This window comes from Nycticebus coucang, chromosome 6, assembly GCF_027406575.1.
Source record: "Nycticebus coucang isolate mNycCou1 chromosome 6, mNycCou1.pri, whole genome shotgun sequence".
NCBI classification, from domain to species: Eukaryota; Metazoa; Chordata; class Mammalia; order Primates; family Lorisidae; genus Nycticebus; species Nycticebus coucang.
The window spans coordinates 118590381-118734559 of NC_069785.1; the positions used below are offsets into that span (position 1 = coordinate 118590381).

At 45.4% G+C, this 144179-nt stretch overlaps 2 protein-coding genes and 1 non-coding gene across 3 annotated transcripts; 2 read left to right on the top strand and 1 right to left on the bottom strand.

Moving 5' to 3' along the window:
• Positions 1-11755: 11755 nt before the first annotated feature.
• Positions 11756-66443, top strand: HTR3B (5-hydroxytryptamine receptor 3B). Its single transcript, XM_053595615.1, has 10 exons — positions 11756-12060; positions 24318-24406; positions 29215-29375; positions 54063-54107; positions 54428-54537; positions 54961-55130; positions 55938-56095; positions 64953-65163; positions 65296-65478; positions 66151-66443. The coding sequence occupies exons 1-10, from the start codon at positions 11756-11758 to the stop codon at positions 66384-66386; spliced, it is 1668 nt and encodes a 555-aa protein (XP_053451590.1). The 3' UTR covers positions 66387-66443.
• On the bottom strand, positions 21323-21428 carry LOC128589418 (U6 spliceosomal RNA). Its single transcript, XR_008381001.1, has one exon. It is a non-coding gene; the product is annotated as a U6 spliceosomal RNA (small nuclear RNA).
• A 25694-nt stretch (positions 66444-92137) lies between the features above and the next one.
• Positions 92138-104563, top strand: HTR3A (5-hydroxytryptamine receptor 3A). The gene is made up of 9 exons (XM_053594377.1): positions 92138-92226; positions 94385-94551; positions 95682-95726; positions 97600-97709; positions 99035-99204; positions 101438-101598; positions 101953-102163; positions 102258-102479; positions 104265-104563. Exons 1-9 carry the CDS (start codon positions 92160-92162, stop codon positions 104561-104563), a joined length of 1452 nt encoding a protein of 483 aa, XP_053450352.1. The 5' UTR covers positions 92138-92159.
• Positions 104564-144179: the final 39616 nt, after the last annotated feature.

Consider the following 144179-nt stretch of genomic DNA (forward strand, 5'->3'; position numbering starts at 1 on the left):
AGAAGAGATCAAACTTTCACTCTTTGCAGATACTAGGAATTCTACTACAAAACTTTTAGAAGTGATCAAGGAATACAGCAATGTCTCAGGCTACAAAATCAACACCTATAAATCTGTAGCCTTTATATATACCAACAATAGCCAAGCCGAAAAAAGTCAAGGACTTTATTCCTTTCACAGTAGTGCCAAAGAAGATGAAATATTTTTTTTTTTTGTAGAGACAGAGTCTCACTGTACCGCCCTCGGGTAGAGTGCCGTGGGGTCACACGGCTCACAGCAACCTCTAACTCTTGGGCTTACGCGATTCTCTTGCCTCAGCCTCCCAAGTAGCTGGGACTACAGGTGCCCACCACAATGCCCTGCTATTTTTTTGTTGCAGTTTGGCCAGGGCTGGGTTTGAACCCGCCACCCTTGGCATATGGGGCCAGCGCCCTACTCAGTGAGCCACAGGCGCCGCCCAGAAGATGAAATATTTGGAAGTTTATCTAACAAAGGATGTGAAAGATTTCTATAAAGAGAACTACGAAACTTTAAGAAAAGAAATAGATGAAGATGTTAACAAATGGAAAAACATACCATGCTCATGGCTGGGAAGAATCAACATCGTTAAAATGTCTATACTACCCAAAGCAATAAATAATTTTAAGGCAATTCCTATCAAAGCTCCATTGTCATATTTTAAAGATCTTGAAAAAATAAAACTTCGTTTTTTGTTGTTTTTTTTTTAGAGACAGAGTCTCACTTTATGGCCCTCAGTAGAGTGCTGTGGCCTCACACAGCTCACAGCAACCTCCAACTCCTGGGCTTAAGCGATTCTCCTGCCTCAGCCTCCCGTAAAACTTCGTTTTATATGGAATCAGAAAAAACCTCAAATAGCCAAAACATTATTCAGAAATAAAAATAAAGCAGGAGGAATCATGATACCAGACCTGTGACTGTACTATAAATCAATAGTGATCAAAACAGCATGGTACTGGCACAAAAACAGAGAAGTAGATGTCTCGAACAGAATAGAGAACCAAGAGATGAATCCAGCTGTTTACCATTATTTGATCTTTGACAAGCCAATTAAAAACATTCAGTGGGAAGAAGATTCCCTACTTAACAAATGGTGCTGGGTGAACTGGCTGGCAACCTGTAGAAGATTGAAACTGGACCCACACCTTTCACCATTAACTAAGATAGACTCTCACTGGATAAAAGATTTAAACTGAGGACATGAAACTATAAAAATACTTGAAGTAAGTGCAGGGGAAACTCTTGAAGGAATCGGCCTGGGTGAATACTTTATGAGGAGGACTCCCCAGGCAATTGAAGCAATATCAAAAATACACTACTGGGACCTGATCAAACTAAAAGCTTCTGCACAGCCAAGAACATAGTAAGTAAAGCAAGCAGACAGTCCTCAGAATGGGAGAAAATATTTGCAGGTTATACCTCCGATGAAGGTTTAATAACCAGAATCCACAGTGAACTCAAATGTATTAGCAAGAAAAGAATAAGTGATCCCATCTCAGGGTGAGCAAAGGACTTGAAGAGAAACTTCTCTAAAGAAGACAGATACACGATCTACAGACACACGAAAAAAAGCTCATCATCCTTAATCATCACAGAAATGCAAATCAAAACTACTTTGAGATATCACCTAACCCCAGTAAGAGTAGCCCACATAACAAAATTCCAAAACCAGAGATGTTGGCATGGATGCAGAGAAAAGGGCACACTTCTACACTGCTGGTGGTAATGCACATTAATATGTTCCTTTTGGAAGGATGTTTGGAGAATACTTAGAGATCTAAAAATAGACCTGCCATTCAATCCTATAATTCCTTTACCAGGTATATACCCAGAAGACCAAAAATCACAATATACCAAAGACATCTGTACCAGAATGTTTATTGCAGCTCAATTCATAATTGCTAAGTCATGGAAGAAGCCCAAGTGCCCATCGACCCACGAATGGACTAGCAAATTGTGGTACATGTATACCATGGAATATTATGCAGCCTTAAAGAAAGATGGAGACTTTACCTCTTTCATGCTTACATGAATAGAGCTGGAACATATTCTTCTTAGCAAACTATCTCAAGAATGGAAGAAAAATTATCCAATGTACTCAGCCCTACTATGAAGCTAATTTATAGCTTTCATATGAAGGCTATAACCCAACTATAGCACAAGAATATGGGGAAAGGGCTAAGGAAGGGGAAGGGAGGGGGGAGGTTAGGGTGAAGGAAGGGTAATGGGTGGGGCCACACCTACGGTGCATCTTAGAATGGGTACAGACAAAACCTACTAAATGCAGAATACAAATGTATATATACAATAAGTAAGAAAATGCCATGAAGGCTATGTTGAATAGTTTGATGAGAATATTTCAGATTGTATATGAAACCAGCACATTGTACCCGTTGATCGCACAAATGTACACAGCTATGATTTAACAATAAACAAATAAAAATAAATAAATAAATAAAAAGAACAATCCCAGAAATAAACAATTCACAGGTTAAAAAAAAAAAGAAAGAGAAAAATTGACTCGGAGTGTATGATATTCAAAGAACAGTGGACTTATGATTACTTTTTCGTGTAGTACAAGGAAAAAGCTGTGTGTTTGATATGCCAGAATATAGTGTCTGTGTTCAACTAATTCAATTTGCATTGATACTATCAAACTGAACATAAAGATAAATATGATTGGTTGGAGAAGTGAGAAAAGATAAAATATTAAAACTGAAATATACATTGACAACTCAGCAAAATACTTTTGTGAAGCAGAAACAGCTAAATACTTCATCACTGAGAGCAAGTTTTCAAGTTGCCAAGCTAATAGCGTGCACTGGCAGACCATTCGTGGAGGGAGAATTTGTTTAAAAATACCTTCTTTCTGTTGCCAAAGAGATGTGTCCGGAAAAGGCCGATTTATTTAGTACAGTGAGTCTTTCAGGACCCTCAATTACATGAAGGATTAAAAAAAATGGGAGACAATTTGCCTCAGCATTTGCAAAACTCCGCAAAAAAACTTTCCTATTTTTCCTTGGCACTCAACAAAAGTAATGATGTTCATGATTCTGCACAACTTCTAATTTTTATTTGTGGGACGAATGACTATTTCGAAGTCGCAGAAGAGCTTGCTGCACTGCAAAGCATCAAAGGAACAACTACAGGAGAGGATATCTATGAAAAGGTTTGCCAAATTGTGAATGGTTTGGAGCTGGACTGGGCAAAACTAGCCAGTGTGACAACTGATGGTGCTCCTAGCATGGTGGCTTTTCAGAAAGGAGTAATTTCGCATTAACCAAGAGATGGACAAACATAACCATTCTCATCCAATAGCCATACACTGCCTCATCCACCAACAAGCACTGTGTAGTAAATCACTGAAGTGGGACTCTGTTATGAAAACTGTGGTATCTTGTGTTAACTTCATTAAGAGGTAATGCACTAGGGTGGCGCCTGTGGCTCAGTGAGTAGGGCGCCGGCCCCATATGCCGAGGGTGGCAGGTTCAAACCCAGCCCCGGCCAAACTGCAACCAAAAAACAGCCGGGTGCTGTGGCGGGCGCCTGTAGTCCCAGCTACTAGGGAGGCTGAGGCAAGAGAATCGCTTAAGCCCAGGAGCTGGAGGTTGCTGTGAGCTGTGTGATGCCACGGCACTCTACCAAGGGCCATAAAGTGAGACTCTGTCTCTACAAAAAAAGAAAAAAAGGAAAAAAAAAAAAGGTAATGCACTAAACCACAGACAATTTCAGGAATGTCTATCTGAGCTAAATGTTGACTGTGAAGATGTTCCGTACCACACAGAAGTCTGTTGGCTGAGTCAAGGGAGAGTTTTGAAACATTTCTATGACTTACTTCCACAGATTACAGCTTTTCTGCTTTCAAAAAACAAAGAAGTACCAGAGCTCAATGATGCAGAATGGAAATGGCACCTTGCCTTTCTGACAGATGTAACAGAGCTACTCAACAGTTTCAATGTGCAACTTCAAGGAAAGGGGAAGCTCAACTGTGATATGCAATCACATGTGAAAGCATTTGAAGTAAAATTAGGCCTCCTCATCAAACAAGTAAAGGAGGAAAATTTCTACCATCTCCCCACAACTCGAAATATATTAGCGGAAAATCCATTGGTTGCATTCCCAAATAAAACATGTGTGGATTCACTGGAAAAGTTGCAAAAGGAGTTCCAATTTAGATTTAAAGAGCTTCATCTCCATGAACAGGACATACAGCTTTTCTGTAACCCATTTTCTATTGACATTGAAAATGTGGATACTATATTTACCAAATGGAACTAGCTGAATTGCAGAATTGTGACTCTCTGAAAGATGCATTCAAGTCAAGCAGCCTTCCTAATTTCTATGCATCTCTCCCCTCCGAGTCATATCCTAATCTCAGGAACCATGCACTCAAAATGGCAACCATCTTTGGCAGAACTTATGTCTGTGAACAGACTTTTTCCAGAATGAAATATCTAAAATCTCCAACCAGATCTAGACTAACTGATGCACACTTGCATCACTTGTTATGACTAGCAGTAACAAATATGAAACCAGACATTGACCATCTCATTAACCAAAAGCAGGCCCATAGTTCCCATTGAAATACTGGTAAGTTTGTTGATTTACCTTTACTTGTTCTTCATTTTAAATATTGTAATTGTTCCCATTTTGTTTTTTTACTTCAAAATAAGATATGTGCAGTGTGCATAGGAATTTGTTCAAATTAAAAAATTTAATTATAGTCCAGTCCTCCAACGGTCTGAGGGACAGTGAACTGGCCCCCTGTTTAAAAAGTTTGAGGACCCTTGACATACACCAAGGCTGGTGGGTCTGAACCCAGCCTGGGCCTGCTAAAACAACAGTCAGAACTGCAACAACAACAACAAAAAATAGCCAGTGTTGTAGTGGGCTCCTATAGTCCTAGCTACTTGGGAGCCTGAGGCAAGAGAATCACTTAAGCCCAAGAGTTTGAGGTAGCTGTGAGCTGTGACACCATGGTAATCTACCCAGGGTGACAGCTTGAGACTCTGAGAAGGAAGGGAAGGGAAGGGAAGGGAACGGAACGGAACGGAACCAAGGGCAAAGACCAGACCTCATTCTGACCAAACAACCATATTAACCAAAGAAAGAAGAAAAATATGATTTTTCCATGGATGCAGAAAAAGCATTAACAAACTTCAAAACACAATTGTTGTGTAACTCACAGCAAGCTAAGAACAGAAGAGAATTTCTCCAAAGCAAAAAAAAGACATCTATGAAAAACTGATAGTTAGGGTCAGGTCCAGCGGCTCACGCCTCTAATCCCAGCTCTTGGGAGGGCAAGGCAGGTGGATCGCCTGAGCTCACAGGTTCGAGACCAACCTGAGCCAGAGCGAGACCCTGTCTCTAAAAATAGCCAGGCCTTGTGGCGGGTGCCTGTGGTCCCAGCTACTTGGGAGGCCAAGGCAAGAGAATTGCTTAAGCCCAGAAGTTGGAGGTTTCTGTGAGCTATGATGCCCCGGCACTCTACCGATGGTGACAAAGTGAGACTGTCTCAAAAAATAATAATAATAAATAAATAGATAAATAAAAATTAAAAATAAGTAAATAAATAAAACCCAATAGTTAACATCATACTTCTGGAATACCAAAATAATTTCCCTCAAAGATTGAAAACAAAGCAAGGATGTCTTCTCTAACCACTTTTAATATACATATGTGAAGGAAAGAGGTAAATTTGTCTTTTTTTGCAGATGGCATGACTGTGAATGTAGAAAATCCTATTGAATCTATAAAATAACTACTGAAGCCAATACATAAATTTAGCAGGGCTATATTATATACAAAGTTGCAAAGTCAATACACAAATATCAACTTAATTTTTATGGACTAGATACAGTTTGAAGAGTATATAATTAACATTTATAATAACATCACAAAACGTTGAATACTTAGAAATACATTAATTAAAGGCATACAAAACCTCTTTATTTAAAATTATAAAATGGCTCAATAAAATAAAAAGAAATACAAAGAGAAGCATTGTGTTCATGGGTGGAAAGATTTAAAAACTGTTATGTTGTCAATCTTCCTAAACTGATCTTCAGAATCAACATAACTCCATCAAAATGGCTTTTTTGTAGAAATTGATAGGCTGATTCTAAAATTTATGAAGAACTGTGGAGCTAGAATAGCTAGTACAATCTTGAGTAGAAGAACAAATTTGGACATCTTATATGATTTCAAATCAGGTGGTACTGGCAAAAGGATATTCCCATGGTTCTCCCCTGGGAGACACTTGGCAATGGCCAGAGTCATTTTTGTTTTGTTTTGTTTCATTTTTTTGAGCCAGAGTCTCAGTATGTCACCCTCGGTAGAGTGCTGTGGTGTCACAGCTCACAGCAACCTCAAACTCTTGGGCTTAAGTGATTCTCTTGCCTCAGCCTCCCAAGTAGCTAGGACTACAGGTGCCCACCACAATGCCTGGCTATGTTTTTGTTGCAGTTGTCATTGCTGTTTAGCAGGCCCTGGATGGGCTCGAACCACCAGCCTCGGTATATATGGCTGGCACCCTACTCACTACAGGTACCTGCCACAATGCCTGTCTAATTTTTTTTTTTCAGTAGACCCTCTTGCTCAGGTTGGTCTTGAACTCCTGAGTTCAAGGGATCATCCTGCCTTGGCCTCCTGGAGTTCTAGGATTACAAGCATGAGCCACCTCACCCAGCCCCAAGAGTCTTTAGTTTGGGAGATTACACTAGGCCTGTTTTATTTATTTGTTCATTCATTCCTACATTATTCTATACTTTCCCCGTCCTTAGTCCTTGCTGTGGACTGAGTTTAATCCCTTGAAAGCTGGCCTCTTTGGTTTCAGTGCTCTATTTCATACCTCTGGTAGAGTGCCAGAGCAGACATTAAACAGCAGCACTCATGGCCTATTTTAGTCACAAAGACTTGGAATGAAATCCTATCAGTAAAGTACCTAACAGAGAAGGGGGCTTCATAGATTGTGCTGTAGGGGCAAGCTTCCCCTTTGTCCTCTGAAGGTTCACCAAAAAAACAAATGAAAAAGGCAGATTAATAGAACAAAAAAAGCACACAGATTTATTTATTTATTTATTTATTTATTTATTATTGTTGGGGATTCATTGAGGGTACAATAAGCCAGTTACACTGATTGCAATTGTTAGGTAAAGTCCCTCTTGCAATCATATCTTGCCCCCATAAAGTGTGACACACACTAAGGCCCCACCCACCTCCGCACACAGATTTATTTTAATGTGCATGGGGGGAAACTCAGAGGAGAATGATTACCCTGTAACCCAATGAAGGGCAGATGCTTATATACCATTCTTCATAAGGGAGGAGAAACCATGGCATGCAAACAATTCGATTGTTGGGGATTGGGAGTGGACTCTGGTGACAGAAATTAACTTGTAAGTAATTCTTTTTGAATTTGAGCCCGAGAGGCAGACATTATACTGAAAAAAATTCATCCAGGTGGGTTGCATTCCTCAATCTTCTTTCTTTGATAGATGATGAGATTTCAGGAAGGAAATGGTGAAGGGTCTCTTTGGAGGGTCCAATCCTAAGACAGCAAAGAGAGTGTCAGCCTCTTCCACCATCTATTGACCTCCAAGGGCCCATGATTAAAAATAACCAGCATACCAGGGTGAAATTCCCTGGATTCCTTCAGTCCTTTTTCCCAGAGCACTATGGGGTCTCCCTGCACAGCCTCTCTCTCTTAGGTCCTTAGATTTTTTTTTTTTTTTGAGACAGAGTCTCACTATGTTGCCCTCAGTAGAGTACCATGGTGTCACAGCTCACAGCAACCTCCAACTCCTAGGCTTAAGTGATCCTCTTGCCTCAGCCTCCCAAGTAGCTGGGACTACAGGCACCCGCCACAATGCCTGGCTATTTTTTGGTTGTAGTTGTCATTGCTGTTTGGTAGGCCCGGGCTGGATTCGAACCCACCACCTCTGGTATATGTGGTTGGCACCCTAGCTGCTGAGCTACAGGCACTGAGCCTAGGTCCTTAGATCTTACTTTGAAAACCACTGACTTAGAGGCAGTTAAAGATTTTTTACAAAACATGGTTTATAAAAATATCTGTTAAGTCTTCTTAAGGAATGACGTTTTAAGTGGTGTGTGTACGCAGGCGCATTTTCAGAATCAGTGAGTGGAAATTTAGCTCGTGTTTACCATAGGTTATGTACAATACTTTAAGGAGCAGAAAGGGTACATTGTGTTTCCAAAAGCAATCTACCTTATACCTACCAGACAGCTTGGAGTAGCAAGCTCCCCTAGTCACTCCCTTCAGCACTCACAGAATGGATTGCAGTGAGCGGGTGACATACACAGTGCTTAGCTACAGGCCAGCTGTGACCCGACCCCTCTCTCACTCAAGTTAGCTGGTCCAAATGCAGGAAACTGTAGATCACATTCTATTGGGTGAGCCGGTTTGTGATGCTGTAGCAGATAAACCCCACATCTCTGCGGTTTAACACACCAGATGTTTCCAGCCCATGTCACATGTGCAACCTAACATCAGCCAATGTTTATGGGAGGGCTCTGCTCAGTGCTGTTATACAAGGACCTAGGTTGGTGGGATCCCTGTCTCAAAGGATGCTTTCTCAGTCAGGCAGGCAGGAAAAGGGGCTGTGGCTCTTTAATCTTTTGCCCAGAGAGATATGTCACTTTGTCTTTTTATTCACCAAAGCAAGTCCCATTAGGCTGTTTTTATCATGATCATTAAAGTGTGTGGAATACATAAATGAATGAGCATACATCATTGTGAGATGAATCGTGCCTCCCCCTCCAAATTCACATATTAAAGCCTTAAGTCCCATCGCTCAGAGTGTGAATATATTTGGAGAGAGGTCCTTTATAGAAGTAATTAAGTTAAAATGACATTGTGAGGCTGGGTCCTTTCTCATATGACTTATGCCCTTTAAGAAGAGGAAATCAGGCTTGGCGCCCGTAGCTCAGTGGGTAGGGCGCAGGCCACATGCACCAGGGCTGGCGGGTTCCAACCCAGCCTAATCTGGGACTGCTAATCAACAACAACAACAACAAAAAATAGCATGGCATTGTGGCAGGTGCATGTAGTCCCAGTTACTTGGGAGGCTGAGGCAAGAGAATCTCTTAAGCCCAAGAGTTGGAAGTTGCCATGAGCTGTGATGCCACAGCACTCTACCGAGGGTGACATAATGAGACTCTGTCTCAAAAAAGAAAAAAAAGAAGAAGAGGCAATCAGGATACAGACAACACACAGAGGGATAACTGTGAACACTGCAGGCCACAGAGGGAGGGCTCAGAAGAAACCAACTCTGCCAGCCCCTTGACCTTAGACGTCTACCTTCCCGAACTGTAAGAAAATACATTTCTGTTGTTTAAGCCCCTAGGTCGGTGGTATTTTGTTGTGGCAACTCTCTATTCAATGAGCTAAATAGTTGAATTTAACAATTTTTCATTGAACAGACACTTCCTTTACAGTGCTAGGTACAGGCTGGATGATGAAGGCATGGCCTCTTGCCCTTAAATGGCCTCTGGTTTAGGGAGGCAGGTAAACACGGTGGTGAGGAATGATTCAACACAACTCAGCAATGCATATGCACTATCAGTTTACATCCCTCTACGACATACACTCACGTGTCTCTTAACAGGGACACAGTCTAAGAAATGCACCATTAGGCCATTTCGTCATTGTTTAAACATCATATACTGTACCTACACAAACCTAGATGGTACAGCCTGCCACACACTTAGCCGACATGGTGTGGCCTGTTGCTCTGAGGCTACAGACCCTTACAGCATGCTACCGTCCTGAATGCTATAGGCAACTATAACACAGTGGCAGGTATTTGTGTATCTAAACATATAAAAGAGACAGTAAAATATGGTATAAAACATCAAAAATAGTGCATCTGCATAATTTCCTACATGGGATTATAATCTCTTACTAGGACTACTATTGTATATGTGGTTTGTTGTCATTTGAAATGTCCTTTTGTGGTACACGACTATACCTAACGGATATGTTTTGGCCCACACTTTTCACCTGGCCATATTACCATTGTTTTAACAAAGGCTTTTTACTTGTGGGTTTTATTGTTTGTTTGTTTGTTTTTTGAGACAGAGTCTCACTCTGTTTCCCTGGGTAGAGTGCCGTGGCATCACAGCTCACAGCAATCTCAAACTTTTGGGCTCAAACGAACCTCTTGCTTCAGCCTCCCAAGTAGCTGGGACTACAGGCACCCTCCACAACACCTGGCTAGTTTTTCCATTTTTAGTAGAGATGGGGGTCTCATTGTTCAGGCTGGTCTCAAACTCCTGAGCTTAAGCAATCCACTCGCCTCAGCCTCCCAAGGTGGTAGGACTACAGGCGTGAGCCATCAAGCTCAGCAACTGTAAGTGTTAAAGTTTGCATCTGGCACAGACAATATAGACTCCCCATGGCTCTAAGTTAAAACAGAGGCAGGTGGCCAAGGCTAGGGGAAGGAGCATCATCTACTCCCTGTTTCGTTACTAGAAGTTTGGTACTTGTCCCCGAGGCCACATCAGAAGAATGAAGACAAGTGGTTTGAGGAGAAGGAAAGAGTAGTTTATTAATTTGTCAGTAAATGAGGAGGTTGTCAGACTCTGTCTTAAAGTACCAACATCCTGCCTCTGAGTAGAAATACAGAGCTACAAAGGGAAGGTTTTCAGCTTCAGGCTGTTTATTGATACTTATAGTTGAAGGTTCTGACTCATCCCATCCCATCTTTGGCTAAGACAGTCTCCTGACCTCTGCCTGGACAATTCCCTTCAGTCATCTCCTGTGGTACAAAGAACAAAAGATTCTGTCCTTCCTCTCCCAGCCTGAGGCAGGGATGCAGGTTTTAATTCCCAAGGAGAATGGGGGAGGTTTTAGAGAGACAGAAAACATTTTTACTATTTTTTAGGCCATTGCCCCTGTTACATTCTCAGAAAGATGTAAAAGTATCATAGGACTTCCCTTTCTTTCTTTCTTTTTTTTTTTTTTTTGAGGCATAGTCTTCACTCTGTTGCCCTCAGTAGAGTGCTGTGGCATCACAGCTCACAGCAACCTCTAACTCTTGGGCTTAAGCAATTCTCTTGCCTCAGCTTCCCAAATAGCTGGGACTACAGGCGCCTGTCACAATGCCCAGGCTATTTTTTTGTTTTTGTTGCAGTTGTCATTGTTGTTTTTTGGCTGGCCTAGGCTGGGTTCAAACCTGCCAGTCTCAGTGTCTGTGGCTGGTGCCCTACCCACTGGACTAGGGCACTACCCAGGACCTCCCTTTCTACAATCAAGCCAAACCAGTACTTGTTGTCAGTGCCAAGATTAACTGTGACCAGACCCACTCCCCATCCCCACCCACACCCCACAAAACAGGCGATTTGAAAGAAACATCTGTCAGAGACTTCTGGTTTGAGGCTTGGGAACAAACTAATCAGCGTTCACCTGCTTAGGCCAATCAGGGCTCAGCTATGTTAACCAACCAGAACTAAGTGAGTTTTGATCCTTCATTTGTATAAACACACCTGACTGGGGACCCGGCTGGGACCTTTTGCTGTACACACCACGACTCACACACACCTTTCCTGATTTGCAAACTGTTCATTAGGAATAAAGGCTCTTTCCTCCAAATCCCACTTCACAGAACTTTTGTTCACACAAATAACAGAAATCAGCACAAGTAGCTCTAAGTAAAATTGGAAGGTAAGGAGTTTTTATTTGTGTTTGTTTTGGGAGGCCACAGAGCAATCCCTGAGAATGCAGCTGGACCTGCCAGCACAGAAACCAGTTCCTAGAGAGTCATCAGGAATCACCTGCTCATCCTCCATCTCTCTCCACAGGTCTGTTTCTTGTCATTTTCTGCAGCCGGTGTTCTTTGTTTGTCTGTGGAAATGGTGCAGATTGACAGCATCCCAGCCCACAGTCTACAACACTTCTTATTTCCCAGCTGCAGCACCACAAGCTAGTGACTCAGGGTCCTGGTTCCAAGTCGTGGGAAGGAACCTCGTGGTCCACCTGGACCAGGTGTCCACCCCTTGTCCTGATGGCTTTTGCCAGAAAAGGTGGGACAATGGCGCACACAAGACCATGGGCTGGAGAAAAAGGCAATCCTCTAAGAAGGGAAGTATAGACAGGGTAGACATCCCCAAATTCTCCTCACGCAAGCATCAGAATTGAATTTAAGGCTGGGCATGTTGGCTCACACCTGTAATCCCAGCATGCTTTGGGAGGTCATCATGGGAGGATAGGTTTGAGAGGAGAACAGCTTGAGGCAGGGAGTTCAAGACCAGCCCGGGCAACATAGCAAGACCCCCATCTCTAAAAATAATAAAATAAAATTAGCCAGCAGTGGAAGCACAAACTTGTAGTCCTAGCTACTTAGTGGGAAGATTGCCTGAGCCCAGGAATTCAAGGTTACAATAAGCATTGATCATGCCACTGCACTCCAGTCTGGGTGATAGAGTAAGACCCTAAAAAGAATCCAGAAAAAACTTGAATTTAATAACAATTGAGTGAAGGAAAATTCATTCCATCCCTCTACACATGAGTGTGTTTGTGTAGATTTAGCCTTGTGGTCTTGAGGCCTGGCTGTGTACCAGGTTCTCACCTGAGGGGTTTCAGACACACGCCAGTTCCTGGGCCCCACCTTATACCAAGCATAAGAATTTATAGAAGTGGGGCCCAGCCCACTTTTTTTTTTTTTGAGACGATCTCATTCAGTTGCCCTGGGTAGAATGCCATGACATCATAGCAACCTCAAACTCTTGAAGCTAGTTTTTCTATTTTTAGTAGAGCCCCTTGCTCAGGCTGGTCTCTAACTCCTGAGCTCAGGCAATCTACCTGCCTTGGCCTCCCAAAGTGCTGAGATTACAGATGTGAGCTGCTGCCCCTGGCCTTTAAAAGTTTTTATTTATTCATTTGTATTTATTTATTTATTTTATTTTATTTTTTTGCAGTTTTTTGGCCAGGGCCAGGTTTGAACCTGCCACCTCTGGCAGCGCCCTACTCCTTTGAGCCGCAGGGGCCACTTGCCTTAAAAACACCCCAGATGACATGAATGTGCTGCCCGAGCTGCACACTTGTTTAGATGTGACAGTATAACACAGACTTAAGACTTTACAATTTCTTATTTTACTGTAGTGGTCAAGTTAGGAATCTTCTGCATCTGCTATTTATCACAAAATCATCACCACGTATCTTGGGGGAAAAAAGAATTTTTTTTTTGAGACAGTTTTACTATGTCACCCTCGGTAGAGTGCCATGGCGTCACAGCTCACAACCTCTAGCTTTTGGGCTCAAGCAATTCTCTTGCCTCAGCCTCCCAAGTAGCTGGGCCTACTGGTGACTACCACAACGCCCAGCTATATTTTTTTTTTGCAGTCGTCATTGTTGTTTCGCAGGCCCAGGCTGGGTTCGAACTCGCCACCCTTGATGCATGTGGCTGGCAACGTAACCACTGTGCTATGAGCTCTGAGCCTTTTTTTTTTTTTTTGAAAGAGTCTCACTTTGTCACCCTTGGAATGCCAGAATGCTGTGGCGTCACAGCTCACAGCAACCTGAAACTCTTAGGCTGCCACAACGCCCAACTATTTTTTTTAAACACACCCATTTTATTTTATTTTATTATTATTTTTGGCAGTTTGGCCGGGGCCTGGTTTGAAGCTGCCACTCTCGGTATATGGGGCCGGCGCCCTACCCACTGAGCCATAGGTGCCGCCCCCAGCTATTTTTTGTTGTACTTGTCATTGTTGTTTAGCAGGCCCAGGCTGGGTTTGAACCCGCTTCCCCCAGTGCATGTGGCCGGTGCTCAAACCACTAGGTTACTGGTGCAAAGCTGAAAGAAGAGCTTTTTAAAAGAGGGGTAGTATTAATTTGAATATAGTTATATATCTGGGTGATTTGGTTCTGAAAAGCAGATCATCAGGTTTCTTAGAACTTCATGGTCTTCTGGAGGAATAAGAACCCTAACGCCTCACATATACCTTTACCATCTCTGGAATGCAAAGCCTTAGTGGTCTTTCCAGATCACTATTACTGTTCCTAGGCTCCCTTCTTGGCGTGTGTGTGCTGTTGCTTCCAAGGTCCACACCTAGAACTTCTCTTGGACTACTGAAGCTTTGATCACCCAGGAAAAGAGCAGGAAATACCCAGGAGTTCATCCTATGGCTCCCCTCTCCAGCCCCAGCATCTGAGCTAAGGACCAGTGGGTATGAGAGTGTGACAGCCAGGCTCCCTTGTGTAATTTTTCTCTAAGTTTCCCTGAGGGTTCAGGCTACAGCCACTCTTTCTCCTTCTCTATTCTCCTGTGAGTGCTTCTAAAATAAATCACTTATACACAAATCCTTATTGCAGGTTTAATTCAGGAAACCCAATCTAAGACAGTCAACTTTATGAAATTTTATCCCTTCTGACAATAGTAAAATTTGATATGGCTTTTAATACTCCTGTTTATAAATGGCTGGGTGCAGGGGCTCACGCCTATAATCCCAGCATCTGGGAGGCTGAGGTGGGTGGATTGCCTGAGCTCACGATTTTGAGACCAGCCTGAGCAAGAGCAAGACCCCACCTCTACTAAAAATGGAAAAACTGAGGCAAGAGGATCACTTGAGCCCAAGAGTTGGAGGTTGCTATGAGCTATGACACCACAGCACTCTACCCAGAGTGACAGCTTGAGACTCTATCTCAAAAAAGAGAAAAAAAAATCCTGTTTATACCTTTTCAGAGGTATAGGACCAAGCTTTATTTATTCCCACTCTTAGGAAGACAGTAGGGAAACCAGCCCTTTAGAAGTAAATTAGTCAGTTTCCCAGGAAACTTGGGAGCTCCCGGGACTAAAAGTTTGGAGGAAGGACAGTAAGGAGAGGGGACCTGGAGTGGAAACAGATGAGATGGGTTGGTGTTGGGGAACCCAAAGAGGGAAATTAGGAGCAAAGAAAAAGAGTGGTGATGTGAATGGAGGCATGACATAACTTTCAAATCAAGTCAAAGCATACTGTACAATGAAATTTTTTTTTCTTTTTCTTTTTTTTTTTTCAGTCCTTCAGTTACAATGAAATTTAAAATGGGTTATGTGTCGCTTTCTGGGGCTGCAAAGAAATCATTAACGGCAGATGCAATAGCTGCCACAAGGTGGCGCTCTGGCTATATTCACAGCCACGAACTTGAGGTTTCTGGGAGCTTTACAGTTCCCCACTCCTCTGCTCTGAGTCTTTAAGGTCTCTAACTAGAGGTCTGTCACACTCCAGCCATACTCAGCCAGCCTATTATTAGTGCCAAGCCTTCCTCCTGGCGCAATGACAGTGTAAATTTCAGCAACAGCAGAAAGGGGACAAATACAGCTGTTGTGCATTTTAGAATAATTGCTATAGGCCATTTGGAGACAGCTTTATGCAGACTTATACAATATCTCACTTTCCTATTTTATCTCCCACTCTGTATAATGAAGTTGTGAATTCACCAACTCATGTGAGTCTGGACTTATTTGCCCCTGACTTTACTAAGTGAGCCCCCCCTTCCCCCCCCCAGAAGACACCACGCTGGCTCATCTCAACATCCAGCCTTTTCCCCAGCTGTCCCTTTTCCTGGGAGCACCTTATCCCTCTCCTGACTATTTGCACTCAGCACAAATGCCCTTTGTGAAAAGCCTCTCTCTGCTTCCCCCTCAAGTCTGGGCTCTGTATGTACTTCTTTTCCACTTCTCTCATTAATTCTAAGCGTTCGTTAGAATACCATGAGGGTAGCACAGTGGTTACGGTGCCAGTTACATACACCGAGGTGGTGGATTCGAACCTGGCCCCAGCCAGCTAAACAACTGCGACAAAAAGATAGCCGGGCATTGTGGTGGGTGCCTGTAGTCTCAGCTACTTGGGAGGCTGAGGCAAGAGAATCACTTAAGCCCAAGAGTTTGAGGTTGCTGTGAGCTATGATGCAACAGCACTCTACTGAGGGTGACATAGTGAGACTCTGTCTCAAAAAAAAAAAAAAAATACCATGAGGGAAAGTGTCTTGAGCTTTTCTATCTTTATATCCTCAATGTTTATACAATTTCCCACATAGTGAGTGAATAACTGAATGAATAAATTTAAAAAGCTCTAAAGGATTAAAGACCTTTCCTCACCTTGAATCTAAAAATGGAAATAGCCAGAAATTTGGACCCAAAGTATAGGATTTTATTGGCTGCTGTGATTACATCCAGACATCTCCCCAGAAAACTCTTAAATGGGTTTAAATAGAAAAGTTGGAGACCCTGCAGTGAGCTGTGGGTCAGAGGAGTCCCCCAGGGCTGGAGTCCCCCCCAGGGACTTCACGGCCCACCAGGGTCTGTGCAGAAGGCCTGAGCAGCTTGCTGACTGAGTAAGGCTATCTGCCACACATTGCAGCCTCGGCAGGTCCTTGGAACTGAAATAATTGAGAACAGCAGCAGAAACAACAAGTTTCTGTGTCCCTCCGCCTTCCTTCTAAGCTATGTTTCCCTCTGCTTCGGGGGCAGACGTCGTACTCCTAGGGACTGTAAGACCTGTGAAACTGGATATCCTCTGACCGAATCATAGGAAGGCTCGGCTCACCTGCCTCTGTTTCATGTCTGTCTTTTGCAGTGATTGCTTGCTGGTCCTGGAAAAAAGCAAATGAAAGCTGTGAACCCAAGTAGTCATTGTCACTCATCTGTTGTGAGATGAGTGGAGAAAAGGTTGCATCTTAGATGTGGATGTACTGGAGATACAAAGATGAATAAGATAACCTTGAAAATATTCGCAGAATTCTAGAAGGGAGAAACATGAATAAACACTGACAATATACATCAGTAAGTGCTGGGATGGAGGTTTGTATGAGGCGCTGTAAGATCAAGGGAACAGCCGTGGTATGCTAGGAGATGTTTTGTAACCAGCTGCTGGGAGACGCCCTGATTTTGTAGTGTTGGCTCATTTCCATGTGGCAGATTCTCCCATAGGGACAGATTTCAAGTTACTAACCTAATAGAACTGGACACAGAGTTGGGATGTACACAGTTGACTCTTACAGCCAGTGAAAGCTGGTTCTAGCACACGGCCATGACTGTGGCCTTGCGAGACTCTGAGCAAGGAATCCATTCACGTTGTGCCTGAACTTTTGACCTGCAGGACTGTCCGCTAATATGCATGTCACTGTGAAAGTTTTGAGACAGACTGTGTTATGGTCCATTATCATTTCAGCGTGCTTTCTGATTCGCTCATGCAGGTTTCAGCTTGCCTGGCTTCTTGGTGTTGCTGCTGGGAGGGCTTCATTTCTTTCCATCTGTGTGGATTTTATTATTCTTGATTTTTGTGTATCACAAAACTTTTGCAATGACCCACTTGGATGAGGTCTGCTTTAAGCTGCTAAATTTGTACTAATTTGTTACACAGCCCAAGAAAACTAACCCAAATATGATTAAACCCTTTTATGGATGTGAAAACTGAGGCTTAGAAACAGTAAGCAATTGGGTTGATGAGGCTGGAAGGCAAGATGAGGCACATCTCACTCTAAGGACTGAGGCACATCTCACTCCTTATGTCTGTTGTTCTTTCTTTTTTTTGAGACAGAGTCTCACTATGTCACCCTCAGTAGAGTGCCATGGTGTCACAGCTTACAGCAACCTCAAACTCTTGGGCTCAAGCGATTCTCTTGCCTCAGCCTCCCAAGTAGCTGAGACTACAGGTGCCCACCACAATGCCTGGCTGTTTTCTTCTTTTTTTTGTAGAGACAGAGTCTCACTTTATGGCCCTCGGTAGAGTGCCGTGGCCTCACACAGCTCACAGCAACCTCCAACTCCTGGGCTTAAGCGATTCTCTTGCCTCAGCCTCCCAAGTAGCTGAGACTACAGATGCCCGCCAACGCCCAGCTACTGGGCCCTTATGTCTCAATGCTCTGTGACTGCCTATTGAAAACTGTGACACATCAACCACAAAAGACCAGAATCACGAAAGCTTCTATTCCTTTGCTTGTTGTTATTTTTTTTTTTTTGACCAGAAAATGTGCATTGTTATCAACAACAAAATTCTAAGCTAGAGGAAAATCAAATGCTGAGTGTGTCTTGAACTTGAAGTTCTGCCTCAGTGGTTAGCTCGTTATTTATTTCAGAGGACAACCTTATAGAAGAACAGAAATTTCACAAGGGATGCTACTCATTACTTGTTTGAGTTTGGCTGGAGTGTCCATTTCTGCTGTTTTCCTCCAGCCTGACCAGATGTGCTCAGAAAATTCGGTTCCCCTTGAATATGTACATCTGTCAAAATTCCTGTCAATTTTAGCACCACTGCCAAGGGAGTGAACAAAGAGAGTTAGCGATTAACTTCAAAGAACTTTGTTGGAGAGGAATAAAGATATTTAAGGCCTATTTTGTGAACTAATTGCATTTGCATATTTATAGGATTTACTGATATAGCAGTAATTAAAAACTATTTAGTAGTCTTAAAGGACACGTAACTCAGTTGCTGTTTGCATAATAAACACTTCCTTATTATGTTTGCATAATAAACTCTCTCCCCTTGCTTCTTCTGAAAGGCAGTGGTCCATCTAAGAGGTACCATATCTTACTTGAAAATAGGGAGAAACAGTGCAAGGGTTCATAGGGGTGTGAAATGGGTGCTTCTGAAAGAAATCTATTTCTAGATACTCCCTTTCTTTCTTTCTTTCTTTCTTTCTTTCTTTCTTTCTTTCTTTCTTTCTTTCTTTCTTTCTTTCTTTCTTTCTTTTTTGAGACAGACTCTACTCTGTCACCCTGGGTAGAGTGCTGTGGCGTCCTCAAAGCTCACTACAACCTCAAACTCTTAGGCTCAATCGATCCTCTTGCTTCAGTCTCCTGAGTAGCTGGGACTACAGGCACCTGCCACCACGCCCAGCTAGTTTTTGTAGTTTTAGTAGAAATGAGATCTTGCTCTTGCTTAGGCTATTCTGGAACTCCTGAGTTCAAGCAATCCACCCACCTTGGCCTCCCTGAGTGCTGGGGTTACAGGCGTGAGCCACTAGGCCCAGCTTCTAGGTACTCTCTAAATGAAGGGCCTGGCTGGTACTGCTGTCAGAGAATGAAAGATTTCAGATTTCAGACTGTCTGTTTTTTTATGCTCAAGTGGTGTTACTTAAGTCCAAATGCCTAGCCATTTGTGATTCCAAGTTTTTGATCTGCCTGAAGGGCCTGAGTGAGTTTCATCCCTGCGCTCATTCTTCCTAAAATGTCTGGGGAATTATCAGAAACAATGTGAATTAAAAGCTTTCTCCGGATGAAAAGTGCTGTATTTAAGGAGTGTGAAAAGGGAGTAGTTTCATGAAAAATTAAACACTGGGGCCAAATACAGTTGACTCATGCCTGTGATCCTTGCATTCTTTTTTTTCTTTTTTTGAGACAAAGTCTCACTAGGTCGCCCTCGGTAGAGTGCTGTGGTGTCACAGCTCACAGCAACCTTCAACTCTTGGGGTTAAGTGATTCTCTTGCCTCAGCCTCCCAAGTAGCTGGGACTACAGGCGACCCTAGCATTCTTGGAGGCTGAGTTGGGAGGATTGCTTGAGCTCAGGAGTTCAAGACCCCAGAGCAAGACCCCATCACTGCTAAAAACAGAAAAATTAGCTGGGCATTGTGACAGGTGCCTGGAGTCCTAGCTACTTGGGAGGCTGAGGTAGAAGGGTTGCTTGAACCCAGGGGTTTGAGGTTGTTGTGAGCTAGGCTGATGCCATGGCACTTGAGCCTGAGCAACAAAGCATGACACTGAGAAAGAAAGAAAGAGAGAGAGAGAGAAAGAAAGAAAGGAGAGAGGGAAGGAAGAGAGGGAAGGAACAAAGAAAAGAAAAAGAAAAAGTAAATATTGGGGTGAGGGGGCAATACCAAACCTCAAAATACTAAATAAACAAACAAACCCAGACAGAAAGGTTAGAAAAAGAAAGTTCTGAGCCAGCTGATGGTACAGAGCAGGGCCATCAAGAAGAGAGCAGGAAGCCTCTGTATATAAACTACTTTGAAGACAAAGTATATACTCACTCAAACCCATTTCCATCTTGGCAGAATTCATCAGCCAATAAAGAGCTGTAACGGGCAGACTTACCAGACTGTTGTTAAGTTAGCTAATGAAGGCCGTAATGTACCTGTATTACACATCATTAGCAATGGCCTTCCAGTAACAGATGGGCATATGAGGGAGTGTGAGGAAAGGGGCAGGTTTGACTTAGAGTCAGGGCTTACGAAAGTGCTCAGCAAGAATGCAATGTCCATCATTACCTCCATCACACCTTTACATGAAGGGAAGCGTCTGCGTCCCTTGCACATCCAAAGCACCAGTGCCTGTAATTTCCCTTTCTCTTGTCTTAACCCATAAACAGAAGCTGTCTGAAGAACTGATACTGAGACTCGGAGCCCCGGATTCATCCTCTCTGAGCTTGTTTCTCCACGGAGCCCCATTTATCTGCTCACTGTCTCTAAACTAAGGGTTTTTTCTCAAATAAACTTTCCGTACCTATGTACCACAGTTCCTCTACAAGTTACATTTAAATTTCTTTTTTTTTTTTGTAGAGACAGAGTCTCACTATATGGCCCTCGGGTAGAGTGCCGTGGCCTCACACAGCTCACAGCAACCTCCAACTCCTGGGCTTAAGCGATTCTCTTGCCTCAGCCTCCCGAGTAGCTGGGACTACAGGTGCCCGCCACAACGCCCGGCTATTTTTTTGGTTGCAGTTTGGCCGGGGCTGGGTTTGAACCCGCCATCCTCGGCATATGGGGCCGGCGCCCTACTCACTGAGCCACAGGCACCGCCCATTTAAATTTCTTTTTCTTCAAGAATACTTTTCAGGGCGGTGCCTGTGGCTCAAGGAGTAGGGCGCCGGTCCCATATGCAGGAGGTGGCGGGTTCAAACCCAGCCCCGGCAAAAAAACAAAAAAAAAAAAAAAAAAAGAATACTTTTCAATGTGAAGCATAAATGAAAAACAGTAGAAAGAACTTCCTGCATCGTTCCACCAACCGTTCGAGCGTCAATCGCCTACGTGGTGCATGGTGCCCCTTCATGCTTGGATACAAATAAGAACTTTCTTTTGCATCATCTCAATGCGAGTAAGATCAGGAAATCAACATTGCAACATTACTACCATCTAATCCACATACCTCATTCAAGTTTCACCATTTCTCTCTTCTTTTTCTTATTTCAGAAAATAGGAGGGTACATGTAATTAGGTTACATTATTTGCTTTTACAAGGTGAAGTCCGGATTGCAGTCATGACCTTCCCCCTAGGAGTGTGCCCCTTACCAGTACATTGTACTGGTTGTGGGAACTTAACAAACCCTTCCCCCCTCCCTCTTGCCTGAATTAAATTGAGTTTTTCTCTCAAAAATATGGAATGTTTCACAAATTTGCTCTTTGTCTTTGCACAGAGGTCATGCTAATCTTCTTTGCATCATTCCAATTTTAGTATACATATGTGCCAAAGCGAACACCCAGAATGTTCTTTATGACAAAATTATAGAACTTTTTGGATCACACATCGCTCTTAGTTGTGGTGTCTCTTCAGTTTCCTTTTGTTTGATACAGTTCCCCAACCCTAACTTTTGTAACCTTGGAACTTTTGAATATTACATGCCTGCTATTTGCGTGTTCAGTAATACGGGATTGTCTGATATTTCTTCCTGAAGTTACACAGTTTTGGCAAAACCTTACTAGAAGAGTTCCTTTGTCTTCTCAATCCATCTGATCTCACGGCACACAATTCCCATTACTGGTGATATTAACTTTCATTATTTGATTAAGGTGTTGACTGCCAGCTTTCTCCATTGAAAAGTTTGGGGTTCCCCCCCACCCTTTTTGTTGTTGTTGTTGTTGTTGAGACCAAGTCTCACGTCTCACTTTATTGCCCTGGTAGAGTGCTGTGGCATCGTAGCTCACAGCAACTTCAAACTCTTGGGCTCAAGTGATCCTCCTGCCTCAGCCTCCCAAGTAGCTAGGACTCTAGGCACCCACCACAACACTTGGCTGGATTTTTTGAGATGGGAGTCTTGCTCTTGCTCAGGCTGGTCTCGAACTTATGAGCTCAAGCAATCCACCCAGCTGGGCCTCCCAGACTGCTAGAATTACAGGCAGGAATCACCTTGTCTGGCCTGAAAAGTTTGTTGGCTTGTTGGTTTCTTTTTTAACTTTTGTTTTTGTTTTTGAAAACAAGTCTTACTCCTTTCCCCTGGGTAGAGTGCCTTGGTGTCATCATAGCTCACAGTAACCTCAAACTCTTGGGCTCAAGAGATCCTCCTGCCTCAACCTCCTGAGTAGATGGGACTACTGATGCTCATAATGCCCGCTAGTTTTTGTATTTTTACTAGAGATGAGGTCTTGCTCTTGCTCAGGCTGGTCTCCAACTCCTGAGCTCAAGCAATCCACCTGCTTTAGCCTCTGAGAGTGCTAGGATTATAGGAATGAGCCACTGCACCTAGCCTAAAAAAAAAAAAATCTTTGTAATTAATAAGTACTTTGTATAAATGTCCTGTTACTGGGCGGCACCTGTGGCTCACAGGAGTTGGAGGTTGCTGTGAGCTGTGTGAGGCCACGGCACTCTACTGAGGGCTGTACAGTGAGACTCTGTCTCTACAAAAATAAATAAATAAATAAATAAATAAATAAATAAAAAATAAAATAAATGTCCCGTTCCTCATCAAACTTTCACCTACTAGTTTTAGCACCCCTGGAGTTTTTCTGGATGAATTAATTACAAGGCTGATTTCAATATCCCTTCTATATCTATTAGCTGACCTTCTAATTTAAGGAAAAGCTTCTTTTTTTCCTAATCATTTGTTTAAATCAATATGGATTTTCAGATTATCTTGTTTAGTGGGTTATAATTTTTCATGATCACTATTGATTTTGATGCTGGAATTGTCGCAGATGTGGCCCGTGGAAGCCCCTCCCACCCCATGCCTGTGTCTTTGTGTCACGCCTCCACCATTATTTTAGTACTTCTTTACTTTCTGGAAAACCACGATGTTTCAGGCTCTTCTCATACTTTCCCTCAGCTCTGGAGTCACTCACTTCTCCAGTTCTTCCTTTTAGGGGAGTGTGGCTTTTAGAAACTAAGATCTGAGTGCCAAGTGCATTTAATGTAATTGGGTGTCACTCTCCCAGACCCTCCAGTGGAAAGAGCGAGGGAATACACGTCTGTGTGAACATGTGTGCACACACATTCCTGTTTGTATTTATTTCTTTATTGAGGTTTATATACTGAAAACCATGGGCTCACACAGACACTTCCAAACCAACTCAACACCACAGGGTTCATCTAGCTTTCTCCCTTTCCCCAGAGGGAGTTATTTATAACAGAGAAAAAGCAATGACGCTACATTTTATTGGTAGATTAAAATTAGATGGAGAATTTCATGGATCTAAACAAAGTGAGTGAGTGATTTAAGAGAATAGGAATCAAATATACACTTTTTCTGTCTCGTTTTGCTCTATGAAAATCTACTTCAAAATTTTGCCTCTACAATCCGTTATTAACAAAAAAAAAACAGGCAGATATTGGAAATGGTATGAGATTTGGTTTTGTTTTCTAGAGCATCTGGGGCAAATAGAGTTGTTGTTTAGAATTATGCATTCTTTTTCCTTTTTTTTTTTTTTTTTTTAGTGAACGAGTATTCACTCGAGAAGAGAAAAAAAGAACTTTTGTTGAATGACATTAAACTTCAGTAGTTCTCCTCTTCAATCAGATCACCCTTTCTTAGGCAGTTACTTTCTGGATGGCAAGCAGTGATAATTTAAGAAGTACTCCCATTTATCAAAAATCAAAGCTTCTTTTAATTAAAGGAGCTGAGGAGAATCAAAAAGCACTTTTTTGTTGTATTGTTTGCGGTTGTTCTTCATCAAGCAATACCAGGTTTCCACCAGCTTTGTGTAATTTGAGAGTCCAGTTACCCCTGTCAAACGCCGAAGATGTAACTGCGGAAGTCTGATTTAGAACAGCTATTTGGATTTCAATGATTAATGAAATTAGTGTCCTGAATGTCAGCAAGAGCATTGCCTTAGGTAAAGGCTGTAAAGGCAATCATATTAGTGTGGAATTTCCTCTCCTTAGGGGCTCCTTTTAGATCACATTATTCACTTAGCCATCTTCTGGCAGGGAAATGGAAATGTTGGCCAGATCTGATCCTGAGGCAGAACCCAAGGGAGAGGTGGAAGAGTTCTGTGATGGCATCCACTCCAAAATATTTGCATGGTGCTGGTGTTGCCTTCGGCCCCACTGAATGTTGACCAAATAGCACCAGTAAGGATAGCAGAGACTGGCAGAGAGGAAGTGGTGGAGATGAACTCTGTAAGGAAAAATTGAGCAGCCATTCCATCTGGTAGGCAGGTGTGTGTTCTCTTTGGGACCTGCCTGGGAGAGCTGACAACTGCGATGGCCCCTCTGTGGCCCTGCATCCTGCTGGCTGCCTCAGGTGAGTCCTTTTATGATTTCGGTGGGCACTGAGTGTTAATCCTTAGAGGCTGGAGACCATATTTTATACACTGTTCTATAGAACTGTTCACTAATGTTTGTTTTATTCCTCTGTAAAATATCAGTCCTGCAATTACAGATAGACGTATATAAAGTGTCACACTGTGGGACTTTTTAGGCTTTACACATCACTGAAATATGCTCTCAAATGTTGTAATTGCTTGATAAATCTCTGCTTCTGTAGAAATCAAGCTGTCTGTAAGCAATTTACATTAAGCGTTCGGGGCATTCTTTTCCAAATTTACTTTTATGTGTGGATAATACATTTTTATTATCCAAAATAATCTTGGCTTCCTTATAAGCTTTTCAGCAGCTCAGAGGAAGAGTCCTTTGGATCATCATGGCTATAGGCATGTGCATATTATTTTGGTATTAGAGGCCTTATTATCCTGCTTCACAAAATCTGTATAGGTGAATCTACAAACTTCCAAGTTTTGATACCTGGTCCACTTAAAAACACTTTAGAAACTAATATATTTCTTCTGAATTTTTGGAACTGTATTTCCATAGTACCAGTATTAATTCTGCTGAATTTAACCATTTTAGCTAGGAGAGAAGTGATACTTAGCAAATAAGCACAAACCAAGAATTTATCTTTATGTGCCAATTTCCCACCACTGCTTTCTTGAGGAGTCTCCTGGAGCTCATATCCAAATTCTCAAGTTTTAAAATATAACTGGAAGTGGAATGAGTCAATTACAGAGATGAGTTAGAAAATTGGTAGCTAAGAAGCTGGAAATGATTTTTTTATTAGGTAGAAAAGAAAAATAGCCACTTATCATTAAAGTATAAAAATCCTGGATGTTGAACATAAAGGGTGAAAGCATATCTTAATTATCAAAATAAACACAGAGGAAATGTCATTAAATGCCAAATGGGTTTCTTAGCAGAAAATAATTGTGAACATTAAAGTAAGATAAAATAGAAAAATGAAGAAATTCTTCTTAACAGTATCTCTTTCTAATGTTTTGTATTATGCATGGTTTTGGTTCTAAATGTAGCAGAAACATTGTTTTAATAGTGTCTAACAACCAGTGCTTTCCCATAAATCATACTGAGGACATTTGTTGCAGAAAAAATTTGCCTTTTGGAATTTTACTATAGTTACAAATTTTGTTATAGTTACAAATCAAGACAATTTGTAAATATAAGAGCATTAAACCAATCATCCATGCATGGCTGCTCCCAGGAGGCAGTGTGCTGGGGCAGAGGAGGCCTGGAGGGGGAGAACCTTCTAGATCCTGCTTCATGACTCACCAGCCACGTGACCCTGGGCAAGTCAATTAATCTCTTTAGAGGTTCAGTTTCTCTGTAAGTTAACTGTTATTTTGAATATTCATGAAGATCAAATAAGATAGCCATGTGGATTTGTAGGTGCAATGCATATGTAAGATATTATTAACCTGAAAACACACACACGTACACACACGTACGCACCCACGTACACACAGAGAATGTAACACGGGCTGTTTCTGTCCAATAATGTACACCATACAACATGACAGTTTTCCTTTGGTTTCTTGCTGCTGTTTCTAATATTCTCAGGGAGCCAGGTCAGTGCAATGTCATGATTAAGAGCTTGGGCTTTGGCCCTAGATCAAATATGTTTAAAATTCCAGCTGTGTTGAAATCCCAGCTCCCCCACTTGCAAGCTGTATGACTTGGGCAGTGCTACCCTACCTATCCCTCCAATCACTACCTGCAGCAACAGTGACTACTCTTTATAGGACCATAAAACACCGGTCTCATAAGGTCGTTGTGAACGTTAAAGACCACTTGTGCGAAGGGTTTACCCTTTTGCTTGGCAAACAGTAAGTATTAAGCTAGTATTACAAATTCAATACCTCAATGTCTCTTTCCTTGTAACCTCTCAGATAAATGTATAACTACAGCAAGAATAGTTCTTTTCTCCAGAGTGCCCCCAGACTCTTTAAGTTAGGTGCAGGTGACAGAGTAACTCATTAAAAAAAAGGAAAACAGAGGAATAATTTTATTGTTATCATTGTTATTTATCTTCTATTTTAATCTCTCTTCACCTACAAGAGTTTTGCAGCTCAGTCCCTCGCCCATTCTACCTTCCAGAAATTTTGCAAGTGAATTATTTGAAACTGATTATTAGCATCCAAGGAGGTGGTGTGAGTGAGGAATCTTTTTCTGAGTCTATTGATAGCTTCCATCAGTGTCTGTTGAAACGTCAGTGAACTGTGAGTCATTTAGTGCTTGTGTGAATGTCACATTAGCTTTCAGGGGGCATAATTTACTGTTAATTAATGGTCACTTAAATCCTTAATCTCTCTCCTGTAATTGATCTTTCTCCCAGGCAAATTTGCATTCATAGTAGAAATGTAATTTATTATTTCTTCCCATCTTAAACAAAGAACTCCTTCCCCTTTTGGTTTATTTAAGTGTATTTCCATTTGCTTATTAATTTTCTCCTCTTGTGGCTTGTTTCTCTTTCGTTTCTAGCCCTAGCTTCCAGAACGTTCTCTGTTTTTTTCTTTTTCTTTTTTGAATTTTTGAGACAGTCTCACTCTGTTGCCTCAGGCTGGACTGCTGTGTTGTCACAGTTCTCAGCAACCTCAAACTCCTGGGCCCCAGTGGTCCTCTTGCCTCGGCCTCCTGAGTAGCTGGGACTACAGCTGCACCATGCCTAGCTAATCGTTCTTTTTTTTTTTTTTTTGGTTTGGGTTTTTTTTCTTTTTCTATTTTTAATGGAGACAGGATCTTGCTCTTGTTCAGGCTGATCTCCAACTCTTAAGCTCAAGCAATCCACCCACCTTGACCTCACAGAGTGCTAGGGTTACAGGCACGGGCCACCACCCCTGGCCCAGAACTTTCTCTTTTTAACCAAAGACTTTGACACATTCTAGAAAACATGTGTTTATCCATAGGAAAGCCATGGATTGTTTTCTAGAAAAGTTAGCAGAGAGGAATTTAAGTCTTTATGAGCAGAGGATGCAGGGAACACACAGTCATTTCTCAGAATTATGTTTTAACTCTGTATCGGGTCGTTTCCCGTACATTTCATTATTTCCCCGACTGAGACTTGAATTGGGAGCTTCCAAGCGAGGTAAAAGTGAAGCTGCCCAAAGCAAAGTTTGCAGGAAAAGCACTGGGCCAGGTTTGCTTCGTGCTTCTAACTTCCCTCCCCTGCGGTACACCAGCCAGAAACGTTCTCAGGTAGAGAGATTCACAGCACACTTTTTGACAATAACAGTTCATAAAAACCCTACAAATGATGCCTGACGCAAGCCACCCACCTTAGTCCTGCATGCCTGAATAGCTAACACCATTGTAGGCATCTTCTTGGGTGAATAGTTAGGGAGTCAAAATGCTCATTAGATTCCCAGTTTTGATGGTAATGAAAGTGAATATTCCGCTGCCCACAAGGAGCCTGGCATTGCACCTCAGCCTCATTGTCGGCATTTGGGTCAGACCCACATTGTTAAAGCATAGAAATTGCTGCCTGTGGTGGCAAGTGACATGACATCATTCATAAACAGGATTGCCACACAGGGAGAAGCGATCTCATTTACAGTTTCCTGCTGGATCCCTCCTACGTTTAGCAGCTCATCAAAATAGCCATCCAAACCACTGACAGCCCAGGCAAATTCACACGCAGGACGCTCCAGATAGATTTCACTCACTCATTCTACCCAGAGACGTGCAATTTGCTTCAGTCCAATGACTTAGCGAAGCTTTGAATCCCCTAAGGGTTGGCAAAGCTTGTGAGCAAAATATCCTTTTGCAATTCAGAGAAAGCCCTCACAAATTTGTCACTTCCAATTGCTGGCGCTCTGTCCTTTTGCTTCCTGTCCTCTGGCCTCTCCTGCCTCAACACCAATCATGGTTCATCTGCGCATCAAGAGGCCTGGGTCAGAAGAAGCACGTGTTCCCCAGAACCAGAGAGAATTTCCCCCAAACAATGACCCCATTTTCTGACAAGTTCATTTTATTTAAAGACAGACAAAGCGAGAAAAGTGATTTTTGAGGAGCGAAGTATGAATTGGAGCCTTCTTAATCCCATCAACTATAAATCCACACAAATGTGGGCGTTCACTGGTTTGTCTGAATTTTTGGTCAGATTTCCCTTTTAGTTGTTGAATGACAAGTGAAATATCAAAGGAAAAACCAAGGCGGGAGTTAAATTTTGGCTCAGGGTACAGGTGGGTTTCCTCTGTATGCTAAGGAATAAAGAAAAGATTGTCTCCGGGACCCATGATTCTTGTAAAACAGAATCAAGCTGCAGTTTGCAACCTTGGAGATGAGGTTGATTTATTTATTTTTACAATGCGATCTCTCCATGGGGCACTTACGCCATCAGCTTACATTGAAATAAATGTTTGCCAAGACCCTACCAGCTGGCTGTGCATTCATGTAGAATGGGGTGAGCTGAAAACTACTTTCTTTTTTTGAGACAGAGTCTCACTATGCTGCCCTCTGTAGAATGCTGTGGCATCACAGCTCACAGCAACCTCAAACTCTTGGGCTTAAGTGATTCTCTTGCCTCAGCCTCCCACGTAGCTGGAACTATAGGCATCCGCTACAACATCTAGCTATATTTTTGTTGCAGTTGTCATTGTTATTTAGCAGGCCCAGGCCAGGTTTAAACCTGCCAGCCCCAGTGTAGGTGGCCGGCGCATTAACCATTGAGCTACAGGCGCCGAGCCTGAAAACTCAGAGCCCCTGGGTCCTAAGCAGTCTTAATCCTCTAACTTTCATCTTCATAGTGATAGTTTTTTTCCCCAGGAATTCTAGCTATGGATACACCTCATCCCAGGAATTCTGCTGTACATCTTCTCACTAAGCAGCTATTACAGAAATATCACAAGGAAGTGAGACCAGTTCATGACTGGGCTGAGACCACCACTGTCTACCTGGATATATCTGTCCATGCTGTACTAGATGTGGTAAGAGCCATTCTTGCCCTTTCCTATTCTTGCTATCTTGTTTATTTACACTTTTATTGTTGATTATAGTCACGTAGTTGTGCTGTCCAATATTGTTTATTCTAACTATCTGACTTTATTTTTGTACCCATGAACCATCCCCACTTTATCTTCTCCTCCCAACTCCTCCTCCCAGATTCTGGTAACATAATTCTACTCTTGGACTCCATGAGATCAATTGTTTTTAATCTTGAGCTTCCACATTTGAGTGAGAACATGCAAGATTTGACTGTAGTTGGCTTATTTTGCGTAACATAATGTGCTCCAGTTCCATCCATGTTGTTGGAAATGGCAGGATTTCATCATTTTTTGGCTATAGCATATTTTCTTTATCTGTTCATCTGGGGTTTTTTGTTTTTTGTTTTTTTTAGCAGGCCCGGGATGAGTTCAAACCCACCAGCCTCGGTGCATGTGGCCGGCAACCTAACCACTGCGCTACAGCGCCCAGCCAGTCTATTCATCTGTTGATGGATGCTTAGGTTGATCCCAAATCTTAGCTATTGCGAATAGTGCTGCAATAAACATGAGAGTGTAGTTATCTCTTCAATTTTCTTTCTTTTGGTAGTTCCTACCAGTGGAACTACTGGAGATAGTTTTTTGAAAAATCTCCATGCTATTCTGCTAGTGGCTATGCTGACGTACAGTCCCAGTGACAGAATACAAACGTATGAGGGTCTCCCTTTCTCCACATCCTTGCCAGGATTTGTTATCGGCTTTCTTATGGATAAAAGCAATTTTAACTGGGGTGAGATGGTATTTCATTCTAGTTTTGATCTGCATTTCTCTGATGACTAATAATTTTCAGCATCTGTCATGTATCATTGGCCATTCGTATGTCTTTGTTTGAGAAATGTCTACCCAAATCCTTTGCCTATTTCTAACTGGGTTATTGGATTATTTTCCTATTGAGTTTTTGAGCTCCTTATATATTCTATTTATTTATTTATTTATTTATTTTGAGACAGAGTCTCAAGCTGTCGCCCTGGTACGAGCACCATGGCATCATAGCTCACAGCAACCTCAAACTCTTGGGCTTAAGCGATTCTCTTGCCTCAGCCTCCCAAGTAGCTGGGACTACAGGTGCCCGCCACAATACCCAGCTATTTTTTGGTTGTAGTTATCATTGTTGTTTGGGGGGCCTGGGCTGGATTCGAACCCGCCAGCTCCTGGTGTATGTGGCTGGCACCCTAGCTGCTAAGCTACAGTCGCCGAGCCTATATTCTAGTTATTAATCCCTTGTCAGATGGGTAGTATGTAAATATTTTCTCCCATTCTCTAGGTTGTCTCTTCACTTTGTTTTTGTTGATAGTTTGCTTTGCTCTGCACAAGCTTTTTAGCTTGATGTGATCCCATTTTTCCAATTTTGATTTGGTTGCCTGTGCTTTGAGGGTATTACTCAAGAGGTCCTTGCTTGTATCAATGTCCTGAAACGTTTCCCCAATGTTTTATCTTAGCAGTTTCATAGTTTCAGATCTTAGATTTAAGTTTTTCGTCCATTTTTATTTGATTTTTGTATGTGGTGAGAGATAAGGGTCTAATAGTTTTGTTCTTCTGCATTTGGCTATCCAGTTTTCCCAGCACTGATCCAACTGTTTTTACTTATACCCTATAAAGGATACCATGTAAGTGGAATCTATAGTATTTTTTACCTTTTGTGTATGGCATCTTTCACTTAGCATAATGCCTTTGTGATACATTTATATTTTTGCTTTTATTTTTTTTTTTTTGAGACAGAGTCTCACTTTGTTGCCCTTGGTGGAGTGCCGTAACACCCTAGGTCAAAGCAACCTCAAGTCTTGGGTTCAAGAGATTTTCTTGCCTCAACCTCCCAAGTAGCTGGGACTACAGGCACCCGCCACACTACCAGGCTACTTTTTTTTCAAGATGAGGTCTTGATCTGGCTCACTCTGGTCTCGAACCCATGAGCTCAGGCAATCCACCCACCTCAGCCTCCCAAGTGCTAGGATTACAGGCGTGAGCCTCCTTCCTGGCCTTATTGTGTTTTTTTTTTTGTTTGTTGTTTTTGAGACAGAGCCTCAAGCTGTCACCCTGGGTAGAGTGTCGTGGCATCACAGCTCACAGCAATCTCCAACTCCTGGGCTTAAGCGATTCTCTTGCCTCTGCCTCCCAAGTAGCTGGAACCACAGGCACCTGCCACAATACCCAGCTATTTTTTGGTTGTAGTTGTCATTACTGTTTGGCTGGCCTGGGCTGGATTTGAACCTGCCAGCTCTGGTGTATGTGGCTGGCGCCTTAGCCTCTTGAGCTATAGGCCCTGAGCCCCTTTTTGCATATTTCAAAGTAGTATTCCACCGGGTTAGTGTACTGCAATTCGTTTATCTGTTTACCAGTGTTTGTCTATATACATGTACATTGTTTCCTTTCTGGTGCAATTATGAACAAAGCGGCATACACATTAGCACATATTTTCATTTCTCTTGGATAAATGCTTAGGTGTGGCGTTGCTGAGTTGTATGGTAAATCTATGTTTAATTTGGTAATTAAACATCCAACTGTGTCCCAAAGTGGCTATACCAGTTTGCATTTCATTATTTCACTTTCAGTATCTGAGAGTTTCAGTTCCTCCACACAATTATCAGCCCCTTGATGTTGTCAATCTTTAAAATTTTAACCATTCTAATAGATATGTAGTAGTATCTCAATGTGGTGTGTGTGTTTTTGTTTGTTTGTTTGTTTTGAGACAGAGTCCTCACTTTATCACCCTCGGTAGAGTGCTGTGGCATCACAGCAACCTCCAACTCCTGGGCTTAGGCGATTCTCTTGCCTCAGCCTCCTGAGTAGCTGGGACTACAGGCGCCCTCCACAACGTCTGGCTATTTTTTTTGTTGAAGTTTGGCTGGGGCCGGGTTTAAACCCACCACCCTTGTTATATGGGGCCAGTGCTCTGCCCACTGAGCCACAGGCACCACCCCTCAATGTGATTTTTAACTTTTATTTCCTTAAAGACTAATGTTGTTGATCATCTTTTCATGTGCTGATCTGCCAACTATATATCATCTTTGGTAATACGTTTGCTCAGATCTTTTATTCGTCTTCAGGAATAAAAGAGTTCTTAATGAGCTTTGAGCTTATTTCTAGACTCTATTCAATCTAACTAATCTCTCTGTTTCTCCTTAGACCAATACCATACTCTCTTGATTTCTGTACCATTATGGAAGTTTGGTTTTTTTTTTTTTGAAACAGAGTCTCACTATGTTGCCCTCACCCTGGATAGAGTGCTGTATCATCACAGCTCACAGCAACCTCAAACTCTTGGGCTTAAGCGATTCTCTTGCCTCAGCCTCCCAAGTAGCTGGGACTACAGGCGCCTGCCACAACACCTGGCTATTTGTTGTTGTTGTTGTTGTTGTTGTTGCAGTTGTCATTGTTGTTTAGCTGGCCTGGGCCAGATTCGAACCCGCCAGCCTCGGTGTACATGGCTGGTGCCGTAACCACTGTGCTACAGGCACTGAGCCCATTATAGAACTTTTAATAATGTGAGTCTTCTGATTTTGTTTTTCTTTTTCAAAATTTTTTTTGATTTTTCTAGTTCCTTTACCTTTCCATATAAACTTTAGAATTGACTCATCAGTTTCTTTCTTTTTCTTTTTTTAGAGACAAGGTCTTGCTCTTGCTGAGGCTGGTCTTGAACCAGTGAATGTAGGCAATCCACCTGCCTCGGCCTCTCAGAGTGCTAGGATTATAGGCATGAGCCACCATGCCCAGAAAACTCATCAGTTTCTACAAAAAACTCTTCTGAAATTTTGAGTGCTGCATTGAATTTGTAGATCAGTTTGAGGAGAATCGACATCTTTACAATATTGGGTCATCCACTCCATGAATATAGTGTATCCATTTGTTTAGTTCCTAAATATCTTTTATTAATGCTTTGTAGTTTCAATGTTTTGCATGTATTTAGTTAAATTTACCCCTAAGTATTTCACTCTTTTGCTATTATAAATAGTATTTTAAATTCTAATCTAGTTATTTGTTGTTTAGCATGTAAGAAAATAATTGATTTGTACATATAGCCTTGAATCCTCTAACACTGATATCTGTATTTAGGTTTAGAGGCTTTTTTTTTTTCTTTTGCAGTTTTGGCCAGAGCTGGGTTTGAACCTGCCACCTCCAGCATCGGGGGCTGGCGCCCTACTCCTTTAAGACACAGGCACCACCCAGATTTACAGGCTTTTTGGGGATAGATTCTTTCAGATTGTTTATGTAGAAAATCATGTTATAGGCGGCACCTGTGGCTCACAGGAGTAGGGAGCCAGCCCCATATGCCGAAGGTGGCAGGTTCAAACCCAGCCCCAGCCAAAAACTTCAAAAAAAAAAAAAGAAAGAAAATCATTTTATCTGAGAGAAAAAGCAATTTTACTTTTTTCTTTTTTCTTCCCCATCTTTATATCTTGTTTCTTTTATTGCCTTGTTGCACTGGCTAGGACCTCAAGTACAATGTGAATAGAATGGTGTACTGCTCTACAAATATCAATTCAATAAATGTAGTTGATAGTGTTAGAATCTTCTTTATTGGCTCGGCGCCTGTGGCTCAAGCTGCTAAGGCGCTAGCCACATACTCCTGAACTGGCAGGTTCGAATCCAGCCTGGGCCTGCTAAACAATAATGACGGTTGCAACCAAAAAATAGCTGGGTATTGTGTCAGGCACCTGTAGTCCCAGCTACTTGGGAGGGGGAGGCAGGAGAATCGCTTGAGCCCAGGAGTCGGAGGTTGCTTTGAGCTGTGATGCCACAGCACTCTACACAGGGCGACAGCTTGAGGCTCTGTCTCAAAAAAAAATTTTTTTTCTATATCCTTTCTGATTTTTTGTTCAACTATTACTTACATAGAAAGGGATATTAAACCCTGAATTATGACTGTGGTTTGTCTATTGCTGTTTGGTTCTGTCAATTTTTGCTTCCTGTGTTTCAAAGCTGTTATTACATATACACATTGAGGACTGTGTATCTTATTAATGAACTGATCCCTTTGTCATTATGAAATGCTCCCCGTTACCTGTAATAATATTCCCTTTCTTGAGGTTTTTCTTATACTTTCTTTCTGCATGGTATTTCTTTTGCCACTTTTTTTCAAATGTTTAATCTATCTGTGTCTTTTGTATTTGAAGTCATTTCTTGTAGACAACAAGTAGTTGGGTCTTGCATTTTAATTTTTCTTTCAACTTTTGATTTTTAAGTATTATAAATTTCCAGGGAATTTCAAAGAAATGTGTACAAAGCTCTCACGCACCCTTTACCCAAACCCTCCCACTATTAACAACTTATGTAGATATAGTATGGTCTCAGTATTTGAAAATTGGGGCAGCCACCACATTCCCTGTCAAAGGCTTGGGTGGCACCTTAGCTGCGGTGGTCTGGACATGCTGGGCTGTGGCTGAGGGCACTGGGGAAGTGGTCGCAGTGCTGGCCTCTGGGGCTGCTAACGGCCTCAGCAATGGGACAGGTGGGACATTGACGCCGTTCAATAACCCGCTGTCCCGCAAGCTGCATTAAATCCTGGAGATGAGGCTGGAGAACAACACGGAAATGTTGGAAGCTCTCAAGGCACTTTCAACCTTTTTCATTGAAAACAGTTTGTGGGTAGGGCAGTGCCTGTGGCTCAAAGGAGTAGGGCGCTAGCCCCATATGCCAGAGGTGGCGAGTTCAAGCCCAGCCCGGCCAAAAACTGCAAAAAAAAAAAAAAAAGAAAGAAAATAGTTTGCAGACTTGAAGAGATTTACGTGGGGATATTGAACATAGAAGTTTAGACATCAGTGAAGAATTTGTAGGCTTTTTTTTCTTTTTTGAGGCAGAGTCTTACTATGTCACCCTCAGTAGAGTGCCATGGTGTCCCAGCTCACAGCAACCTCAAACTCTTGGGTTCAAGCGATCCTCTTGCCTCAGCCTCCCAAGTAGCTGGGACTACAGTCACCCGCCACAACACCCAACTATTTTCTTGTTGCAGTTGTCATTGTTTAGCTGGCCCGGGCCGGTCTCAAACCTGCCAGCCTGGGTGCATGTGGCTGGCGCTGTAACCACTATGCTATGGGTGCCGAGCTGAATTTGTAGGCACTTTTTAAGGAAAAAAAGGAGGATTTCATCAACTGAGAACTAACAATCTGGAAGGTTAAAGGAAAAAAGCGGTATTAGCAATGAACATATCCAGATTGTAGTCTTTTAAACACCATTTCCTACTCAAAGGAACAATATTCCAAGAAAATATTCCTAGAAAGCGAGGATGCTGCCTGAGACCCATTAGCCAAGCGTCAAAAAGACACTGGAGCTACTCTGAAGAGACTTCAACTGGCCGAAGATAAGATAATTTGACTGTCAATAAAAATATCTGCAGCGGACAGAAACACACCCACGTAAAGGTTCACAATGGTATTGAAAGAGAATGCTCTTTGGTTACCTATGGTGGGTATAAGGGAACCAACTTTTTATTTTGAATAGTGCTAAGTGAAAGCAAAGAGTCAGGCACTTTCTCGTCTTTTATACCAACTTCACACAGTTGTTGAGGAAAGGTGTCTCTTTATAGAAACAGTCCAGCTAATAAATGAAGAGGAAATGGTAGAATGAGAAGATTTGCAGCCACTGTTGAATTTATGGATCTAGGTCAGAATTTCTCAGCCTTGGCACTATTAGCATTTGGGGCCAGTTACTTGTCAGGGACTGTTTCTGTGCTGTAGGATGTTAAGCAGTGTCCCTGGCCTCGACCCACTAGATGTTGGTCGATGCTTTTCACGGTTGTGAATGTGTCCAGACATCGTCAGATGCCTTTCAGGGGCAAAATCACTAGGGTTGAGAACCACTGTTATAGCCATTGGTTATCACCAGGTGCAAACCTCACAGAAAGGAACAACCGGGCACGTGACTCCCGATAAAGGTATACTGGAATATAATCAAGCTTCTAAATCTCACTGGCAGCTCCTAGGCAGCCCTGGGGACAGAGAGGTATGTTCACACCATGAAGATCTCAGGAAAATCTGGAATGCTGGGAACTGTACAAGCAAATGAACTGGTGGTTTCTTCAACAAATAAATTGTAAGAGAAAGAGACATAGGGAGAAGTGATTATTATGGTGGAGTAATTGTGATTGGATTAATCTTAAAGAGTAATATTAGGAGTATAGTTATTATTACTATGAAGATGTCTGTTGGTGAGTATTAAGGGAGGTAATGATTGAAATTTTATGAGATGTATCTTTTAGGGTGTTGGGATCTCAGATGGAGGATGAATTTCGGTTTTCTAGACCTCTGGAATTTAAGTGAGTTTAAGCTTTAGGGGGGTTGTTTCTTGAGCCGAGTATGAGGGAAGATTTTTAGGTGTCGTCTGTTGACCTGTCGTAATAGTTGGATTAAGGAAAGGCTTAGGGCGAGATATATGAAATTATCCAGGAAATGAGGCTAATTTTACTGCAGTGGATATTGATAAAATTACTCCATGAGGTCCTTGCCATTTTGGCTCAAGTGGTTTTTTGGGGATGATTAGGAGGAGCTACTAGAACTTGATCTGCTGGGTGAAAGGAGGTGGGTAATGAAGGTGTTGGGATAGGAAGAAGTGTGTCTGTTTGTTTCCATAAAAGGGATCAGATATACTGAAAAAGAGAGGATAAGATGGAGGGAGATAATGGGCTATCTGATGATGTGAGTCCTGGAGGAAGAATGGGTCTACCAAACATTAATTCAAAAGGAGAGAGGTTGGAGGGTTTTTTTGGAAGGGAATGTAGGCATAGAAGTGCCAGGGACAGAAGAGCGATTCAGTTTAAGTGAAGTTTAAGGGAAAGTTTGGTTAATATAGATTTTAGGGATCTGTTAGACCTTTCAACCTTCCCTGAAGATTGAGGATGGAAAGGAATATGGAAATGTCAGGGGATAGCTAAGGCTTTGGTTAAGGTTTGAGAAATGGTGGAGGTGAATTCAAGTTCCTTGTCGAACTGTAAAGAACAGGGGATTCCAAAGCTGGGAATAATGTCTTGGAGTATGATAGAGGCAACAGGGGTAGTCCTTTTGTTTGTAGTAGGAAAGGTTTTAATTTAATTTGAGAAGGTATTTATTAATATTAAGAGGTATTTATAAGGTTTGATTTTAGATATGTGTGTGAAATTAAGTTGCTAGTTTATTTTAGGAAGCAGTTTCTTAGCTTGGTGAGTTGGAAAGTGTGGGAGGTCAGACTTTGTTTGCGGGTTAGAGCGCTGGCAGATGTCACAGGATGATGTCAGTTGATTCAGAAACTCTGAATCTATTTGTGAGAGAGGAAAGAAAGTTTTAAGAAATTGTAGTAAAGTTTGAGAGTTAGGGTGAAATAATTTGTGGAGATAGATGAGGAGGTCATGAGTGGGAGGTTGATTTGTTTCTTCTATCGTAGTAGTAATAGGAGCACAAATAAGTAGGAGGTGAGAGGAGGTGTTAGGAGATGAGTGTTGGAGAGTAGCCGTACACACTGCATGGTCGGCTCGGTTATTACCCTTTGATATAGGTGAGTAGTTAGATTGATGTGAATGGTAATGAACAATGCTAATAGTCTTAGGTAATTTAGAATATTTTAGTAGTTTGATAATAAAGTGAGAGTTAAGATGTCTTTCTTGTATTTTGGAGAGGTAAGGGAGAAGAGTGTCTAGTGTTTGAAGGTAATCATGAGTGGGTGACGAGTCAGAGGGAGTAGGTAAGAGGGATGCAGGATTTAGTGTGGATATGTGTTAAAAAATAATGATGGGTCAGATAAGAGAGGTTTGAAGGTTAAGAATGCGGTATGGTGGTAGGGTTTGAAGATTTTTGTATGTTAAAAGATCAGATAGAGAATGAGGGGATAAGACAGTAGTAGGGGAATTAAAAGTGAGTTTCTTGGATTCTTGTATTAGAGTAATTGTGGCTGCCAACGTCTTGAGATAAGGGGTTCAACTTTGAACAGTGTGATCTGTTTTGAGAGATAAGTAACTGGAGTAAAGGTGGGGCCTAGTTGATGTTTAAGTACGTCGAGAGAAAATATATGGTTTTTTGTACTATATAGGAGGAAGTGGTGAGAAAGATTAGGAAGGTGGAGGGCTGGAGCTTTTAATAAAGTGCTGTAGAGATTAAAAGAAGTGGAAATGGAGGTTAGGAGAGACTTATGAGGGTTATTTATCAATTTAAGATCAAAAGTTAGGGTGGTACTTAATTTGGAAAGTATGTCACATTCCAGAAGGGGAATTGGAAGGTAATATTAAAAGGAATGTATAAATGAGAAATTGCCAATCATGTAGTGTAAAAAAGGAGTTTGATATAGACGGTGGGAAAAACCCTTTACCCCGACAATAGAGGTGGGTGACAGGGAGGTAGGACGGCTGAACTCTTTAAGAACTGAGATGCTAGTTTCTGTGTTCAATAGAAAGGCAATCATCCTACCTGCCACCGTCATGGTTACTCTTGGCTTCGTAGAGTGAGAGAAGCCAGGGTCCCTTTAGTCTTCAGAAGAGGCAACTCCAAGTCTGCTTGTAGGTGCTATAGGTTGGCTGGCCCCATGTCCTCTCTGAGCCAAGGGACAGTCAGCCTTCCAGTGACCCTTTTTTTGCAGAGAGGGAATGGCCGTGGCAGAGGTTTGGGATTGGGTAACGTATTACCCAGTGGCCTTCTCCATCGAATTTGTAGAATGATTCGGGTGGTTGAGTCATGAAGCCGTCTTTTGCCCCTGATTACTTAGGTAGGTTAGGAATGATGGTCTTAGAGACACTGTAATATTTTGAGCTAGTATTTGATAATTTTTGGGTTTGAGATTTTTTATTTTCCCTTCAGAAAATATCATCTTGTCTCGTGTAAACTTTAAAGGCCGTGTTTAAAATTACAGTCTGGGGTGTCAGGGGTCCATGCTCCAAGCACTTTAGCTTAAGTTTGATGTTGGGGTAACTTTGGTTAAAGGAATAAGTTATGAGAACGTTTTTTTCCATCTATTGTTTCAGGATTTAAGTTAGTATATTTAATAAAAGCCTCAGGAAGGTGTTAGAGGAAAGCTGAAGGATTTTTAGACTTATCTTGTATGATTTTCTGTAATTCATTATAATTGATAATCTTTTGGTGGAAGCTTCAAGTTCGCAAAGAATGTAGGTAATAAAAATGTTTCTATTTTTTCTTAGCATTATTATTATAATTCTAATTTGGCTGGGAGTTAGGGACTGTAGTGTCACCTGTAGGATGCTTATTGTTTGGTATATGAAATTGATTTTTGCCTCTTTCGCCTTCTCCCACACTTGTTTGCACTCGTTAGAGGTTAGGGTATTGGTTAAAATAATAAAAACATTATGCTAGGTAAGTTGATAGGATATAGTAATACATTGTTATACGGTGATACTGTAGGATTATTATATGAGGAGCTGAAGGGAGAAAGAAGTAAAGAAATCTGGAGATTTCTGAGTGCTGAAGAACTGAGTGCTAGTTGAGGGAGACGAGCTCAGATTGGTTGATGGGGAAGTAGGAGGGACAGAGGGTGGAGGTAACCATGTGGTTGAGGGAGGAGTTGAATATGGCAGGCTGGAACAAAAATTACTCCTGTTTAGGAATCGGTGGCCACTTGTCTGCATGGCAGAGGTTTATTTGCCAGGTCGAATAGGTTTGGTTTAGGGAGATAGAGTAGGAGAGCCCTTTGTTATGAGAATTTTGGAATTATCTGAACATAAATTAGGCTTGGTTTTAAGATATAAGAAATTCTGAACATAGAGGACCTCGCTCCATTTGCCAAGGCGCTTACAATAGTTATATAAGTTTTGAATTAAAGAAAAATTAAATAAAGTGGTTAAACCTGGGTAGAGAGTTTCTTAATTCTACCAGGTGGCATAAGGAGCACCCCAGGGGGAGTTAGGTGGGCTAGGATGGCTTCACTCATGGCGATTCGTTGCAGAAATAAAGCGTGAGTAGAATCACGAGAGGACCAGGACAAAGAATGAATGTCTTTGCTACTTTGTTGCTGGCTGAGAAAACAAGAACACAGTCCAGGCTGGTCATCACCGTGCACTAGAGCAGTGTCAGGCCCTTGAGGCCGTGGAGAGCTTGAGACCTGGCACCAGGCGTGGAAGCTCTGTGCTAAGCCATGCAAGATCAAGGGGAATAGGGAACTCAAGCCTCGAGAAATGGGTGAATCACCAGGAATGTAAGCAACTCAGCCCATGATTAGGGAAAATTTACTCCCATAGGGGTACTTACCAAGTCTGGATGGGGCTGGTGGTGGATGCTGGTTAGAGCGCTTTGGCAAATGGACACAAGCCAATGCGGTGGTGAGTGCCGGGAGTGCGAGAGGAGGATAGGGAGCTCCCAGGAGCTAAAATCCCATGGAAAGGTGGAAGCTGCCCTTGGGAGCATTCCCTAATTACATCCCACTTCTGACACCTGATGAAAGGAGGGGCTCTCAACTGGCAGAGATCTCATAGACCATCAAGGCTCGTACAAAAGGTCTTTATTGGTGAGGGGGGATGTTGCAGGACAACACCACAGAGGAGTGAGGAAAGAAAGAGAGAGAGGGGAGAAAAGAGAGACAGAGAGAGAGGAGAGAAAGGGGAGAGAGAGAGAGCACACATGCCAGAGAGAGTTATATACCTTCAGTTAGGGGAAGTCTTAGAATGACGGGAGGGTAGAATAGCCAATAAGGAGTTACTGCACTGGCCGGAAGAGGCGTTAGGGTCAGGCCATAAGTTGGGAGGAGCTTTCTTTGGGGCAATTATCTACCAGTGGGAAAACAAATTAAACTTATTTGATTCATTAAAAGTAACCTGGCTTATTGTACCCTCAATGAATCCCCAACAATAAAAAAAAAAAAAGAAACAAAACAAAAAAAAAGTATATAGGAAATGGGCAGCGCCTGTGGCTCAAGGAGTAGGGTGCCAGCCCCATGTGCCAGAGGTGGTGGGTTCAAACCCAGCCCCAGCCAAAAAACTGCAAAAAATAAAAAAAAATTAAAAAAAATATATATATATAGGAAACATTGTCAAATATGAAATGGTGATTAATTTTATGTAGGTTATGGTTATATATATGTTCCAATATTTATAAAGCATTTGTCTGTCCTAATGTATAAAGCATTGGTCTGTCCTAAAGTATAAAGCATTGGTCTGTCCTAACGTATATTGTCAGTAAAAATTTTAATTCATCTAAAAAAAAATATTTTTTATGTAACTGGCTGGGTCCAAAGTTTATCCTAAAAAGAGAAAGAAATATTAAGAGAAGCTGATGAATTCTCTCCAATTCAAATTCCTGATGTCTTTGACAACTGAATACCTTTGGACTAAAAAGCAGATTTTTAGAACTTTCATTGGAAAGTTAACATGTCCATGAGTATTGCTAACCTAACTTCAATAGAACAGTTACGTGGAGCTGGGCTGGTTTGTAATGGCTTTTTGTTCAAAATATTGTTGATTCTTTCTGTGTTCTATTTTCCAGAAGTCAAGAAAATAATTTTCTGTCTTTTAAGCTATTTATAACTTTTCAAGCAAACTTATGAGCAGAGTTTGAAACACGCATTTTTCTCTCTCCTTGTTTTCTCTAAAATTTGAAAGCCATTTGTAAGAGTACTTAATTTCTGACAATGCAGTTATTTGCATAAGTTCAATAAGAATCTGTTTTGTTCTATAGGACATGATGAAGGCACTGGTTATTTTACCAAGGCTTTGGCTGGAATAGCATTTCCAGAGGTGTCCATACTGTGCTAAGGAATTAAGGTTGACTTTATAAGGCCAATAAAAAAAGCCCTTTGGAAAACTGGCCAGATACCCATCAGTAACATTTCCCGATCTGTGGTGAGTAACGAAGGTCACTTGCTGATGGGTCCAGGAATTGAAATGTGCTTGGGGACCCCAAGAGAAGAGGGATTTACCCAATGCACACAAGTATCTAATGGCACAGATGAAACCTGGGCTCTGAAAGGCTTTCAAGAAAGTCCAGTCTGAGATTCCTTATAAAAGATTCCAGCAAAGACAATTTTAAAGGAAAGAAGAGCCTAGATGGCTAATAATTATTCTTACTGCACTTTATGCAAATAATCAGACCCCATATATTGAAGGTACAGTTTATTTTGGCAAATAAGTTAGTTCTGCTATAATTTGCCTTTAGTAAAGAGAGAAATTTGAGAGAGAAAAATGATTCAAAGAGAAAAGTGGCTGTGGTCCACCTGTATTTGGATCCCAGCCTTGTCTGTACTGTCAACTCATAAAATGAGACGTAACTGTTTTACTAAACTGATCTGTTAAATGGGACTAAGAGCCTGGCCAAAGAGTATAGAATTATATACAGTAATTATATTTACTCAAAAGCCTTAAGACTCCACAAAGGTCACCTGTTAGCTACACTGAAAAAACTCTTGCAGTATTAAATGTTATCTAGAATTTCCTAGTAAATGGTGTAGCTGTAACACTGCATCCTACTCTGCTGAATCTGCTGCCAGCAGAAGCCAAGTGGCTCACTTGTCTGGACTTAAAATAGGCCTTTTTCAGTATAAGGCTGGCTCTGGGAAGCAAGAGGCTGTTTGCTTTCCAGTGGGAGAAACCAGACATGGAAACAGTACACATGGACCAGGTTGCCACAGGAGTTCAAAACACCCACGATTTTTGGAGAAGTGCTGGCTTGTGACCTCCAGAAATTCCTGGCTGAGGAATCAGAATGTGTGCTGTTCCAATATTTCAATGACCTCCTTTCAGGACACCCTACCCAGGAGGGCTGCGTCCAAGGCATGGACTGTCTTTTATGACATCTAGAGGTGTCTGTCTATAAAGTATCCAAACAGAAGGCCCAGATTTGCCAGCAGCAAGTATGTTATCTAAGATTTACTGTCCAGCAGGAGTAGAGGTATCTAGGCATGAAATGGAGGCAGGTCATTAATTGCCTCCTCAGCCTCCTGCGCCAAAAGCAGGTTTGAAAATTCTTAGGCCCAGTCGGCTTCTGTCATCTTTGGATCCCCAACTTTGCCATCTTGGCTAAGCCCTTGTATGAGGCAACTAAAGAAAAGGAAGGAAAGCCCTTGGAGTGGGGGAGGAGAACAGGAACGTGCCTTCTCTCAGCTAAAGATGAGGCTGATGGCTGCACCTGCATTGGGACTGCCAGACTTGGCCACGCCCTTTACTCTGTATGTCTTAGAGAGAGATAAAATGGCTGTGGGTGTGTTAACCTAGCTGGCTGGGTCCTGGCCAAGGCCTGTAACCTACCTCTGTAAGCAGTCGAATGGAGTGGCAAAAGGATGGCCACCCTGTTTACAGGTTCTAGGTGCTACTGCTCTCCTTGTGCAAGAAGCTGATAAGCTGACTCTAAGGCAGGATCTCAGAGTGAAAGAACCACACTCTGGTCAATTTAATGGACACTAAAGGACGTTTTTGGCTCTCTAATGCAACACTCTGAACCAAGCCATGCTCCTTCCAGTCAGTGGAAGAGAGACTGAGCATGACTGTACGGAAGTTATAGATAATGTGTACTCTAGCAGACCTGACTTACGTGACCAGCCCTGCACAGATGCAGACTGGGACTTGTAGGTAGATGGAAGCAGTTATGTGATGGTGCAAGGTGAGTGGCGGGCTGGGTATGCAGTGGTCACCTTAACAGAGACTGTGAAGGCTAAGCCCCTACCTCAAGGGACATTGGCTCAGAAGGCTGAGTTAATTGCCTTGACTGGAGCCTTAGAACTAAGTCAAGGGAAAAATGTAAATGCTTTTCTGACTCTCCAAGTATGCAGGACATTGTACAAGGAGAGGGGACTATTAAATTCTGGGGAAAAGGACATTAAGTATCAGCAGGAGATAACTTCAGTTGCTAGAGGCAGCATGGAAACCCCGGAAAGTGGCAGTGATGCACTGTCGTGGACATCAAAGAGATGCCTCCACCATCACTAAGGAGAACACCAGAGCAGACACTGAGTCAAAGAGGGCTGCCTCCCAGCCACACCATGTGTCACCAGTGGCTCCCTCATCCACGGGTTCCAGAGCTCACCTCTATCTACTCCCGGAGGAGAAGGAATGGTTGGCAGTGGAAGGAAGCCAGGAAGCAGAGGGAGGATGGATAAAGATGCCAGACGGACGAGTAGCAGTCCCCCGATTCTAGGAGCCACCGTGGTGACAGGAGTGTTTGATGAAGTTGCTGGGCCAGTACTTCTACCTCTCCCACCTGGCAGCCCTGGCCAAAACTGTCAGTCTACAGTGTGTCACCGGCAGCCAGTTCAACGCATGCCAAGAACCAGCGGTACCCCCAGGAATCCAGTCGTATGGACCAATGCCCTTCGAGGACTTCCAGATAGAATTTACTAAAATACCCAGGTTTAAAGGGAACAAGTACTGGCTGGTGATGGTCTATCAGACTTGGAATAGGTAAAAGCCTTCCCTACCGGGATAAAAAGGATTCCTAAAGTAGTAAAAATACTGCCCAGAGAAATCGTCTCATGATTTAGGCTGCTACTCTATTTTAAATTTGACAATGGGCTAGCCTTCATAACAGAACTAGTGCAAATAATAAGCTAAAGCTTTGAACAATTTATAGGCCTCAAAGCTTAGACAGGGCAAAGTGCATAAACAGGACCATAAGAGCAGAAATTGGTAAACTCTGCCAGGAAGCAAAGCTTAATTGGATACAGGCTTTGCCACTGGTGGTGTTCAAAGAGGCCTCTGTCAATTCTCTGCAATTTAGCAGGAACTCCTAAAAGAACTGGGAAAGACTGAACTGAATAGACAAAAACCCTAGAAAGAGTAGCAAGGAAAATCTCCACTGGGGTAATTAACTGTGTTCTGTTTAGTCTTTTGTGTCTGTACAACTTTTCTCTCTGGAGGATCAAGGGGACCAAGTATAGTTTCAGAATCAGAACCTGGTCCCCCTGAAACCAAGGTAGAAAGGACTTTACACCATCATTCTGACCACACGCACAGCAGTGAAGGTGAAAAGAATCCTCACCTGGAGTCATCACAGCTGGCTGAATAGGACTTCACTGCCCCTTGGAAAGTAAAGGTAACTTTTAAGACAATCAACATGCCCTGCTCCAGCCACATACTGGGAGCTGGCTGGTCAACGCAGGGCTGAAGCCTGAGGAAACTCCTCAAGGGACTTGTCTTAATTGGACTTTGAACTTTGGGAAAAGGCAGAAATGTCACAGGGAAAAGTAAAAACTCGTATGTATATTAGCCCACCACCATGGTACTATTAAGACCTGAGTAGAGAACCCAAGAAGAGTCACAGTCCCTAAAACCTCAGTGCTGAAAAGTAATGAATATTGGCACCTGCAGAAACAAGCTGCTATTGAGACCCCAAATTAAAATATATTGGAGTCTCAAAAGAGGGGAATGAGAGAGGATAGTCGAGAAGGGTGAGGTCTAGAAGAACAGGTCTTCTCAAGGAGACCACAAGGATACACATGCAGGGTTCTCTCCACGGTGACTCAGCTCTTGGGAATTTGTAAACTCAATTTCCTGAAACTTGGAAATTTCCAAGTTCTGTGAAATCCTGTAGTTCTGTAGGGGCGGGAATAGCATCTCCCGCTTGATTCAAACTGGCCAATGAGAAGGGTACCTGTGGGGTGGAACTTTTTGACAGTCAATAAAAAGGGAAAGACCAAGGCTATCAGGGAGCCCGGCCATTTGGAATTCTTCTATGCTGTAAGCTCCCAGCTGGTGAATAAAGCCCTTCCTCTTATAAACGTGGTGTTTGGGTGCTCTTTCTCTCCTTTGGGCCTTGTCTTCCTGCAACATTAGAAAAAAACTCTTCTTATTGTCCCATGTAATATGACAAAGCAATGGGCAAGAAAAGAGAATGAAAATAACAAACCCGGACCCCTTGCTATCTCCTGCCTGTAGACCTTTCATTCTATTTGCTCCACTGAACGTCTTTCTCTTCATTCTCTGTCTGCAAAATATTATGATTCCCCCATGTGACAGTTGAGGAATTCTCCTTCCTTTAAATCTACTTAAAGTCTGAGTATTTCTCAATGCACATAGTTATTTATCAAAATGGCATATACCCTAATGCACAGGACTCTGTTACTCATACCTGTATGGGTTTCCACAATAGGCAGCACAGTATATTTTACTTCCAAGACAGTGGATTGATCCTTGTCAAGCGAAGGGATGAATTAAAAAAAATATCTAACTACCAGGTCTAGGACTGTCTTTATAAATGACTTGCCTGCTCTGAATATGCTTTGCAAATGTCTCTATTTCATGTAGGTGGGCTAAGTTTAAAATTAGTTGCAGAGAGGCAGGGGCAGTTTTGAAGGACTTGATAAAATCACTCACAGATTCTTCACAGACAAGGACACTTTCAATGTGAATAGATAACTTGTTGGATGCATCTGCCGGCAGCTGAACTGCTGGTAACTTTTGTTTGGAATGAAGAGCTTTCAGCCCAGCACCTCGCTTCCATTATAATGTTTTGCCTCCTGTTTTGTTTATATAAAAGACTACAGTCTTAGAATTTCTGGGTATTATGAGTACCTTAGGGAAATCTGATTATAGAGATAATCTACTCAACAGTGAAGCGTTTCAATTTGTTTCTATTGAGTTTTGTCAATTTCCAATCCCAGATACCTTTGTATTCCAGTCCATTGACTAGAGCCTCCCAGCCAGACGTTGAGGCATCTGCTTCTATAGTTTCCGGAACTGGGAAAGATAAATAAGAATGTGGGGGAATTATCTGTATATTTGCTAACCACCAATTTAGATCTAAATAAACTCCCTCTGTTAGGAAGACTAATGAATTCCAATTCTCTGAAATATCCTTTGCTTTTAACAAGCAAGATGGAAGGTATCTAAAGAAAAAAAAAAGGGAAAGAAAGACACAGAGGGAAAAGCTGTGAATAATGCCACCAGAGAACCAATTATGTTCACCAGCTGGTATTGAGAAACTTGTTTCCTTTGACAAAAAAAGATTTTAGTTTTAGCCTCAGACTACTTTTTGACATTGTGTTCTTTAAAGCTGAATGACAAATCCTCCCACCCACCCCCATAAGATGTTAGAAAAAAAATATTCTTTTTGTCACATGTAATATGACAAAGCAATTGGCAAGAAAAGAGAATTAAACTAAGGCATCAACATGGCAGTCAGCAAGAATCAACAGGAAAATGAAAAGGAAACACGAAATCAGACACACTCCCTCCCAGGTAGATGACGGTGTGGAGATCACGGCAAAACCTGCCCTTTTCTCTTGGTTGGTTCACAGAAAGATCAACTCACAATTACAGGAGATTAATAAAGGTTTATTTCCAAATACCAAGCATTGGGGGGAACCACAGAAGGATTACCCCAAGTCTCAGTGATGGTCAGAGACTTTTATAGATGTCTTTTGGAAGGGAGGGGGGAGAATGTGGAAAGTACAGGTGCAGCAGTGGTTGCTAGCGGGTGTCAGTGTAGGTGGGTGGAAACCGATTGATTTGTAGATCAACCTGAGAGACAGGTCTCCTGCTTCAAATGACCCTGAGGCCAGGTCTATTAGCATGTCATAAGGAAGTCAGCAGCCCCTTTTTGATTCTCAATCAGGTTACTCAGGTTTTATGCAGATAGAGGAAAGGCCTCTTCCAATGCTTTCCCATCATGAATGAGCATTAATTAGAAAGATTCTTTATACCTAGGAGTCATATTTGAGGGCAAAAATTCCTTAGCTCCTTCCACCTAATCAGTGAGATACACCCACAACTTGGTATGACAGTGATAAACTAGTAAGAACATTTAATAGATGTAAAAGTATATTTCTTGTGAAAGTGTAGTTAACTGCTATGTTTCCCAGTAACATAAATTGCATTTTGGGGTTTTCCCCACTATTTGTAGGAAGACCTCATTGATCGCAGCTAGCCTTTGTGCTTTAGTGGATGAGACATGATCTATTTCATGATCTCTCAGCTGGTAAAATTTGCAAAGAAGTGGTGTCACCTAATCTTGAGCTCTCGATTGAGGTCTTTTTTTTTTTTTTTTTTAACTGCCAGAACCCCCGCTGAGCCAATCTTGGCTGGGAGTCCCCTCTGGTCCTCCTACAAGCTGTTCCTTGGGGAAATGATTGTGAATTCAATCTTTTCACTTTGTATACCACTTTAAAACCTGTCTTTCCTAAGTATCTATTTAAAGTCCATAAAAGTCTGTAGAACAAGTTCACTCAGACCGGGCTTTGCTGAGCCACTACAGGAAGGTTACTACCTATTTGCCTATAATGCCTTCCTGTTTCTCAGGGTATCTTGAAATGCTTATGTTGGTAGCAATTTGCTTTCCTGATAGTAACAAGGGGAGACTTGGAACAGGTTTTTGTTCTCTTTTCCAGTGATAGCACCCTGTGCCACCGTGTACACCTATACAGTCTGTGCACTGCACAATTCCAGGTGTAACATGCACTAGACTATCAGTGGCAGCTCTCTACTCCCTGCCCAACCTGGATTCTCTCCAGCGTGGCTCGTAGTCTTGACCTTGTGCACTGTCTATATCTATATCCATATATTTTAGAGACGGTCTCACTCTGTCCTCCAGGCTAGAGTGCAGTGTGCAGTGTTGTGATCATAGTTCACAACAGCCTCAAACTCCTGGGCTCAAGTGATCCTCCCCCCTCAGCTCCCAGAGTAACTGGGACTACAGGCACCCACCACCATGCCTGGCTAATTTTTTGAAAAATTTTTATTTTTGTACAGACAGAGTCTTTTAGACTGGTCTTTAATTAAACCCAGGCTGGTCTTTAATTCCTGGCCTCAAGCAATCCTCCCACCTCAACCTCCCCAAATGCTAGGATTATAGGCATAAGCCACCATCCCTAGCTAGAATGCATATTTTTAATGTGTCTGGATAATTGAGTAGACAATTAATATACCCAGTTCTGGGGAGGAAAACAGACATGTGACTTGTTTTCATGCCATCAACTTCCTAAACATTGTTTACTGAAATTTGATATTTTACTAAATATTACAGAAATACAAAGGTTATCTAAATGACTCTTTAGCTTTGGATCTCAATCAACAGGAGAAATGTTTTACACCTTTTATTTCACATTTCTTCATCTTGGATTTTCCATCTTATTCTGTTCTGAGGATGCAGTTTTTAGTGGGATTATAATGGGAAGGAATGAAAAATGGTGGGATTATACATGGAAAGGAATGAAAAAAATGATTTCAAGGAAATTCTTTAATTGTATGCATCAAGTTACTTATAACTCCACTGGAAATGTCTTCAAAAATGGCTTCCTTTTTCTGTATAAATGCAGCAGCCTTACAGAGATTCAATTCAACCACAAAATTCATCCATTTCAGTTCTGTGGTTTTTAGTACATCCACGGAGTTGTGCAACTATCCTCACTATCTAATTTCAAAACGAATTTTTTATCGCCTCAAAAAAGAAATCCTATACTTGCTAACAGTCACATCCCACAGTCCACCCCTACCAGCCATAGACACTCACCTTCTTTTTGTTTCTCTAGATTTGCCTATTCCAGACATGTCATATAAATAGAATTACATGATAAATTACCTCGTACAACTGACTTATTTAGCGCATTTTCAAGGTTCATATATGTTGTTGCATGTATTCATATTTTTTATGTTTTCAAGACTGTGGATACATTTTTATTGAACCTTTTGGTTTATGACATAAAGCAAAAGGAAAACATTGTCCTTGATCAATATTTCACACGGCTGTAGAAAATATTTGACTTTGGGGATTTTATAAGGGATTACATTTCTCAAACGTCGGGATCAAGTAACAAGTTTTAACTTAACCCCTTGAATTTTCTGGTTGACTCTTCCCTTACAATAGTAACAAGCTGTAATGAGTAACAGAAGTTTCTTCAGGGCCAAGTTTGATCATTTCATTCAATATGTCCTTTTTTGGAAAGTTGGTTTTATCTCCTCCTTTTCACAACAAATTTTGTATATTTCAGTGGCCCTTCATCCAGAGTCTCATCAGACTCGGTTGCTTAGGGCTTATCTTTCTTATCTCCATGTTTTTTCTTGTTTATCTCCATGTTTTTTCTTGTTTAGACACTTTTCTTACATTTTCATTACCTTTGACATGCTTAGCTTGAGAAAGATGGTTATAGGGTGTAACCAAATGGCCTCATTTAGCTGTTCTGCGCACGTTTTTAATGTTTTCTAACAATTCATGGTCTGCAAGAAATGAATCTGAACCATGGTCATGGCTGAAACTTGATAATGTCCTTCATGGGCAGCTGCTCCATGGTCCACACCTGCTGTGGGACAGCCGCTGCCCATCTTCCCCGCTGCCTCCACTTTACCATGTATTAGTATTTCATTACTTTTTAATGCTGAATAATATTTGATTATATGCGTATATGGATAATGCGCATTTTGTTTTTCCAGTCACCTGTGGGTGGGTTATTTCCATTTTTTGACTAGCACGAATAATGCTACCATGAATAATCTCATCCGGGTTTCCTGGATTTATGGTTTCACTTCTCTTGGTTATATACTGAGGAATGAAATTGCTGCGTTCTATGGTAACTGTATGTTTAACTTTTGGAGGAACTTCTAGGCTGTTTTCAAAATTGGCTGCATCACTTAGTAATCAGACCAGCAATGTTTGAAGGCTCTATTTCCTCTACATCCTTGCCAACACTTGTTATTTCCCATCTTTATTATTTTAGCTCTCCTAGTGGAGATAAAGTGGTATCTCACTGTAGTTTTGATTTGCTTTTCTCTGGTAACTAGGGATGTCAAGCATCTTTTCATGTGCTTGTTGGCCATTTCTATATCTCCTTCAGAGAAATATATATTCAATTTTTTTACCCAATTATTATTATTATTAGTTTTACTTGGGTAACATGCACTTTAAAAAGTCTATCAGCTTAATCATTTTAAATGTACAGTTCAATGGCATTAAATACATTTACCACCATTCATCTTCTGGAACTCCTTTCCTTTTGCAAAACTAAAATTCAGGGCTCATTATACAGTAACTTCCTACGTCTTCCTCCCCTGGCCCTTGACAACCACCCATTCTCCTTTCCGTCTCTATGAATTTCACCACTCTGGGTACCTCACATAAGAGGAATCATACAGTATTTGTTCTTTTGTGACTGGCCTAGTTCACTCAGTATGACATCCTCAAGGTTCTTCCATGTTGCAGCATGCGTCAGAACTTCCTTCCTTTCTAAGGTTGAATAATATCCCAATTTACATCTATACCACATTTTGTTGGTCTGTTCATCTGCTGATGCACATTTAGCACCCTCTGGCTATTGTGAATAATGCTGCTATGAACATGGATGTACAAGGATCTGTCCACCTCCCTGCTTTCATTTCTTTTGGGTCCATACCCAGAAGTGGAATTGCTGGATCATATGGTAATTCTATTTTTAATTGTTTTCGGAAATGCCATGCTGTTTTCCACAGCTGTCGCACCATTCTACATTCCCACCAACAGTGCACAAGTGTTCCAATTTGTCCGCATTCTCACCAACAGTTGTTATTTTCTGCTTTTTTAAAAATAGTAGCCATCTTATGGATGTCTGGTGTCTCATTGGATTATTTGCATTTCCTTAATGATTAGTGCTTTTATTAGAAAACTCAGGCTGCCACAGCAAATACCACAGACTTGGTGGCTAAAGCAACAGACATTTATTTCTCACCGTTTTGGAGGCTAGGAGTCCAGATCAAGGTTCTGCCTGATTCAGAGGCGAGGCCCCTCTTCCTGGCTTGCAGACGGTTACCTTTTCACAGTATCCTTACGCAGTGGGGAGAGAGATTTTCCTCTCTCTTTTTATCAGGTCACCAATACTATCAGGTTAGGGTCCTATTTCTGTGACCTCGTTTAACCTTAATTACCTCTTCAAAGCCCTATCTCCAAATACAGACACATTCAGGGTTCGAATGTCAACATATGAATTTGGGGGGACACAATTTGGCCCATAGCAGTGATGTTGAGGATATTCTCGTGTGCTTATTGGCCTTTTGTGTATCTATCTTGGAGAGATGTCTATTCAAGCCCCTTGACCATTTTTAAGTATTGTTGTTTGTTTGTTTTTTTGTTGTTGTTGCTGAGTTGTAGGAGTTCTTTATATTCTGCATATAAGCCCCTTATCAGATACATGATTTGCAAATATTTTCCCCCGTTCGGTGGGTTGTTATTTTCTTTCTTTTTTTTTTTTCTTTGAGACTGAGTCTTACCAATCTGTTGAGTGCAATGGTGTCATAGCTCACAGCAACCTCAAACTCCTGGGTTCAAGTGATCCTCTTGCCTCAACCTCCCAAGTAGCTGGGATTACAGGCATCCACCATAAAGCCTGGCTAATTTTTCTTTTTCTTTCTTTCTTTCTTTCTTTCTTTTTTTTTTTAATTGAAACAGACTCTCACTTTGTCACCCTCAGTAGAGTGCTGTGGTGTCATAGCTCACAGTAACCTCCAACTCTTGGGGTTCAAGTGACTCTCTCTCCCTCTCCACCTCTCTCTCTTTTTTTTTCTTGCAGTTTTTGGCCAGGGCCAGGTTTGAACCTGCCACCTCTGGCATATGGGGCTGGCAGCCTACTCCTTGAGCCACAGGCACCACCCTCAATTGATTCTCTTGCCTCAGCCTCCCTGGTAGCTGGGACTACAGGCACCCACCACAACACCTGGCTATTTGTTATTGTTGTTTAGCAGGCCTGGGCCGGCTTCGAACCCACCAGCCTCAGTGCATTTGGCTGGCACCCTAGCCAGTGAGCTACGGGTGCCCCCCAATTTTTCTATTTTTTTAGTAGAGACAGGGGTCTCACTCTTGCTCAAGTTGGTCTAGAACTTATGAGCTCAAGCAATCCACCCACCTCAGCCTCCCAGAGTGCAAGGGTTATAGGCATGAGCCACAGTCATTTCATTTCTTGGTGGTGTTCTTTAAAGCACAAAAGTTTTTTATTTTGATGAAAGCCCATTTATTTTTTTTCTTTCATTGCTGTGCTGCTGTTGTCGTATCTAAAAAAAACCATATCCTAATTCAAAGTCATGAAGATTTACTCCTATGTTTTCTTTTAAAAGTTTTATAATTTTACCTCTTACATTTGGGTTTGATTCATTTTGAGTTAACGTAAACATATATATGGTATGAGATATCCCTTTTCTTTTAATTTTTGAGAACATTACAGTTTTAAAATATTCTTTACCATATCGGATATGAAAAAATTGGTAAGGAGGGTTTTTTAATTGCTGTTTTGAGAGGTCTTTAAAAAAATCACTGACTCAATGCAGACATGGGAAATTACATCCATGATATCATGTAAAATATGCCTCTTTTATAATAAGCTCATTCAGTCTGTTTTATAAGCAGAGAAATCCAAACATAAGGTAACTTAACAGGAATGGCTGCCAATAACCGTTGAGATACTATTCATTGAAAAGTGATGAATAATAACTTGATTAAAAATGTGCTCTCATCTTTTTAGCTCAGAATTGGCTAAGATTGCATAGTTTTTTTTTTTAGCTTTATTAATAGTAGAGTAACTAGAGTGGGAAGGAGATTAGCAAATCATTCAAGACGTCAGGTACAGTGAAAGCGCCATTTTCTCATAGATAATTTAGTAACGATCATAACGACAGGTGTGCATAATTAATGGGAGCTGAGAATGCCCAAGTATTGAAGAGTGCAGGTAATGTCTTAAAAAACAACATTCTTCAGTTAGATTTGATTCTCTTCTTTTGAATTGTCATACTGTTGAATTGGCCTTTGATTTATTGACGTTCTAACATTTGATGTTGATTTTCTTTTTGCCCTGCAGGATGCAGAGAATCAAATATTAAAGACAAGTATCTGGTACCATGAGGTAAACAATTATGTTTCTATGCATGCTGGATTCCTGATCTGGATTTGCTGCTAAATATGATTGTTCTAAAGAATATATATTATCTTTGTGTTTATAGATTCTTATCTCTGCAGCAGACCTAATTTACTAGAATCGGTGTAGAAACCATGGTTTCTGATTGGGGCTACCATCTTTATGATTTGGATGGGAAGTTCTTCCCCCTAACAGATAGTACCAAGGGGCTGATAAATTGGATTATTAATCCAAATCCCTCCTTAGCTCTTTAGTGAGGTTAACATTGGCTCGTTTTGATAAATTTCCTTTTTGGATACTCCTACCAGGTTTGGAATGATGAGTTTTTATCCTGGAACTCCAGCCTGTTTGATGAAATTAGAGAGATCTCCCTACCTCTAAATGTCATCTGGGCCCCTGATATCGTCATTAATGAGTTGTAAGTCTGCTGGGGTATATCTTTGTGGGATTTAGACAGTTAGAATATACAGGCCAGTGAATGTTTACTTTTGGTCACTATAGCTATTTTTTATTTCTTAACTTGAAGAGGTACATATTACAGGGAATATTCAGGTTAGAAATACCCTGAGTTGGCATCATTTAAGACACAGATATGATTCTAAAGCTTGAGGTTATTCATTATGTCTGTTGTAAAAGTAGCAAAGGAGTTAACTGAAGAGGCTGCTACTACTGATCCCATCTTTGCCAGGGTGAATCATCTCATGGGAAGCGTGACTCTGTCTTTGCGATGCTAGGCTACTCCTGGGTCTGCCAGTCACTACTATTTCATCATCAGTCTGTCTGTGTTTAGAAATGACTGAAGCCCTCTCTATAACAAAATTTTCTCTTGTGTTGTGTATAGTGTGGACGCTGAAAGATCCCCCGACCTTCCCTATGTTTACGTGAACTCATCCGGGACCATTAAGAACTCCAAGCCCATCCAGGTGGTCTCTGCATGTGGTTTAGAGACATATGCTTTTCCGTTTGATATCCAGAATTGCAGCCTGACCTTCAATAGCGTAATGCACACAGGTAAAACATGAGAGATATAGTCCTCTTGTTGGAAAAACACACCTACCTCATATGCTAGATTGACACACATAGATGACCATTTAGTATACCATCCCTCAGGTCTTATTTTATTCTTGCACATACATGACTATTTAAAAATCTAAATCTCTTTTTGTAATTTTTTTAGTGCATGCTGTAATTCAGACCAAGTATGCTATAGCCCAAGCAGTTGATTTGGAAATTTAAATTTCCACTGCCATTGATAATGTTATAGAAGTCATAACACAATCCTCATCATTCTCTGGAGAGTGGACTCCAAACCCTAAATTCACAGTGTTTTTTTTTGTTGTTTTTGTTTTGTTTTTAGACAGAGTCTCACTTTGTCATCCTTGGTAGAGTGCCATGGTGTCATAGCTCACAGCAACCTCAAACTCTTGGGCTCAAGTGCCTCAGCCTCCCAAGTAGCTGGGACTGCAGGTGCCCACCACAATGCCCGGCTACTTTTTTTTTTATTTTTATTTTTAGAGATGGGATCTTGCTCTTGCACAGGTTGGTCTCAAACTTGTGAGCTCAAGCAATTTACCAGCATCAGCTTCCCAGAGTGTTAGGATTACAGGCGTGAGCCACCACGCCTGCCCAGGTTTTTTTTTTTTTTTTAATGACTAGAAAGATCTTATTTCCCATCTCCACTCCCTAATTCAAATAAGCCCAATGAGATGGTGCATGTGGGGGCAGGAGGAAAAGAAAGGATTCAAACTGGGAGTTGGAAAGGTGGGTGGATGGCAGCATCGTTCTCTCGGGGAAGTCAATTGTTTCTGTTGTTTCCAGTGGAAGATGTAGACCTGGCCTTCCTGAGGAGCAGAGAAGACATAAAGCATGACAAAAAGGTGTTTTTGAATGACAGTGAGTGGGAACTTCTTTCTGTGTCCTCAACCTACAGTGTCCTGCACAGCAGCGCGGGAGATTTCGCACAGATTCAGTTTAACGTAGGTGCTTCTCCTCCCCATCTCTGTGGTCTCTGTGGCCTGCTCTGTTGGGCCAAGGGGTCTCTGCTCCACTGCATATTCTCGTTCATTATTACACTTGATCTTAGCCAAAAGGCCGAGAAGTGATATATTCTCGTTCATTATTACCCAAGAACAGCTGGCTCAGACAGCTCAGGACAGCCACACGCATTCCCGCATTTCCCAGACCAGAGGTTCAGTGAGAGAGCCTGGGCTCCTGCAGAAGATATGACACAAGCCAATATAGAAAGAGTGGTGCTTGGGCACCAGAGACCCAAACCACCCCCTACAGCCAAATCCTCTGACCTTTCAACACATGCTAACATTACCACTTTTAACTGAAAAAACACAAACCTGTATACCATAACAACAAGGTAAAATTGGGAAGACTGTCTCATCAACACCATTTCCTGTTTTTCATTGAGTAAATTATCAGTTAATTCCAGATGCAGGTGCATAAAATTATATTATTAACTTGAGCATCAATAAGTCACCCGTAGGATCCTCAGAGACCACTGGTGGCTTCTGGTTCATAGGGAACAGCTACCCACAAAGACCACGATGAGAACCTACACTCCTCTAATACATCCTTGGAAATGCCCTTGTTCACAGGGAAATTTGTCCAGTGGGGGCTTGGGGGGTAGTGGGGTGCAGACTGGTGAAGCCTGCTGCCTTGCATTCCAGGGGCAGCCATTCTCCTTTCTCTGACCCTTCTGGAAAACTGTTCTGACATGTGGTCTACACCAAGTTCACACATCTGGTAGACTCACATTTCACATTCTTAGCATTCAACAGTATTCTCCTCTCTTCTACACAAAGTCAGCTAGTGGTGGTGGTGGTAAGGGCAGGGTGGTCCTTCATGCTATAGGAGCTGAGTAAGGGGTCCAGTTGATAACTAGAGACTACAGGCAGGTCAGGATTGCACATGAGATGAATTTTCCTAGAAACAAACCTTTGGAATAAGGAGGAAAATCTAGACTAGACTAAGGTGCTATTGTACAATGGATATGGGACGGGGTGGTGGAGAAATAAACTGTTAATGAGGGCACAAGTGTCCCTCCGTTGGTTGAGAGGTGTTACAGGCAGCTTTCTGGTAAAGCTTTTGTTAAATTGGGGCCTTTTAGACACAGCCATGGTTTAAACCTGACTAATGTATAACACTGGTTAGTAGCCAATTGCAACTCATGCCTTCCTAGCAGTGGGTTTGGGGTTCTCACCTAGAATCCTGCTTGGTTTTAAGCAGAGCTTGCATTGTGGTTTGTTTGTCCACTTTTCCCAGTGAGAGAAAGGGAAGGATAAAAGAAAGCTTTTTTTTTTTTTTAATTTCAATGAGTTTCTTGGCTAAGAGTAAACACCTCATTAATTTTAAAGATATCAGCCTGCAAACATTATTAATGCAGCCCGAATAATGGAGAGCATTAAAGGGAAATGTGAAAGAGGAGCACGTGCGAGGTGGAGCACAGTCACCTACCACGCGCTCCGGAGAACGCTGCACACACCATTACCTACACTGCACGGAGGAGACAAACAGGCAGGGGACGGGGCAGGTAGACTGAGAGTGCGCTTGTGTGTGTGAATTCACGCACTCTCCACAGAACAGCCACTGTTCGCAGTTCCATGTCACCCTTCACCCTCAATATTAATTTGTCTTTTCTACAGCAGCGGAAAGTTTTCAATATACTACACCCATTTCAAACATGATGAACAGACATGGTAAATGATTGTGTGGTGAAGGGGAGGCGCCCCTGGATTTCAGAACCATGGCCAGTTCCTTTGCTTGCTTGACTGCCGGCTTCCTCTCCGCGTGCAGTGTTGACCTGGAGGCTATGGAAGGAAGGCAACAGTGGTTTCACACTCTGGGAGTTTTGCCTTGAATCTCTTTGCCCTGAGGGGTAAGGTGGGTTCTTTAGCGGGCCTGGCTTCTACCCTGATCCTCTAGAACAGAGTAGGGGAAGAATCCTGGGTAGAATCACAGTTCATATTTGGTGAGGCAGAAGCCAGACTAAGGAGCAACTCTACAGCTTTAGAAAGGCAAAGTAGACTCAGTGACTGTCACAGGCTCTGCCTCTCTCAGCCGTGCTCTGCATCCATGCCTCCCCTTCCTGCTCCATGCACCAAGCCTAGGCTCGTCGTGTTCTCTCGCTCCACCCCAGACATCCCACACTGAATCTGGCAACTGAAGCACCCTGTGTCCTTCACCAGCCCTTGGCCAGTGATCTGAAACTCAGATCCCAGCTCCACACCAACACCGGGCCTGTCAGGGTCCTGACAGCAAAGGGCCATCTCCCTTAATCTAATCACCAGCCATGTCTCCATCCAGGCTGCCCAACAGGAGGTTGGAGACAGGTGGGGCAGGCAGGAGAAGCACTGATCTAGTCTAAATACATCACTGCGCTGATCCTGACATACACTGCTGCCATTTATACTAAATCAAGGGCTTAGAATGCCCAGTGAGTCCCAGCTAATGTGCAGTCATGGTTGCTGGCTATGGGACACCACAGCCAGCAACCATGATTTATCAAAGGGCACCACCAATGCTTTGGAGTCAGGCCATGTGCCACGGGGAACCCAGAGCACTTCTCCCCACAAGGATGTCTATGTGCAGCCTGGGACAGGATCCAGTGGTCGTGGGAGGAGAAGTTTCCTCCAATACATCATTGGAGGTGCTGGTTCCCAGAAACAGCGGGTGAGGATTTGATTTCTGTATGGCAGTGGTTTTTTTGTTAAAAAAAAAAAAAATGAGGGTAGAAGTGGGAGGAGGTAGAAATAAAATTTAGGAACTCGTGTTGGATGGAAAAGGTTGGACAGCTGTGGGGACTAAACTGAGAGCAACCACAGGTAGCCTGGCATTGAGTGAAGTGTTCACTCAGGCAGGAGGTGGGGCATTTGGGGAAAAAAGATGCTTCATTTATCCTTTTTCTGCCATAATTTTTCTTTCTAGATTAGGGTAGAGTAATTTTGTTGACATATCCATTGAATGATGCTCATGAACTTTTTTTTTTCCTTTGAGATGGGGTCTCACTATGGCACCCTTGGTAGGGTGCTGTGGCATCACAGCTCACAGAAACCTCAAACTCTTGGACTTAAGTGATTCTCTTGCCTTAGCCTCCCAAGTAGCTGGTACTACAGGTGCCCTCCCCAATGGCTGGCTATTTTGTTGTTGTTGTTGTTGTTGCAGTTGTCATTGTTGTTTAGCAGGCCCAGGAGGGTCTCAAACCCGCCAGCCTTGGTGTATGTGGCTAGTGCCCTAGTCACTGAGCTGCAGACACCGAGCCAATGCTCATAAACTTGATAGAGAGTCCTTCTAAGCACCATTAGATCATATGGGGACGAGAGAGAGAATTTAGAGCCCTAGGAATCTTCTAAGGTCACCCAAGGGATCTGGGAATCATGGACTTTCTGTTAATCTAGTGCAATCCAATCCGGTCCAAATCCAAGGAACTCTCACCGTGGTGCAAGGATCTTATTTAAATGGCAGCGACTTTCCTGTTCCTTCTGAATTGGGAATGTTGGGAGGGGCTTGGGAGAGGAAGAAAATGGGCTTCTGTATGAAGCGTGAGTCTGGGCGTCAAAATTCCAACAATGTCATAAAGACGGTCATGCAAAATTGAGTACTGGTGGGGTCTACCATCAAGGAGGCAATTAGAGGCTAACCTTGGGGCCTATTCCATCTCCAAGGAGCTCTCCACACACACATTCTGAATTAGATTGATCTCTTTCATTAACATCAATAGGCTCCAAATACCTTTGTGTACTTATTATTACCTGGCTTTAATGGATAATGAAATTGTGGCATAATATTGCTAACACCTGAAGGGTGTCTAATGGGGGAACACGGACTGAAACTAAACTGCTTTTTCCTCCCTTTCTGTGGAATTTAAAGGCACCAGCTCTTTTAGTCCATTAGAAATTATGGGTGCTGGGTAGGGGCAGTTTTACAGCGAGCAGTGTCTCACTGAGCCCGTGACATACCCTCCCCCAGCAGAAGTAGGGGCTACTGCTTCTGGCATGATCTGAAGAAAGGCAGCCCTCAGATAGACTGACCTCAATAGGATAGCCCCTCTTTGGGCTAATGGAATGTATGGACACTTTTATTCCATTGGAACTAAAAGGAGCATTATGAACAGACTCTACTACAATTTAATGAACATCTTGTGAGCTTTTATCATGTGCCAGGCTCAAGTGGTAAATACTTAGGATATAAAGATGGATAAAACAAGATTCATCATATTTATCATATTTATCATATGACAGAGTCATATTTACCTCTGTCTAGGAAGACATAATAACAATAACCACAAAATTGAGCACTTCCTCCATCCCAGGCACCATTTTAAGAGCTTACACAAGTAATTTTCATATCCCTCTGAGGTGTGTGTTCTAAGTACCTGAATGTCTACAAATAGATAACTCGAGGTGCTGAGAAGTTAAGTAGATAGAGTGCCATGGCATCACAGCTCACAGCAGCCTCAAACTCTTGGGCTTAAGGGACTGCAAGGTGACTGATGGAGGCTGGATTTGAACCCAGCCAATCTGACTCCAGAACATGCGAGCCTGACCCTATATGGTGCTGACATACGACTAACTGTAGTGTCATATATTCCAGTCCATTTTTTGCTGTTCACCCACGGTGCATTTCAGTGCAAGTCACCTGTATTAGTTTCACAAGGCTGCTGTAACAAAGTGCTCCAAACTAGTTAGTTTAACAGAAATGTATTCTCTCACAGCTCTGTAGGCTGGAAGTCTGATACCAAGATGTAGGCAGAGTTGGTTGCTGCTGGGCACTCTCAGGGAGAATCTGTTCATGCCTCTCTCCTAGCTGCTGCTGGTTGCCAGCACTCTCTGGCATTCCCTGGTTTGTGAATGCATCACCCCAATCTCTGCCTCCATCTTCACATGGCACTCTCTGTATGATCCTTCTTTTCTTCTCATGAGAACACTAGACATACTAGATAAAGGGCCCACCCTAATTACATCTTCAATGATTCCATTTCTAAATTAGGTCATGTTCTTAGGTTTCAGAAAGGACATGAATTCTTGGGGACACTATTCTAAACTAGTCTTCTACCCTCTGGCTTCTGAAAATTCACTTCTGCCTCACACACAAAATATATTCACCCCATCCCAACATCCCCCAATGTTCAACCCAGTGTTAACTCTAAGTCCAAAATACCATCTAAATATAAAGTCAAAAAGTCCCAAATCTCATTGTTTAGTCAGGTGTAGACTCTGACTATGGTTCTCCTCTGTCCACAGAAAGTGTGAAACGTTCAACCACAGACTTTTCTTCCTGATTTCATAAGATGGTGGTAAGGATAGGAACCTGTCCTATTTATTATAAATGGTACTAACTCTAGTATTTAGGACAATGTTTGTTGAACAAAGGAATATAGGGCTCTGAAGATCTAATGAAATAATGAAAACAAAGTTTCTGAAAACTATGTGATAAAATTAGGGTTTCTTTAGCCTGCACTCAGCTTATAGAGAAATTTAGTCTAGTCCTTAGGTAACATTGTCCTTAAATCAACCTAAAGAAAAAGGTGGGTCCTTTGTTCTGGAAGAAAACCAAAACTGAAGGTACTATTTGATCTGTGTTAGGAATGAGAACATCCTTGCTAAAGGTAGAATGAATGAGGTGGTTTTGGAAGGCCTATCTAGTTCTACAGTTTGTAAATCAAATGAAGACAAGAGACTGCTCTATATTACAGCAGAAGCTAATTATCCACCCTTGTATCTATGTCTTTTTCCTGTACTTTCATCTACTGTTAATATCCAGTAAGGAATATCCTTCTGGATATTGGCTACACAATTTGTGGGGCTTAATGAAAAAAGAAAACAGGGCCTGCCCCTCATTCAAAAATTGTTAAGAATTTCAAAACAGCACCAGTGGAGCATTAAATCAATTGCAGAGCCCTTCCAAGGGCAAGCCCTTTGTGACTGCACACCTGTGAGGACTGCCTGCTTCCTAACTTTTTAGCTTTCCCCATACCTCTTTCTTAGCTGACACCCGGGGGAACATGTAGTCTGATAAAACTGCACTCTCTTGGATGTCAGGGATCTTGAGGAGCCTTTGACTTGGGCCCAGACTTACATTCATTCTCTGTTGGAAAGGAATTATGTTAGCTTCTGCTCTTTACATAGGAACTTTATTTAAAGAGCACAGCTGTTCATCTCAGTTGTACCCAAGATGTTTGGTAAGGCAAAAGTAAACTTACTGCTTTTTGAAGGAGGGAATCCAGACATGGAGTGGTTGGCTCTGTCACCCAGGATCACTTAAGTTAGCATATACAGACACTTGGAATGGAGAAGCTCTGAAGCTCTCTATTCACTTGACTTTAAGTCTGGGCTATTTCTGCTAACATGTCTACTTGTACTTTTCTTTAGGGCATAGTCTTATAGTTTTCTTTTCCATCATGTTGTATCTGCCATGAAGTCTCTAAGGGGTATTCCCATTTCTACTCTCCAGAAAAAGGAGGCTTGGTCCCTACCTCCCCTAAGGCTGAGTCACCAATAGTCTAGGCTGGGTCACAACACAAAACCCCCATGGTCTCTTATACTTGACTCCCTTTTTCCTGCCCCCACCAATCACAGCCATCTCAGTCACAGCACAATGACAGGAGCTACAGGGATGCAGGTTAATGACAGATTATTTATTTTTATTTTTTTGAGACAGAGTCTTACTATGTTGCCCTTGGTAGAGTGCCGTAGTGTCATAGCTCACAGCAACCTCCAACTCTTGGGCTTAAGTGACTCTCTTGCCTCAGCCTCCCAAGTAGCTGGGACTACAGGTGCCTGCCACAATGCCTGGCTATTTTTTGTTGCAGTTGTCATTGTCGTTTAGCTGGACCGGGCCATGTTCGAACCCACTAACTTTGGTGTATGTGGCTGGCACTGTAACCACTGTGCTACAGACGCCAAGCCTGATGACAGATGATTTTGTTTTTCTTATTGTCTCCCCTTTGTTGGAATGTGTTTTAACCACATGTAGTGAGTGTTGCTCTGGTTTAGATCTTTGTAGTTGATTATGTTTAATGTGAGAGACAACAGCCACACTATAACGCACCAGTAGCTCTGGTGTGCCAACCTCCACTGAGTCTGGATGTGCTCCCAGACCCAAGGGCAAAGTGATGCCCCAGCCAAGATCTTCCCCTGTCACCTCCTTCTCCACTGCTAGCCTCCACCCTTCCTCTCTGCCTGGACTCATTTCTTTGTGATTCTCTGCTAGAATGGGAGATGAGGGTGAGGGAAAAGAACTTTGCACTTAACTCAGAGGTACAGTCAGATCAAGGTTTATAGCAATGTTGTAGTGGGGAAAAGCCTTGGGCTTGGAATCAGATGTGGGGCATGTCCCAGCACTGTCATTACTGGGCATACTCACTTGAGGGGGCTGAGCTTTAGTTTTGGAAATTTATGAAATGAAGTGAGCTACCTACTAACAAGTTTGTAGTGAGGATTAAATAAACCACATAGTATATGTAAAAGCACCTAGCATGTTATCTGACATGCAAAGGTCATGGCATTATTTGATGAATCAGAGAAATGGGAGTTATCGAGCATTATTTTTTTTTCAAATCTAATGCCAAAGGGCCCAGAATGTTCATCTATTTAATAAGCATTTATTGAATATCTGCTACAAGGTAGGTCTTATTTTTGGTCCCATGTTGGACTGCCACCATCCCAGAGACAGGATGAGATAAGGGTCCCCGGTCTAGTGTGGGCAGCAGGCCTGCTGATACCTGGTTTCCCTTTACAAAGAATGAGAATAGACTATGTGCTTATTAAAGACATTTCCCATTGCCATCCCAAAGAAGAAAGATATAAAACAGCAGTAATAATAGTAATTTTATGAGACTCAAATTCCAAGCTGCAGAAGCCACTCACCAGCTCTGCACGGCCAAAGAGAGCAGGCCTGCTGGAGCTTCAGATGACTTCAGACCCACGTCCCCCTTCTCCTCCCTGTCTGTGTTCCTGAAGCCTGAGATGTGGCCTGCAGGGATGGGATCCCTGGTCAGGTTTGGCCAATGGTGGGGGGAGGGAGCAGTGGCAGGAGATTGGAGGGGGGGAGGAGAGTGAATGGGGTACTTATCTCTCTCTTTCCCTCCCAATGGAGACACTACCAGGCTGGCTGCATCTAAGAGAAAGCCACAGCCCATGTCTCTCTCCTGGCATCTGGTCACCACTTTAGCCCTTGGCCTCTTCAGTCCCCCAAAGCCCTGGAGCACTGCACCCCTCCTGTGAATCCTCTCTACCTGCGACACCTTGCAAGCAGTCTCTCTACTAAGCCTTCTTCTTCTCTCCCAGTTTAATTGTGCTGCCTGCTTCGTCCCAGTCTCTGACAGACCCATGGGAGCTGAGGAGCTCACAATCCAAGTAGGAAAACAGACAAAATAAAACTAAGTAGTTTAGGAAGGAAAAGTTTGATTTTCAAATAGTTTCTCACCAGCTGTGTGAGTTTAAACAAGTAATTGAACCTCTTTAAACCTCCATTTCCTTGTATGTAAAACGGAGATAATAGTATCTAGCCCTTGAAGTTTATGAGGATTGACTAAGACAAGCCAGTGCCTTGCATACAGTAAGTGGTCAATATATGCTAGCTGCTTCTTACTATAATTATTAATTATATTACTATTAGCTCTATGCAAAAGCTTAAAGGATTATTTTTTTCTATTTTCTAAACCACAAAATAACTTCAAACATATTTCTAAGATAAACCACACCTAAGACTTTGCACACAATGCAAGAATCTTGGGGCTTCAAGGAGCCTTCCTGGCTCTGAGTCTGGTCTAGCTTCTGTCTGTTGGCTTACAGCCTCTTTTCATCAGTGTCTGTCCCTGGCCAGGTGGTGATTCGCAGGCACCCGCTGGTCTATGTGGTAAGCCTGCTGATTCCCAGCATCTTCCTGATGCTCGTGGACCTGGGCAGCTTCTACCTGCCACCCGACTGCCGTGTGAGGATTGTATTCAAGACCAGTGTGCTGGTGGGTTATACAGTCTTCAGGGTCAACATGTCTGACGAGGTGCCAAGGACCGCAGGGAGTGTCCCTCTGATAGGTAAGCAGCCTTGGAGTCACCAGTTGACTGTCTTACATTACTCCTGTCAAACCTGCTGTTGCATTTCAGACTGGAGGCTCAAGAGTCCCAGCCACTCCAACTAATTCCGCCTTGTCTGATTCCTTCCCTCAGGGATCTTCTTCACCATCTGCATGGCCCTCTTGGTTCTCAGCTTATTTAAGTCCATTCTGTTGGTGAGATTCCTCCATGATGAGCAGCGCAGTGGGCAGGATTGGCCTCTCTTGTGCCTTCAAGAGGACATAGACACTGATGGGCCTACAGCGGATCCCAGGGCCCAGCATGCTGCAGTAACAGGTTCGTGAGAAGCCTTGAGGTTCCTACCCTGCCTTCCGTGACCACCCTCAAAACTAATTCCTTTTGGTGAAGTACCAGGCATTGTGTTGGGCTAAGTGAAAAATCCAAAACACCTGCTTTTAAGCCAGGTGCCACGTTTTGTGGTAACTCTCAGGAGATGAAGGCTGCCTCCTCCCGGGTTTCTAGAAAGCCTCATTTTACCTTGAAGATTAGTCTCTCAGTTGTCCTTTTAGTTTCCAGTTCAACCAATTATCTAAAGTGACTGAGCCGTTGACTCCAGAAGAGCAGAATGCAGGTGAACACACGCACACACACAGAGTCTGGATACACCTGGGGCCTAGTTGCTTAATATGAAGGAGGATAAGACGCATCCTGGCCCCAAAAGCTCCGACTGAGTCAACTTGGGCTGATCTCTCACTCAGAAAATCCCCTGATGGATCTAGCGTACATGCATTCTGATGACATGACATAGCTCTGACATGTCCCCCAGGCTTCCTTCAGCACAGGTTGTCTCCCCCAAGCAGGTAGGGAGGGAGATCCCAACCCAAACCCAACCCACTGCTCAGTTATGCCCACAACTTTCCTTGAAGATGATGCCGTTGGCTCCAAGGGAAAGTCCAGGTGGGCCTTGGTAGCCCGCGGCTCACCTCGGTGTTTCCCTCTATCATGCAGAGTCCCCAACCTATCAAGAGCATCAGGTCCAGGCAGGAACCCTGAGGGAAGTCTGGTCTCAGGTTCGATCTATCAACAACTGCCTCCGAGCTCAGGACCAGGCGCACCGCAGGGAGGCTGAGTGGCTGGCCCTCCTGTACCGCCTCGACCAACTGCTCTTCCGAAGCTACCTTGCCATGCTGGGGCTCTACACCCTCACCCTGTGCTCACTGTGGGCGCTATGGAGTGGCTTGTGAAGATTTGCTTGTGAAATTTGCTGGTCTCAATCAAAGTACTGTCATAGCACTTAGGGGAGATTGGAGGGGAAAGAGTGGTGGGTTGAAAAGCTTTCCATGCCCCAGAAAGAGGGACGGAGGGAGGGGGGTGGGGCCTTGGTGTGTGTCACACTTTATGGGGGCAAGACATGATTGCAAGAGGGACTTTACCTAACAATTGCAATCAGTGTAACCTGGCTTATTGTACCCTCAATGAATCCCCAACAATAAACAAAAAAAGAGTTAAAAAAAAAAGAAAAAAAGAAAAGCTTTCCATGCCCATTGCCTTTCTGCTGAGTCCAAGTACTAAAGGCCTGTTGAATGACCTGGGCATGATGCATTCATGATAAAAACCTATCAGTAGGATGAGGCACACAGCCAAAGTAAGCCTTCCTTCTGAGCCTAGACCACGCCCCCAAATAAGCATTGTTAGCAGTCTCTTTCAGAAAATTTCTGGGCACATGCATGCCCCTAAGGTTTAACAATTAATTTCACAAACTCGTCCTAGAAAAAGTGCTATGTATCTTGTTGCTGAACATCACTATGGTCACCTTCGAGGTACTCCCCTTGGAAAGCACGCACCGAAGGCAGCGTCTAGTCCACCCTTTGAAGTAATTTTGGAACTCTTTTCTGGAATGGCCATCAGAGCTGTCATTGTACAAGTTCTGACAATTACCTTTGTGAACTCATCCTAGAAAAAGTACTACATACGTCATTGCTGAATATCACTGTGGTCACCAGATAGCCAAGGGAAGTGTTTTGAAGGGGACCCTAATGATATTCAGTAATCATGTATGTAGCACTTTTTCTAGGATGAGTTTGTGGACTTAATCGTCCACCCTTATATACATTTGTTTAAGCAGTTTTTAAAGAAGTTATAAGATCATTCTGTCTACCAGTTCTTCCTTGGTCATTATTCAATCATTCATTCAACAAAACTTTTCTTGAGTGTTGATGAAGTCCTGGGCTCTTGTTCCAAGCTCTTATCCCTGCTGTCCCAGCTGAGTCTACTACCTCCACCCTCCTCCCACACTTCCTCAGCAGGGTATCACCATGCGCAGAACCCAGGGCCAAGGCTTTGAGACCCAGTCTGTACAGCACTTAGTGAGTGCACACCATGTGCCCTGACCCGGAGAATCGGCATATCCTGCGGCCCTTTGGCTCAAGGAATTGACAGTGCACTGTCCCTGTATTAGTTAGGTAGGGCTGCCATAATAAAATAATACACACTAGCTGGGCATGGTGGTACACACCTTTAATCCCAGCTACTCAGGAGGCTGAAGTAGGAGGATCGCTTGAACCTAAGAGTCTGGTGTCACAGTGAGATATGATCATGCCACTGCACTCCAACCTGGGTGACAGAGTGAGGCCCCCATCTCTAAAAGAAGTAAATATACACACATACATACTGTGTGCTGGGTAGCTTAAACAGATTTATTTTCTCATCATTCTGGAAGCTAGAAATCTAACATCAAAGGGCCAACAGGGTAGGTTTCTTCTGAGACATCTCTCTTGAGTTTCTAGACTGCTATCTTCTTGCTGTCTTCACATGACATTTCCTTTGTGCACACACATGTCTGTGTCCAAATTTCCTCTTCTTATTCAGACACCACTCCTATTGGATTAGAGTCCTTTTTTGTTTGTTTGTTTGTTTGTTTTTTTAAAGAGACAGGGTCTTACTCTGGGTCAAATGATCATCCCACTTCAGTCTCCTAGTACATGAGGCACTATGCCAGGTGAATTAGGGCCCATGCTAATGTTCTCATTTAAACTTAATTACTTAATTTAAAGCCTTGTCCAAATATAGTAACATTATGAACTACGGGGGTGGTGGTGGTGGTTAGGACTTCAACATATGAATTTTTGGTAGGGGAGTAGATGCTTTGGTGGTTTCACAAGTTCAGAATCTGCATAGTGGGTTGGTAGGCTGGGGACCCAGAGAAGGGATGTAGTTTGAATCCAAAGGTGGCAGAATTCCCTCTTCTTCTGGGAAGGTCAGTCTTTTTCTATTAAGGCCTTCAACTGATTAGATGAGACCCACCCACTTTATAGAGGATAATCTGTTCTACTCAAAGTCTACTGATTTAAAGGTTAATCTCATTTAAAAAATAACTTCACAGGTACATAGAAAAATGTCAGAGCACATCCCTATGTGCTGTGGCCTAGCCAAGTCGACATGTAAAATTAACCATTGTACCCCTGATGACCTCTTGACTTCGGATTTATGTTCACAGTCACAAATCCAGAACAGGAGAGCTCCAGTCACCTGGCACTTGAGTAACTAATTCACTTCTGGCTCATTTTCTCTAGTAGCCAAATCTGCATTGATTAGCCTACTCTATACCAGTTCCTGAGGTCTCACAACCTGAATCCTCAGACGAGAATTCAAGCCTTCCCCCAAATGCTCTTCCTCTTGTATTTGACTTTCTTTGCTTCTTTGTTTCCTATTAGCATCTATCATCTAGCCACACCAACTTCCTTGCCATCCTCCTCAGGAAGGAGTTTATTTCCATCTGAGCCTCTCCTTGTATTTAGCATATTCTTAGCATTCTCTTCTGGGCATCGCCATTCTGTAATCCAGCTCCATCCTGAACCCCTGCTGTCCCCTGGCCCCCCTTTTCCATCTGATCACTCTGTGACTCTTACCTCACTTCCTTCTCCCTGGGAATGTTTTGTGACTTTGTGTGTGTGTTCATGTGTTATTTGTCAAAGAGATCACACACTCTTAGAATAGGTACCCTGCTTTCTCCCAGTAGTTCACCCCCATCTCTGCCCAGGTCTACACAGACTTGCATATCACAGAGTGGCTTTGGAGTGACTATGGCAGAACAACTCCATTCTAGTTCCCACTGATAGTGACCACAAATCTAGTATGTTTCTCCATATCTAAGAACAAAGTCCATCCAAGGTCAGACCTCCAGTCCCTGGGAACCCCTCTTCCCCTCATCCAGAGCAGTCGCCAGGAGGCTGGGGGGTGGACCACAGTGGGCTAGGCCATATTCATCAGTCCTAACATCATTGACAAAAGTCCAAAGCTGTTTGCTAGAAACTTTTTCCAGCACTAAAATTGCCTTTTAAAAAAATCTGACCCCCTCCATCGCCCTGAAGAAAAAGAATTTAAATTCAAACAGCCTTTACCTGCATCCTCCCTCTCTCATTACCTCCCAGTTAGTGCTCAACGCCAATTGTCCATGAAATTCCACTGCTGCTGTTAATGAAATGAGGAACATAAGAAGTTTGTGAACAGGAAGTGTCCCTGCAAACCTCCACCTGTTTCCTTCCCCGCTTCCTACTGTCTCGTCGGGGCCTCTGCCTAGATGTGGTTGGTGAGTCCACAGTCCCAAGGGCTCCTTAGTTTCCCATCTGGGTTGACTCCAGATTTCCCCACGTCCTCCCCTGGTTTATGAGGAGGAAAAGGCCTGCAGTGAATTCATCGCTGGTGGGGTCTTCCTCCTTCCCAAGTACATCTTGAAGAAAACAGCAGATTGGCCCATAGCACAGTGGTTACAGCACCAGCCACATATACTGAAGTTGGTGGGTTCGAACCCGGCCTGGGCCAGCTAAACGGCTATGATAACCTCAACAACAACAAAATAGCCGGGCACCGTGGCGGGCGCCTAGTCCCAGCTACTTGGGAGGCTGAGGCAAGAGAATCACTTAAGCCCAAGAGTTTGAGGTTGCTGTGAGTTGTGACACCACAGCACTCTACTGAGGGTGACAAAGTGAGACTCTGTCTCAAAAAAAAAAAGAAGAAGAAAACACCAGATTATGAGTCAGTGGTCCTGATTTTTGTCCTGGCTCCATCACCATCTAGCCAGGTGACCTTGAGCTTAACTTCTCTGACTTCAACTTACCTTATTTAAAATTGGGGCTCTTTATACTTACCCTACCACATACTACAGAGGTATGAGGATCAAAATGAAGCAATATATAGAACGTTACTTTGAAAAGTAAATAATACATCACAAAATAAAGATCTGCTTTCTATCAACAAATGGAATCCAGTGTTGAGTCTTTGACGTGGGGTCCAATTTCCAGCGACCTCTATCAGAATCCAGTTCTGTGCTCTGATTCTCCCCAGCGGTGCCGTTATTAGCATCCGAAGGCCAAGGGCTGAAGCCATCACATGTCTCCTGTGGAGGGACGTGAGTGGTGGGGGTGGGGGTTCACCAAAGGGACTTCCCATCCCTTTTCCAGATTACATGGCTCAGGTTCTTCACGCCAGCCTCTAACCAGCAGCCTCCAGGGAGAAGCCTAGCCGGCAAGTTGGTCTGCAATGTCGTCTCCTTCTGAATAGTGCCAGTGGCCCTCGTCTCAGCTGCAGCCAGGAACCGCTTCTAAGCCCCAGTCTGCATCCTGAAGCAATGACATTATTAACAAGCGGTACTACAGACCTCCTCCTGGACTCTGTGCTTCTGTGCTGGAGGAATATGGGGGGCCAGCCGCCTTACACATAGAGCAGCTTTCTCTCAACCCTCCAAATGTTCATAAATTTCATGATTCCTGTTTCATAAAGGGAGGAAACTGAGGAACAGCAACAATGGGATTCTCCCAGCCGTGAATGCGCCTACATCTGCTGTTTTCTAGAATCTAAGGTAGTTTCACCACTCACCAAGAAATCACTGCTCCAATTCTGGGTGCTTCAGTGATATCTAGAATCACGAGTTGGTTAACCCAGGCCCAGGCAGCGGTGCGCAGCCTTTCATCAAGAAATCTCAAGATGACTCCCGCATGCTGCTGGGATGACCCTGAGAGCTGGCACAGCCCTTAGCATTGCCAACAATCAGGTAGCAGAGGGTGTCTCTTTCCTCCGGTGACACCCACCCCCTTCTGCTGCTGTCCTCAGGAGCAGGAGCTGACCTTTTCACCTTTGAAACCTCTAAGACACAGCAAGCTTCCCATGGTCTGACTTGTAGCCTAGATGGGTGAGGACCAGGAAGGGAACGTAAAAATGGTGGCCAGGGGAGCAGAAGAGAAAGAGCCTTGGAACAGAATGAGTCCTCCTCTCAGCTCAGCCTCGGGGCTCCCCAGTTCCTCTCATTGCTGGGGGGGGGGGGGTGGAGGGGGAGGGAATTTATGTCTAAAGGCAAGGCTAGTATTAGTGGATGGAGTTTAAAATTTACCCTACCCTGGTTCTAAGGATTCTAGAAAACTTCAGAGCTGCCTGGGCTATAAGGTGACAAGTTGCCCCACCAATTCCTGGATGGTGGATGGTCACTCTGGGGCAGAGAGGCCAGGCCTTCCTTCTCACAACCCCTTCCATGCCCCTCGGCCCCACCCCAGTCGAGCTTGGTTTACCCTGTCATGTTCCCTGGCTCAGATTCCCTCTCGGCAGCCGGAACTGCTCAGCCCTGAGTTATTTACCTGCCGAGACAGTTAGAGCTTCATAATTAGCCGAGTAACAGCATGGAGGCTTTTATGAGCAGCCACACCCCCCACCACACTCCAGTGTCCGTAATTGAAATGACCCAGCTAGTGATTAGATTAGGGGCTGAAGAAGCCCAGCATGCCACCCCAGCCCCCTCCCGTGTCCTGTTGGGGAGGTGATGTAGTTAAGTTTGTGCTTCATTTGGCAGAGGCCATAAAGCAGGAATTGCAGGGACGCTTTCTGCAGGGGCTGGAAGGCACTGCTGGGCGTGGGCGGGATCCTGTCGGCACAGACTCCAGATCCGAGGGGGAGGGGGCCCTCTCTGTGCTGGACTCCAAAGACCTGGGTCCTCCTCTGTGAGCCTAGGGGTGTGGTCAGCTCTCCTGGGTGTCACATGTGGACAGCAGCCCTGACTCAGATCCTGCTCCTGGTCACACTGCCCATCTTCTAGAAAGCTCCAGGCTGATAGCAGGGAGTCAGGTCCTGCTGGCGTCCTCTTCCCCCTACATCAGTAACCGTCCTCCTGCCACCACCTGGCTCTCTGGGCACGCTGTGTAAATTTCCTGTCTCTCCTTCCTCCTTCCCACCCCCATCTACCCAGGGACCTAGGTCACTGCACTGCTCCGAGACCCCTCCCTGCCGCACCCCTCCCAAATTGACCTTTCTGTACACTGTGCACAAATCAATCAAAATCCTTTTCCTTAAGTGGAAATAGGCAACGTAACTCTTGCACAGTCATTTAAAATTAATCTATTCTCCAGTACACATTGGCAAAGCGGGTTCCTGCCAAATTCTCCATCCAGGGCACACGTGTCCTCAGAGAGGCTCAGCAGTGTGCCAGGGATACCCAAAGCCCCCGGATGGACATGGCTCCCCTTCTAAAGCATTAGTCGCACTCTATGGTAAGTTGTTAGGAAAATTATTTACTTTTGTACAAAAATGAATACAGATATATTTTGGTGAAGAATAATTTTTGGAAATTTTTAGAATAAAAAATATTCAAGGGGCAGCACCTGTGGCTCAAAGGAGTAGGGTGCCAGCCCCATATGCCGGAGGTGGCGGGTTCAAACCCAGCCCCGGCCAAAAACTGCAAATAAATAAATAAATAAATAAAAGTCAGTCTGCTTAAAAAAAAAAATATTCAAGACAAAATTTAGGCTTCATGGAAGTCTTTGGCTCTGATCCTGCTATTAAAGTAATAGTATGTTAATAGGAAATTTCAGGGATAGGGAGGCCAATGGGTCAGGAGAGGATTGCCAGAAAGGAAAGAAAGTTAGGCACAGTTTCAAGAGAGGGACACAAGCCGCACTGTGCTGTGGGGGAGGGGTGCACACCGGAAAACACTGTGGTGGATCACAGGCGGGGATAGGGGTAGGGCATGTGAGAGAGAACCTTAATTGTGGTTTCTGTGGGAAGGTGAGGCAAATCAAGTGGGCTTGGGATTTGCTGGTGGGAATAATTTTGGCGGGCTCTAGGGTATAGGGCTGTCCCTAGTTGTCTGGTACCCGGTCCTACGGTGATTAGGAAAGGTGGATAGTGGCCTGGGTATGAGAAACCCCCCCCCAAAAAAAAATTGGGGATGTGGGCCCCAGATTGGTTGGTTTACATTTGAAAAATGTGCTTGCGGTTGAATTGTTTATGAGGCTCACCCTGGGAGGGGCAGTCTCTCCAGGGACAGCAAGGCCCCAGGTGTCAAAGCATTTCTGAATACAGAAAATAAAAGACATAGTTAATACAGCTCCTTCTAAGAATCCAGGCAGGATGAGAACCCTTTCTTCTGTCCTTAAGTGGAAATAGGCAACATAACTCAAAGATCTGACCATAAAGATAGGAATGCTGGGGATGGTGGCAAGCATGCAGGGAAAGAGATTGAGGAAAGCAATTCCCGGGCCAGACATCCTCATCCCTGCATTTGTTCATGCACTCGGTAGAAGTAACCTGAGCATCTGCTCCGTGTCAAAGACCTTGCCAGCTGCCAGAATAGTCCTTAGAACAGGACACTCAGAGTTTCTGGTCTCAATGGAGCTTACATCCGGCAAGAGCAATACAGTGGAAAGAACATAGATTTGGGGGTTAGAAATATACATTTGAGTCCTGCTACAGGGTAGTTTCTCAGAGCTGAAATAGATTTCGTTCAAGGGCAAACCTCGTGGTTTGGCAGAAGCTACCTGGAATGCAATCTAGAGACAGATTTGGGGGCCACAGGTGGGCACTGTGGGGGAAGAATGCTGAAATAATGATGTTGGCCACAGGTGACATCAGGTGAGGACAGTCAGAGCTAACACTCATGAGGGTTGTCAGATGCCAAGCTCTGTGCTGAGTGCTTTGGGTGGTATTATTCTAGGGCCGGTAGAATCTCTAGACAGAGAGTAGATAGGTAGATATTTAATAGTAGGATTATTGATAATCCTAGGGTTATTATGATGATTATGATATTTCATTATATAGATATATTTTCATAATATATATAATCGTCATAATAACCCTACCATTATCTTTCCCATCTCACAGTTGAAAAAACTGAGGCACAGGCTCAGCGCCCATAGCATAGTGGTTACAGTGCCAGCCACATATACCAAGGCTGGTGAGATTGAGCCCAGACCAGGCCTGCTAAACAACAATGACAACTGCAACAAGAAAATAGCCAGGCATTGTAGTGGGCACCTGTAGTTCCAGCTACATGGGAAGCTGAGACAAGAGAATCGCTTAAGCCCAGGAGTTGGAGATTGCTGTGAGCTGTGATGCCACAGCACTCCACCGAGGGGGACATAGTGAGAGTCTGTCTCAAGAAAAAAAAGAAAAAAGAAAAAACTGAGGCACAGGAAGGTTGGATAAGTTGCCCAAGATCACTGAGCTAGCAGGTGACGAGACTTGGATTCAAATGCAAGCATTCTGGGTGCAGACTCCACACTGTTGGACGCTCTGACTGCAGAGATTGCTACCTTAACCTTTACCTTATAAAAGCATCTCATATTTGCCAACTTTATATATGGATAGAGGAGGGGGCTAATATTGGAATATGTGAGTTTGATTCCCAACTCCAGCACTCATTAGGTTGTGACTCTGGAGAATTCATTGAACAATCTCAGAACCTCGTTTTTTCCACCTGGAAACTCTAGGAAGAGTTCTTTTTTTTTTTTTTGAGACAGAGCCTCAAACTATAGCCCTGGGTAAAGTACTGTGGCATCACAGCTCACAGCACCTCAAACTCCTGGGCTTATGCAATTCTTTTGCCTCAGTCTCCCATATAGTTGGGACTACAGGCACCTACTACAACACCCGGCTATTTTTTGGTTGTAGTTGTCATTGTTGTTTGGCAGGCCCAGGCCGGATGTGAACCCGCCAGCTCTGGCGTATGTGGCTGGCGACTTAGCCGCTTGAGCTATAGGTGCCATCCATTAGGAAGAGTTCTTCAGTGGAGGTGTTGGGAGAAGTGACTAGAATGGGATTTGTTAAGGGCCAAGTACAGTGCCTTGTGATCGAGGCATTGAGAATGGTAGCAATCTTCCTTCTTTCTGACCATAGGACTATTATGAGAGCCCAGGGAGATTCTATGTGTGAAAAAGCTTTGTCACCTCTACGGGTTTGCTCCTCAAACTGTGGTCCCTGGATCAGCAGCATCAGCATCACCTGGGACTTACTAGAAATGCAGACGTTCAGGCCCTCCCAGACCTTCAGAATTTTAACCATTCCCTTGGGAGATTCGTGTGTACATTGCCATTGGGGAAATAGGGATCTAAAGAACCATGGAGGTAAAGGGTGACAGTGAGGGCTCGAGGAGCCCCAGGAGCTGGGGGACCCAGGGGTAGCACAGTGACACACAGAGCCCACCCCTGCTACAAGGCAGCTGGACCCACAGGGCACCTGCCAATCACTGCGCTCCACTTGGTAATCTCCCCTCCTCACAATGAGCGCAGTCCGGCACTCAGTGCAGCTGGGCAGCTGAATTATAGGCTGCGGGCAGATGGCGGAGATGGCTCTGTGTGTGCCGTCCAAAGAGAGGAGGGTGAGGGGTAAAAAGGGCCCCTTCCACCAGCCTCCTTCCCCTGACAGCAGACACCCTCTTTTCTGGAGAACCAGGCTGCTGGCACCAGTGGTCAGGCTACTCCCTTTCCCCAGAGCCCACTCATGGCCCTGGGTCAGCCCCTGGACCCTCTTGCTGGCCGAGTCATGGCCCCCTTGTCCATCTGAGCTCTCCCTTTTTCCCGGAGCTCAAAGCATCTGAGGTAGGCCTGAGACTGGAGGGACCATGTGGTTGTCACTGCCCCATCTCTGGCACTAATACATAGGCTGGCATGGGGTGGAGGCCTGGAGAGTTCTGGCTGAAGGAACATCTTCACCAGTTTCCCCACGTGGCAGCCAGCTGGGCTGCAGTGGGTGAAGTGCCTGGCTATCCTCTCCTCAAAGTGATGGAGAGTAAGTGAGGACAATCCCAGGTGACAGTGGTGCTGCCACTGCTCATCCCCCTGCCTCCCACAGGTCCCGGTGTGGGGCAGAGTTGCCACCTTCATGGAGCCAATGCTCTGTCTTCCCATGTAGGTCCCCCAGGCTGCTGAGTAGCTTGTTCTCCCTGCCGCCACTACGTCTCAGCCCTGGTCCCCGAGAGGGATAAAAGCTCTCTCTGTTTCCCAGCCCTTCCCTGGCTGGTGATAATCCAAACGTCCATTAGGTTTCATGGGGCGCTGCTTCCAGGCCTATAGGAGACAGCTGCTCTGGGGGTGCACTCCAGACCCTTAGGTCCCCTCACCCTGCTGACCCTACTGCCAGGGGGCATGTCCCCTGCTCTCCACTTCCTGCCCTGTGCCCTTCAAGCATCACACCAACTTGAGCTGGATGTGGAGGCCACCTGGCAGAGCGCAGGCTTGTCGCTGTGGCTTTATAGGCCCAGGGTCCCCTGTTCTACCTATTTGGGTAGTTGTGTGTGTATATAACTCGCAGTTGGAGGAGAATCCAGGTGATCTCTCAGTTTGCCGTTGAGGCTGGGAGAAAATAACAATATATCCAAGATAATGATAAAGACAGTCTTTACCGGTAGCTGTTACCTATGTATCCGTGTTACCTATTGCATAAGGACTTTCTATATTGTATCCGATTTGGTCCTCATGATAATCTGACACAGTAGGATGAATCCACAGACACAGGAACTGAGGCCGACATGAGGCAAGAAATCTGCCATCACTGCCATCACACAGCGAGTAAGTGAAAGAGTAGACGTTCATCTCAGCATTAGTCTGCTTTACTGACAGGCAGCTCTAGGATCTTCCTCTGAAGAGCCAGGTGGTGACGGTGAGAACCCGTGGCCTCTCTGCCACAGGGAGCTGTTACAGGAGCTCCCTTGGGGTGGAGGCTATAAAGATGAGGGGTGACCATCCCCATACAGGCTCCGCCCTGCTGCAGAGGAGGCCCCTGCCCTACGTGTGAAGACGCACACACTGCCAGTGCCCTGAGGACCCCTCTGGTGTCTGCCCTGGCTGTAGAGAAGCAAGTGAAAAAGCTAGGGGCGGTGTCGGAAGTGGGGCAGGGCCATTGTAGGAACAGGTGCAAGGGTGGGGCCCTCATTTAAGGAGCAGTCTAGAGAAGGCTGGCACTTTGGAGCCCTTCAAAAAGCTGTGCTGATCTGCAAAAGCATTAGGGCTGGTTGGAGAGAGGAGTGGGGAGCTGGAAGAGATTATGTGCCCAGTTCTGGGAAAATCTTCTTTCAAGAAGATAAGGAAGATAAAGGGGAGAGAGTCATCATGCCTGAGTTCAAATCCTGCCTCCATCATTTCATGGCTTCTTGATCCTGGACAAGTTAAATAACTTTCCTGAGCTTTAGTTTACTCATCTGTAAAGTGGGGATAATGATGCCCAATACCTAGAATGAAGACTCTGTGAATATATGGTATAAAATGTGTGATAGTTGCTCAAAAACTCAGTCTTTGTCCCCTTTTTGAACCTTACAATCTCTTCTAACTAATTCATTTAATTTCCTTTATAATAATAACAGTAGTAATAACAATAGTGACCACAGCTTCCATTGAGCATTTATGTGACAAAGTGCTAAGAATCATCACCATATTATCTCATTAAATCCTCCTCAAACTCTATGATGGGTGCTGTAAATCCATCCTCCCAAGCCCCATAGGGGTTTGACTAACTTGTCCAAGGTCTGAAGATAGAAAGTGGAAAGCTGAATTTGAACAAGGGCAGTGAGGACGGACTAGGCTATGCTACGGTAACACATGACCACTGTAGGGGCCAGGGGGAAGGTTTCTGAAAATCCCTGACAAGAGGCAGATTAACTGGAGAAAAAGCATATTAAATGTAATTTGCATGCACAGAAGACTTCAGAATGAAGATTCAAACGTGGAGGGAATTGCTCATTTTTATGCTTAGGTTCAACAAAATATGGACAGTGTTATAGATCAGACCCTTTTTGCCCACAAAAAGGTGAGTGTGGGGCAGGACTCTTTCTGAATGGGGGTCCTATGACCTATAGTCAAACAAGATAGGTCAGATATTTTCTCTTTTTTTGAGACAGAATCTCAAGCAGTCACCCTGGCTAGGGTGCTGTGGCATTAGCGCTCATAGCAACCTCAAATTCTTGGGCTTAAGCAATTGTCTTGCCTCAGCTTCCCAAGTAGCTGGGACTACAGGCACCTGCCACAACACCTGGCTTTTTTTTGGTTGCAGTTGTCATTATTGCTTCGTAGGCCCAGGCCGGGATCCAACCCTCCACCCTAGGTATATGTGGCTAGCACCCTGCTGACTGAGCTCTGGGTGCCCCTGGTTAGATATTTTCTTTTCCTTTCTTTCTTTTTTTTTTTTAAGGCAGAGTCTCAAGCTGTCGTTCTGGGTAGAGTGCCATAACGTCATAGCTCACAGCAACCTCCAACTCGGACTCAAGCAATCCTCTTGCCTCAGTTTTTCTATTTTTAGGAGAGATAGGTCTCGCTTTTTGCTCAGGCCGGTCTGGTCACATAATTTCTTTAGGGCCAGTTTTTGAACAGAAAAGCAGAAGGAAAGTCAGAGTAATATTTGTAGGTTTTATGTCTGATTTTTGGGAAAAGGAGTTCTGGTGTCTATGACCAGTCTTGGGGAAGAGGGATGCTAGTTTGGACAGCTAACTTTGGGGAAGAATGGGACTGGGGGACAGGAGGGCAGGAGAAGGTGAGAGAAAACATTTTGCTTCTGGGGCCTTCAATTTGGGGTATTGGTTTCTGGGTATTATTTTCTGTTTTATGACAGTGTGCCACGGTGTGCCCACCAAGCTCAGTTCCAGCTCTGCTCTCTGTCCTCACTCTGAGACCCAGGCCAGTGGAGCAGCCTCCACCTGCAGCGCACCAGCCACCATGGCAGGGGAGAGACCTTGCCTGGCCTGGAAGACACACCTGTCCCTTCTGCTCACAAGTAACCGTCCTACTGTTCTTGTCATGCAATTCACCCAACCACCATGAGGTCAGGAAGTACCATCCTTACAAGTGCCCAGAAAAGGGAAGACCTGCAACGTTTGGTGCACGGACTCTCAGTCACCACATGCAGAGGTAATCACCATGCTCTCTGATTCCCCCAGTGTACTGAGCCTCCGTCTTCTCACTGGGAAGGCAGGAGCAATAATTCTACCTTGCAGGATTGTCGTGGTGACTAACTGACATAATATACAAAAATCTCAAGCCTAGGAACCCTGAACTGTAGCACCTGTGTTCATGCCTGAAGTTCAGGAAACCCTGGGGCTGGTCAGTTCACCCTCTGTTCAGTGGAAGGACAAGTCCAGCCGTAGGACACAGCAGGGGCCCCGTGAAACAAGGGGACTTGCTTTGGGAAGCGTTGCTGCTCTCTGTACATGGAACCACCTTCAGGGGAGCCAGAGGGGAGAGGAAGTTTCCAGAATGACAACTGGTGGCAGCAGCAGTTGTGCAAATGTGATTATGTCAGCAAATACGCAGAGTGCTGAGCACTTCTGGAGGACTCTTCATTGAGGACTAATTAAATGCTCCGTACTAGGAAGATTGAGAGGGTCCTCTTGAGGAAGCTACTTCAGGGCTACTTCAGGGTCTATGTGTGGGGGTGGGGGAGCCCCAGAGGAAGAAGAGGAGGAGGGAGACTCAACTCAGAACACCCCAGAGAAGGACCACGAGGCTAGAGGACTGCAAAGCCCTCGGGAGGTTGTGGGGCCCCACCCCCTGACCTGTGGTCTCAGAGGGCCTGAGGTTTTATGTGAGATAAGGAAACGAAATTGGGGTTTGAGCTGGTGCTTGTGAAGCAGGTGCTGCCGGTAGAACGGGGTATACTACTTTTTTCTCACTGATGTGACAATCTACCACAAGCTCAGTGGCTTAAAACAACACAAATTTATTCTCTTACAGCCACGGACGTCAGCAGTCCAGAGCCAGTTTCACTGGGTCAATGTCAAGGTGTGGACAGAGCTGGCTCCTTCTGGAGGTGCTAAGGGGAGAACTTGTTTCCTTGCCTTTTTCAGGTTCTAGGGGCCCGGGGCATCCCTTGGAGTATGGCCTCTTCCTCCGTCTTCTAGGCTCAACATCCAGCTTCTGCTTCTATTTTCAAGTGAGTGTCTCTTCTGTCACCAAATCTCCTCTGCCACCCTCTTATGAGGGCATTATGCGTTACATTTAGGGCTGACCCTGACAACCCAGCATAATCTCAAGATTCATAATTTAATCACATCTGCAAATTGCCATTTGCCATATAAGGTAACATTTGTAGGCTCCTGGGATTAAGACCTGGGTATCTGTGGAGCCATTACTCGGGGTATCATGTGGAGTATCTGAGACGGGTTGGATTGCAAAGGGAATAACCATGAACTCAACTGCTCCTGCTGGGGCCTGGAATATGGGGAAGTCTCTAGGCCAGGGCCATGGGTGGGACCTCAATGGTGACACCTCGAGAGCCTGCATACACATATATCCCTTTTACCATATAGCCAGTGCCACACAGAGCAACAAAGATATATCATGTAATCAATTAATTAACAGCGATGTCTTCACCATCTGGGTGTCCTGTGGATGGTCATTCAGACCGGGGGCCCTGCTAAGTTCTATGAGTTCATTCAGCAAGTATTTATTGAGCCCCTTTTATGTGTCAGGCACTGTTGAAGTCACCTAGGATAGATGCAGACAAGTCAGTGAATAAGGCACGCAGAGATCCCTGCCCTCACGAGGCTAACCTTTCATTGTTGGAGACAATGAATTAATCTAGGTCAAAGGAAGCCAATCACATGGAGTGTTCAGGGGCGATGGGGCTGTAGAGAAACAGGAAAGAGGGGGTGGGGGACAGAGATCAGGAATGCCGGGTGGGACAGGGCAGGTGAGGGTATTACCTGGAGTAATCCGGGAGGCTTCACTGAGCAGGAGAGATTTAGGCCAAGACTTAAAGGCCAGGAGAGGATTTTCATGTGGACACATGGGGGAGGGAGCTCCAGGTGAGGGGAGAGCTGGGGCAGAGGTGGAGCGTGCCTGGTCTGTACAAGGAGCAGATGGCAGGAGGCCGGAATGGGCAGAGTGATGGAGAAAGTCAGAGCAGGTGAGGACAAAGAGGTACAGAGCCAGGGGACCCACAAGGGCCTCTGTGCAGCTAATAGGCCAACCCCACACTTTCCCCCCTTCCAAAGAAAAAAAAAGAGAAGGCAAAGCAAAAAGAGGGCTCCAAGCTCCTAGTATAGACTTTGGAAAATCCTCTGGATGGGGAATGAGTTCCTGTGTTGGGAGTTGCATGACCTTGCTCTCAGATACCTCTTCGTGCTGAGAGCCGCTTTCCACACTTACAACTGAGCAGCTGCCACTTTCCTCACTTACAAACTGAGCAGCTGCCACACACTCCATCCACATGATGGGCCCCACGTGCGTGGCACCTGTGAAGCCCCAGGCACATGGCAGCGCAGCCCCTTGGAGAGCGAGGCAAATCTCTGTCCTCCTGTGTCCACACCTCCCAGCTCTTGGTGCTGAAAGAATCAAGGGGTTTGGGCCCGGAGAAGGGAAGGCATGAGTTAGTAGCAAGGGGTTGGACTGGGTGGACGTTTTAGAAAAAGAGCTTTGGGGATCAACGCAAGAAGGACTTCTCCAAAAACAAAACGGTCTGTCCAGAGAGGTCTCCTTATCATCAGAGTCTGCAAAGGCTGAAAGATCATTTTCTGGAGATGTCACCACCACTTGAGCACCAGAAGGAGGCCAGGCTAGATGGCTGCTAAGGCCCTGAGGGAGCTTCCTCTGGTATCTCTGTCTCTGAGGACTTTGACACAAAGGCAGGCTGTGTCTGTTGGGATGTGCTGGGGGTCTGGCACGGACTGCTGGGCACAGACTGCTCACCCACAGATGCTAAGGGGAATGAGACAGTGGCCCGGGGCAGCAGGGCCATGTAACCCCCTCAGTGTCCTGCCTCTCCAGGGGTAGTATGGGCAGGACCCTCCCAGGCTGAGTCCCCTGTAGACTGCCTCTTCTTCTCTCCCACACCTGTCCGCTCTGCACTGTCCCGTCTCTCTGTCTACTCACTCAGGCCTCCAGGCTCTACATCCTGGAGTACTTCCTCTCTCCAGGTAATGGCAGCTTGAGGGCCCAAAGCTTTGCTTCCCAAGAAAGCAAGACCCAGCGAGACCGTGACTGTCTGCTCAGTGCATTCCCAGAACCAGAGGAGCAGCCGAGGATCCTGGCTCTAGGGCTGGTGGCGTCTTTCCTCTCATTGACAGGCTCTGGGAGAGGCCAAGAGGGCAGGTGGATTTTGCTAGACCCCTCCCTGATTTATCTCCCCTTCTGCTAATGCCATTCATTCGGCCAGCAAGTATTTTTTGAGCATCTATTATGGGGACAGTTACTCTTGTAGGTTCTGAAAATTCAACAAATGGGTAAAAAATCCCTGCCTGCCGAGCTAATGCTCAGTATGCACAGATAGTGAATTTGGTGGACAGGTGAATTTAGTAGGTGGACCATGATTCCTTATTCTTCTTTCGTAACTGGTGAAACTGAGATACAGACAGTCTAGCCGGTTTGCCCAAGTTCACACAGACAGTTTCTGATGGAACCACAACTGGCACCAGGCAGTATTCCCTTCTTCTCATCACTTCTTTTTAAAAACTCATTTAATGTTTTTATAAAAGAGAATACGTTTACAATTTACAGGCATAACAGAGTAGAGACGAAAAATAAAATATCTGTCCTTATCCCATGCCCTAGATGTAACCTTACCCCCAAGGTAACAAGCACTATAATTTGTTATGTTTCCGTGCCCTTTGCCTGTCACCCCAGGAGGAAAGGCAGAGAGAGGGACAGAATTAGATCTTCAGGAGATCATAGGGGTCTAAGCCAGGTTGGTCATCTATTAGCTGAGTGACCTTGGGATTTCTCAGAGTCATAGTTCTTCACCTATAAAATGAGGAGAATGTCACTCACTCTGAGCGGCATAATGAGCTCAAAGCTCATCGTCGGCCATGCAGGTCGGTAAACGTTACCATTCTCTGCCGCTGTTTTTTTCTCCATCCTGTGTTTCCACTGCCTCTCCGAGACAATGGAGAGAATGGATTAGGGATGGGGCAGGACAAAAGGAAATGACTCAAAATGGACCAAGTGCAATTAAAGTCAGATAATAGAAAAGACCTTATTTTGGAATCACAAGGGATTTTTGAGTTTTCTGAAAATTTCTCAGAAAATACTAATAACAATCATTAAGGCTGTATCCTTCCCAGAAGCAAGAGGATGGTAAGATGGCCTCTCCAGTCCCTTTTTCCTTAGCAATTAGAATTTACATAAGAGAGAAATATATGCCCCATCACCTTCTGAGGTTCTGGGGTGACTGGCCACTCATCAGGAATAAGATGGCCTTTCTTGTCCCTTCTAATCTCTGGAGTTAGAGAGAAATCTAATCCAAATGCCCTACTCCTGGGGCAGCTCTGGGGTGACCAGATGGGCCACTGACCCATGGTCAACCCCAATAATGGTTGGCCTTTGCCAACAGCTTGCTAAATCTAGATGCGCTCTTCAGGGCGACCCACTCTGGAGTGTAGCCTGGAGTTGAGAGTGTTGTCTGGGGCACAGAAGAAATCTTCCACCCTCAGGAGATGAAAGAGCCAGAAGTTGGTGGAGATTTGGGGAGAGGAGTTGGGAGAAGTTTCTTCCTCTAGGAAGTAGACATACCCAAGAGGGAAAACATCTCCTCTGATACCTGTGAGTACTGGAGTGAGACCCTCATCCTCTGTGCCAGGAAAAAGGAAAAGGGGAAGAAGGAAGGACCAGACTCTGCTTGTTCATTATTTCTCATACCCTCGAGTCCCTGATGGCCTGTGTGAACACGAGTCCCCACATCTCTAGAGTTTAGCACCAGAAAGATCCCCAGGCAGGTGGTGCAGGAACCACACAGCACTGTGCTGTCCCCTGGGCTTTCCCTCCTCTGATGCTTCTCTCTTTAGACCACTGCGGCCATCACCACACAGGCCTAATGGGACAAAGTCCCCTTCATTCTCTCTCCCTCTGTATGGGGGATGAAGGTTGGGAATCCCAATATGAACATGTGTTAAGGGAACTGACAGGGGAAGTAAGCAAAAGGCCTGTGCGAAGCTTGAGCTATGAACTTATAATGCCTAAGGGGTTTCAGTTCTTCTAGACCTGTGTCATTTTTTCCAGTGTCCTGAGATAGCTTTGTAGGGCCCTCAAAGTATGATACCACAGGTCCCTTGCTTGGGTTTCTTAATTCCTGTTCTTTGCCTGTGTCCATAGAGGAGGTGGCAATATACGTATCCTCCTAGGAGCGACCTCTCAGTCATCTTGACTTTGGGGGTCAATATTAAGGGGGAAAAGTCCCACCGCCGTGTCTCTATTTCAGAATTCCCAGTCTATCTGACTGGAGGTCTAGGAAAGGTTTCTTTCCCAGGTGACAGGAGATAAGAAATAACCCCACCCTTCAGATGAAGGGTGCACCTTCGTGCACCCAGACTCAACAGAATAATAGAGCACTCCAAAACCCTAGCGTCACTTCCACACGGTGGAGAGGGGCTCCAGAGGCCACCAGGCCAAATTTATGGTGAAGACCCACTCCTGACTTCACCATAACGAGCTTTTCCAGAAGCAGGATGGCAGAGTACAATATTTCTGAACCCATCTTGTGCTGGGGAAAATAGTAAATTTCACGGCCTAGGTTATCATGCATCCCTATGATAGTCTTCACTAAAAACATCTTTAATTAGCAGATTCATGTAGACCCAACCCTTTCAATAAGAGAAATCCAGCCGGGGGTGGGGTCCCCGTCTGTTGCAGGATCGTGGGAGGGAGAGGTATCGAAGCCAGAGTCCAGTCAGCCTGGGTCTCAATCTGAGAGGATGCCTTGGCCCTCAATGTCACCAGGTGGTCAAGAGCTCACGTGCTCAAGTCTTTTAACACCTAGAACTACACCTTCCTCTTACTATGGATGTAACTCTGCAGAGGATGCCTAACGGCCCTTTGCCTCAATCTTTCTCATGTGTAATATGGGAGTAGTTATAATATCTTCTTCATAGGAAGCAAAGGTTAAATAAATAAAGAGCTGGGCACAGTGCCTGGCACATGGTATATGCTTGAAAAATGGTGGGTGGGCTTGACGCCCATACTCAGTGGTTAGGGCTCCGGCCACATACACTGGGGCTGGCAGGTTCAAATCTGGCCTGGGCCTGCTAAACAACAATGACAACTGCAAAAAAAAAAGGTGCAGTGGTGCAGAACAGGGCCATTCCAAGGACAGGGCCTTCATGGAGAAAAGATCAGTGTCATACATGATAGGACATCAAGGAAAGAAGAACAGGAAGGAAGAGACCCCTCCTGCCTGTTGAGATCACTGCCGTGCCTCTGTCCTCCCTATAAAGGGCTCTGCTGCCTATTCAGGTAGGAGAACAAGGCAAATAGAGCAGGCATCTTCCCATCCCGCTGGCTTCTACACTCTCTATGCGTAGACTGCCCATAAATCTTTCACCTCCATGCCAGGATGTGTCAGGTCTCTGGAAGTGGTGGTGGAAAAGGTGCACCTGTCTGTCCTCCCGACGTGACCCTGCAGATGGAGACAGGTGGGTCCTGTAGGGATGCTGTGTCAGCAAGTGCCAGGCCTGGGTGTCCAACCAAAGGCACTCCATATGCCCTTTCCCCAAGGTGTTGGGGGAAGATGAGGACACATCCTCCGTTTAGCACCGTGATGACAAGTCATGAGTCTCCCCCAGCTCTTTTCTCCAGCAGGTGGGCCCCAGTGGGACCAGATGTTACTACGGGTTGCAGAGTTTTGGTAAGTTTATGGGTTTTAAAAGGTCAGGCTCTTTGGTGGTAAAAGTTTTACTGACTAGTAAAATTTTACTGCAGAAGATGGGAAACGCAGCTGTAATGGAAAAGGCTGGAGCCAGGAGTCTGGAAGATCTCTTAGTTCCATCCATAACTAGCTGTGGGAATTAAGACAGGTCATGGAGGGTCTCTGGCCCCTGTCTTTTAACCTGGAAAATGGGTAGGACAAATGGCAACAGCACCAGTCACTGGGTGTGAGCACAGTCCTCCATCACGGGTCACCCGGGGAGGCCCCAGCTTGTGGGTCCTGCAGTCTCAGAGCTTTTCATTACCCAGGCCGGATCGCTGCCAGCCCCGGGAGGAGCCTGGCCGTCTGCAGGCAGAGCTCAGGAATCCAATTAGCCAGGTCTCTGCTGTTCCCTCGTCCCCACCGGCCAAGGCAAGTTCATCAAGGCCTCTCACTAATTCTTATCTTGTTTAAAAGGGGCAAAAGTAACTCCACAGTTTCATCTGAGGCAATTTACACCCGCCACCGGCCACATGGCTCCAGCTTCCTCCTTGTCTGTTGTGCCATCAAATCCATTAACAGGACGTTTCTTTGGGGGAAACTTGATTGCTGCTCCATCAGAGAGGCGCACAGGCAGGGCATCTCCATCCCAGGCCGCGGCTGCCCGGCTCCCGCTAATCCTGTTACCTAAGGAGCTAATTCCCTAATGCACAGCGGCGCAGAGGACTTCCTCCTTCCTCCCTAACCCAATTGGCCGGTCCCAGAGGACTCTGGAGGCTGAAGGCAGGAAGAAGGCGTGCGGCCCCTGGGACAGGGTCTCCAAGGTTTCACACATACACACACACACACGTGGCTGGCACCCCACTCCGCAGTGTGGAGCGCCCACTTTCAGAGCACCGTGGTGGGGAGGGAGGGCCACCCCCAGACCAGCCTGAGTGCCCAGCACAGCTGCCTCCTGGTGCTTCTGCTCCGCCCTTCCTCCTCCTCTCCCTCTGTCTCCTTCCGTTTTCCTCTCTCTTTTTCATTCCCTTCTTCCACAACTTTCATGTTGCTCTTCCTTTTTTCTCCTTGGTTTCCTTTCTTGCCTCTGGTCTCATCTTTCCTTTCTTCTAGCCTTTTCACGTCTCCTCCCAACCTCTTTTTTGCTGTTTTACCTTCTTCATTTTCTTCCAAACCCCCACCCCTTACTCCTTTCACAGAAAGTTTAGCAAGTAATGCTTCTTCCTGACTCTGTGTCCAAACAGCTGGTCTGGGGGTGAGGGATGGGCCCCAGCCACACTGGCCTTGGCTTGGAGAAGGGCATGGGGACGGCCTGGTGGATACACACAAGCACCCTACACAGTACAAAATGGGGCCTTAAGGGGTAGTGGGTGGGGGGCGAGTTGCGTGTCTGTCTGTCTGTTCTTCACTGATGAAATGATTATAATGGTAACCCTAAGTGCGTTTGTTACTGAAATGATTATAATGATAACCCTAAGTGTGTTTGTTACTGTTAATGGCCAAACCCTGGCTTAGGGCTTTAGGAAGGAACCCATCCAGGAAGGGTGTAAGGCTGTCTGCAGATGTCACCAGGCACGTAAACAAGAGGAGAAAATCCACTGGAAAGTTGCAGATTTTCCAGTGACAATGCCCATGATTTGAGATAAGCAGGGCCTAAGAATCTCTGCTGGGTTTCAGGATGTGTTTTGAAACCCACAGTGTTGCATCTGAGCTTAGTAGCCCAGGAAGCACCTGGTTCTCCTCGCCTTGCTTTGCGTCAAACCAGGGGTCTGAGAACATTCATTCTGGGGAGGTCAACTCTATAAATACTCTAGAAGTCTGAGGTCCCCTTTCTACCACTTGTCCTCATCCCAATTCCCCTAACAAATTCTTGGAGCTGATTTTCTTTGCTGTTCTGGATTGTGTAGTGATGAAGTACATGATTTAAGAGAAGGGCAGCTCAAGCTCCCTGAACTTGACTGACATTCCAGAGTGTAGGGACCACAGCGAAACCTGCCCTTTTCTCTTGATCTGGTTCAGTGAAAGACCAACTTACAATTATGGTAGATTAGTAAGAGGAAGATTTATTTCCAAATACCATGAGCCTGGGGGGGACCACAAGAATGATTACCCAAATCTCAGTGATGGTCAGTAGCTTTTAAAGATGCCTTTTAGAAGGGAGGGGGGAGAGAAACTGGAAAGTGTATCGTGTAGCAAGTGGTTGCTAGGGGGTGTTGGGTAGATGGAGGGAAACAGATTGATTTGTAAATTCATCTGAGAGACAGGTATTGTGCTTCAAATGACCTTGGAGCTAGGTCTATTAGCATGTGATAAGGAGGCCAGCAGCCTTTTCTGATTCTAAATCAGATTACTCAGGTTTTATAGTGAGGTCAGTGCTTTCTGATCAAAAATGACCTTTTGATTTAAAATAATCTTTATATCAAAGAATCATATTTTGGGGTGAAATTTCCTTAGCTCCTTCAAGAGCCGAACCCTGGCTGATGGCCATATGAAGGGGCTCCATCGTAAATGGTTCAACGCTACATGCAGAGTCTCAAGGCACATAAACAAGACCTGAAAAAGATTTGGCTCTGATTGTGGTTTCTTTTTCTTCTGAAACTTAACTGTAATTCAGAAAATTCTTCCTTACTAATGTTCACAGCCTATCCCACACTAGATTCAACTGGAAAAGAAACTAACAGGAGGGCAGCGCCTGTGGCTCAAGCAGTAGTGCGCCGGTCCCATATGCTGGAGGTGGCGGGTTCAAACCTTGCCCTGGCCAAAAAGAAAAAAAAAAAAAGAAACTAACAGGAATGAAAATGTTTTGTTGTTGAAGCTGTCTTGACTGATACAGGTGCATCTTGCCTTCAACAGAACTGTGGTAGAAAAGTTCACATTTGCCCAAATGGTGAAGTGGGGAAGTTGCAGGAAAACGAGGCCCAATGCAGAGAAACAGCACCTAAACACCGGATTTAAGAGGAAAAAGGCTTTTAATTCAGTCTGCGGAGCTAACATCATAGAATTCAAAATGGCTACGCTCCCCAGCTGGCTTGGTTTTTTCATTTTTTACCTCCAGTTATAAAGTTCCAACCCAGGGTACCTTTCTCATTGGTCAGTTTGAATTAAGCGGGAGAAGCTATTCCAACCCCCACAGAACTATAGGATTTCACAGAAGCAGAAATTTTCAGGTCCCAGGAAGTTAAGTCTACAAATTTTAAGAGCTGAGTCACCATGGAGAGGACCCCGTGTCCTTGGGGTTTCCTTGCCTTGAGAAAACCTCTATTCTCCTAGCGGTCACCCTTCTCAAGGAAGGACTCCTTCAAATAGAAATTCACAGGGGTGGCGCCTGTGGCTCAAAGGAGTAGGGTGCAAGAAAGAAAGAAAGAAAGAAAGAGAGAGAGAGAGAGGGAGGGAGGGAGGGAGGGAAGGAGGGAGGGAGGGAGAGAGAGAGAGAGAGAGAGAGAGAGAGAGAGAGAGAGAGAAAGAGAGAGAGAAAGAAAGAAAGAAAGAAAGAAAGAAAGAAAGAAAGAAAGAAAGAAAGAAAGAAAGAAAGAAAGAAAGAAAGAAAGAAAGAAAGAAAGAAAGAAAAAAAAAGAAAGAAATTTACAGCAATGCTTTTCTCAGGCAACTTTAGGGGTATGCAGTTGAATACCAGGGATAGATACTTATCTGTTTAATTTACAAAGTGAAAAGAAACCCATTTTCAAGAAAGCCAGACTTAGTAGTTGTTGTTGTTGAGATAGAGTTAACAACACTCTACCCTGTGATTCTGGGTAGAATGCCATGGCGTCATAACTCACAGCAACCTCAAACTCTTGGGCTCAAGAGATTTTCTTTTCTTTTTTTTTTTAATTAATTTATTTTTATTGTTAAATCATAGCTGTGTACATTAGTGCAATCAAGGGGTACAATGTGAGAGTTTCATATACAATCTGAAATATTCTCATCAAACTGTTCAACGTAGCCTTCATGGCATTTTCTTAGTTACTGCATGTAGACATTTGTATTCTGCATGTAGTAAGTTTCACCTATACCCATTCTAAGATGCACCATACGTAGATGAGGCCCCACCCATTACCCTCCCTCCCCCAAAACCTCCCCCCTCCCTTCCCCTTCCTTGGCCCTTTCCCCATAGTCTTGTGCTATAGTTGGGTTATAGCCTTCATGTGAAAGCTATAATTTAGCTTCATAGTAGAGCTGAGTACATTGAATACTTTTTCTTCCATTCCTGAGAAGAGATTTTCTTGCCTCACTCTCTCCAGTAGCTGGGACTACAGGCTGAGGCCACAACACCTGGCTAGTTTTTCTATTTTTAGTAGAGACAGGTTCTCACTCTTGCTCAGACTACTCTGGAACTCCTAAGCTCAAGCAAACCACACTTGGCCCAGAAAGCCATGTTTAAAAGGAAGCTATTGAAAATGCTTATGAAATGATATTAAGCAAAAAAAAAAAAAAAAAAAGAGGGATATAAAATTATATGTGCAATATATTTACTTCATTGTATACACACTATAGAAGGAAATTATAAAAGAATATGCACCAAAATACTAACACTGGCTTTCTCCAGGTAGTAAACTTATGGATTTTTTTTTTTGAGACAGTCTCACTATGTCGCCCTCTGTAGAGTAATGTGACATCACAGCTCACAGCAACCTCAAACTCTTGGGCTTAACGGATTCTCTTGCCCCAGCCTCCCAAGTAGCTGGGATGACAGGCACCTGCCACAATACCTGCTATTTTTTGGTTGTAGTTGTCAATGTTGTTTGGCAGGCCTCGGGCTGGATTTGAACCCACCAGCTCTGGTGTATGTGGCCAGTTCCTTAGCCGCTGAGCTACAGGTGCCGAGCCAGCTTATGGATTTTTAAAATTTTTCTTTATATTTTTCTATAGTAAGCATTTATTACTTTTTTTTTTTTTGAGACAGAGTCTCACTTTGTTGCCCCTGATAAAGTGCCACCCCCAGTAGACTGCTATGGTGTCATAGCTCACAGCAACCTCAAACTCCTGGGCTCAAGTGATTCTCTTGCCTCAGCTTCCCAAGTAGCTGGGACTATAGGCATCCACCACAACGCTGGCTATTTTTAGAGACAAGGTCTCACTCTGGCTCAGGCTGGTCTCCAACTGTGAGCTCAGGTAATCCACGCACCTCAGCCTCCCAAGTGCTAAGATTACAGGTGTGAGGCACCACGTCTGGCCCCCACTATTACTATTATTATTATTATTATTATTATTATTAGAGACAGAGTCTCACTATGTCATCTTTGGTAGAGTGCTGTAGCATCACAGCTCACAGCAACCTCAAACTCTTGGGCTTAGCAACTCTCTTGCCTTAGCCTCCCAATTAGCTGGGACTACAGGCACCTGCCACAACACCCGGCTATTTTTTGTTTAGTTATCATTGTTGTTTGGCTGGCCTGGCTTGGATTCGAACCCGCCAGTTCCAGTGTATGTGGCTGGCACCCTAGCTGCTGAGCTACAGGTGCCAAGCCACCCCACTATTATTTTTTACTATGTGTATTTACTATATATAGTAAAATGCATACAATATATTTTTAACCATATGTATTTTACTATTCTTAAATATACATTTTACTATTAAGTATGACTATTTAGATCAATTAAAAGACAGACCTGTGGTGACCTCAGCTACAATTCCTACTTTTGTAGCGGTTTCCTGTCACCTACTGGCTGGGAGCACTGTTATCCTGAAGAGTAAGAGAATGGCCCTCAGGCTCCTGCCTGACTCACCCCAGAGCCACTGAAACACACTTGTCAAGGGACAGAAGTGAAAGCAGCAGCCTGGCACCTCCCAGGCTCTTGGAGACCCTGTCCCCAAGTCACTGGTCATGGGACACATGGTCAGGCCAGCTGGCTGAATGGGTGGACTGCGCTCCCACCATATGACATCAGCCACTGCGGGCTCCCCTGGCAGCAGCTCCCTCCCTTTCCCTCCCACCAGAAACCTGATCCAGCTGAAGGTCTGATTGCTGGAAAACTTGGCAGCTCCCCAACCTGGGTGGCCCGGGCAGTGTCAGGCTGCAGCCTCAGAAGGTGCAGGCAGTGACCAGGAGAGGCAGGCAGGCTGGTTGGGACATGAGGTTGGCAGAAGGCAGGCAGGCTGGCCCTTGGCGGGGCTCGCCCTGAGCAGCCACTCGGAGGCCCTCCCGCGCGGGAAGCTTACCATGCGGCTGTGGGCCCCGCGGGCGCTGTTCACCCTGCTCCTCCCCACACTGCTGGCTCCAGGAGAAGGTAAGCAGCTTTGGGAAGCAGAAGGACTTGGCTGGCCCTCTGCAGGTGGGGTAGGGGATGCCTCAGTCCTCAGAGGGTTGAGGTAAGGAGTGTCGGGATTGGTGCAGCCACAGGAAAGCCAGCTATCCTAGCCCGCAGGAGCTGAGAGCATCCTGAGCTAGAGGGTGGGAGACTTGAACCCCAGGGCGGGAGCAGCCTAGTGTTTCAAAGAAGGGGTTCAGAGAAGCCAGCAGAAGGCTTCTCTCCTCTTTGCCCTGCCCCTAAACTCATTGAGTGGCAGCTACGAGGGACCTTTGAGCTCATTTGGTCTCCCCCTTCCTGTTGTATATGGGATGCCTGCTCCAGAGAGGGGGAGGAATTCCCGCAGGTTTTAAGCATCAGAGCAGGGAGCAGAGTTAATCTAATCCGCTTGCCTGGACTTTGCTGGTTTTGTTGCATAGGTTCTCTGGGCCTCTGTTTCTTCAAGTTCCCCTCCCGAACTTAAAATCCAGGAATACCAGACTTCTCTCTGCCTTCCCTCCCCGCATCCTTTCCTGACTCCCTGAATACAAGAATCCATTTCTGTTTGTTGCAGGTGGGATTCCTTTCTCTTCAGAAGGGTTCTCTCCCTGCAGAGCTGGGTTGGGGCATGATTAGAAGGATGCCACCCAGGGGCTGGACAGATGTGCAGGGCTGTGGACAAGACGCACCCTCATTTGGGGATGCTGAGTGGGTTAGACAAACACAACCTGTAGTGACGACATGGCCAGGGCTTCCTTGGCTGGGGAGCAGCTCTGGACCTCCCAGCAACAGTCCTTTGCTTTGAGGCCTTAAGGAACCAGTCCGGCTCTCCCCACACTGGTCAGAGTCCCAGGCAGGAGGATTCTGGCTGTCGTTGATGTAGTAAAGAAACACATGGATCTGGATTTGATCCTCACTTCGTCCACTAGTAGGGCTAGGGCGCAGTACTCACCCTTTTTAGCCTTGGGGATTCTTATCTGTAAATAATGAATGTTAATGATGTTATTCCAAAGGAGACACTTAAGAAAACTGCCTCTTGCCTTCCATCTTTCTCTGCTCTTTTCTTTCCTAAAGGAAGCCTAAGCCTTATGTGGGATGGGGGGAGAGAAGGGAGAGGGAATCCGAAGGATTGCTGTGCTGAATGTCTGCACACAGAGTAAGAGAAGGGGCAGCCTTGCTCAGTGAGAGCCAGGCCTGTTGGCACCAGGTCTGCAACAGACCCCAGTCTGCCCTGCCAGTCCCATCACCTCTTGGCCACCTGTACCGTGGTCCTCTGGTTTGCACGCTCTTCTCCACTCGTATTTCATGCTTCCCTTCACAAAGGGCTCCTACTGTCTCCAGAGGGAAAACTAAGTAGCACACAAAATCTGCATAGACCAGGACCTAGGCCTTGGCTTCCTTAGCACAGCTTCGTGCCTGTAGGCCTCCTGCCCTGGGACAATTTGGTTTCTCTTTGCTCCCTCATACCTGCCCCAATCTTCCTCCTAACCCTGTCAAGCTTGACCGGATGGCGGCCCCCTGCAAACCCTTCCCTGTAGCTTGCATGTGGATGGAGGGAGCAGGGAGGGGCCGGGGTGGCTTTTGCAGGAGAGAAAGGGAATTTTTTTTCTGGATGCCCACCCTTCCTTATTTCTTCCCCAGGTGTGGGTCGGGGTGTAGAAGGAGCTCGTGATCTGTACAGATGTTGAGATCTGATCTCGGCTGAGGGCAACCCTGATGCAGACTGTTAAGCTTGGAAACTGTGCCCTGGGTGGGGGTGGGGCGTCACACTTTCCTGTGTCCCTGTTGCTTCCCAGTATCGCTCACTGGCAGCCAGCTTCCCTTTTGCTCCCTGGGACCCCTCACCTGCCCCCCCACTTTTCTCAGCACTCAGCCTCCTCCAAAGCTCCCATCTCCGTTACCTCCTCTTACATGCTAGATCCCTGCTCTGATGTCAACAAGCGCAGAAGTCGCTTCTAGGAGACAATCCACTTGAGTTTGGGTAGAAATCTCCACAAAATGCTCTAGTGGTGAGAATTTGAGTCTGTGGCGTATCTAGGGATTTGTAAGGGAGGTACAGGGAGGACACATTCCTTTTCATAGCTTGCAAGGCAGGACAAGGGGACTGGGGGAAGACTCGGGGCTCTGGCGTCCACACTGAACTGCTCCTCCTTCCCAGCCAGGCGGAGGGGAGCCCTGCAGGGCAGGAACACCACCAGGCCCACTCTGCTGAGGCTGTCGGATCACCTCCTGGCCAACTACAAGAAGGGCGTGCGGCCCGTGTGGGACTGGAGGAAGCCGACCACTGTGTCCATCGACGTCATTGTCTATGCCATCCTCAGTGTGGTGAGCACCCAGCTCCAGACGGCCCCCTCGCATGGGGGAGGCTTTCAGGAGGAGAAGAAGGCCATGTGAGACCAAGTCACCCCCTGGGAAGCAGAGCGGTCCTTGGAGAACCCACAGGAACCGTGTTCTGGCTCCACGGCTAACAATCTCCCTAGCTGCCCACCCAGAACCCGGGGTCACCTGCCTGTGTCAGATTAAGACAGTCCTGTCCAGTCCCTTACTGGTCCGTGGCAGGTGTAGTTAAATAGTTGTGGAAGAATCAACCTACAGGTCACTTGATAAAGAAGAAGGTGACACAGAGATGCCGTGGCACGGTGCTGGGGAGGGGTGGGCGAACCTGATCTCACAGTCTTCATAGTTGCCTCGGTACAGAACAAAGCTGTGCACTTCCGACATCTCTGGAAAGAAATATAATAAACTGGTTCTGGTGGGGCTGGGAATTGGATGTGGGAGGAGGGAGAGGAGGAAGTTCCCACTCTGTGTGCCTTTGAACCTCTCGATTTCTTTTCTTTTTTTGTAGTGGCAGAGTCTCACTGTACCGCCCTCGGGTAGAGTGCCGTGGCGTCACACGGCTCACAGCAACCTCTAACTCTTGGGCTTACGCGATTCTCTTGCCTCAGCCTCCCGAGCAGCTGGGACTACAGGCGCCCGCCACAACGCCCGGCTATTTTTTTTGTTGTTGTTGTTGCAGTTTGGCCGGGGCTGGGTTTGAACCCGCCACCCTCGGCATATGGGGCCGGCGCCCTACTCACTGAGCCACAGGTGCTGCCCCAACCTCTCATTTTCAAACCAAAGCAGGCTACATAGGTAGAGGGTGTGTGTGTATTTGTGACACATAACACAACAGGAAATAAAAGCATAAATAATATATATAATATATTTTTGAGATTGAAAAAGAAACAATCATATCACTTTCCTAGTAAAAGCCCAACATTTCCAGGCCAGCCAGGCAGCTCCAGCGCATCCACTCCCCCATACTGGGTCCCTTTCTTTACTCTCACCGCTCCCCCCCCCCCCAAGGAAGTAGAAGACACGGAAGCTGCTCCTTTCTCCGGGCTGGTATGTGCAGGGGGGAGGGGGGAGGCGCCAGCCTGCAGGACCTGAGATCTGAACTCGGTTTCCTTTCCCAGGATGAGAAGAACCAGGTCCTGACCACCTACATCTGGTACCGGCAGGTAAGCAGCCCGCCCCTCCCCGCCCTGCCTCCTGGGAGGAGGCTTCTCCTCTCCCAAGGATTCCTCCACCTGGAGCCCAGGCTCTCAGCGGCCCTGTCTTGCTGGGGAAGGTGAGGGGAGAGGTTCAGAGGCACCCTCAGCAGGAGATCCAGAGTCCTGAATCTTCCCATCTCAGGACTGGGAGTGGAAAGGAGCTTACCACTCCAGTTTCCAAGTTCTTCACAGCATCCCAAACAAATGCCTGTCCAACCTCTCTCTGTTAAAAGAACACCGCCAGTACTGGGGACCCACAAGGCAGCCACTTCCCTTTCAAACAGCTCTAACTGCTAGACAGTTCTTCCTTCTATTAAGACAAATTTGGACATTCAAGTTGATTGATTGCAACAGGATGGGTTGTTCCATCTACTTCACCCTCACAGCCTCAGCTATTTCTCCTCTCTCCCAGTCTGTGTGCAGACTCTGAGGCCTTGGCAGGAGTTCTGACTTCATGTCAGCAGGGGAGGAGAGGCACATGGTGGAGGCTGCTGCCCACAGGAGGCCCTGCTTTGGCAGCCTGTGGGATTGGGGGAAGAAGTCAGAGCAGAGGGAGGCTAGAGTGGCCCAAGAGAGGGGTAAAGTAGGGCGAGGATGGCTCACGAGGTCAGGCCCCAGAGTAGCTCTGTGGGTGTGTGTGTGTGTTTGGGTGTCTGTTAAATCCTCCTCACTGCTCACAGGCATACTCCACCACCACCACCATTAGTTCATGGGACAGGGAGTAGGCTGGAGAAAGAAGCCAGATGCTAACCCCTTAGACACTGCTCCATTTCAGCCTGGCAGAGGCACACTGGCCTCGAGGAAGAGGACCCAAACAAGAATAGGAGTTCCTGTCCCTGGGACATCTGGCCTGGGTCATACCTCTGGGCCTCAGCTATTTGCAGTCAGCAGTGAAGGGATGTCCACCTACCATGTACCAGCAGCTGTGTTTAGGGACTAAAATGAGAGACACAAACTAGACTCAGACCCTGCCCACAAGGAGCTCACAGACTACTGCAAGCGAGAGATAATTGAATACAACAACACAGCCACTCCAGTGTGACAGAGGCAGGATGCTTACCACGGAGCACAGAGGAGGCTGTGCTCCAGCCTCTGGAGGTGTGGGGGTCACAGAGGGTGTGCTGGAAAAGGGAGCAGACAGATGCCCTGGCTGAGTCTGGAAGGATGAGGAGGGCTTGCCTTGGTAAGAAGACAGGGATTTCGGAACAGGAGAGGGAGCAGAGTGCACAGAAACATGGAGGTTTCAGCAGTTTTGCATTCCGGATGTGCAGAACTCACAGGCAGGTGTGGTCAAAACATGAGGCTAGAAAGACAGGTAGAGGCCACGTTATGGAGGCCTTTGTTGGCCTTGAGGTTTAACCTGGATGGATGGGGTGTGATTGGAGAATATTAAGCAAAAGAGTGACATGGTAAAATTTGCATTTTAGACCAGCCATGAGGCGTATGAGTGGAGAATACATGGATCACAACTTAATAGCCACTTCTACCCTGCGAAGTGGGATGTTACTAACCTCATTTACACAGGTCCAGGCCAAGAGGCTATTCATCAGAGATTCATCAGGGAGTGGAGAGGGGACCCGTAACATTAGAAATGGCTGAGGGTCTTCCCTGGAGAGGCTGCGAGAGCGTGTTGCTACGTCTGTAGGAAGAGTAGGAGGGCAGAGGTGGGCGCCCACTAAGTCGCTGCCAAAGGACTTGGGTGCCACCAGCACCCAGCTTTTCCCTGCGAGTTCCTGCCTGCTGTCTGGGCCCCAAGGGTGAAGTCTGCTTCAGTATTGGGTAACCTTCCCCCAAGATGGAGAGGGCTGCCTGTGATCGCCCCCTCCCCGCTCCCCCCTAGCATTGGACCGATGAATTTCTCCAGTGGAACCCTGAGGACTTTGACAACATCACCAAGTTGTCCATCCCCACCGACAGCATCTGGGTCCCAGACATTCTCATCAACGAGTTGTGAGTATTGTCATCAGATGCTTAGGGGCTGGGGACAAGATCGCTGCTGCTGCTTTGGAATGTCCCACCCAGAGCTGCAGACTGTAGGTATAGTTAGCTGGAGCCCACACGACCCTCTGTCTTTGTCTTTTTTCACTCCTATTTTTCTCTTTAAAAATTCCTCTTTTTCTGTGCCTGATGTTGAAATTCTGTACTTAGTCCAAAGGCTCCTGTCACGGGGAAAGAAGCCAGTGAATGAATTCACACTGAGTTATAATAGCCTAATGGGGACAGCTGCATTTTTAGAGAGGACGGTAATGTTTCATAAGGGAATGAAGCCACTGCTGCTGGTTACAGGGGAGGTTCAAGACTGGAGGACACGCTTAAACCTCCCAAGTTACACATGTGTCTGATGGGCCAAAATGTGCTCCTCCAACACAGAGTAGGTCCCAGAGCCTTTATTCCCAGGAGTCAAAGTCTGGTCTATTTGGCCCCAGCCAACATACTTTCTCCCCGTCCTCAGGTTCATTCAGGGTGCATAAGCTGTGCTTCTGAATTCCAGAACAGGGAAGATGGCTGGGGAGATGGATGGAAAAGTCCAGAGCCCTCCAACCAGCACCCGGTGCATTACCCAGCCCCAGGGTGCCACTGACATTTTCCTGAGGCAGGAGTTGACCTTGACTTTACTCCCCTGCCCTCTGTAGCTCAGGCTGGAGGGATTCTGGGAAATCTCAGTTTCCGGCCGGATTTCCAGTTTCAACAGTGAAGTCACCTTTGTCTTAATTCCATGTCTCAACCTGGTCCCACTTAGGACCCCAGGCTCCCCCTACTCTGGGCCACAGTGGTTACTCTGGAGGACCTACGGGTGCAAGATCAGCCAAGAGAGTGGGATGAAGTCTTGTGGGATTCTCATTTCAAAGAAGGTCTAGGAGTGGGATACAGAAACAAGCCAGTCAGGATGGAATGTTGGGTTCTGTTCTCCCCAAGAAGCCTGCCTGTCACCACGGGGCTGACGGTCCTGGGACGCAAGTGTTGCCTGGTCTGGGGGCTACAGTGTAGGAGCAGCTCCCCACCACCTATTGCTTTTGGGTCCACGGGTCTTTCCCCCCTGACATTTGTGGCCTGGTAGCCAGGAGAAAAAAGGAGAAATGCTGTTTCTTGCTTGGCAGATACCCTTGATAATGGCGGGTCAGGAAGGCTAAGATGGGAAGGTTGGGAAAACCCTAGACAGACAGAACTGCCCAGGATGTGCTGCTACCTGTACCTGCCCTGAGTTGCTCTGAGACCTTCGACTCCCAGGGCACCTGCCTCTTGTGCCCCCAAACTGACCCCTCTTCCCTGGCCAGCGTGGATGTGGGGAAGTCTCCAAGTATCCCGTATGTGTATGTTCGGCATCATGGTGAGGTCCAGAACTACAAGCCCCTCCAGGTGGTGACCGCATGTAGCCTGGACATCTACAACTTCCCCTTCGATGTGCAGAACTGCTCGCTGACCTTCACCAGCTGGCTGCACACCAGTGAGTATGTGGGCTTTGGGGGCCCTGGGGAGACCCGAGCGAGCAGCACTCCAGGATGCTGTCCCCCTTATCCAACTTACTACCACTGATCTTAAAGCCTCCGAACCTCTGCTCCTCAGCCTCCAAATGCTCCCCTTGCTGCCTCTCTCAGTTGCCACGAGGGTTTAATGACACAGTGTGAACTGGCTACAAGATGCTCAGGAAGGGACAATTCTCTTCCAGTATCTCAAAAAGGACCTGGCACTGAATCTCTCAGATCCACTTGCTTCTCCCCACTCGCCGGCTGAGTCACCCCCATCTCCTGCCCAGGTTTCTGCATCAGCCTCTGGTCTCCCCCTATTTGTTTTTTCCCCCTCCAATGCGTGATCCTCACAGCAGCCAGTGAGATCTTAGTAAAATGCAAATCTGACTGTGTCACTTAAAACCCTCGATGGCCTCTTGGCTGTCCTGGGACACAAATCCAGCAGGCCAACAGGGCTGGCCCTGCCTCGGCCTACCACTCCAGCCTCACCTGCTGTGCTCAGCTGCCTTGCTTTGGAGCCCCCAGCCCTGAGCTCCAAACCCCGTTCTTTTTCCCTCTGTCACATGCTGTTTCCTCCCTGGGCTGCTTTGCTGCCCTCCTTCGTCTCCCCAACACCTCATACCTGGCCAACCTCTCTACTCACACTCTGGTCACAGCCTGAGTGTCAGCTCCTCAGTTCCCCACCTTGTCTCCCAGGTTAGGCTACCCTGTTGCCCAATATTACTACACTCTGTTCTTCCCCCCATCTCCACCACACTTGTGAGTACTTGTTCAATGTCCACTTCCCTCCTAGATATAAATTTAAGAGAGGGCAGGGATGTGATTGCTTGCTCACCATTAGATTTTTCATTCACTGCCTGGCACCAGAGAAGGTGCTCAGCAGATTTTACATAGTGGATGAATGTGAGATGTTCTTGGGGGCCGGGGAGGTGCTCATGAGGGCCGGGGAGGTGTGCGCCACCCTACTGGAAGCAGGCATCTTCCATTTCTGTTCCAATTTATCCATTACATTAGACTTCAATTATGATAGTGACACCCAACTTCCTTGATCAAAAGCCAAACTACAGATGAGGCTAACACCTCTTTTGACCTCTACCCTCAATCTCAAACTTTTTTTTTCAGACAGAGTCTCACTATGTCGCCGTCAGTAGAGTGCTGTGGCATCTTAGCTCACAGCAACCTCAAACTTTTGGGTTCAAGCGATCCTCTTGCCTCAGCCTCCCAAGTAGCTGGGACTACAGGCACCTGCCACAACACCCAGCTAGTTTTAGAGACAGGGTCTTGCTCTGGCTCAGGCTGGTCTTGAACTCCTGAGTTCAGACAATCCACCCGCCTCAACCTCCCAAATGCTGGGATTACAGGCGTGAGCCACCGCACCTGGCCACAATCTCAAACTCCTCACCAACAACTCCCTACAATAAGAGTTAACCGCTTTTATCAGAATAAACTTCAAATAGTGCACAATATTCTTCCAGATCCTTCTCTATGCTTTTATATCCACACATGCCTGTGTGCAGACACACACATACGTGTCTATGGAAAATCCATGAGAATTGTCTTATGAGTTTTTGTTTTACATAAATGTTATATTCTATACCCTATCACATACTGCAACTTGATTCTGTTTACTCAGCAACACCTCTCGGGCATTTTTCTAAGTTAGTGCATATTCAGACCTTCCTCATACATTTTAGCTGCTACAGAACATCTCATAATGTAGGATGCATCCTAGCTTCTTAAGCATTTTCCTGATTGATGGATATTTACATCTTTTCTAGTATTTGGCTGCAATAGGCACCCCTGGTGCATTTTCTCTAGAGCAGATACTAAGATGTTTGCTTATTTTGCTAATTCACTTTTAAAGACAGGCAGTTCCATCAAGGCAAAGGAGAAGACTGTTGACTTTTGTTTATCTCTGAAATGGGTGATGCAGGGGTGGGTGTGTCTCTGGGGAGGGAAGAGAGAGCACTTTCTAATGGAGGCTTTGTCTGGTTCTTTGCACTGTGCTGTGCGTTTTCATCCAAGACTTCACTTGCTCTCACTACAGCCCTGTGAGGTAGGTATGATGTGTAGTGATGCCTCACTTTATAGCTGAGGACGCTGAGGCTGACGGTAGAGGGCCAAGGCTCGAGGTCAAGCCTCCCTGGGTGGCCATGCACTGTGTGGCACCATCCTGGAGTCCACAGGCTCCAGGCACATCTTCTTCCTCAGTCCAGGACATCAACATCTCCCTGTGGCGTTCACCAGAAAAGGTGAAGTCGGACAAGAGCGTCTTCATGAACCAGGGAGAATGGGAACTGCTGGGCGTGCTGACCCAGTTCCAGGAGTTCAGTATGGATAGCAGCATCTACTATGCAGAGATGAAGTTCTATGTGAGTGGGGTAGATGTGGGTAAGATGGTGGCTAACGCCCCTAGACCCCCACACCCAGGTGGACTGAATGGGGCATACTGGGAAGAACTTCCATAGCCCCTTTCAACCACGGGGTCCCGCACAATCCCTGGGGCTTCAGTGGCGCAGATGTGGACACTGAGCTGAATGTCCTTTTATTTATCCTGAAGAGCCACAAGCCTGATTGAGAGGCAGGACAGAGGAGTCTGCCCATTTCCTCCTCCGAGAAATTCTGGCTGGATGCCCCACAAAGCAAGGGTGTCTGGGCTTGGGGGTGGCCCTGGGGGTGCAGCCTGTCTGCCCCAGGCTCCCCACAAGTGCCTCTCCCCATCCCAGGTGGTCATCCGCCGGCGGCCACTGTTCTATGTGGTCGGCCTGCTGCTGCCCAGTATCTTCCTCATGGTCATGGACATCATGGGCTTCTACCTGCCCCCAGACAGCGGCGAGAGGGTGTCCTTCAAGATCACGCTCCTCCTGGGCTACTCCGTCTTCCTGATCATTGTGTCTGACACGCTGCCGGCCACTGCCATCGGCACTCCCCTCATCGGTAAGGCCTGTTCTGAAGGAAGAGCTCTGGCCAGGGAGAAGCTGGCCCCCCTCCCACCTCCTGTGTGTGTCTCTTCCCACCCCGGCGTGCGCAGGTGTCTACTTCGTGGTGTGCATGGCCCTGCTGGTCATCAGCTTGGCCGAGACCATCTTCATCGTGCGGCTGGTGCACAAGCAGGACCTGCAGCAGCCTGTGCCGGCCTGGCTACGGCGCCTGGTGCTGGAGAGGATCGCCTGGCTCCTCTGCCTCGGGGAGCAGACAACCTCCCGGAGGGCCCCCCCCACCTCCTACGCCACCAAGGCTGATGACCGCTCAGGTGAGAGAGAGGAGGGGAGAGTCCCGCACAGAGGGGCTGCCTCTGTCCTGCGTGCGGGTATGGTAGGAAGTCTCTGGAGAGCGAGGCGTGTCAGGGAGCCTGGGCGGGGGCTGGGACTGGGTGCTGTCCTGCCTTATTTGGGAGGGGAAGACTTCGGTCAAGGGCGTCCATCCTGACCCTTTCCTCACTTTCATAACCTCTCATTAACCTGGGTGTGGACAAAGAGGGTAGGAGTCCCAGAGGTGGAGCAGCATGTCAGGACTTGAGCCTCTGGCCTGAGACTGCCCTGTCCCCGAGGTGGACTCATGAGTGAGGGCAAATAGATGCCCCATGGGCAGTTACTGCCCTTCCTGCCTCACATGGGTAAATGGTGCAGCTGGGATTTCTGAAGCTCTCTCGTTTTTAATAGCCCAGTGACCAGCCTCCTTAGAATTTCACCATAAAGCAGAGAAACGGGGGCTCTGGGACACATCAGTGTGGGTTCATGCCTCCTGAAGGATCATCACGGCCTCCATTTGTTGCTGTTATTGGTGGTGGTGGCGGCTGGTTGGTTGATCAACTGAGCGGTTTGTGTCAAGCACATGCAAACCATTTTCTGGGCATTATCACATGTGATACTCATGACTGCCCAAGAGGATTATTATTCCCATTTTTCAAGCGCAGAAGCAGGGGCACAGAGAGGTTAAATAGCTTGTCTAACCCACAGAGCCAGGAACTATTGGAACCATGACTTGAGCCCATCTGACTCTAAGCCTCGTTCTTAACCACCCCTCTCCTCTCTACTCCCTTTCCTCCTTCCTCCTGGCTGGAGCCAGGTCCTTAACCTGAGACTTTTACCTAAGATCATCTCACCATGAGTTAGTGTCCTAATCCACTGGCCTAAAGCCTAATTTTACTTGGTCACGGTAGCCATATCTGAAGGTGTATTGTCTGGTCCAGGACTCAGAGTCAAGGAGATAAGGGCAGTGCCCTCCAGACAGCAATCCCCTTCTCAGGCAATATGACACAGCTGGGAAAGCAGTGGAAAGAGTGGGGTTCAGATTCCTGGGCCTTGGTGGTTTCACCATTAAATGATGCTCCAACTATGTGACCACAGGCAGTCTCAGCCTCTCTCAGCTTCAGCACTACCATATAGAAAGTGGGGATGCGATCACTTCTACTGTGCCCCTCTTCTTGGGCTATTGTGAGGCTCAAATAAAATAACAGATATCAGATTATTAGGGAAAGCCCACAGGTTGAAAAAATATGTACAGGAAGGAGAACTTCATGATATTAGTGATCTGGGGAAGAGGTGGAGGTTGTGACTGAGGGCGGGGACACAAGGACCCTCAACCATATTGCCTCTTTAAATTAGTTTAAGTTGCATGGTAGGTTTGCAAATATGTAAGTGACTCTTTCTAAGTTTTATGTCTGAAGTTGTTCCTAACAAAAATTTCTGGCTCAGCACCTATAGCTCAGTGAGTAGGGCGCCAGCCACATACACACAAGGCTGGTGGGTTCGAGCCAGGCCAGGGGCTGCTAAACATTAATGACAACTGCAACAAAAAATAGCCAGGCATTGTGTGGGCACCTATAATCCCAGCTACTTGGGAGGCTGAGGCAAGAGAATCACTTAAGCCCAAGAGTTTGAGGTTGCTGTGACGCCATAGCACTCTATGGAGGGTGACAAAGTGAGACTCTGTCTCAATTTTTTAAAAAAATTTCTGCAGGCCACAGAAATGAAAGGGACGGTGTTCAGGCCACCCACTGCCCCTCTCCCTTATCAATGCTCTGCCCCTCTTTCAGCCACGGAAAACCACTGTGGCCATTTGGGAGGATCTCTGGACTTGGAGAAGAACCCTAGGGGCAGAGGCAGCCCTGTCCCACCCCCACGGGAGGCCTCGCTGGCCGTGAGGGGGCTGCTGCAGGAACTGTCCTCCATCCGGCACTTCCTGGAGAAGCGGGATGAGATCCGAGAGGTGGCCCGGGACTGGCTGCAGGTGGGCTCCGTGCTGGACAAGCTGCTCTTCCGAATCTACCTCCTGGTGGTGCTGGCCTACAGTGTCACCCTGGTCATGCTCTGGTCCATTTGGCAGTATTCTTGAGCAGGCACAGCCCAGCCAGGGAGGAAAGCATGAGGCTACTTAGGACCCGGATGGGTGATTTCTGCTTAGGGATGCCAGGGACATCTTCAAAACACAGATACAGTCCCATCCCCTGTTTCCAATGTCAAATCATCTCGGCAATGCTGAACCCTACCCCCAAAAAACCTTATGCTCAAGGCCCTTGCATCCTTTTCCAACCTCCAGCTACTCACTGTGGCTTTAAAGCTTGCTATCTTAGATGGGGGAAACCCAAGCACTCCTGAACTTTACTTATCTATGAAGCCTAAGTTCCCCATTTCCGAATGAGGTACTTTGGAATTCTGCTCATCTGCCCCCACTTTGTTTTCAGGTTGAAATTAAAGTCAACTCTTTACCACAGTAGGGCCTGATAACTCTGCCCCGGGTTTATCCAGTCCCAGTGTCTCCTTCTTCACCCCATTTGTGGCCACCTCTCTGAGCACTCATTTTCCATCAGATGGTGGGGGTAAGAAAATGCAATTAACGCCATGGCACTCTACCGAAGGTGACATAGTGAGACTCTGAGGAAGGAAGGAAGGAAGGAAGGAAGGAAGGAAGGGAGGGAGGGAGGGAGGGAGGGAGGGAGGGAGGGAGGGAAAAGAAAGAAAGAAAATGCAATTAAGCCCTAAACTCTCTTCTGGACCATTTGTCAGCAGTTTTGGAAAAAGATCGGATGGATGGAAGAAGGGGTTTGAAGTTACTGGTAGAAATGAGATTTAGGAATTATCTATAGATTAAGTTGTTTGGTATTTTCTGGCCCAGGGATCTGGGAGGTGACCAAAGGGTAGCTGTTATGCAGAAGAAACAACAGGAGGTAGGATTTAAGGTGTGTCAGGGCCTTCAACACTCAGCAAAGACAGGAAGGAGGAGAAAGCTCAGTTCTGCAACCCCCTGGAAAGAAGCTGGAAGGGCCCACAGTTCTCCCATCATTCCAGGCTCGCGATCTCTCAGGGCAGCTGGGAGCAAACCCTGTCTCTGCTGGAGTATCTTGCAATGCAGGATGAGAACTTCAGCACCATGGTCAGCACCAGGCAGTTTGGTGTTTGGAAAATACCAAGAAAGTCAAGGCTTGAATTTACTATTTCCTTTGGAAAAATTCAGTAGTCAGCCCCTAGTGAATCTACCAGAAAGCAGGACCTCGAGGGAGTCAGCCAGGGCAATGGTCTTTGGTCTTGTGCCTCATATCCTGGCTCCTTCTCCCTGACATCAGGGCTTAAGACAAGCCACGGAACACCCCAACTCCATTGCACCATCCACCTAACACCATTTGGATCCCACCAAGGGTGACTTGGCTGAGCATCTACACTCTGAACGAGGCTTTCTCTGGTTCTTTCAGTCTTGTTGGTCTCAGACCAAAGACCTTATCCCTCCCCTGTTCTGGGGCTGCCTGTCACTCTGAGGAAGGCATGGTACAGAGGGATTAAGTCCTGCCAGGCTAAAGGGAATGGACCCAAAATGGATATCTGGGAGGAGTTCTAACATTTTCAGCATCTCCACAGTTGCTCCAGGCTAGTCAATTACAAGACTCTGGCAGGGGGGGCCAACCCATTTTCTTTGCTGCCACACATTTGAAAAGTAAGAGTTGTCTTGATACACACAGAAAATACACAAACAAAAAGGTGGAGACTGTATCAAAGAATCGCAAGAATGGAAAAATAAATATCCAATGTACTCCATACCAATATGAAATAAATATATAAATAATTACATGCTCATAAAAATAATAAAACACTAATATAGTCCAATTTGGGGGTAGAGGAAGGGGGAGGGGAGGATGTTTGGCAGGAGGGAGGACATGGGGTGAGATCTCACCTAAAGTGCATGTTGTGAGGGTGTATTACACACGCCCTGGGTGAGGGGCTCTTCTACAAATGGAACTTTACCCTGGAAGTGAGAACAATGTAACCTCTAAAAATTGTACCCTCATCTTAATTTGGAAAAAAGAAAACAAATAAATTCTAAACAAAAAGAAGAAAAAAATACACAAACACTAATGAAAGTTGATGAGCAAAAGAAAAGGTCTATATGCTTTTCACTATATCTGACACCGCAGTTAAGCAAAACTGTCCTCAAATAATCTGCATATGGCCCGTTGGTCACAGGTTGGGCAGCCTTGCGTATAGTATGCAACAACAGGAACTACATTCTACACATTTCCCTGGACCCCAATGCTGCAATTCTACAATAGTCCATAAATCATCCAGGAGGCTTGATACAGGGCAGAACTTTGGGACCTTGGAGATTCACGTCCAAAAGAACCTAGAGGCTAAGGCAGGGGGCTTATCTGGTTTAGCTTCTTGCAGATTTTCTCCCCCCAATTCCCAACATGCAGAAAGAATCCACTGTCCAACTGGCCCATTTTTCCTAAAGTGAATGGGGAATGAAATTTCCCACTACCTATTTTTAAAATTAGTTATTAGAGATTATTTAGGGATTTTGTATTTATTTTTGTTGTGTTGATGGGTAGGGATCAGGATTTCTCGGCAAAAAGCAAGATATTTGGGACTGACGGTTGATCCTCACTTATAATTGTTGCCTCCTACTGAGCCTGGACGAGCTGAAGGTGGGGATTGCTCATCACTCCTCCCACAGCATGGACCCTGCAGCCCTTATACTGCAGCCTCATCTTAGAACCGAAGCCCTACTCCACTAGGACTTGCTTAGGCCACGCTGTTAGGTGATTCTCATGTCTCAGGACAGAGCAATAAAAAGGTGGCCAGTCTGGCACTGTGAACGCACCACAGGTCAGTAAGTGGGTGGCTATTGGTGAAGTGTCCAACCAAAAAGCTAGTAAGACACTAATCACGCCATTGATTCTCCATCTCCCCCACCCCACCCTTCACCTACGATCGATGGGGCAACAGAGCCCAGCATCAGGGCAGCCAATTAACCACCTTGAGAATGAGCCGTGACATGTAACATCTTCTGCTCCAGTAGCCACAGCCAATCAGCTCATTGATCTAGCATCTGGGTTGTGCTGCCCAGAGATGGGAAACTGAGGCTCAGGGCCAGAGACTCCCCCAGTACTGCCCATGTGCACCAATCTTGGCCTTGGCTCCTTCTGGGGTATGGGAGCTTCCCTTCCACCTGTTACACCTTCCAGAACCTGCTTCCTCCCTCCTCTTGCCACTTCAGCTCTTTGCCTCTCATGCTTTCCTGAGCAGAGAGAGAAGACCAGAGACACTCATGTCTTCATAAGTGTTTCTGAGCACCCTGCCGATCCTATTCCTCCCTGCTCTCCTTTCCTGCAGCCTTCTCTATTCCCTTACAAACACTCCAGTTCTCGTCTCCTTTTCCCATCGACCCTGCTTTCCAAAGCTGTCATTTCTACTAAAAAGATTCTATCAAAGGCCTGCAGCCCTCTGTGAGTCCATGACCCGCCCTGCTTCAAAGCCACGGAGTGAGCTGCTGCCACCCAGGAGGGAGCTGCCTTTCCTCCTAAGGAAACCCGAGCTCAGAGCTCTCAGGGACGCCTCTCAGGAGTGGACACTTGAGGTCCAGGCAGAGTGGCTGAGCTCAGAGGCCAGGATATGAGGGCTAGAGGAGGGGGGAAGAGCTCAGAGAGGCGTGGTTCAGCATTCACCAGCCAGATTCTCCCCCCTCCCCCAGCCTTGAAATCAATACATTTTGCATCTAATCTAATAACAGAGATTTAACGAGGGGATAATGCGAGTGGAGCCACCAGGCCTTTGTCGCTTCTTTCATGCAGCAGCTGGGGCCCATTATCTGGGGACAATGCCCTGGCTAATCATTCCCTCTCTCCTCCCTCCCCGAGGGTGTGGGGAGGGGTGGTGGGCAAGAGAGGGCAACTCCTTCGTGAAGTGGAGGGGAGTGGTGGTGTGGAAAGGGGGAGATGAAGTCGAGAAAGGTCTGGACGGTTCCCACAAAATTGTCTTGACTTGATACCAACTCATTGGCCACCCCCGTGGCCACACCGCACACCCTGACCACTGTGAAACTGGGGGAACCCTACCAACACCCACGAACAGCAGATAATTAACTATCAGCTGCAGTACCAGTGCAGAGAGTTGGTTTTTTTTTTCTTTTTTCTAACTTGGTCCTCTATAATTTAAGCTATCCTATTGAGGCTGGTGATTGGCCAGCCCTGACTGCCATGGTGAGAGAATTAAACCCCAGTTTTAGGCACCAAGAATACCCCTCTCTGAAACAGAAACCTACTCCACATCCCCTCTCTCTCTTCCATCTGGAGGTTAGACTGAAGGAAGAACTTTCTGATGATGCTATTCCTAATAGGAGACTGGGAGTCTGAAGGGGAAGGAATGGAATTTTGTTTTCCAGAAGCCTTTCAAAAGAAAACTTCATCTGTCTAGGTTGAGAAGGAGCAGACCAGGGAGGAGAAATCTGCCTCAATTTCCCATCAGAGCTTTAGCTGGGAGGGAGCCCAGAGCTGGAACACCCGAAGCCCAGCCACTCTCCTTCCTTTCCTACAACATATTTTTTTACTTTTTTTTTTTTGGCCGGGGCTCGGTTTGAACCCACCACCTCCGGCATATGGGACCAGCGCCCTACTCCTTGAGCCACAGGCACCGCCCACTTTTTTTTTTTTTTGAGACAGAGTCCCACTGTGTTGCCCTCAGTAGAGTGCTGTGATGTCACAGCTCACAGCAACCTCTAACTCTTGGGCTTAAGCGATTTTCTTGCCTCAGCCTCCCAAGTAGCTGGGTCTACAGGCACCCACCACAATGTCTGGCTATTTTTTTGTTGCAATTGTTTAGCTGGCCTGGGCCAGGTTTGAACTCGCCACCCTCGGTGTATATGGCTGGCGCTGTAACCACTGTGCTACAGGTGCTGAGCCCCTGCAACATATTTTTTGAGGGCAATATAAGAGTACCACGTGTATTGGGGGCCCTCAACACAGGTTAAGCTGTGGAAACTCAGCCAAGTGCTTAACTACCCTGTGCTTCAGTTTTCTTCCCTGTAAAATAGGGGAGAAATACATTAGCACATGGCTGGCACGTGCTGTGGGGATCACACTCCCAAAATGGGGCAAAAGCCCAGGAAATGATGAGGCTGAGTCAGAGAGAGGCCTAGTGGCTCATCTGCCCTTCCTAGACGGTTCACATCCCATTCTGAGTGGGCAAGAACCACTCCTAGGGGACAGTAGAGGAGGGGACTTTATCCTTCCTGTCCCCATTCAGAGCTGGCAGGATGAAATGAACTGGTCACCTAGCGTAAGGCCAGAGGGGGCTGAAGTTCCTGCCCCTTCCGGGCTGAATGCAGACCTCTGTGTTCTGTACCTTCTGATTCCTTTGCTCTCGTTTCTAACCCCTGCATATATAGAACGTCTTTGCATATACAGAACTTCTTTGCACAGAGTTCTTCTCTAAAGTCACAGCTTTGAGTTCCTGCTCTGGGAATGTGTCTAGGATACTGGCTACTTTGGGCAGCCCATCCTGATCCTGGCTGTGTCTCTCCCAAGCAGTGTCACCTCCTGCGTCCATGGGCCTCTGCAAAGAGAACGAAACTCTTGGCAGAGAGTCGCATCATGAGTATGACAGCTGAGACTATAGCAGCCTGGGAATTCACTTGCACGTGCCTGGGAGAACCTCACTCAAGACTCAAAAAGAGCTATCAATCCTCAGGACCGCTGTGACTCGTCCATCTTTGACCAAAGGCAGCCACAACCCTGCTTTCTAGATGATGTCCACAAGGTGGCAGCAAAGTCTAGAAGTTCTATGGAGGGGTCTTTAGGAAACATTTTACTACCCCCTTCCCGTCCCCCATCCTCAATAAAGACCCCCATCCTTCTCCAGGGGCCTTTGAAGCCCCATTTCCTTCAAGGCCAACCCTTTGGGCCAATCCTAAAGCTCATGTTCCAGAGGGCATTGTCCCCTGTTCTGACGCTCTGGCAGAAGTTGGCCCACAGTGCCCTGCCCCAACATATTCCTATGTTCCTGCTGGTCCCTGAGGAACTGAGCCTCCTGCCCGTGTGCTCGCCCTGGACCTCACACTTAGCTGGTTGCTCCAGCTGGTCCCCCTTTCTGCTCAGGTGATGAAGATATTGATGATTGATGACAAAGAGAGCTGTTTCTACCCAAAACTCATACATACAAGGCCCAAGAAGGACTCTCTGCCCATGTCTCTAAGCCCACCCAACAATGGCTTCGAGATGTTCCTCAAAGACCCCAGGAGAGAAGGGTGAGAGTGAGGTGCTGCCCAGAGCAGAGCTGGGGGAGGGGTTCCAGGGGGCCAGGACCTGGGGAGATGCTCACTGCTCCGGGAGCTCTGGGGCAAGGGCTGGAGGGCGGAAGCTGGTCCTCAGTAGCATTTCGGTGACCTCAGTAGCATTTCTTCACCCATCCCCAGGCAACACCTGTAACTTGGCTGCTGCCACCTGCTAGCTTTGTGCATTAGTTTCCTGCTGCTGCTGCAACAAATCACTGACTTAAAACAGAGACTTTTTTATCTTACGTGCAAAGTCCAAAAATGGGTTGACAGGCTGTGTTTCTTCTGGAAGAGGAGAATGTGTTTCCAGGAGAGAATGTGTTTTCTTGCCTTTTCTGGATTCTGGAGGCTGCCTGTGTCCCTGACTCAGAGCCCCTTTCTACATCTTCAAAGCCAAGAGCAAAACTCCTTCAACTCTCGCTCTGGCCCTCTCTCTCTCAGTTATGCCTTTCTTTACACTTGCCCTTCTCTGATTCACCAACTCTCTTTTTCCTTTATAAAAACTTTTGCAATTATAATGGGCACCCACCTGCCTAATCTAAAATAATCTCCTCATCTCAAAGTCCTTAAATTAATCACATCTGTGAAGTCCTTGCTTCTTGGACATGCTCACAGGTTCCAGGGGTCAGGAATTGGGCATTCTTCAGGGCACTGTCACTCTGCCCATTACTCTGTGAGATCTTGCCTGACTTCTCTGTACCTCTGTTTCCTCATCTGCTAAATGGACATAATAAAAGCAGCTACCTTATGGATTGTTGTGAGGATTAAAAGTGCCACATGTAAGTAGATGGTCTAGTACAAGGTAAAAATGGTTGATACATTTTTTTTTTTTTTTGAGACAGAGCCTCAAGCTGTTACCCTGGGTAGAGTACTGTGACATCACAGCTCACAGCAACGTCAAAATCCTGGGCTCAAGCGATTCTCCTGCCTCTGCCTCCCAAGTAGCTGGGACCACAGGCACCCGCCACAATGCCCAGCTATTTTTTGGTTGCAGCTGTCGTCGTAGTTTGGCGGGCCTGGGCTGGATTCGAACCTGCCAGCTCAGGTGTATGTGGCTGGCGCCTTAGTCACTTGAGCCACAGGCGCCGAGCCAATGGTTGATACCTTTTAACCATGATTTTATTATTGCTTTTATGATAAATCTGGAAGCCTCCTGCACAGCAAAGTTGAGGTATGGTCCATCAAATACTCATTTAATTAAAACTGTAAAGAACTAATACTTCTATCAGGCAACGTTCATTTGTTCAAATGCTTTGTGGTAATGACAATTGAGCCACTTTATAAGCTCAGGAGAAGGGAATAGAAAATCAGAATCATGGAGGCAAGGATTCCAGGCAAGAGAATCCTTGGGTCAGGCCAGGGATGGAGCTGTCCTTTCCTTCAGCCCACCCCTATCTCTGACATTCAGGGTCTGCTCACTTCTGGGGAGAGAGGAGCTTAGAAGGTAGTAAGGGCTTCTTGGAATAAGAGGTGTTAAGTACAGAATGGGGTATAGAATCATTCCCTCAGATGCCTTTAAAAGAGACTCCTTTTCTAGATCCATCTTCCTTGTCCAAGATAGGATGGAGAAGCAGGAGATGAATGGGGTAACTCCAGAAATCTTGCCAGCTTCCGGTCTAGGAAATCCTGCCTTTCCATCTAGGTGACACCTAATGATGGGATCAGGCTGCAGCTTGGGCTGACACATCCACTCACTGTGCTTGTCATCCAAAGACTCACTTTTCTGGTTCTCACTAATGAAACTCAAATCCACATGGGCTTGTCATTGGACTTCAAATTCCCACTAGAGGTTGGTTCACACTCCAAAGTCTCCTGGACATCCAGCCAGAGCAAAGCAGGACCTCATCCCTCCTGCAAACAGAAAAATTAGCAGTATGTTGTGGTGAGTACCTGTAGTCCCAACTACTTGGGAGGCTGAGACAGCAGGATTGCGTGAGCCCAGGAGTTTGAGGTTGCTGTGCACTAGGCTGAGGCCATAGCACTCTAGTTCTCGGGGGGACAGGGTGAGATGCTGTCTCAAAAAAAAGTTCTCCTGGAGTGAGGGGGTGGGGCACTGCTACTTTTTCCTCACCCAGCGTGTGCTCTCTCAACACCCTCCCAGCTTCTTTACTCCCACAATTCCCGTGTTCATAGTCGGGTGGTTTGTTCAGCATTGTCCCCAGCCGCTAAGTCCTGGAGGCGGGTATTTCATAGGCCCCACCGCTCACACCGTGTCTGACACAGAGCCCACACCTGGCATTGAATGAGCGAAATCCTTGAAGGAACCATGGTGGGGGACAGGGACATGGGATGTGCGGAGGGAAAATCACTCCTCTGTTATCACTGTCACCGCCAGTTTGGGCAGGAAGCAGCTGAGAGGGCACTGGGGGTGGGAGGCTGGGAGATGGCCTTGAGGGGACTAAGTGGCCACTACAAGGCCCTAAAGTTATTTCCTCAGTGAACATTCTCAGAGACCCTGTAAGAAAACAAATCATCTCCCCCTGGAACATCCACATTGTGCTACAGCTGGTTTGGGGTTGTGTCTGCCAAAATCGTGAGCTCCTGCAGCACGGCCTTGACTGTGTTTTACCTAGCGCCATATCCAGGGCTGGACACTGTGCCGGACATAGTGTAGAATTAACAAGGAGCGTGGCAGCACGGATCCTACTGAAGCCATTTGTCTTTTAGGATGACCATAAAATCTTTCATCCAAAGCAGGGCATTTATGTCATGAAAAGGGAGGTGTTAATGATAATTCTGCATGGTCGGCATCTGGTCACCCTACTTCTTTAGCTTCTCCCTAGCCTGTGTCCTCCGAGCAGCCCGAAGTCCCCAGCTGGCTGCGCTGTGAGCTTCTAATCCCTGCGAATTTGTGGGCCTGCTCCTACAGTCCAGAGATCTCTGGCTAGGGGAGGTGGAGAGAGGCCTTGTCATGGCCCTTTGTCTACTGTGGGGTCATGGCTTTCCTCCTAAGGTCCCCTCTGAGGTCAGAAGGATTTCCTGTGGGGTCACAGGTCAAATGCCGCATGTTCTTAGCAGAACTAGGAGGAGACTTAGCCTGGCCTCTGCCCTCCCCTCCCCCAGAAAGAAGGATGGGCTGATTCTGGAGCAGGAAACAGTCACCAAGAGGGTCAGGAGCCCTCACCCGCAAGGCCAGGAGGAGCTCTGAGGGCTTCCTGCCCCCACCATCAGAAGGACATGGTTCTGGCAACTCCCTCCACTGTAACCAGGAGATGTCCTGGTGTGGGGGATGTGGAAGGGGTGGGGAGCAGTGTAGAGGGGGTGACACTGGCAGCAGGGACATGCTCCAGGAGGCTAAAAGGTGGCTAGGCAGGGCTGGATTGACGAGGGATCCCCAGATAAACCACTGCCTTAAAAGTCTACTTTTCTATTATAATCCCATCTGTAGAGGAGAAACCCATACGTTCCCCTGAAGAGTAAAGGGAAAGAATTAAATACAATTGTTGTTGCTAATGGGGGGAATAGATTTGGGTCTCTCCAGAGCATTCTGACTCCCTGGGGGTTCCTGAGCTCATTGGGGGCTTCCCAGAGTTTGAGAGTGAACAGAAACCCCCCTGGGGACAGGCTAGATCTAAGCTGCAGCCCCATTAAGTAGCCTGATGTCAGAGAGACGGTGGGAAATAGGGATGGGTAAGACGTCCTCCCCTGAAGGTCTGCTGTGGTTGGTGCTTGTGGGGTGTTGGATCAGCCTCACATCTCCTGTAAGCTGGAGATCCAACCTTAGAGTGCTGCTGTGTCAGGTTGCACAGGTTGTGCACTGCACAGCCCTGAGGGCACCACTTACCTGGACTTTGATGTGAGTGGGGCCCCTGGAGCTATGCCACTTCGGAAGCTCTCATCATGTGTACAGTCCCTCTACCTACAATGTCATTGGGAAGTCCCTATTCAACGTATAGATCCAACTCAGACGTCATCTCTGCTGTCAAGTCTTGGTGACTCCTTCTCTGGGTGTCCATTACACATACACTGCTGTCCTTTGACTTACTACATGGCAACCCGGTGGTCTGTTTAAGTGTTTGTCTTTCCTGCGAGTCTCAGAATCTTAAAACAGCATGGTACTGGCACAAAAACAGAGAAGTAGATGTCTGGAACAGAATAGAGAACCAAGAAATAAATCCAGTTAGTTACTGTTATTTGATCTTTGACAAGCCAATTAAAAACATTCAGTGGGGAAAAGATTCCCTATTTAACAAATGGTGCTGGGTGAACTGGCTGGCAACCTTAGAAGACTGAAACTGGACCCACACCTTTCACCATTAACTAAGATAGACTCTCATTGGATTAAAGATTTAAACTTAAGACATAAAACTATAAAAATACTAGAAGAGAGTGCAGGGAAAACCCTTGAAGAAATCGGTCTGGCAAGTATTTTAGGAGGAGGACCCCCCGGGCAATTGAAGCAGCTTCAAAAATACACTACTAGGACCTGATCAAACTAAAAAGCTTCTGCACAGCCAAGAACACAGTAAGTAAAGCAAGCAAACAGCCCTCAGAATGGGAGAAAATATTTGCAGGTTATGTTTCCAACAAAGGTTTAATAACCAGAATTCACAGAGAACTCAAATGTATAAGCATGAAAAGAACAAGGGATCCCATCGCAGGCTGGGCAAGGGACTTGAAGAGAAACTTCTCTGAAGAAGACAGGTGCACAGTCTACAGACATATGAAAAAATGCTCATCATCTTTAATCATCAGAGAAATGCAAATCAAAACTACTTTGAGATATCATCTAACTCCAGTAAGATTAGCCCATATCACAAAATCCCAAGACCAGAGATGTTGGCGTGGATGTGGAGAAAAGGGAATACTTCTACACTGCTGGTGAGAATGCAAATTAATGCATTCCTTTTGGAAAGATGTTTAGAGAACAGTTAGAGATCTAAAACTAGATCTGCCATTCAATCCTATAATTCCTCTACTAGGCATATACCCAGAAGACCAAAAATTACATCATAACAAAGATATTTGTACCAGAATGTTTATTGCAGCCCAATTCATAATTGCTAAGTCATGGAAAAAGCCTAAGTGCCCATCGATCCACAATTGAATTAATAAATTGTGGTGTATGACCGTTGCCAAAATGTGGAAACAGCCTAGATGCCCACCAACCCAGGAATGGATTAACAAGCTGTGGTATATGTATACCATGGAATACTATTCAGCCATTAAAAAAAATGGAGACTTTACATCTTTCGTATTAACCTGGATGGACGTGGAAGACATTATTCTTAGTAAAGCATCACAAAAATGGAGAAGCATGAATCCTATGTACTCAATCTTGATATGAGGACAATTAATGACAATTAAGGTTATGGGGGGGAAGCAGAAAGAGGGATGGAGGGAGGAGGGTGGGGCCTTAGTGTGTGTCACACTTTATGGGGGCAAGACATGATTGCAAGAGGGACTTTACCTAACAATTGCAATCAGTGTAACTGGCTTATTGTACCCTCAATGAATCCCCAACAATAAAAAATAAAAATAAAAAAAAAATAAATTGTGGTGTATGTACACCATGGAATATTGTGCAGCCTTAAAGAAAGATGGAGACTTTAACTCTTTCATGTTTACATGGATGGAGCTGGAACATATTCTTCTTAGTAAAGTATCTCAAGAATGGAAGATAAAGTATCCAATGTACTCAGCCCTACTATGAAACTAATTTGGGGCTTTCACATGAAAGCTATATCCCAGTTATAACCTAAGAATAGGGGAAAGGGGGAAAGGGAGGGGAGGGAGGGGGGAGGTGGGCGGAGGGAGGGTGATTGGTGGGATTACACCTGTGGTGCATCTTACAAGGGTATATGTGAAACTTAGTAAATGTAGAATGTAAATGTCTTAACACAATAACTAAGAAAATGCCAGGAAGGCTATGTTAACCAGTGTGATGAAAATGTGTCAAACGGTCTATAAAACCAGTGTATGGTGCCCCATGATCACATTAATGTACACAGCTATGATTTAATAAATATATATTTATTTTTTATTATTATTATTGGATATGATATATCTTAAATATAATAAATAAAGAGTATAAATAGAGTGTAAAGCTTACAAAATAGCCAAAGAAAAAGAATAAAATCTTGATTTTTTTTTTTCCAAAAAAAAATTTTTTTTTTATTGTTAAATCATAGCTGTGTACATTAATGCGATCATGGGGCTCCATACACTGGTTTTATAGACCGTTTGACACATTTTCATCACACTGGTTAACATAGCCTTCCTGGCAATTCTTAGTTATTGTGTTAAGACATTTATCTTCTACATTTACTAAGTTTCACATATACCCTTGTAAGATGCACCGCTGGTGTAATCCCACCAATCACCCTCCCTCCGCCCATCCTCTCCTCTCCCCTGCCTTTCCCCCTCCCCCATATTCTTAGGTTATAACTGGGTTATAGTTTTCATATGAAAGCCATAAATTAGTTTCGTAGTAGGGCTGAGTACATTGGATACTTTTTCTTCCATTCTTGAGATACTTTACTAAGAATATGTTCCAGCTCCATCTATGTAAACATGAAAGAGGTAAAGTCGGGCGGCGCCTGTGGCTCAAAGGGGTAGAGCGCCGGTCCCATAGGCCGAAGGTGGTGGGTTCAAACCCAGCCCCGGCCAAAAAAAAAAAAAACCATGCAAGAAAGAGGTAAAGTCTTCATCTTTCTTTAAGGCTGCATAATATTCCATGGTGTACATATACCACAATTTATTGATCCATTCATGGATCGATGGGCACTTGGGCTTTTTCCATGACTTAGCAATTATGAATTGGGCTGCAATAAACATTCTGGTACAAATATCTTTGTTATGATGTGATTTTTGGTCTTCTGGGTATATACCTAGTGAGTCTCAGAATCTTAATCCCCCCTTGTGGCCACCTTCCTAGCACAGTGCCTGAGCAGGGAGGCCCTGGGAATACTGCTGACTGAGGATTGGAGCTGGGGGGTCTAGAGCTGATCTTGCACCCTCTTCTTTCCTCTACAGAAGAGGACACTGTGGCCCAGGCGGGGGAAGTGCCTTGTCCCTTTGCTCTTGTGGCAGATGGTGAATAGGAAGGTGCAGAACAGATGTGGGTGGGGACCAGCCCTCAGTGCCAGGGACAGGGCAGGCTTGTACGGTGCCAGTGGTCCCCACTCTGGGAACACCTGGAAACTTGGGCCTAAATCTTCTTTCTGGTAGGTCATTCCCTCCTGTCCTCGTCTCTCCCTCCTTTTAATTTCCAATGCTGGGTATTTTAAAGGCTAGTTTGACTCTCTCTGTTGTAATAAGAAACTAGCAATTAACTATTATAAGGCTGTTTTACTATCGTGTGGGAGCCCTTTTTATCCACTTTGCTCTAAATGGTTGTATCTTTTATCCCCAGTTTTCAGGAATATAAAACTTTACAGCATTTGCTACAACCTTCATACTTTGCAGTTTATTGCTCCCTCTGCAGATATATCTTTCACATAAATAAGACTTTCATCTGTACTGTACCGGGCTTGCCCCACTGTGGCTCTCTACAATTTCATCAGCTGGACTTGGCCTTGGAGCACAAGTTGATTCACACAGAGCCCCTTGATCTCTCAGTTCTGTGATTGGGGCTTGGCCAGCACCCTGCTGTGCAGGAGGCCATGGGCTCCAGGAGAGGGAGACACAGTGGGGAATCCTGGAGGTGTTGCTCCCCACTCACCCTGTGCCTGATTTGAGGTTCAGGTCCCCATAGACACCAGCCAAGAGCGTCCTGGCTCCTCTCCCTGGGCAGGAAAATCTTCCCTGAAATTAGCCGGGGAGCAGCCCCACAAGCAGAGCTCCTCAAGGGGTGCCTCGGCAGAGCACAAACTAAGCTCATGGGCAGCCACCACTCTGGCCTCACTGAGGCACGAGCCTAAGGGACAACGTGAGCAGAGGTACCATCTAGAATAGCCACGGGTGGCAGGGAAGACCACACAGGCCCCAGGTTTGACCTGATTTTCTTCTATTTTTTAATCTGCAGTATTTGGGTCAAATACAAAAATGGCTGGTATCTCATATGGTGGTCCTGAGAATGCACCTGCCCTGTGTCACCAGCTGCAGTGAGTGTAATTCATCAATGATTCCAGCCACTGCTCTGAAACCCGTGGCAGCCCATGGTGGCTTCTGTACCAAGGCCATGCCTCCCATGGGCTGCTCTTAGCCTGTGACTGAGTGGAGCAGGCACAGGAAAAGTCCCATTCCTGGCAGATAGGGGACTCCTCCAATGGCTGGCTGGCTGGAGGACTCCCTGAGAGCCTTGCTGAGCCTTCCTCATGCTGCATGACAGTCTAGGGAGATTCCACCCAACCTCCCTCCAGCCCTCCCTCCCTCATGTCGGCCTTGCATGACAGCCGGACAGCTCTCCCAGCCTTCCTTCCCCATTTCCCTCACCGGCTTTTCACCTAATAAAACCTTTGCATGTCCAATCCCACGTTGGTATTTGATCCTCAGAGGACCTGGAATAGGAGAGGATGTTGTGTTGCTATCAGACATTCTGTGTTTACGGATCGTTCGTGTAGATGTTTGTTAGAAAAACCCAGACAGGTAGAGATGTGTAAATGTTTATACGTAATGCTGAAAGCAAAGGCGTCTGTACCCTTAGGTATAGACATATGTAGATGGGTATAAGTTAATAGCTATAATAGTCTTACACTTGTCGTCCAACCCTTGGGAATCAATTGCTAATTAGCTGACAATGTTACATGTGGAAAGAGTAATGGGTGTGTAGACAAAATAACAATTATCTCACACGCACACCTTTATTTACACACATGATTTCATTTAATCCTTAGGATAACTCTATGAGACGTGCAGTTATGATCTCTATTTTACAGTTGAAAAGTGGAGGTCAAGAGGAGGGCGGAGCAAGATGGCAGCCGAGTAACAGCTTCCTTGCATCTGGGCACCGTGAGTCTGGGGAGATAGGACTCCAGGCATCTCCGGCTGGTGGGAACTGCCTAGCATCACTCCTATGAGGATACAGGGAGTCAGCGAGAGACTTCTGGACCCCAAGAGGAGGACTAAAACAGTGGAAAACCGGCAAGTGGTCGCATGTGTTCAATCCGTCTAAACCCGCCCACAACTGTAAGTTCAGTAGCAGCGAGACTGCAAACCAGAAAGGCCTTACCTGTGAACTGTTTTGATGTCCTTGGATTTGGCACTGAGTTGAACTGCCCTGGGGAAGGCCTGAGTGGGAGTGCGGAGAACTTTGGCCGTTGTCTAGGGCCCCAGTCTGAGCCGCTGAGCCAGACGGAGTTAATAGTGTTTGGCGGTGGGTCACACGGAACCATTGCCAGTGATCTGCCCCGGCAAGCTCCGCCCTCAGGGTCGCAGAGCTAGAAACGGGTGGGAGCTTGTAACCCAGCAACCAAGTAGCCTAAGGGTGGGGTCTGAGCAGCCTTGCAGCCCTAACCCTCAGGGGCAGAATGAGACCGGTTTTGGCACACTGTGTAAGTGGATAGCCACTTCAGCAGTGATTCCAGCAAGAAAGCTGGGAAAGCTTCTGCTCAGCAAGTTTACAAGTTCAAAGTGCCTTTTAAGTGGGCTGAAGAGAGATTGAGGGTGTCTACCTGCTGGGGTTTGAGAAATCAGCAGCCTCCAGTCATATCAGAACTGTGACTAACATCTCATACCCCAGAAGACCACGTGTTGCCCAGACAATATTCAATAACATATACGAACTGCTTGGTTTTTGGTTGTGTATTTTTTTCCTTTTTTTTGTTTGTTTGGTTTTTTTTTTGTTTGTTTATTTTGACGTTGTTGATGTTCTTTTGTTTTTTAATTTCAATCTTTTCCATACAGATCCCTTTTTCTTTCTCAATTTTTCTAGTTTAATTATAATTTCCCATTGCTGCCTTTTTTAATAACTACAACTTCATTTTTGCTAGTGTTTCAACCCCTATCATTTGGTTTTTCACCCAATTGTATCCCCGTAAAGTTTTCTGTTTGCTTGTTTTGGTTTGATTTATAGCATTTTTGTCTTTCATCTCTACTTGGTGGAGGTGGAGTACTTTGTCTGATCAGGTTAGCAAAGAGCTGCTGACCTCAAGGGAACCACCCAACTGGGCATCCCCAGAAGGTGGGGTTTTTAAAGGTTGTGTCAAAGTACCCTACTGTACACCTATATTGCCCTGTCTCCCTCTTTCTGTACCTCTCTTCTTTTTGTCAATATTCCTTATCCCCACCCCCTCTCCTTTCTCTATCTTTCTTTTTTTTCTTATCACTCGGTCCTCCTTTCTTTCATCCCTTTTTTGCTCCTCAACCTTCTCACGCTTCTGGTCCTATAACCCTTAGTCCACAGGCACAAGAACTTAAAGAGCAAGAGGAAGTGAAAGGAAAATTAGGGCAAGGAAACAGATAAAAGAAATCACTCATGAGGAAGAATCAGCAGAAAACTCCAGGCAACATGAAGAACCAGTCCAGAACAACCCCGCCAAGGGACCATGAGGTAGCTACTGCAGAGGATTCCACCTATACAGAAATGTTAGGAATGACAGAAAGGGAATTTAGAATACACATGTTGAAAACAATGAAAGAAATGATGGAAACAATTAAGGAAACTGCTAATAAAGTGGAAAATAACCAAAAGGAAATCCAAAAACAGAATCAAATCAGAGATGAACGATATGAAGAATATAAAAAGGATATAGCAGAGCTGAAGGAAATGAAACAGTCAATCAGGGAACTTAAAGATGCAATGGAAAGTATCAGCAACAGGTTAGACCATGCAGAAGAAAGAATTTCAGAGGTAGAAGACAAAGTTCTTGAGATAACTCAGATAGTAAAAGAGGCAGAAAAGAAGAGAGAGAAAGCAGAACATTCACTGTCAGAATTATGGGACTTTATGAAACGTTCCAACATACGAGTTATAGGAATTCCAGAAGGGGAAGAAGAATGCCCCAGAGGAATGGAAGCCATACTAGAGAATATTATAAAAGAAAATTTCCCAAACATTACCAAAGATTCTGACACACTGCTTTCAGAGGGCTATCGGACCCCAGGTCGCCTCAACTCTAACCGAGCTTCTCCAAGACACATTGTGATGAACCTGTCCAAAGTCAAGACAAAAGAAAAGATTCTGCAAGCTGCCAGGAGTAAGCGCCAGTTGACCTACAGGGGCAAATCCATCAGAGTGACTGCAGACTTCTCTAATGAAACTTTCCAAGCAAGAAGACAATGGTCATCTACCTTTAATCTACTTAAACAGAACAATTTCCAGCCCAGAATTCTGTACCCTGCTAAGCTAAGCTTCAAAATTGACGGAGAAATCAAATCATTTACAGATATACAAACATTGAGGAAATTCGCCACAACAAGACCGGCTCTACAGAAAATACTTCAACCTGTTCTGCACACTGACCACCACAATGGATCAGCAGCAAAGTAAGAACTCAGAAATCAAAGGACAGAACCTAACCTCCACACTGATGCAAAAGATAAAACTAAGCAATGGACTCTCACCAAATAAGATGAATAGAATACTACCACACTTATCAATTATCTCAATAAATGTTAATGGCTTGAATTCCCCACTGAAGAGACATAGATTGGCTGACTGGATTAAAAAACACAAGCCATCCATTTGCTGTCTGCAAGAAACACACCTGGCTTCAAAAGACAAATTAAAGCTCCGAGTCAAGGGTTGGAAGACAATTTTTCAGGCAAATGGAATTCAGAAGAAAAGAGGAGTTGCAATCTTATTTTCAGATACATGTGGATTTAAAGCAACTAAAATCAAAAAAGACAAAGATGGTCACTTTATATTGGTCAAGGGAAAACTACAACAAGAAGACATTTCAATTCTAAATATTTATGCACCCAATTTAAATGCTCCCAGATTCTTGAAGCAGACCTTACTCAGTCTGAGCAATATGATATCTGATAATACCATAATAACAGGGGACTTTAACACACCTCTTACAGAGCTGGACAGATCCTCTAAACAGAAATTAAACAAAGATATAAGAGATTTAAATGAGACTCTAGAACAACTATGCTTGATAGACGCATATAGAACACTCCACCCCAAAGACAAAGAATATACATTCTTCTCATCACCCCATGGAACATTCTCCAAAATTGATCATATCCTGGGACACAAAACAAATATCAACAGAATCAAAAGAATTGAAATTTTACCTTGTATCTTTTCAGACCATAAGGCACTAAAGGTGGAACTCAACTCTAACAAAAATGCTCGACCCCACCCAAAGGCATGGAAATTAAACAATCTTCTGTTGAATAACAGATGGGTGCAGGAAGAAATAAAACAGGAAATCATTAACTTCCTTGAGCATAACAACAATGAAGACACAAGCTACCAAAACCTGTGGGATACTGCAAAAGCAGTTTTGAGAGGAAAATTCATCGCTTTAGATGCCTATTCGAAAAACAGAAAGAGAGCACATCAACAATCTCACAAGAGATCTTATGGAATTGGAAAAAGAAGAACAATCTAAGCCTAAACTCAGTAGAAGAAAAGAAATATCCAAAATCAAATCAGAGATCAATGAAATTGAAAACAAAAGAATCATTCAGAAATTAATGAAACAAGGAGTTGGTTTTTTTTTTTTTTTTTTTTTGTAGAGACAGAGTCTCACATACCGCCCTCAGGTAGAGTGCCGTGGCGTCACACGGCTCACAGCAACCTCTAACTCCTGGGCTTACGTGATTCTCTTGCCTCAGCCTCCCGAGCAGCTGGGACTACAGGCGCCCGCCACAACGCCCGGCTATTTTTTTGTTGCAGTTTGGCCGGGGCTGGGTTTGAACCCGCCACCCTCGGCATATGGGGCCGGCGCCCTACTCACTGAGCCACAGGCGCCGCCCAAGGAGTTGGTTTTTTGAAAAAATAAATAAAATAGATAAACCATTGGCCAGATTAACTAGAAATAGAAAAGTAAAATCTCTAGTAACCTCAATCAGAAACGATAAAGGGGAAATAACAACTGATCCCACAGAGATACAAGAGATCATCTCTGAATACTACCAGAAACTCTATGCCCAGAAATTTGACAATGTGAAGGAAATGGATCAATATTTGGAATCACACCCTCTCCCTAGACTTAGCCAGGAAGAAATAGAGCTCCTGAACAGACAAATTTCAAGCACTGAGATCAAAGAAACAATAAAAAAGCTTCCAACTAAAAAATGCCCTGGTCCAGATGGCTTCACTCCAGAATTCTATCAAACCTTCAAGGAAGAGCTTATTCCTGTACTGCAGAAATTATTCCAAAAAACTGAGGAAGAAGGAATCTTCCCCAACACATTCTATGAAGCAAACATCACCCTGATACCAAAACCAGGAAAAGACCCAAACAAAAAGGAGAATTTCAGACCAATCTCACTCATGAATATAGATGGAAAAATTCTCAACAAAATCCTAGCCAATAGATTACAGCTTATCATCAAAAAAGTCATTCATCATGATCAAGTAGGCTTCATCCCAGGGATGCAAGGCTGGTTTAACATACGCAAGTCCATAAACGTTATCCACCATATTAACAGAGGCAAAAATAAAGATCACATGATCCTCTCAATAGATGCAGAAAAAGCTTTTGATAAAATCCAGCATCCTTTTCTAATTAGAACACTGAAGAGTATAGGCATAGGTGGCACATTTCTAAAACTGATTGAAGCTATCTATGACAAACCCACAGCCAATATTTTACTGAATGGAGTAAAACTGAAAGCTTTTCCTCTTAGAACTGGAACCAGACAAGGTTGTCCTCTGTCACCTTTACTATTCAACATAGTGCTGGAAGTTCTAGCCAATACAATTAGGCAAGACAAGGAAATAAAGGGAATCCAAATGGGAGCAGAGGAGGTCAAACTCTCCCTCTTTGCTGACGACATGATCTTATACTTAGAGAACCCCAAAGACTCAACCACAAGACTCCTAGAAGTCATCAAAAAATACAGTAATGTTTCAGGATATAAAATCAATGTCCACAAGTCAGTAGCCTTTGTGTACACCAATACAGTCAAGATGAGAAGCTAATTAAGGACACAACTCCCTTCACCATAGTCTCAAAGAAAATGAAATACCTAGGAATATACCTAACAAAGGAGGTGAAGGACCTCTATAAAGAAAACTATGAAATCCTCAGAAAGGAAATAGCAGAGGATATTAACAAATGGAAGAACATACCATGCTCATGGATGGGAAGAATCAACATTGTTAAAATGTCTATACTTCCCAAAGCAATCTACCTATTCAATGCCATTCCTATCAAAGTACCTACATCGTACTTTCAAGATTTGGAAAAAATGATTCTGCGTTTTGTATGGAACCGGAAAAAACCCCGTATAGCTAAGGCAGTTCTTAGTAACAAAAATAAAGTTGGGGGCATCAGCATACCAGATTTTAGTCTGTACTACAAAGCCATAGTGCTCAAGACAGCATGGTACTGGCACAAAAACAGAGACATAGACACTTGGAATCGAATTGAACACCAAGAAATGAAACTAACATCTTACAACCACCTAATCTTCGATAAACCAAACAAGAACTTACCTTGGGGGAAAGACTCCCTATTCAATAAATGGTGTTGGGAGAACTGGATGTCTACGTGTAAAAGACTGAAACTGGACCCACACCTTTCCCCACTCACAAAAATTGATTCAAGATGGATAAAGGACTTAAATTTAAGGCATGAAACAATAAAAATCCTCAAAGAAAGCATAGGAAAAACACTGGAAGACATTGGCCTGGGGGAAGACTTGATGAAGAAGACTGCCATGGCAATTGCAACAACAACAAAAATAAACAAATGGGACTTCATTAAACTGAAAAGCTTCTGTACAGCTAAGGAGACAATAACCAAAGCAAAGAGACAACCCACACAATGGGAAAGGATATTTGCATATTTCCAATCAGACAAAAGGTTGATAACCAGGATCTATAGAGAACTCAAATTAATCCACAGGAAAAAAGCCAACAATCCCTTATATCAATGGGCAAGAGACATGAATAGAACTTTCTCTAAAGACGACAGACGAATGGCTAACAAACACATGAAAAAATGTTCATCATCTCTATATACTAGAGAAATGCAAATCAAAACATACCTGAGATATCATCTAACCCCAGTGAGAATGGCCCACATCACAAAATCTCAAAACTGCAGATGCTGGCGTGGATGTGGAGAGAAGGGAACACTTTTACACTGCTGGTGGGACTGCAAACTAGTACAACCCTTCTGGAAGGAAGTATGGAGAAACCTCAAAGCACTCAACTTAGACCTCCCATTCGATCCTGCAATCCCATTACTGGGCATCTACCCAGAAGGAAAGAAATCCTTTTATCATAAGGACACTTGTACTAGACTGTTTATTGCAGCTCAATTTACAATCGCCAAAATGTGGAAACAGCCTAAATGCCCACCAACCCAGGAATGGATTAACAAGCTGTGGTATATGTATACCATGGAATACTATTCAGCCATTAAAAAAAATGGAGACTTTACATCCTTCGTATTAACCTGGATGGACGTGGAAGACATTATTCTTAGTAAAGCATCACAAGAATGGAGAAGCATGAATCCTATGTACTCAATCTTGATATGAGGACAATTAATGACAATTAAGGTTATTGGGGGGGGAAGCTGAAAGAGGGATGGAGGGAGGGGGGTGGGTGGGGCCTTAGTGTGTGTCACACTTTATGGGGGCAAGACATGATTGCAAGAGGGACTTTACCTAACAATTGTAATCAGTGTAACTGGCTTATTGTACCCTCAATGAATCCCCAAGAATAAAAAAAAAAAAAAAAAAAAAGAAAAGTGGAGGTCAAGAGAAGTATTCCACCCAGGTACAGAGGCTCACACCTGTAATCCCAGCATTTTAGGAGGCCGAGTCAGCAGGATTGCTTGAGCTCAGGGGTTTGAGACCAGGAAGAGCAAGAGCGAAACCCTGTCTCAACCAAAAATAGAAAAATTAGCCAGGTGTGGTTGGTGTGTCCCACAGGCCCAGCTACTTGGGAAGGTGAGACAGGAGAATCCCTTGAGTCCAGAAGTCAGAGGTTGCAGCGAGGGGATGAAACCATTGTACTCTAGCCTGGGCAACAAAATGAAACTCTGTCTCAAAAAAAAAAAAAGAGAGATAGAGAGAAAAGAATATTCCAGTAGCAAGTGGGAGAACCTGAATTTGTCTGTGTAACTCAATATGAGCCAGGTCATAAAGGTGTGTAACACAGGAGTAAGTGGGGTAGGTGGGTAAGTAGAGGTATCTGAACACAGGGGGCGATGATGTGTGACCAGGATATGCAAACGTTCCCCACGATCTTGCCTATACCCAGGCACTGTGTACAGGCAAGTTTTGGATACTGACTGTGTTTGGATACTGAGTTGTGTCTCAACAAACTTAGTTTACTGCTCAGCAGTGAAAAACCCCAGCGCTTCCTCTTATTTCTCTCGTCACCTGGATTCCAGAAGAACCAGGTCTGGCCATTAGAATTAGCTCTACCCCTTGGCATCAGTAGCAGATAATGATGTATAAATAACTCTGTATTTTGCTATAACTGTTCCCATATATTGTTTTTAGAATAAAACTGCTCTTGCTAAGATCAATAAAGAGTTCCTAGTTGTCTGACCCGAGGGGTGTTTCCCAGGGCCCGCCTTCTCAGCCCTGTCTGTGATGTCACCAGTATTGGCCACCCTCTCCCAAATCTCTTCTTCGTGGCCCCTTTGCCATCACATCATTCTGACTTTTGTTCTGCCTGTCTAGACACCTTCTCAGCCTCCTCTTGGCTGATCTTGGTCCATTGCCTACTGGACACTGCTGGTTTTCTCCATTCGCTCCTCTCTGATGGAATCCCCATGTTGGCCAGGCCTCCTCCTTCCTCTGAGTGGCAATGCATTTTCCAGAAGTTGGGCAAATCCTCAGAGATTAATCCCAGTTGTTCTAAACCGCTGGTTCTCAAAGTGTGGTTCAGCACTGGAGGCATCAGCCTCACCCAGGAACTGGCTACAAATTCTTAACTCTCAGCTCTCCCTCCAGAACTACTGAACTGAAAGCTGGGGGGCAGGTGGAGCCAAGCGATGTGTGTTTTTTTTTTACTTTTTTTTGCAGTTTTTGGCCAGGGCTGGGTTTGAACCCGCCACCTCCAGCATATGGGGCCAGCGCCCTACTCTGTTGAGCCACAGGCACTGCCCAAGTGATGTGTGTTTTAACTAGCCCTCCAGGTGATCCTGGTGCATGTTGAAATTGAAGAACCGCTGGTCCAAGACCATTGTGATGAGCAGTCTTCTTCCCCCTTTCAGTGATTAGATTGGGCCTAGACATGTGATGAAATGTTTGCTAATGAGAAAGGAGGGGAATTGCTGGAGGAGAAAGTGCTGGAAAGATTTATTTGCTTCTGGCAGAGACACAGGAAGAGAGATGATCCCGTTCATCTGAGGGATGCTTTTGTGCTGAATGCGATGCCTGGGACCACAGGAGCCAGATTTGACCATCAGGAGAACAGCCTGAGGCAAGTCAGGATGTTGAACACAGCCGAGCAGAAAGATGGAGAGGCTCTTTCATGAGTTAAACTGAGCCTCTCAAAATGAAATGCTGAGGTCTTCACCCCTAACCTCAGAATGTGACTTTATTTGGAAATAAGATCATTGCACATGTACCATATTTTGCTATGTGTAATGTGTACTCTTTTGCCTAAACATTTTTTATTAATTAATTTATTTTTATTGTTAAATCATAGCTGTGTACATTAGTGCAATCAAGGGGTACAATGTGCTGGTTTCATATACAATCTGCAATATTCTCATCAAACGGTTCAACGTAGCCTTCATGGCATTTTCTTAGTTACTGTATGTAGACATTTGTATTCTGCATGTAGTAAGTTTCGCCTGTACCCATTCTAAGATGCATGTAGGTGTGGCCCCACCCATTACCTCCCTCCACCATAACCTTGCCTAAACTTTTGAGGGAAAAATAAGGATGTGCATTATACATGGGTAGTATAGCTCAGGATGGCGGGGGAGCCCAGCAGGCCTCTGGGAGCTGCCACTCCCTCCCACCTGGGCCTGTGGGTCTAGGGGGTCCAGGAGCTGGTGGGAGCAGGCCAGAGCAGCCTCCTCCAGGTACCACCAGCAGGGCAGGGGCTGTGGCAGGGGTGGAGGGGGTGAGGTGGGCCACAGCTTGTATGGTGAGGGCCAGGGCCAAGGCCCAGCCGCATGGAGGGGAACTGAGGGAGCCTCACACAGGCCCCTGGGCCCACTTGTTGAACTGCAGGCTAAGCGGCCTCAGAAGCTCCCATCCTGCCGGCCACGTGTGCAGCTCTTGACGTGGCCAGGAAGAAAGGGTTCTGGGGAGAGAGGGAAAAGGCAGCCTTCCAGGGTAGGGAGCTGCACATGTACCAGGGAGTGTTAGTCCTCCCCAAATGTGTCTCTCCTGGCCAAGAGCCAGCCACTTTCTCAAGGTGTGTTTTCTTGAAAGTTTGGGCCCAAGACGTGGGTACATATTATACCCAGAAGCACATTATACATGCCAAAATACAGGAATTAGTCATATTATGGCCACACTAGAGCAAGGTGGGCCCTAAATCTGATATGACTGGTGTCCTTATAGAAGTGAAGAGATGGCGGCGTCCGTAGCTCGTTGGCCGCATACTCCGAGGCTGGTAGGTTCGAACCCAGCCTGGGCCAGCTGAGACAACAATGACAACAACAACGACAAAGAAGTGAAGAGAGATACACAGGGAGAGGACGGCCACGTGACAGGGGCAGAGATCAGAGCGATGCATCAAGAAGCCACAGAAAGGGTACTGCCTGTGGCTCAGTGAGTGGGGTGCTGGCCCCATATACTGAGGGTGGTGAGTTCAGGCCCAACCCTGGCCAAACTGCAACAGTAAAAAAAAAAAAAAAAAAAAGCCACAGAAAATACTAAAATGTAGAAAAATCCAGAAGGATTCTCCCCTGTGAGTTTCAAAGGGGGCATGGCCTTGATGACACCTTCATTCCGACTTCTAGCCTCCAGAACTATGTGAATAAATAAATCCCTGCTGTTTCAAGTCACCCAGTCTGTGGATGTCCTGGCAGCTCTATGAAACTGATATCGGGTCCTTGTGATCTGTTAACCAAATCTACAGTCACCCTGTCTGTCTTGAAACCATGTGTTATGTGAAATGATAACTTTACCTTTCTTTGTTTTGTTTTGTTTTGTTTGAGACAGAGTCTCACTTCGTCACCCTTGGTAGAGTGCTGTGGCATCACAGCTCACAGCAACCTCAAACTCTTGGGCTTAATCGATTTTCTTGCCTCAGCCTCCCAAGTAGCTGGGACTACAGGTGCCCACCACAACACCTGGCTGTTTTTAGAGACAAAGTCTCAACCTGGCTCAGTCTGGTCTCAAACCATGAGCTCAGGGAGTCCACCTGCCTCAGCCTCCCAGAGTGCTAGGATTATAGCTGTGAACCATGATAACTTTCCTTATCATTTAAGCTAGTTGGATAGTGTTTTGTCTTGGTTTTTGCTTTTTTAACGACTTGCTTGCTATGGTTTCCTGACTGAGAACCCTTAGGTGTTCGTGTTGCTCAGCATCATCCTTGGGCTCGTCTCTGCTGACTTTACACCTGGGAGATCTCATTCCCTCTCACAGCTTCAAATGCCACCGAGTGGGCACCTGAGTCTTAAATCTGCATCCGCAACCCGGACTGCACCCCAGAATTACACACCCAGTGTCCATCTAACATCCGCACCAGGAGCAACTTCCCAAACTGCATGTGTCCAACTGAAGTTCACGATCAAGTCCTCCTTCAAGCTACACTTTCCGTTTCTGGCTTTACTGAGCGTCACAAGCACGACTCGGGTGTTCAAGCAACACACCGGGAGTCATTCTGTCTTCTCCTGTCTGGAACACACACAGGCCCTGTTGATTCTGCCTTTTCTCTCTGTTCTCTGTCGGATCTGTCCTTTCCCATCCACATTTTATTTGAAATAATGTCCGTCAACCCATCCTTTTTGCCCAGGATATTGTGAAGCCTAACGCTAGCCTTGAACAATTCTCCATATTACTGTGGACTTAAGTGCATCTCTTAAGGTAAAATTTGGTGGTGAAGTCATCTGGGTATCTAGTTTTCCTTGTGAAGATGCGTTTTTAAATTACAAATCAATGTATTTAATAGATGTAGTATGTCTCAAAGTTTCAATTTCTTTTTGTAGGAATTTTGTAAGTTGCATCGTGCTGGGCATGTGCCCATTTCATTTACATTCTTATTTACATTTATTAGAATTCAATTGTTTGCTATAGCATCTTTGTATTAGTTTCCTAAGGCTACTGTAACAAAATCTCACAAATTGACTGGCTTAACACAACCGAAATTTATATTCTCACGGTTCTGGAGCCTGGAAGTCTAAAACCAAGTCGCCAACAGGGCGGTGCAACCTCTGAGACCTGGAGGGAGAACCTTCCTCGCCTCTTCCTGGGTTTGACGGTGCTCGGCAGTCGTTGGCCATCTTTGGTGCCCAGCTTCATTGCTCCAATCTCTGCCTCCTTTGTCACGTGGCGTTTTCTGGGTCTCTGTCTCCTCTTTTTATAAAGACACTAGTTATATTGCATTAGGGACTATCTTACTCCAACATGACCTCATTTTAACTTGATTACATCTGCCAAGAATCTATTTCCAAAGAAGGTCACGTTCCGAGGTACTGGGGTTTAGGGTTCTAACGTATCTTTTCTAGAGGACACAATTCAATCTATAAAAATCTAATTTTATACACACACATATACATACACACACAGAGGGTACAAAAACTGCAAACACATTTTAGCCGGGTGCGATGTCTCACGCCTGTAATTCTAGATCTCTGGGAGGCTGAGGTGGGTGGATTGCTTCAACTTGGGAGTTGGACACCAGCCTGAGGAAGACTGAGGTCCCGTTTCTACCAAAAATAGAAAAACTAGCTGGGTGTTGTGGTGGGCGCCTATAGTCCCAGCTACTCAGGAGGCTGAGGCAGGAAGATGGCTTGAGCCCAGGAGTTTGAGGTTGCTGTGAGCTGTGACACCACAGCACTCTACCCAGCAGAGACAGCGAGATTATCTCCAAAAAAAAAAGTATGCACATTTTAAGAAAGGAAAAACTTTATTAAATTTGGACTACTCAAGGCACCTTTGACTTCTGTAATTACAAGTAGTGCTCAATGTGACTTATACCGTGTATTCCTCTTTTGTTATTGTTATATATTGAGTATTACAATTGTAATTATTACAATTGTAATTTCTTTTCTTAACATGTATATACTTTTTTTGGCATCCTGTGTGTGTGTGTGTGAGTGTGTATGTGGGGTATACGTGTGTATTTTGGGTTTCTGTGATAGTCTTACTCTAGCACCCAGGCTGGTCATGACCTACCTCAAGCGATCCTCCCACTTCAGCCTTCCAAGTGGCTGGGACTACAGGTGTACACCACTATACCTGGCTAATGATTTTATTTTCACTTTTTTTGGAGACAGGCTCTCTCTATGTTGTCTAGGTTGTTCTCAAGTTCTGGGTCTCAAGTGATTCTCCCACCTCAGACTACCAAGTAGCTGAGATTTCAAGCACAACCACTGTGCCCGGCTCTTATTACACTATTATATTTTAATGGATTCATATAAAATGCTAAAATCCAAGACAATCTAGTAGAAATAGCAAAAACTGGAAGAGTTATATCACTGCTGATCACGAGTTATTATATAATCACAAACAAGCAGAGATAAATACATCAATGGAACAAAACAGAAAATCCAGAAATAAATGCCAAACACATATAGATATTTGATTTCATCTCTCCTGTGAAGTTTCCAATCTATAGCCAGCCAACTCTGCAATATCCTTACATCTGTCCTCTGAGGGCACAGTCTCCCCTGAAGTCTTCTCATGCCGTTCTGGGATGGGACCCCCAGTTACATACCTGACAAGGGGCTGGGTGCTACTGCTGCTGCTGGTGGTCTGAATCACCTTGAAAACCACTGCCCTGGTCCTTGTCACAGTGTCACAGCTACCGCTTTACTCACACCCTCAAGTCTCTGCCCAGCAGGGTCCCTCTCTACTGTACTCACCTGGCGAAGCTGCGACCCCGGCAGAGTCCAATCATCCACGTTCATGCTCCAGCAAAACGACATTTCTCTTTCAAGTTTGCTTTCTCACTCTCCAAATAATTATTTTATTATTTGGCCTCTTTTTGCAAACCTTCCAAACCTGTCCCACCCTGCCTTTTTGGTTGATGACCTTGTTCTTCCCTGGGAAAGAACCCCTTCATCTTCCTGCCACCAAGTCCACAGAGGGACCCGCACCTGTGCCCAGATCTACACAGGTTAAAATGGAGGCAGGGGCCCTTTCAAGGCAGCCCGTCTCTCATGCTCTGAGTCCCACCCTCACCGCCTTCTCCAGGACTGTGTCCTGGCGTTATTTCTCCTCTCTTCACTGTTGTCAAGCAACCGTGTCTACTGGATCATTCTCAGAAAGAGGTTCTAGTGTCTCCTATTCTCAGGAAACAAAAACAAAGAAACTTCCCGGGAAACTGCTCTGAAGGGAAACTCAAATTGCTTTTCAATTTTATTTCCCCACTTCTTTACTTTCAATTATTTTACATAGCCTGTCCTCAAGGCCCATTGCTCTGTCAATCAGAATTGCAGAATTCACTAATAGTCACAGACAAATAGGCAATAAGGGTGTGGAAAGATGTTTAACATCGTTAGTCATTAGGGAAACGCAAATCAAAACCACAGTGAGATACTGTTTCATGTCATTAGGATGGCTAAAATCCAAAAGGTAAACAATACCACGTGATGGTGAGCATATAGAGAAATTGGAATCCTGACACTTTGCTGTTGGGGCTGTAAAAAGGGTGCAGCCATTTTGAAAAGGATGTGGCAGTTTCTCAAAATGTTAAACATAGATTTATCATATGACCTAAGAATTTGATTCTATATATGTCCCCAAGAGAAGATACAGAAAAAATTGTATACAAGTGTTCATAATAGCCCCAAACTGCAAACAACTCCAATCTCCATCAACTGACGCATAAAGAAAATCAGGAATAGCTCTACAATGGAATATTACTCAGCCATGAAAAAGATGCCTGCTCCAACACGGATGAACCTTGAACACATCATACTTGAGACAGAAGCCAGACACAAAAGGCCACGTATTGTACAATTCCATTTACTGTATGTGAAATGTCCAGAATAAGTAAATCTATAGATCACTGGCTGCCTGGAGCTGGACTCGGAGAGCTGGTGGGAAAGGGAAGAGAGAATAATTGCTAATAAATATCAGGATTCTTTTTAGGGTAATGGAAATATTCTAAAATTAGACTGTAGTCATGGTTGCACAGCTCTGTGAATACAGTAAAACCCACTTAAAATAGGGTTCACTTAAAATGGGCGCATTTTGCGGTATGTGAAATGTATCTCAATAAACTGGTGTTTTTCTTTAATTGAAAAATCTTACCAGTAGCCTTCAAAACAGCAATTCCGAAGGCCTTTTTTCTCTGTTCTACTCTCACAGACTTCTCAGCAGCATTTGGTCATTCGCTGCTCCCTCCTCTGTCTTCTCTCGGTCACGACGACCCCGGATTCCCCATCTCACTGGACAGACCTCCAGTCCTGTGGTCCCTCCACTCACCCAGCCCCCAGCTGTGGAGAGCCCACGGCTCTGTGTTTGACCTTCTCGTCATCCGTACTGACACTTCATTACTCTGGGAGTTTATCCATCCATCCCATGACTTTACCCACCACCACTGAGGTGCTGACGACACCAAAGAAGCCAGGCCCTCTCTGCCTGAGCCTCAGACTTATCTCTTCAATCACTTATTCAAAACATCACCCTACAGTGATCTCATCACATCTCAAACTTGCTATGTTGAAATCTGATCTTTATACTCCCAATCTCCCCACCCTACCACCAATCCAATTTCTTCCCTGGATTCCCCATCCCAGTAAATGGCAACACCATTCACAAAACTGCCCAAGTCCACCTTGATTTATACACTTCCCACCACTCATCATTCATTATGTCCTGTGTTTAGTGTCCAAAGTGCATTCTAAACCTCCCTATTCTTTCCCACCTTTTCACCCCTAACTAAGTGTAAGCTGCCATCATCTGCCTCTACAATAGCTTGCCAACTGTTCTCTGTTTCTATTTGATTTATGTTTTTCATGGCTAAGCTCCCTCATTGGCTTCTCATGAGGCACCACTTCCTTCTCTGCCTCAGGGCCCTGAAACATGACGTCCTTCTGCCTGGAAGACGCTTCCTTTAAGTCTCCCTATGAATGGGCCAGTCTTGGTCTTCCTCTCTCAGCTCGTGTCACCTCCCCTGACAGACCTACGTATCTACCCCCTTCCCCTACCTCAGTTATTTTTTGACACAGTTGTCTGTCTTTTCCTTCATAATGCTTACCACAATCCAAAATTATCCTCTGCGTTTTACTTTCATTGGTCAACTGATTCCATAAATAGCAACAGTGTTTTCTCTATGCTGAGCACTGTGCTAGGGGCTGGGGATAAAATGGGACGCAAATAGGCAAGGTCTCTGTCCTGAGGAAGCATACAATTTAGTAGGAGACACAGATAATAACCAAATAATCATACAAATGACAATATAACCACAAACTCTGATAAGTGTTTGCAAGAAAATCTGTTAGAGGCTCGGCGCCTGTGTCTCAAGTGGCTAAGGCACCAGCTACATACACCTGAGCTGGAGGGTTCGAATCCAGCCTGGGCCACCAAACAACAATGACGGCTGCAACCAAAAAATAGCCAGGCATTGTGGCGGGCGCCTGTAATCCCATTGACTTGGGAGGCGGAGGCAGGAGAATCACTTGCACCCAGGAGTTGGAGGTTGCGTGAGCTGTGATGCCATGGCACTCTACCCAGGGTGACAGCCTGAGGCTCTGTCTCAAAAAAAAAAAAAAAAATCTGTTAGAGAGTAAAAGATCTCATATGGGTGTTTGTCACATTCTGGATACAGAACTTAGTTACAACCTGTCAAGGCAGGTTGGACTCATGATTTACACGTTCACTTGTGAGGAAGTTGAGTCTCAGTGTAGATAAGAAATTTAAAGTTGCATAACTAGATTGTGGCAGAGCAGAGGTTCAACAAGGGTGTGTCTTGACTCAGAGCTGAAGCTCTGCACCACTGTTATCAGCACCATTTCATGATGCTCCAACCTGCCTTTAGGACCACTCTTTTCTCAGGCTCCATCATCAGATCTACTCCCTGGGCTCACTCCCCAAATGCTGGTGCTTCTAGGGCTTTTGTCCTCAGCCTTCTCTGACTTAGGTGACTCAACTGGGCTGGAGCAGAAATCTATACACTAGCTGCATGAAGGTGGGCACATTTTGGAAACCAGTCTTGTACTACTTACTTAAATGAGAAGCCAGCAATTCTGCTCCTGAGATCCCAAAGCAATTCCGATTCCAGTCCTGGAAGACTCATTGAACAAAGAGAATCACTATGCGGTTACCTGCAAGGGCGCGAGGCCGGACCACCCTGGGCGTCCCCTGGGCATCTGTGGTGGCGCCCCAGTGGCGGAGTATTATGCATCCTTTGGAAGCAACAGATTAGACATAGACAGGAACACAGCTTGGTAAAAAAAAAAAATAAGAAACAAAAAGTACAGCTGTAACAAAGTATCATTGATATGTATTTAAAATGCATGCACGTACAACAGAAACACAAATTTTATAAGAATATATATAAGCAAAACACACACAAATTAAACAAAATAGAATGGCTTCCTAGTGGGGACACAAAGGCAGATGCACAGCGTGAGCAGGTGACTGTATGTCCAGACCACGTCAGTAGGCCTGGTTTCCACCTGTGGTCCAGCATAACAATCATGCAAGTGCCTCCTTCTCTTGGCCAGATGTGGTGGCTCATCAGCACCTTAGGAGGCCAAAGTGAAAGGATTGCTTGAGCCCAGGAGTTTGAAGTGTGACAAACTGCGATCATGCCACTGCATCCTAGCCTGGGCAAGAAAGCAAGATCCTGTAGGTACGGAAATAAGAGGAATAAAGAAATAAAAGGGAGTTTTCTCTTCTTTTTTCTTTCATTTTTTTCTTTTTTCTTTTTTATTGAGATAGAGTCTCACTATGTCACCCTCAGTAGAGTGCCTTGGCATCACAGCTCTCAGCAACCTCAAACTCTTGGGCTTAAACGATTCTCTTGCCTCAGCCTCCCAGGTATTTGGGACTATGGGCACCCGCCACAACCCCTGGCTATTTTTTGTTTGTAGTTGTCATTGTTATTTGGCAGGCCTGGGCTGGATTTGAACCTGCCAGCTCTGGTGTCTATGGCTGGTGCCCTAGCCGCTGAGCTACAGGCACCCAAGCCTAAAGGGGAGCTCTTGCACAGACATTACAGAGGTAATGTTATGTTTAACTCAGCTCTCTGCATCTAAGATCCAAAACAAAATAAAACAAAGTAAACAACCAGAAGAGTAAGCAAAAAACCCCACCAGATTCTAAAACCCCCACAAAACACCAAGATTTACATCATACTCCAATCTTCATGTGTCTCTACGTAAACTGACACAGCAGGTTGAGGATAGTTGATTCCAGGCACAAGTAAGCACATCAGGTGCCCTGGGAGAGGTGGTGGAGTAGGGGTAGCTGGCGGAGGCCAAATGATGAGAATTCCCAGGCCTCTGCGAGAAAATTCACCATAAAGGAAGACTGGTACAATATGGTACATCCAACCTCAGTGCCTGGCAGTCAAGGAGGACAGTGATCTAGGTACTATAAGAACCTACTAGATGCCAGGTTGCACTTTGGGGTGGAGCTGAAGGTTGCTATGACAGCCTCATAGCCAATGGAGAGGAAATATTTCCCTGCTGACCTCCTAGCAGGTGGCCACACGACACCACCAGCACCACTTAAAGTTCCTTCCCTTTCCCTTTCCATTCCTCTTCCTTCCCCTTCCTTCCTTCCTTCCTTCCTTCCTTCCTTCCTTCCTTCCTTCCTTCCTTCCTTCCTTCCTTCCTTCCTTCCTTCCTTCCTTCCTTCCTTTTCTTTCTTTCTTTTTCTTTCCTTCTGTCCTTCTTTCTTTCTTTCACAGAGCCTTAAGCTGTCACCCTGGGTAGAGTGCCGTGGCATCACAGCTCACAGCAACCTCCAACTCCTGGGCTCAAGCCATTCTCCTGCCTCCTCCTCCCAAGGAGCTAGGACTACAGGTGCCCGCCACAATGCCTAGCTATTTTTTGGTTGCAGCCATCATTGTTGTTTGGCAGGCCAGGGCTGGATTCGAACCCACCAGCTCAGGTGTATGTGGCTGGTGCCTTAGCCACTTGAGCCACAGGCACAGAGCCACCACTTGCAGTCTCTGCACATTGGTGCAGAGCTAGGCTTGTTGATGCTTCTGAGAAGGCAGGCACAGGGCAGGCAGGATCTCAGGTCTGGAAGGGTGGCATCGCTCAATAATGGCTATGATGTGTGGGTGAAGATTTTTAAGATGCCAGGAGTTCTTGAGAAGTAAAACTGATATTTCACTGTTAATGTGACAACATTTGTTCCCATGAACTGAGGAGGCTAAAAGACAACATGGATGACCCTGTCACAGTAAAAGGAACCATCTTTTACTTAGTCTCCCCAAACTAAAACCCACGTTACCATAGAATCTCCCTCATCTTCCAAAATTAATTGCTCACCAACTCCTATCTCACTTTTTGACCGTTTTCCGATCTGTAATTATTGTGGCCACTGTGCTTGTTTGAGCCATTATCATTTCTCCCTTGGAGTGATGGTTAATTTCATGTCAACTTGACTGGGCCATGTGGTGCCCAGATAGTTGGTCAAATATTATTCTGGGTGTGTCTGGGAGGGTCTTTCTGGATGAGATTAATATGTGAATCTGTAGACTGAGTAAACCGTGTTGCCCTCCCCAATGTGGATGGGCCTCATCCAATCAGATGAAGGCCTGACCAGAACAGCAGTGCTGACCCTCTCTCAGGTAAGAGGAACTCCTCCGGCCTGACTGCTGTGAACTGAGACACCCATTTTTTTCCAGCCTTTGGACTTGAACTGAAACATCAGCTCTTCCTTGGTCTTGAACTTGTTGGCTTTTAGACCGGAACTTACACTATCCTGGTTCTCAGGCCTTCGGACTTGAGCTGTAACTACGCCTTTGACTGTCCTGGCCTTCCAGCTTGCCAACTACTGGCTTTGATTTCCTGGAGAATGCCTGATGGACACTCTTGGATTACTGCAGTGGATTACTGGCCACCCTGACCTTCTGCATTGCCTATAGAGGGATCTTTCAAGACATAATCCAAATACACATTTTATGGCTGACCTTCTTCCTTTCTTTCTTTGGGATGCCAGGCCATTCTCCAGGTCCTTTTCTCTGCCCCCACCATCTTCCTCTCTCTCACTCCCTGCTCTCGACTCTCTTCTCTTCCTCATCTCTCCCCCCAACTCTCTTCATTTTCACTAATATAAAATAAACTCATACTTTTATATTCTAGCCTTAGACTAGAGAAATTCTTTTCTTGTCTTGAGAGCAACACCTACTGAGCAACTGACCATTTTCAAACCTGTCATTTGGTGGCCCACATGGGGACTTCAGAAATCAGTTCTCTACCTCTACAGGGGAGAAGGCACTTTGCTCCCCCATAAAAACTAACCCCCACCCCAAACCATGAATATGCCTTTTACGTGTCCAGCGCCTAGCCTCTGTCCCATGCCCTTCTCTTACCTCTGCCCACATGAATAAATTCCGGCCTCACCGACGTCCCAGCAGTTCTTCAAGAGGGCCTGGCCACCTCTCCCCTTAGGAGTCTGCACAAGATATTTCTCTTGCCTGGAATGCCTGTGCAGGACAGGCCACACAGCTGGTCTAAGGGCTGGGTTGCCTGACTCAGCCTGTGCAGGGTAACGTGTTCCAGTTCCATACACGCAGTTCAGGAATGTGCGTGACCAGGCTGCGCTGGAGAGTCTGAATCAGGATTTGATTCTGCCTGAACATCCTGTGTACAAGCTGTGCACTGAGCCGCACATGCCCTGAGTTGATCATGCACTTGAGGACCCTCAGGTGAGCACGTCTCTGGCAGGATGCTGCCCCGATCCCGTGCTTAGGTCTAGATACATGTTTAAGTGGAAACAGATTTGCCAGAAGCTAAACATCAGGAGCCCTCAGTTGCGTAAGTCCCCTCCAAGGTTCTGGGAAGATGAATGCTTCCTATCAGCTTTTAAGAATGTGCAATTTGCTCTGATTTCTTTTCTCATTCGTTTTGTACCAAATTGTGTATTCCTAATTTTATTATTTTTCTTAAAGAGGGCCCCTCATGAGCTTCAGGCTCTCAGACTTAGGTATGCCTTTATCTGGAGAGATTCAGGCTTCTAGAAACTCTAATGTGACCCTCATTTGCTAAAAGGTCCCCACTTGCACTGTCCTGGGCTGTCGGCCTCTCTGCTGTCCATCCTATAAAAATTCTGTTTGCTTAACCCAAGTGGGGTCCATTCCTGCTACTCCTCTCAGTCCTTACCTATTGCGGGCATACAGGGCTTCAACTTCTGAATTTCAGGGGGACAAAATCCAGCGTATCACATAGGTATTATCTCCATTTTATGTGTGAGGAAACTGAGACCCAAATGGTTAAGGAACTTTCCGTGGTCACTCTGGTCGTAGGCTGGGAGCTGGGTTGTCGGATTCCAAATCTTGGTGCTTTTGGCTCCATCTCTGCCTCCAGGGTCACAGCCTTGTCCTCTAGTCCTCTCTCTGGCCCCATTATCACCTTTCTGCTATTCTGTCTCCTGCAAAGTAACATGACTGTAGACGCCGTGTGAACACCAGTGACCAAGGTCACACCAGTGGAGGGTGTGTGGTTGGGAATTCCTCAGCCAGCCCGGGCAGCTGCATGGGCAGGTGAGAGGGGTGAGCTGCAGTAGACAGGAAAGATCCGAGGTACAGACCCTGAGGCCAACCCAGCTGGGTTCGAATCCTGCCTCACTCTCTCTCTACCTGTGTGGTCTTGGCCAACTTACCCAACCCCTCAGTGCCTCAATTCTTCATCTATAAAATGCAGATAACAGCAATACCCCAGTCGTTGTCTCCTGAGATGATTAAATGAAGCAATGTGTGAAGAGTGCCCAGCATTAGATTGCCCTGAACAAGTGACAGTGATAATTATTATTACTATCATTCTCTCTAGGGATAGTTTTTCAGCCCCATGTTCCATCCATTGAGATGGATTAAATTGCTTCCAGGCAGGAGTCCTACTTTCCTCTTAGCGCCTGACAGCAGGGAAAAGACAGGCCAAGATGGGTGGCTGTCTGGAATATGCCCAGATTTCAGGAGAAAAAGATACTTGCCTGCACCTTTGAACAATGAACTTGGCAGAAACTCAAGCTCCTTGGCATTTCAGGCAGGCAGGGTCTCTGTGGCTGTCCCCCTGCCTCTGGGCATCTGTTTTGGAGGTGCTGCACTCGCCAGCAGGAGGCCCTGGAGAGACAGGTAAGCGTGTCTGCCAAGAAGCTTTCCGGCGTCCTGTGTGCTAGCTCTGGCTTCTATTTCAGGACCCACAAAGGTCAAAGTCAGTCCCTGCCTGCAGGGATGGGGACACAAGTGCCAGGAGCAGCTGGGTTCCCCAGCCTCCCGGGTCCCACTAACCAGGAGGCACAAACCTTGAACCATCAAGCACCAGGGTTGACATGAACTCCAGCGCTGAGCCCTGAGGGTGCTCCATACAGAATCCCCAAGGAGCCCCAAATGGAGAGAAATACAGTCTCACAGCTCCTTCCTAGAGCTTGCCTGCCTCCCCCTCTCCCCTCTTCTACAACCAAGGGAGAAACTTGGTTAACAATTAAATACAGTAGCAATTTAGAGCTGCCCTGTGGTGGGACCCGCCACTGCATAAGAGGCCGCTGTTTACTCTGGCAGGGCAGAGCTCCTCAGCCCACCCGGAAGCTGGCACTGAAAATTCCCCAAAAAAACACCCTGAACAGAAGCTCTGGGGACCAGCGGGCTAGGCTTGTGACTTGGCGCTCCCGCCTTGGGCCCTTCCCCTGGTGCTGGAGGCCTGAGCTCTCGTTAATCGCTCTACCCTGTTTCCCAGGGACCTTACAGATTTCCAGGAGACCTCAGCCCATCTGTACAACTTCAGATGGCTAGATTTCAGAGAATTGATGGTGATCATGGAGGAGAAAAAGGACACTACATTTGGGATCAGTAGCCTTGCGTTGAATCACTGGCCTTCCACTTGCCAACTATGACCCCTGAGGTCAGTGGTCCCTGAGCAGCAGCCTCTGTCATCCAGGAGTTGGATGACGGGCCAGCGACCAGGTCCCACTCCAGACCCACTCTGCGTAGCACTAAGCTCTCCGGAAGTCTAATGCCCACTCAGGCCCCAGCACTGCCTTCAGGCATGTCCCTTGTCTAACACTCCCTTTACTTTATATGGAAAATGGGGAGAAAAAATATGTATTTTCAGGGTTGCCACCTTAAGTGAGGTGACAGTATGTGGAGGTGCCTGGCACGTGTCATCACGCAAGGTGCCCAGCGATGCTGGTTGCCCTGGAGGTCTGAGGGCCCAGAGTGATGCACCTTAGCCCTCACTCCACTCCTGAAGGAGGGAGGGTTCTCACCTGGTTTAAGCTTCAAAGGGGATTCTGAAGCCAGACCTTATCTCCCCAGCCATCAGAGACGCTGAGAACAGGTGCCCTGACAGTCTCACTGAGCGACAGGCTGGGAGGGACAAGAAAGCAGACGGGAGGTCAGGAGACTGGAGAAGGTAGCAGTGAGAAGGAGAAGCTGTGATTGCAAATATGAAATGTGGCAGATAATTATTTAGTTGCTTTACTGCCAGTGGTCACCTGCTCCTAAAAACCCCTGTGGCCTTGGAGTTGTAACCAGTAAAAAGGCCTCTTATCCACGTTTCTGCTTCCAGATGGCACAGTGTCTAACGCAGCCTGCACAGCCTCCCCTTCCTACCCGCCTTTCCCTCGAAATATCCTTGTTTCTCATCTACATTGTCAACAAGCGTTTATCAGACACCTACTGTGTGCAGGGTTCTGGCCATAGTAAATACATACACTTCCTGCCCTCTAAATACATACCACATGCCAGTAACTCAGGAAGAAACATGCCTTCTGGCACCAAAGACAACCTGCATTCCTCACCAGAAGCTGTGCTGGTAGCTGAGCGACTGCTGGGCACAAGAGTGGCCCCAGGGATTGTCTTTAGATGTTTATGAGAAGGAGAGAACTAAATAGAGAAGGGGAGAAGTGGGCGGCTGTGTGCACGTGGGTGGGCTGCAGACCCCACCGCCCCTGGAAAACCAGGTGACACTAACACTTCTGCTTATTTAAGGCCTTATGTTACGTTCTCCCTGAGCCTCAGGAGATGCTTGGGCCTTAGTGTTCACCTGTCCGGAAGCAAGGCTAAATCTGCCTTCTCAGTTTGAGTGGTTCCAGCTATTAAAAAGAATCATAAAAGTGGCTACTATCACCTACCTCAAAGTGACACTGAGCTATGCACATTGTTTAGCACACCCATCCTCTCCTTCATCCTCATCACGGCACTCAAGAAGGGAGCTAGTCATCTTTGCTCTTATAAATGAGAAGAACCGAGGCTGAGAGAAGTCAAGGGCACATGAGCAAAAGTAGGTGCGGAATCTGAACTTGGTTCTCTCTCGTTCTAAAGCCCTTTCCACAATAAGCCACTAAGTTTTCTCCCAGATCTACCACCTGCTCATTCGGTCAAGGAACGTGTACTTTTGAGCACTTACTGTGTGCAGGACATTGCTCTGGACGCAATAGCTAAATTGAATTCTTTTTGTTCCAATACAAGCCAGCTATTTCTTACCCTTGGTATAGGAAAAAAGATGAAAGTTGACCAATGGGTGATTACTTCCATTATTTGGGAGGGTGAATCAAACACAGTAACATGAAAAACTTAAGAAAAGTTGTTTCAGGCCCTTTATTCTTTCTTGTCTCCCATAAATTTCTCTACTAATTAGGAGAAAAATCAGAGTTATCTCTGAATAGATAGGAACCACAGAAGCTCCTCAGGAGTGAGCACGAGGGAGTTCCCTGCAGGGCCCACTCCTGGTACCTAGAGGTGTGCAAGATGTGACTGTATCCTAGTTTAGCTAACATTACTAAGGCGTTCCCAGCTCCTGTTTCCCTATTCTGTAAATAGGTGTGCTTCTATTTTAAGATGACCTAGGATGCCAACAGGGCAATGTACATTGGCCTGGGATCTTTGCTTCCTTGGTGCTGGGACGTGTCCTGGCTTTTCCCTGCTATCAGGTGATCGTCAAGGCTTTGCCTCCCCTTTCCTCTGGCACCACCTCCTTAAGGGCTGCTATTGGCATTTAAGAAACCCAGGGTCTGCCAATTCACTAGGAATAAAAATGCAACAAAGGCCTACAAGAATGGGCTGTGACTTAAGACTAGACCTTGAACCTGTCATTGAGAAGGGGCTCCGTGTGCCTTGGTTGGGTTGTATTTCCAAACC

Excerpts from the sequence above, each read along its gene's own strand:
- HTR3B (XM_053595615.1), top strand. The coding sequence starts at position 11,756 with ATGCAGCTGGACCTGCCAGCACAGAAACCAGTTCCTAGAGAGTCATCA. Across the intron at positions 54,538-54,960 it reads GATATCGTCATTAATGAGTT|TGTGGACGCTGAAAGATCCC; the intron begins GTAAGTCTGCTG and ends TGTTGTGTATAG. Across the intron at positions 56,096-64,952 it reads TCGCACAGATTCAGTTTAAC|GTGGTGATTCGCAGGCACCC; the intron begins GTAGGTGCTTCT and ends GTCCCTGGCCAG.
- HTR3A (XM_053594377.1), top strand. The coding sequence starts at position 92,160 with ATGCGGCTGTGGGCCCCGCGGGCGCTGTTCACCCTGCTCCTCCCCACA. Across the intron at positions 97,710-99,034 it reads GACATTCTCATCAACGAGTT|CGTGGATGTGGGGAAGTCTC; the intron begins GTGAGTATTGTC and ends TTCCCTGGCCAG. Across the intron at positions 101,599-101,952 it reads ATGCAGAGATGAAGTTCTAT|GTGGTCATCCGCCGGCGGCC; the intron begins GTGAGTGGGGTA and ends TCCCCATCCCAG.